General features: G+C 42.5%; 5 protein-coding genes and 1 non-coding gene across 10 annotated transcripts; 2 read left to right on the forward strand and 4 right to left on the reverse strand.

Moving 5' to 3' along the window:
- Positions 1–7333: 7333 nt before the first annotated feature.
- armc1 (armadillo repeat containing 1) lies at positions 7334–17856 on the reverse strand. Of its 2 annotated transcripts, none has more exons than XM_015955226.3 (7): positions 17727–17856; positions 16856–17064; positions 16297–16388; positions 15321–15513; positions 14898–15014; positions 14728–14799; positions 7334–8978 (listed from the first exon to the last, which is right to left on the reverse strand). In XM_015955226.3, exons 2-7 carry the CDS (start codon positions 17015–17017, stop codon positions 8787–8789), a joined length of 828 nt encoding a protein of 275 aa, XP_015810712.1. In that variant the 5' UTR covers positions 17018–17064; positions 17727–17856; the 3' UTR covers positions 7334–8786. The 2 variants fall into 2 exon arrangements, with proteins under 2 accessions (XP_015810712.1, XP_015810711.1); XM_015955225.3 differs by having other exon boundaries at positions 17624–17826.
- A 142-nt stretch (positions 17857–17998) lies between these two features.
- On the forward strand, positions 17999–24025 carry mtfr1 (mitochondrial fission regulator 1). Of its 2 annotated transcripts, none has more exons than XM_015955227.3 (8): positions 17999–18345; positions 18776–18877; positions 18962–19060; positions 21855–21994; positions 22066–22298; positions 22420–22663; positions 22750–22930; positions 23006–24025. In XM_015955227.3, exons 2-8 carry the CDS (start codon positions 18842–18844, stop codon positions 23051–23053), a joined length of 981 nt encoding a protein of 326 aa, XP_015810713.1. In that variant the 5' UTR covers positions 17999–18345; positions 18776–18841; the 3' UTR covers positions 23054–24025. The 2 variants fall into 2 exon arrangements, with proteins under 2 accessions (XP_015810713.1, XP_015810714.1); XM_015955228.3 differs by having other exon boundaries at positions 22069–22298.
- A 1410-nt stretch (positions 24026–25435) lies between these two features.
- Positions 25436–63247, reverse strand: pde7a (phosphodiesterase 7A). 3 transcript variants are annotated; one of them, XM_054751166.2, is made up of 13 exons: positions 61941–63247; positions 35076–35136; positions 32010–32042; positions 29724–29813; positions 29118–29281; positions 28970–29033; positions 28200–28396; positions 27955–28086; positions 27777–27868; positions 27548–27692; positions 27378–27474; positions 27214–27294; positions 25436–27134 (listed from the first exon to the last, which is right to left on the reverse strand). In XM_054751166.2, exons 1-13 carry the CDS (start codon positions 62076–62078, stop codon positions 26920–26922), a joined length of 1509 nt encoding a protein of 502 aa, XP_054607141.1. In that variant the 5' UTR covers positions 62079–63247; the 3' UTR covers positions 25436–26919. The 3 variants fall into 3 exon arrangements, with proteins under 3 accessions (XP_054607141.1, XP_054607143.1, XP_054607142.1); XM_054751168.2 differs by lacking the exon at positions 32010–32042 and having other exon boundaries at positions 29724–29810; XM_054751167.2 differs by lacking the exon at positions 32010–32042.
- A 9026-nt stretch (positions 63248–72273) lies between these two features.
- On the reverse strand, positions 72274–72361 carry trnay-gua (transfer RNA tyrosine (anticodon GUA)). Its single transcript is given in 2 exon segments — positions 72274–72309; positions 72325–72361. It is a non-coding gene; the product is annotated as a tRNA-Tyr (tRNA).
- A 53-nt stretch (positions 72362–72414) lies between these two features.
- trim55b (tripartite motif containing 55b) lies at positions 72415–80529 on the forward strand. The gene is made up of 9 exons (XM_015955230.3): positions 72415–72709; positions 73763–73890; positions 74350–74519; positions 77067–77247; positions 77319–77414; positions 77888–78121; positions 78210–78232; positions 79858–79982; positions 80091–80529. Exons 1-9 carry the CDS (start codon positions 72634–72636, stop codon positions 80237–80239), a joined length of 1182 nt encoding a protein of 393 aa, XP_015810716.3. The 5' UTR covers positions 72415–72633; the 3' UTR covers positions 80240–80529.
- A 1125-nt stretch (positions 80530–81654) lies between these two features.
- On the reverse strand, positions 81655–82880 carry crhb (corticotropin releasing hormone b). The gene is made up of 2 exons (XM_015955231.3): positions 82743–82880; positions 81655–82322 (listed from the first exon to the last, which is right to left on the reverse strand). Exon 2 carries the CDS (start codon positions 82300–82302, stop codon positions 81790–81792), a length of 513 nt encoding a protein of 170 aa, XP_015810717.1. The 5' UTR covers positions 82303–82322; positions 82743–82880; the 3' UTR covers positions 81655–81789.
- Positions 82881–144179: the final 61299 nt, after the last annotated feature.

Genomic DNA, 144179 nt, shown 5'->3' on the forward strand with positions numbered 1-144179 from the left:
AGCTCTCATTCTCTCAATAAATCTGCTAATAAATAAATGAATGCTATGTGAGTCATTTTCTGTGAGAAACAAAGCTCTGGCGCGCTTGTTTCCAGAAGGAGAAATTAGTCGGAAGAGAAAGAGACAGAAAACAATAGGATAGTGAGACCAAGGCCCAATCCCAATACTTACAATGCACCCTACGGTCTTGTGTGAAGTGTACTTGGAGGAAGTGTGCAGTAAGGCTTTGCGTAAATATTACACAAGTGTGCTGAATTGGGACAGTGAGTATTGCATCATCGGCTGAGACGTGCCGGGATGCTGGTTGCAGTTTGTGCTACTTTAAAAAAAATCTTTATTAACAACGTTCAAATAAACAAACAATTATTTACCAAAAATTGACATTCATGGCTTTTCACATTCAATCTCAGAGTACAACATTGAGAGCATCAATAAATATCATTCATTGTCTTAAAATGGCATTTGTTCAATTGAAAACACATATTTCCCAAAAAGGCACTTGAAGCATTGTTCCGTCTTCTTCTCAAAATTCACAATCAGCAATGGATTGTGGGTAATACACTTCGTCAAAGTCCGCATTGATGCAGACTTGGGTGAAGTGTGGATCAAGTGTGCAAAAGAGGTGTGGTCAACTTCCACACTTGAGAATTGGAACACCCTACACACTCGCACCCCTCTACGGGATTGTGCATTTGAAGAGCTTAAGTGTGATGGTGATATTTTATCTCCACAGATAACGCCCGAAGAAGTTCTGCTGTGTTGTAGAGTTGCTAATGCTAACAGGTTAGCTTCTAATAGCCGACATGTGCTCTGCTCTCTCCTGGACGCTAAACCAACAACAGGCTTCCCCATCAAGAGCCAAGATGGTTGTTAATTTACATTGTGACGTAGATCTGTGTGGATTCGTCGGACCCGAGCACTTACTCGTCTTTCTTCTATTGGCGTCTAATGCAGGAAATAGGGGTAGTAGACTATTTTAACCTTCAGCCTGCATGTTAAACCCAGGGACTGATCGTATGTCAAAAATAACCGGTAGAATATGGTTTCTCAGGAAACTGGCTCTTTAAACCACAACAATGGCTTTTGTTTTGTGTTTTTAGTCGACATTTGACAGATGTCTTTTTCTTTTAGCCTACTTTTCTCCTCTTGACAGAAAATTAAGCAGATCTCCCGTATTTTAACAAAGCACCTATCTCATTCTGGGCCGTTCTACGACTGAGCCATCACTTCATATTACAGGTCAACGTTGCGGTGCTTAATTATGTGCCGGCTGCTCGGGGCCTCTAATAACCTGTCATTGAGGGGAATTTGAATGTCACACCATTTTGTTGGACCCTAATGGCAGCAGGCAGATCCACTGATGAGCCGTTTTGGGACAATTACAGTGGATATTCAAATCACAGGTCCTGAGCGCATGCACCACCTGATGAAAGTGTGTGGGCAGCGACGTGCGCATGCACGCTCGCACTTGTTGTATCTTGACCCTGAATTCTACCTCTCTTGACACATGCAAAAAAAAGCAACTTCTCTGTAGCCTGAAAGCATTTTTTTTATTATCCGTCTAATCCAGATATCAGCGCTTTCATCAAGCCAGGAAGACATGCATATCATGAATTATTTTGACACTGGGACCTTTTAATTTTCGCCAGCAATATTTCATCCCACCAATCAGTGCATGGAGTGGTGGTAGCCGGGTGGACGCAGCAGTGTCACTGCCCCCCACCCCCCTACACACACACCCCCAGCGGAGGATCCAAATCATCTGGGGGACTATAGTGAGCCATGGCCACAATTATGAACCGCCTGCATCTCATCAGACCCTCGTGCAAACTACCACAGGAGGGACACAATGTAGGAAATACACACCACATTCAGTTTATGAAGACCAGACATGAGATAATAATCTGTTCAATTAGGGAACTGAAGGAGATTACAGATTATATTTAAGGGCTACAACTTTTAGGAGTTACTTTTTATATCAAATACCAAAAACTGGATTTAGTGTCTTTTTCTCAGCTGTTAGTTGCGTTTTATACTGATTTTGTTTTAATCATTAAATTATGATTTTTTAATAGATTGCTAAATTATAATAAACTCAGGCCAATCCACTAAAATCACAGTGTCAGTTTTCTAATAAAAGAACCATATTTGTAGTGGCTTTATGCATTTTTACTTTTTTAGACGGTTAATCAAAAAGGATGATTGCACAACTTCTAAAATACATAAGATTTATTTTAAAAATACATGCAGATGAATGAAAAATCCCTTAAGTACCATTACTTCATGATTTAAGCTTTTGCTTTGAAACTTTAACCATTTAAAGCTCGATACAGAAAATATGAGTCAGAACACTGTTTTAATTGGACTATTTATTTATAAATATAACATTTACATACCTATCAACTACAATTGTGTATGTATACTCAAAAATGTTAGCCTACAAATCTAGACAAACCATCACATTAGCAACATATTTTTCTCCAGCAGGTCTTGTGCCGGACAGTTTTAGGTCGGGCCAGCTTAGCAACATTACAGAAAATTTTATTTTTTGTTACAATGATGGCATTTCTGCAACAAATACGGCAGCTCAGGAATGGCGCTTGTAAGAAATGGCTTTGGCATCAACTTTGGGTGATTTAGACTTGGGCTTTTCGTTGAGATTTGAGAAAATGGAGGTACTTCTTCCAGTGGCGGATCTAGGATTTTACTGAATATGGGGGCCACAACATCCTTACATAAGATTTCATGCTGGAAATTCCTTTTAGGCTCATTAGCACCATTAGTGTTTGGCCTTGAAATTGCATCTGCTTATTATTATTGATCATTGCGAAAATAACAGATGAGTAACAGGACAGGAGCACTTCAGGGGGTCAATCAGATTTCAGCAAGGGCTTTGGCCCTGTGGCCCCATCCCTAGAACCATCAATGACTTCTTCTAGTTTTAACAGTGTATGATGGACTGATTTATTGATGAATTTCCATTGCTATGAATATGTCATGTTGTTTGTTGCTCTGATTGGTCCTAGCCCTGTCTAAATTCGTGCAGAGGCAGTTTCAAAGACACCATAGATTCTGCACCTTAACTGAGCTTTTTTATGGGTAGACTACATGCGTTCACATGGATAGGATGGCTTGCCAAGATAACAAAATGTAGCAAGTACTCCAGTATTTAGATCCTGCACTGAGGAGGAGGGGCAGGATACATTGAAAGGAGACTAGGCAGTTTTGGCTTGCTTTTAGCACCCCCAGGGTCCATTTAGTGGAACCAAAAGCAAAACTTATCTCCTCGCTGTGCGTTTGTATTTTTAGCACCTTAATCTAACAGCCTCCTCAGCCTTCATTAGTGTCTACAGGAGTGTTTCAATCAATCAATAAGTTTTTATTTATAAAGCACTTTTCAAGCAAAGTGCTACTCAAAGTGCTTTCAAAATGACCCCAAATTCCCATAACAGTTTAAAACATTAACAGACATATGCACACACACACACACACACACACACACACACACACACACACACACACACACACACACACACACACACACACACACACACACACACCAGTAAAAAATTTATATTTGGCTGAGTCCAGATGAGCCAAGTAGGGTAAGGCAAGGAAACGCCATCAGAGGAGCCATCTGCCCCGGCAGCATCAGGTCTTCCACCTAAGTCAGGGCGCCCAGAGGAGGGGGAGCATAAACCCCCACCTCCACTTAAACACTACCTATAGAGCACACAGGAAGCTACAGTCGACCACCGCCCCCGGGGCAGAGGGCCACTACCGAGAAAACACTGGATTAAAATGAGTAAAAATATGAAAATAAAAGAGCTAATATAAACGAAAAAAGTAAGAAAATAAGTAATAAATAAAATCATATGGACAGTTAAATAATAATGTTAAATAATGAAACTGTGCTAAAATATAATCATATAAAACATGCAAAGCCAGGAATAAAATATAATCATGTAAAACAAGAAATAAAACTATAGTAAATAATTAGATAAAAGCTAACCTAAATAGGTGGGTCTTGAGCCTGGACTTAAAAACATGAACGTTCTCTGCGGCCCTGAGGTCCTCCGGCAGATCGTTCCAGAGGCGAGGGCCGTAATACTGGAAGGACGCTTTGCTGTGAGTGTGTGCCCTGACTTTAGGGATGACCAGGAGACGCCTGCCACAGGAGCGCAGAGACCGTGAGGGTTCATATGGTAAAAGCCGTTCTGAGAGATAATTCAATTAAATTAAATTCAATTCAAATTCAAAGATACTTCATTAATCCCAGAGGGAAATTAGAGTTTCAGTACACACAATTCTGAGACATGAATTGGTGACTGTGGTCATTCGCAACCCGAGTCCTTAAAGACCCAAGACCCAAGACCATTAAGACACTTAAAAACCATTAGAAGAACCTTAAAATTGACCCTGAAACATACAGGGAGCCAATGCAGTGATTCTAAAACTGGTGTAATGTGCTCCTGCCTCCTGGTCTTCATCAGGACACGTGCTGCTGAGTTTTGTAGAAGTTGTAAGCCTGAGATGCTTTTTGGGAAGACCAGAAAGCAGGGTATTGCAGTAGTCTATTCTACTGGTGATAAAAGCATGCATCAGCATCTCTGTCTTGGCCCGAGAGAGAATGGGGCGGACTCTGGTGATGTTCTTTGGACGATAAAAACCTATTTTTGTGATGTTTTTAATGTGTGGGACGAAAGTGAGCTCAGAGTCAAAGATGACACCCAGGTTCTTCACTTGTTCAGAAGGATTAAAAGACTGAGATTGTAGTTTCGGTAAACGTTTCTCTCTCTGGGCCTCAGGACCAACGACTAAAACTTCAGTTTTGTCCTGGTTGAGCTGGAGAAAGTTCTCTGCCATCCAGGATTTGATGTCTAAAATGCAGTTTAAAAGTGCATCCATTGGCCGAATTTCATCACTAAATTTAACAAATAAGCCGGGTTGATGATCTAAACATACAGGAAACGTGCTGGAAGCAGACTGCAGTGCCAGGTATGTGAGCTGAACTCCATAGGGACCGGCACTCTGAAGTTGCAAATGTGATATTCTGGCCACATAGGGCGGTGGGGGTCTAAGCGACATTTCATTAACCCTGTAAAGGGTCATTTTAGCACATGCTGGCTCAAGAAAATGATGACAAAATATGAAAAAGACCCTTTAGGAATGTACTAATCCTTTATGGCGAAAGTCTTTGACCAAAGTAAAAATAGTTTCCCCAATCTAAAAGGTATCTTCAAAAATAAACTGACTGATAATTCAGTTTTCACTGATAATAAACATCAAGTTAAGTCTGAGAAGGGTTGCATCTCTTTAAGTGAAAAAAAAAGAACAGGATAAGTCTTTTTTTGGTAGATGCGTTCTCTGTGTTGGCACCTGCACTTTGGAACCAGTTGCCTTTGGTGGTGCATCAGTCACCCTCATTGGGAGTTTTTAAGACTTTTAAGACCCATTTTTTTGTCAAGGCATTCCAGGATTAGCTAATTTTACCCGGTTTCGATGCCCCGGCCTCTTAATCTTTTTCAGGACTTTATTTTTTGCTTTAACTCTCCTCTTTTAATTGATTTTATGTTGGTTTTACGATTGTTATATTTTATTCTGATGGTTTTATGTTTTTATTGTGTTGTGTTCAGCACCTTGGGCATCTGCATTGGTCGCAGAAGGGGCTTTATAAATAAATGAAATGAAAATGAAATGAAACATTTGTTTTATTTACAGGGAAACTTTGAGACTAAAACATGAGTAAGGGTGTTTTACTGTAAAGATGTGCCATGCTTTCAAGTTCCAGCTGCCAAATTGCCTAAATTCTTGTCTCAGTCTCACGCAGGCTTCCCGTGGACCCGCAGAGACACATTACGATTTGCACTGAGCCTGCAGGTCTGTACTCGCTCGGTGTAACTTAATACTCCTTCCCCAGCTCCCTGTGGAGCGGGTATTATGTGAGCAAATTGGATGCTCAAACAGTCAGCCCGTGACCTTCCCTCATCCTGGATGTTGACCCCCGTATAAAGAGAGACATTACATCTCGTTACACAACAACACGGCTCCGGCGCTTCGCTGCAGATAAAGAAAAATGTCTCAATTAAATCTTCCCCGCACACCCCCCTCGCCCTCACCCGTCCAAGAGTTATCGCCGCCCCGGCAGCGCTGATCGCTACACTCACACATCCTCAAAAGTTATTTGACATAAATTGCAGGAGTCACATCATTTCCTGCCACACTCTGAGCGGGATTTACGGCTGATCCCATTGACTGGGAGCTGAACCTTCAATAAAATTCCTCAAGAGTCCCCCCCCCCTTCTCCTCCGGGGTGGGGGCTTCACGAGGCTCACCTATCTACTCTCAATCAGGCCCTGTTCTCTGAACCCAGATTAAACATGCAAATACACACAGGTGGGAGGGCGACGCCAAACACACTTTCATGCACATGTAGTGTGTGTTATAGAGCTGATACGCGGGAGGAAAACTACGCCTGATTGAGTTTTATCAGACGAGAGGGGAGTGAAAAGGGGGACTGCATCATTGCTTATCAAAGAAGCGAAGGAGAGAGGAATTACATCAAGCTTTTATTTGAAAACGAGAGGCGAGAGGTGCTTGTGCTCTCTGGAGGGTGGGAGCGAAAGCCTCTCGGAGGGGAGGAGAGTAAAGTCATAAAGCAGCATGTGAACCCTTCAAGGAGATCATTTGAAAGTGAAAATTGTCGAGCATTAAGCAGCAAAAACAACCTTATGGCTGCATTAGTCCCGTTAGGTCTGAGTTAGGGGAATAAAGCGTGCTAATATCTGCAGCCTGGTGATTTTTATCACAACTTTACCCCAAGTTCAGACGCATTTAATCACAAACAGGTGTGAGATTATGCATTTGTCTCTCTCTGGTGGTGAGGGAGTCGTTTTCTTAGATATTTAGCAAAAAATCACCAGAATGGACTTCAAATAATAATTATATCATTTCTTTTTCCACTGAATCAAACAAATTCTTCACTTTTTTTAGGTACAATTTCCAGTTTAACCAAGTGTTTAAGAGAAAAATGACCTCAGGAGATGAATGAGTGTTTTGTGAGAGTTAAAATGAAGCTTATTGCTAGTCACAACCCACCAAATGATGCAAAAGATAAGTGAAGGCCTTCTTTGGCAGCATCAGCAGCATCAGTGGCTCCAGGGCTTCCAGCTGGGGGTCGGCTGCCACCTCAGCCTGCCTACCAGCACCCCGGCTGGGGGTGGGTGGTGCAGGATCGCCCTGAGGCGTCTCACTTCTGCAACGCTGAGGAAAACTGACTATTTCTGCCTCTCTGCACCGTCTTCGCCTCCATCAGCACTCCTGATTCCACAGATCAAAGCTTAGAAATTTCACGTTTAATAAAAATGAAAGAGACAACATGCATTGCACTGATTTCTTCTTTACATTTATGAATTATTAGCATTAACAGTGTAGTGAAATCTACAGTTTTAAGATCTGCACACGTTATCTATGTACACCGGGAGACACATTTGTGAGGACAGCTGTGATAAATGACCATCAACACAAAATTACAGCTTCATAATTAACCATTTTTACGGTTTTTTTACAACGTGAGCCAAATAGAAAAGAAGACATGCAACAGAGGCTATAGCTGCAGAACTAACAGGATGTAGAAATACTGATGACCCTTTGTTATTAACGCCGTCGCTGACCTAAGAAGGATCAAAAAATATTTAAATATTATTATTATTGCTTTTTATAGGATGGCCTCCTTCAGTTCAGACTGCACGGACATGAACTAGATGCAACACCTGAAAGGGTTCAAACGGGAACAGGCTGAGATCCTTAAACCCGGAGAAAAATCTCCAGTCCTAAAAGATCCGAGAACCATTACGACTAAAAACAAAATCCTTCATATTAGGGCTGAGATTTCAGGATTCGAGGCACCATTTACAAAATGTACATCGCTGTTCTTTTTTTCGTGCGAGTCCTCTGAGAGTTCGTGTGAGCGTGCACCAACGTGATCGCCGCTTTAAGGACACTGATGGATAAACGGAGACGAAAACTGATTACTGCAAAAAATTTAGAGGAATTTAAGAAAATATCCGACAAGCAGGCAGCGAACGGCCTGTGGTGTTATCTATGAGGATGAAAGCAGAGGTGGCCCGAACGCAAAAAATGAATTCATTAGAACCACAAACGCTTTTTTTTGTGTTTGTTTTCCTTTTTGGGGGGGGGGGGGGGGGGGGGGCAAAATCAACAACACACAAACTCTGATCCAGCGGTTGTCGCCATTATTTCTACTGAACCGACCTCCTTCTCAAAGTCCAACAAGCCTTCAAATCACACGAATGAATGAAAAATAAATAATTACAATCAAATCAGATCAAACAGAACCAAAAAGGCACACCTAATAATCACAGAGAGGCATCTGGCAAGACTGGCAAAAAAAAATAAGAACCTCAAATTAAAGGATGGTAAAAGTGACACAGTTAGAAAATTAAAGGATGAAGAACAAATACGAGAAAAAAAAAATCCCAATTTTTTTTTGCGAGTGTAAAATCCGCCTGAATTTTTGTTCCAGTCGTTTCCAGAAAAGCTATTTGGTTGTGTGATAGACGGTCCTTTGGCTATGAGGTTAAGCTGTTCTAGTGTGCACATGCAGCCACTATATACATGTTTATGTTATTGCATGTTTCACTTGGCAGTCCTGCACTTGTTGCACACACGTGGCCGTCGACGGGGGAGTCTAACCTACTGATGCGCGGCTTCGTGCTGGGTGGAATACGCTCTGGAGGGGTCAGAGAGGGAGAAACAGGAAGCTGTCACCAGTAGAAAGAGCGCGACAGGAAGTTGGCGGCTGTGCTGAGCCAGCCCGTGCCGTCTGTGATGGATCCTACACGCGTGACGGCCTTGTCCTGCTCCTGGGACGGGCTCTCGTCCTCTGGCAGGTAGTCGGGGATGTCCGTGTTCTCCTCGACCAGAACCGCAGAGTCCTCCTGGAATGGTACCATCAGCTGGAGGAGGATACAGGAGGTCAAACATGTTGAATAAACAAATGTTTATTATTTAATTTAAAGCTGAATAAAAATATTATCAACTGGTTATTTTGGATGACTGAGTATGGCCTGACACCTGCTGGTAGCTTTGTTTATTGCAACAAGTATAACTTGTCTCAATTATTCTGGAAAAATGTTTAAATTTATTCAGAAATGTCTAATAAAAATATTTTTTATGAATTGTTTAATTTATTCGTTGACTGTTAATTAAGTATTTGAAAGAAACAAACTAAAAATGTACATAAAGTAGGGCAAAAAAGGATTTAGTCAGCTTCTAATTGTGCCAGTTCCCTCACTTAAAAAGATCAGGGGCCTGGAACGTTTCTGGAAGTCTTCACAAGGTTTTCACACACTGTTGCAGGTATTTTGGCCCCTTCCTCCATGCAGATCTCTAGAGCAGTGATGTTTTGGGGCTGTCGCTGGGAAACATAGACTTTCAGCTCCCTCCAAAGATTTTCTACGGAGGCCGTTCCAGGAACTCTATTACCCGGGTAGTGTGTTTGGGATCATTGTCATGCTGAAAGACCGAGCCATGTTTCATCTTCAGTGCTGCTGATGGAAGGATGTTTTCACTCAAAATCTAATGTCACATGGCCTCATTCCTTCTTTCCTTTACACAGAGCAGATCTCCTGGTCTCGTTGCACAAAAACAGCCCCAAAGCATGATGAATCCACCTCCGTGCTTTACAGTAGGTATGGTGTTCTTTAGATGCAGCTCAGCATTCTTTCTCCTCCAAACACGGCGATTAGAGTTTTTACCAAAACGTTCCATTTAGGTTTCATCTGACCATATGACATTCTCCCAGTCCTCTTCTGGATAACCCAAATGCTCTCTAGCAACCTTCAGATGGGCCTGCACATGTTATGGCTTCAGCAGGGGGACACATCTGGCAGTGCAGGAAAACTGCCACCTTAAGCCTGATTTATGCTTCTCCGTCTGCGTCAGTGCGGAGCAAACGCAACGCCATTATCCGTCCTTGCGTAGGGCCCCGGCAGGCACGCAAGTACGTACGGAGTCGAGCCCACTTTTTTAAACATCCGTCGAATGAGACGGATTACGCAAGCTTGTGATTGGTCAGGACGCCGCTGTTGTTTACAGCGCCGCCATTGCAAAGAGAGCCGAGTTTAACTAGCGGCAGACACGGAGAAGCTTGAAGAATACCTCGCGAAAAAACTCTAAAAATATGAACGTTTAATCCTCCCGTGACTGGAGAAGTGAAAAGATGCGCAGCAAGCGTTTTATTTGTGGACGGAAATGACAGGAAACGTGGGTTTAGAGGTGGGGAGCGCAAGAAGCGGTGGGAGAATGAGAGACAAATATGTCCGTGTTGAAAGTCTCTTATATACACAAAAAACACAATATAAACAAACGATCTTGGACCGATACAGGACAGGATACCACAGAACAGCGCTACGATACGTATGGCGGTTAAAGCGTGCCACAACCCGTGCACGCGCATTGGGTCCACAGCGCGCGTGTGAATGGGACTCGCGAGCGGAAATATACATGGCGAGAGGTCATTTGTGCACTGAGAGGGAGCAAACTGTGTCTGTGAGCGCACAAGGATGTGCACAAGTGACAAACCTGCGTGCGCGCGTGGTCAACGAGCACACGGCAGAGGAAAACGTGCGCGCGTGGCAGCCTCTGTGCGCGCTCGGCAGCCTCTCTGCGCGCTCGGTTTCTGACTCCTGCTCACTCGGCTGTAAGGGTTTTGGCACTCTGGAGGCGTGGCCTGTGGCAGATCTTCTCTGTCCTCTGATTGGTTAGTGTACCCCGCACTTTACCCTCTACCTATCTATATAAAAAAGTCTGCTAGTCAAGTAGTCGCTGGCATAGCTCAGTTGGAAGAGCGGGTGACTCTCGCCCCGGAGGATCCAGGTTCGAGGCCGGGCAAGGAAAATGCAGTAGATGTCATGTTAATTTTTTTTAATTTCAGGTATTTTACAGTTGTGACCGTTCAACTGTCATTAAACGTCCGAATGTTTGCTGGGCAGTGTTTTAAAAAGTGCACATAAGCTAGATGGTTTTAACCATATAAAATTACATTTTTTGTGATACTGGAAAAATACATACTGAAATAAAACTACTGATTGAAAACTTTATGACTGTGGTTGTACAATATATGACTCACTAATACACTGCAAACTCCCTTAGAGTGGGGCTTCCAGAGAGAGAGAGAGAGAGAGAGAGACAGAGAGAGAGACAGAGAGAGAAAAGTTCTTGCCTCATTAATGAATTGTTTATTTTTTTCAGTATTTAATTGACAAATTATCCTTTCAAATAATTAATTGATGAGTTACATAATTGTCCATTTAGAATTGTTGAATGGACTGAGTCAAGTTTGGTGCACTTTATATATTTCAAAACATGTTTTTTTTTATTTTAATGATGCATATAAATAATTTAAATGTTAATTTAATGAAATATTTCTATTTTTTCATTACCTCACCCTTGTTTTGACAAAAACGGGACCTTGCTGGATAATATCATGGAGAAACTATTTGTTCACAGTACATGGCTCAGTGAGGATCTGTGTAAAGGAGGAGATACTCAGAAATCTGTCTGCAGATTGTTACAACCCAGACTGGAAGTGGCGGACTGTAATAAGAAAGGAGACCAAACAGAGGAGTGGGGGTTCAACAACTGATTTATTTAACAAAAGTAAGGATTTACTAAAGCAAGTTAGTGAACAGAAAATGGCCATCTCAAGGTTTTACTCGGATGTCCCTCAGCAGGGTGCAGCACTGTTGAAGGTCATCTGAATGAAAGCTTGATATGCAGTTTCTTTATGAAAGTGTGTAAATATACAGTGTGGTTGCCGTACATATGTTGAGGTTCTCAGACATCAGGCTTCTTTGCCCAGGCCTTCACTAGTGGGCTATTTTAAAAGTTGGTAAGGAGAAAAACCACAGCATATAGCTGATTGTTTACAAATGCAAGGAGGGGAATAACAATCAAAATGCTTGTGTTCTTGGACCAGATGAATGGAGCGCTCCACATGCACTCAGAGATGTTATGGCTTCTGTTTCTATAACTTTACATGCAGACATTTGAGGTTTGCCAGAAAGGAAAGCTGGCCTGTACACTTTGCAGGGCACAATGTCATCAATGCAGAAACCCCTGTCTACCAAGATGACCATCTCTAGTTGTAGCATTTTCAACACACCAGATTCCCAGGTTGGTCGCTGATAGTTCCAGCATACAGTGCTGAGACAAAGGTCACTGGCCTATGTGGCACAATCCAAATGAGCCTCTTCAGAGTGCAGTTGAACTTGAGGAAAATATATGACTCTGGAAGAGAGGGGAATATGGCCATTGACACCTCAGATCAGTGCAGTCAAGATTTACTGGTGTTTGGGTAGTCCTGAACGTGTTGTGATGCCCCCACCATCTCATTGGGTTTTCATTTGTGTTTAATTGTGTTTTTCTTCTGTTGTAGGCAGCTGGTTAAGCAGCCTTGGAGGCACCTGGGCTCAGGGTGTGGTGCTGCCTACAAAGCCTACTGTTTTTCTGCTTTCACTGGGTCTCTCCTGTGTGGTGGAGAGTCCTCACTGGCCATTTTCTGTTCACTAACTTGCTTTAGTAAATCCTTACTTTTGTTAAATAAATCAGTTGTTGAACCCCCACTCCTCTGTTTGGTCTCCTTTCTTATTACAGCCCACCACTTCCAGTCTGGGTTGTAACAATCTGCAGACAGATTTCTGAGTATCTCCTCCTTTACACAGATCCTCACTGAGCCATGTACTGTGAACAAATAGTTTCTCCATGATATTATCCAGCAAGGTCCCGTTTTTGTCAAAACAAGGGTGAGGTAATGAAAAAATAGAAATATTTCATTAAATTAACATTTAAATTATTTATATGCATCATTAAAATAAAAAAAAAACATGTTTTGAAATATATAAAGTGCACCAAACTTGACTCAGTCCATTCAACAATTCTAAATGGACAATTATGTAACTCATCAATTAATTATTTGAAAGGATAATTTGTCAATTAAATACTGAAAAAAATAAACAATTCATTAATGAGGCAAGAACTTTTCTCTCTCTGTCTCTCTCTCTGTCTCTCTCTCTGTCTCTCTCTCTCTCTCTCTCTCTCTCTGGAAGCCCCACTCTAAGGGAGTTTGCAGTGTATTAGTGAGTCATATATTGTACAACCACAGTCATAAAGTTTTCAATCAGTAGTTTTATTTCAGTATGTATTTTTCCAGTATCACAAAAAATGTAATTTTATATGGTTAAAACCATCTAGCTTATGTGCACTTTTTAAAACACTGCCCAGCAAACATTCGGACGTTTAATGACAGTTGAACGGTCACAACTGTAAAATACCTGAAATTAAGAAAAATTAACATGACATCTACTGCATTTTCCTTGCCCGGCCTCGAACCTGGATCCTCCGGGGCGAGAGTCACCCGCTCTTCCAACTGAGCTATGCCAGCGACTACTTGACTAGCAGACTTTTTTATATAGATAGGTAGAGGGTAAAGTGCGGGGTACACTAACCAATCAGAGGACAGAGAAGATCTGCCACAGGCCACGCCTCCAGAGTGCCAAAACCCTTACAGCCGAGCGAGCAGGAGTCAGAAACCGAGCGCGCAGAGAGGCTGCCGCGCGCGCACAGAGGCTGCCGCGCGCGCACGTTTTCCTCTGCCGTGTGCTCGTTGACCACGCGCGCACGCAGGTTTGTCACTTGTGCACATCCTTGTGCGCTCACAGACACAGTTTGCTCCCTCTCAGTGCACAAATGACCTCTCGCCATGTATATTTACGCTCGCGAGTCCCGTTCACACGCGCGCTGCCATGTATATTTTCGCTCGCGAGTCCCGTTCACACGCGCGCTGTGGACCCAATGCGCGTGCACGGGTTTTGACAGGGGTATGACGCGATAGCTACGCCCTCTGTTGTCCTGCCGGGCAATTGCTTTGCAACACTCTCCAGGAGACGGAGAAGTAAAAGAGCAAAACGCTTCCGTCAATCCGTGCGTGTCTGTCCCTTGCGGAGCTGACGGAGAAGCATAAACCAGGCTTTAGCCTGCCTTACTGATGGTAGCCGTTGTAACTTTGGTCCCAGCTCTCTGCAGGTCATTCACTAGGTCCCCCGTGTAGTTCTGGGATTGTTGCTCACTGTTCTTGTGATCATTTGGACCCCACGGGGTGAGATCTTGTGTGGAGCCCCTGATCGAGGGAGATTATCAGTGGTCTTGTTTGTCTTCCACTTTCTAATAATTGATCTCACGGTTGTTGTTGTTTTCACACCAAGCTGCTTATCTACTGCAGATTTAGTCTTCCTAGCACTGACAGCTCTTTGTCCTTGGCCATAGTGGAGTGTGACTGTCTGAGGTTGTGGACAGGTCTCTTTTATACTGATAACCAGTCCCAACAGGTGTCATTAACACAGGTAACGAGCAGAGGACAGAAGAAGTTACAGGTCTGTGAGAGCCAGGAATATTGCTTGATTGTGGGAGACCAAATCCTTCTTTTCCACCATAAAAATCAGACAATGTGATTTTCTGGATTTATTTTTTTATCATTTTGTCTCCCATTGTTGACGCATAACTATGATGAAAATTACAGGCCTATCTCATCTTTATAAGTGAGAGAACTTGTGCAAGTGGAGGATGACTAAATGCTTTTCTGCCTTTCTGTATTCGAGGTAAATGATTAAATCACTGTCTGTCTACCCCCCCCCCAGCTGTCCTCACCTCTCCGTCCTCCGTCTTCAACACCTGCTGAGCTGTCAGGACTTTGGTGGAGTTAATCGCTGTCCCCAGCGCCTGTGAGAACAGGTTTGTTAGGAGTTAAAGAACCAATCTGACTTTTATCCATCCGAACACACAGTGAGAACGCTGCTAACCCAGACAGAAACGGATACCTCGGCTTTGAGGTCAGAGCGGATCCTGACGACACATCGCTTCACAGCCATCTGAAACGTGAAGCTGATGACTCCTCGAATCTTCAGCAAAGCCTCTTCACACAGGCTCCTTCGAGTCTGACAACAGAAAAGAATGGCAAACATTACGGCTAAAGATTCGAAACAAATCAAAAGCTACACACAAAATTCACAAAAAACTCCATTTCTGCATGTATCTGTTCAGGCTTCTGCAGCTTCGTGTGTTTCTGCAGCAATATAATCAGGCTAGGTGCATGATTCCTGCAGAGCAACACTCTACATGTCCAGCTCGACGGCTGACATTTAAAGCCTCATCCTCCCTCTCATCCACCAGGAGGACACTACTGAGATGCTTCCGCAGCACCTGGATTTTTTGGAGTGGTTGGACATGACAAACACACTTACAGAGTCGTCCAGTCCGTCGATGTGGAGCACGATGGTTTTGGCTCTCTTGTTGTTGGAGCCCAGGAAGAAGTGGGCTTTGCGCCGGCAGGAGGCGGCCGCCGCCTCGGCCTGTTCCGCTTCCTCTTTACCGGCCGACTGCAAGATCTCGTAGATCTCAGAGGCCAGCAGTTTGGTCTCCCCCGGCGACGTACTCCTTCAGGGACAGAAGGAATGAAAGAATGCACCAAGTACATAAAAATATCCTACTTTGGTTCCCCGAGTACAAAATAAAATCTATTAATGATGAAAATAAAGGGAAAATTTCTAAAAATCCTAATAATCTGACTCTGAAAAGGACTAAATTAGCTGTGCTTCTTTATCTTTTGTCTTTTTGCTTTTATTTAACGTAGCCAAAGGTCCACTTCTGAGAATTTTGCATATTCTGAATTTCAGTGTGGCTTTTACAACCTTTTTCTGCAAAACAAGATGCAGCAGAGCCTAATGTTTTAGTGGCAGAGATTCTATGAAGGAAATGAGGTCAACAGCAGCAATAGTAGCCGAACGATCTGTCAGCCTCATAGAAACGTAGGAAAAAATCCTAAATATTCAGGTACTTCATCTATCTGTTGCTGTTGTTCTGCAAACCTCTTTGTTGTTGCACGGTGGAGGATGCTGCAGAAATAAAATACAAATATAATGTCTCCAGAGCTTAATCATGTGCAACTATTGTGTCATTAATTTAAATCCTGCTAAATTAATGTAAACATCACTCAAAAACAAGAAACGCTTTAATGCACCAGCAGCGATTCAAGGTAATGTCACTCTTTCAGCTTTAACCCGGCTCAAATTGACAAATAATCCTGTCCTGACATCATCTTGTCATGAAATGCTGCAGACTAGCATGCAGAGTGCAAAACAAAAAGACAGAATAACACCATACGTTGAGGTTTTATGAAAACAAAGTGCATTCTAAGCACATGTTTCTGCAGAGACTTACTTCTGCATGACGTTCTGCAAACTCAGCATCATGCCCAGCTCGCTCTTCAGCTTCTCCCTGTTGGCTCGACATTCTGCCAGGTATCGCACGGCCTGCAAGGTAGAGGGCAAAAGTGATCTGTCTTGTGTTGAAAGCTCACAAAAGATTTGAAAATATTCATGCACAGCAGCAAGTTGATTGCACAAGCACTACGAAACACACATGCATCGACTTTGTGCTTCTTATATAAAGCCACTTAGATGTGCACTCGCTGTAACAGGTTGTCTGGGAAATATCAAAGCCCTGTTTGTGTTACTTTACATCACTACAAACAGATTATGTCTACAGGGTAGAAGTGTGTGGCTGTTTTTGTGCCAGAAATAAACTAAAAGCTGCAACTAAAATTTGCTCCAGTGATCCTGAACAATAGAGAAGGGGGGAGGGGGGAAATATGTGAGCAGAAAACAGCAAAATCCTGCTGATAGGAGTTTGATCTAACATGATTCTGCACAAAAAAAATTGAGTTTAATGGTGCAAAACTTGTGAATACCAGGTGAATTCAGTGTAATAAATGGCTTACCAACAGAGCAGAGTAGACGACCTGTGGGTTTGGATGGTCGAAGAAAAGGATGAGACCTGGCAGACAGCCCTGGTCCTCGACTATAGCTCTCCGGTTTAGGGGGTCTGCAGCGAGATCTCTGAGCTGGTTCACCACAGTCAGCGCATCCACCTCCGCACTCATAGCGCCTTAAACCTTAATGTCACCAGCATCAAACCAACCTCTTCTCCCTGCAGGAAAAACAAAGTGGGCAAAATTATTGATATGAAAAGACATTAGTTTGTTTTTAATTGGCTGTCAAAGCTGCAGTAAAGATCATAAAAACATTTTAATGTAATTTTAATTTAATTATTTAGTTTTAGTTTCGTCTTTTAATTGCACTTGTTTACACGTTTAAAAAGCAGGGAACGTGCAGATGAATTAATGAGGCTATTACAGACTAATGCATGCTTGATCATTAAAGTTTATTTCTATCCAGAGCTGTAGAAAGAGCTCTCGATAGCTCTGTTTCTACCACTCTGATTTATGTCATCACAGCTCACTGACACGTTGTGCATCATCTGACTGGTGTATGGTTGATTTATACACACGCTCAAATCACATAACTAAAATATTTGGCATTATGGCAACTACATTCTAAACTAGCACTGCGTATGTAAACATGTTTCTAATGATTCATTTATGTCAAATTGCTCAATTATGTCAAAGACTTCCTACGACCTCAGTTCAAATCACGCCCTGAACCCGATTCAGAAGCTAGGCTAACAACTAGCGCTACTTCAAGCATACCTTTTTAGTCTGATTTTATCACAATCCCGAAATAAATCCGTATCACTTCAGTCACGTCAGATAAAAACTGACAGAAGAACCAACTGTTATGTTCAGATACCACCTTTAACGCGTGTAATTGAACAGTTTCCTCAAACACAAGGCCCGTCTCTATTATTCCCTGCGCTTCTTTAGCTAGCAACTGTGCACAATACTTGTTTGGGTTTTGTGGCATACCATTGGGTGCAGCTGTTTTGTTATCAGGGACATTCCTTTGGTCGGTTTGGATCTCTGTAATTTAACGCGACAATTCCTTACCGGGACATGCGGGAAGCTAAAACGAGCAACCCTTTTGGTTTACAGTCTGATTGGACATTTTTAGTTTGATTGACGGTAATATTCACAAATAAGCAACGAGTTGTGTAGAAATGGTCATAGATGATTGGTGAATTTTAACGTCAATCAAAAATATTTGCCAATGAGATTGTTTAGAGTGTTCCCAGTGATTCCCATAATCCAATTGGCTCGAGCATATTGCAAACCTCATCCCATGCTACTCCCTCCATACTCCCTGAACATTTTATGTTGTCGACTTGAGAAGGGGTATAAACTCCAGAAAGTTGTCAAGTCAACGTTTATTCTATAAGATTCAACCTTAAACTAAAGTTGTTATTTGGCTTTAATTATAACCGACGCCGGTAAATATTCCCGGTAATCACCGAGTCAGCGGAAGGAAAGTTTGAGTGAGTGAAGCCGCTATTTGTTAGCGTTAGCTAACTTAGCCGCGTTGCCTGCTGATTTCTGAAGTCATGAAAGTCGAGTTCAGCTTTTTTAACGAATAAAACAACTGGATTAAAATGCAGTACCAGGGGGGAAAAGCCTTAAATAATTACTGCGTTTTGTTAAATTTCTAGTATTTAATTGTTTAAACGCTTGTTTGTGTTAGCATGATGACCTTTCAGAGGTAATGTCTGAAATGTGTTGGAAACCAGATGAGCAGCAAAGCCACAAAATGACAGAAAAATAATATTTTTTTTTCGTATATCATAAACATCAGCTTACCAAAACTGTGCCCTTTTTTGTTTTACTTGATCAAATAAGATTAAATATTACTTTTTGTCAGGGCAAATCTCTTCCATTTTCATTGTGTTTGTTATATGTCTTTTATTCCAGGTTCCGCTTGCTGATCATGCTGAGCTGTGTTGATTTTATCTGTTCTTGTGCAACAAATCAGCAGGAATGAGTGAAGAGCATGCCAGGACTGAGATGGACCTGGTGTGTTACCGCCTTCAGTGATGCTGCTCAAAGTCCTACATTTGGTTATAAAAATGGAAATATTGTGTTTTTATGTGTGTGCAGGCTTTTGGCTCAGCAAAGCCCTACGGGTCCTCAAGAAGTATCATAAGAAGAATAGCTACAAGTCTTCCCATTAAACCTTGTCCCAGGGTTCATTTTCAGGTAAAGGAAGGTGGAAATTAATATTCATGTTTTAAGATAATGTTATGGTTTAAAGTTCTTGGAATTTTCTGATCTTTTCCTTCCTGTTTCTACTAAATAACGTCAAAGCAAGGCACACGTCCTCTTCGGTGTTTGTTGATTTCTGCTAATCTGTTTTCATTCGTTGACCAGAAACAGAAGGAGGGAAGTCACAGCAGCAGTTGTGTTTGCATGAACAAGATACTTGCTCATTGAAATGATTTTAATCTCAATCTTTCAAAGATTTCACAAATTTCTGTCTTCAACGCTGTTCTTTTCTTGTCTTCTCTCCTCTTGTCTCCAGCTACCCTCCCTCGCTCTGAGGAATGTCATTTTTCTTCTGTAGGTCAGTTTGTTCAGCGACCTTGAACAACCTTAAGGACCCACTGAGCTTCTTTGTGTTTCTTTGTCTCTGCTATCATATGTTTACTAAAATAACGACTGCTCCTCACATTTCCAAGCCATTTAAACCCCACATGATCTAAAGAAAAGAAAAAGAACATATAGCATGTTAAAACTAAAATGTAGATTAGAAAACTAAATTTGTTCCTCCTTCTTTGACGCATTACCACTTCTAGCTTAGCTTCTCTTTCTGTTACTCTCTCTTCCATAAAGCGAAATGCTTTCAGAAACAAAGACTCACTCTGGAAGGTTTATCAGCATAAATCTTCTCTGATCCACCACAGATGCTGGTATTTGAAGCTCTTTCCTGATAACAAGTGTGAGAGAGCCGCTCCTCTTTCATCCAGACCTTTATTTAAACTCCTTTCTAAAGTATTCACACGTTGAGATTGTAATTTGGTTTCTTGAGGATGTAGGAACAAACTAAGGAGCATTTATTTCTGCTGCTTTGATGTTACTGACAAAGCTGCTAATTATTTAAATTAACTAAGATGTTCTTGGTCATTTGGTCTGTAGTTTTTTTTTTTTTTTTTTTTTTTTTTTACGTTACAAGTAAATATTTAGATAAAGGGTTTGTCTCTTTGTAACTTTTTAATCTTTCTGATCAGCAAACAAACATCTACATCTGACAGAAATAACCTGAATTATTACAAAATGCAGTTTTCGAATAATAATAATAATTTAAAGGAAATATTTGGAAGCAATAATCTCACAAGATTACTTTTTTTAAGACCTTGAATTTTTATTCTGTAAAATTGTGCATTTTAATTTTTTGTTTTAAAGTACAACAGCAAAGTTTTCATCTGTAAAAATGTCATCTTCAAAAATTCAACAACGACCCAACCCAAAGCGTTCCTCACTCGATCAGTCGAGTAGGTTTTCAGCCAATCAAATTTCACTTCTCCTATCGCCAGGTGTCGATTAGCTCTAGCGGGTCACCTCATTTGTTGTTGAATTTCTTATGGATGAAATGTTTGCTGGTGTACTTGAAGTAAAAAAGGTGAAAGAATAAAAATTTCGTGTCTAAAAAAAAGTAATATTCTGTATTTATAGAAAGACGCAATCCAAACCTAGCTAGCTCTCTGTGAAAACGTAATCACCCTCACACTTAATCAGTAGTTGTTACACCCTCGGAGGCAAAAGCTGCAGTTAACTGTTTGTGACTGTAGAGGAATTCTCTTATTAGCAGATTTGCTTAAAACTTGTCACCGTAGCCTCGTTTCCACTGTCGCAAGTTCTGAGTCATTTTACCGAACCTTCACCGTGTGTGTGCGCGTTTCCTTTTCACTGCGTCGTTCCAGAGATCAACCGAGTACCTGAACTGGGGTATGAACTCTGAAACGACCCGGTAGAGTCGCTGGATGGGACTTGTGGGTTACTTCATGCCGATTGGTTGTAGAAAATGACATCACCAAACAACCGCCATTTTAAAAGTTGGATGAACTGCAGGTGAAGCAGAATAGAAGGATAAAACAAGTGGTAGCATTTAGGCTGATTTAAAATCGCCGTTTCCAAACTTCCAGCGCCGAGAAATGTGGTGGAAATCCCACCCACAACGCCATGAGAGTGCTGTAAAAAACAGAGTTTCTTCTGGTCATTGAACGCTGCTTTTTACGTGACTTAACCGCTCTCCCCGTGCCCTGAGTAGATGAAACGATGGCGTACTTTCACAAGTAAAACATTTGTAATGTTCATCGATGCCTGTTGAGACTGGTCAGTGACATCACTCACTGCTGTTAGGGTCCGGATACGCTGACGTTTTAGCAAAGACGTTTTCCCAGAACTCCTATAGTGGAAACTTATTAAAGGGTTTTTCAGCATAAACGGTCTGTTTAGGGTCAAAGGTCAGGCGTTCTCCCACAGGATTTTCTTCAGGTCCTGAGCAAGGCTTGAGTGGATTTTTGAGATCGTTTAGCTTTCTTCCCATCAGTCAGGTTTTTGTTCTAACCCCACGGTTGTGGCACTAATCAGGGCTGTTTCTGAAAAAACGTAGATGGTCACCGAAAATTCATGATTCCACCAAGGAGGAAATTACTTGGATTCTTCTTTTCACAAAAAAAAAAAAAAACACATTTTCTTTTTAAATCTGCACTTTGTTTTTACTCCAGTTGATTTTGCCGGATTATAGTAATTTGGCTGCTAGCCTGAAACATTTAAAGTGCCCAAATGCAATAATTACTCATGAATTTCTTATTTCTAACATTCTATGTGTTGCCTTTTGAAAATGTAAAGTTTAATTTCAATCTTAAATCCTTTTCTGAAGCTAAATTCTCTTTTGGTTTACGTGTCACAGTATCCTTTTTAAACCAAGCTTGTTTTATGTAAAGTGCACCTTCGTGTGCTTTTATCCGCCTTTTCCCTTCGTCCCTGGCAGCTCTTCCCATACACAGAGGGGACCGGCGTTCTCATCGGCACCCGGAAGCAGCACAGCTTTGTGGCCTCACTTGCTGATATCGCCTGGATTGACGGGGAGGAGGAGGATGATGATGATGAAGGCTGTGTTGGAAACCCCAGGTGAGAGCAACTTGTGATCTTAAACACTTGTTGCTTATTTAAAAAATGTAGCCAATGTTGCCTCTCTAAAGCAGGTCAGAGATCCCAGCGGGGCTCATGTTTAGAGTCCAGCGGCCTCAGAGAAAACCCCTCCCTCGTCAGAGGTCTCTGCCCAGCCTGCACCAGGGAGCTCCAGACCCCCAGGGAGCTGCGACTGCGAACGACGAGGCCATCCAGAAGATCGGTGTGCTGGAGACTGAACTCGCCAAACTCAGAGCACAGATAGCTCAGATTGTCATGGCTCAGGAAAAGACCGCACAGTCAGGTATCAAGAAAATTCACTAGTTGAGTTTCACCCGTGTAGCGCTGTAAACCTGCCACTGGGTGGCAGCAGAACCTTAAACGCCACAAAGCTTCTGATCTTATGTTTTCTTGTTTCACCTCAGCTGCTGCTACAGGGGTACCTCCCCCTCCACCTTCTGGTGCCCTTCCTCCTCCCCCACCTCCGCCTCCTCCACCTCTGCCTCCACCAGGACTGCAGCGGACATTTTCAGCCATTGAGTTGATAAAAGAACGCAGAGGGAAGAACACAAACAGTCAGGCGACTCTGGATTCAAAACAAGCAGAAATCCCAAACATGCTTGAGATCTTAAAGGACATCAGCAAAGTGAAGCTGCGATCCGTGCAAAGGTCCGTCTCAGCCTCAGGGATCGGTCCGTTGCTGTGGGATCTACATCATCTGGTTGATACGTGAGATAATCTGTTTGTGTTTTCAGTCGTTCGGTAGATGAAGATACCAGAGCAAAGCCCCAGGAGCCGGCAGACGCAGCCGCTCTCATCGCTGAAGCCCTCAAACGCAAGTTCGCCCATCGTTACCGGCACGGCAGTGACCAGGACGACAAGACCGACTTACCACATCCTGTTCCAGAGGTCAAAGTTCAAACGGAAACCCCTCTGGTGAGAAATCTTTGTTATGTAACGTCCCACATCATTGCACTTTTTATAATTACTTGTTTTTGCTGTTTCTTTCAGTTTGGGCAGCACATGTTGAAGCCGACCGGGAAGAGAAAGTTGGTCTGATTGGGGGAATTTAACCCCTAACCTGTTGATTCAAACGGTCCATTAGCAAGTGCCTCGGTGATCCCGTCAACATTCCCGATTCAGTGTAGAGAGCCCAAATGTCATCCTCGTGGATCATCCTGAGGTGTTTATTTTTGCACTTTTATAACTTAAATCAGCTCCGTTTCATAAACATTCGATGTGAGAGGATTCGTTTCCAGTCAGATGTTTGATAAACATATTGCACATGCAATCGGTTTTGATCCTCGTTTTTAGGGGTGTTCAAAAGCCGACACTGGCGGAGCACTTTGTGACAGACGGCGTTGCGACGCGCGTACGAATCCTAGATGAATGTATGATTGGGAGTTTATTTTTATGAAGCTTTAGTTTTGTTTTTAAACTGGAATATGTTGTAGAGCGGTCAGGGACTCATTTAAAGGTTCTCTGTCAAACGGAGCGGCATCTGAAAATACTTGAGACTTCTTACGGTTGCCAGTCTGATAGTTGTTAGGTATGAGCTGTTTTAGTTATTCTTTTATTTGCCGTCTAATAACCAAAAACATTCCACTTGATGCCCTGCAGGATTCTGTACACCCTCATGTTTAGCTTTTCACAAGGATGTCCTGCTTTCAGGTTCTTACATACTGGGGAACGTGTACTGGAACGTTAATAGCTCTCACTAAGTAACGTTTAATATTGAATCGGTACCTACCTCTGTAAACGAGTTGCCTTTTGTCCTCTGTTCTGGCATCAGTGGTCTTAATAATGCCTTCTTTAAACAATCTTTATATTTTCATAGTGTGAAATGAAGTTTGAGGTCACCTCATTTGTAAAATGTTTCGTTATGACGCCTGTAACACTAATGCTGTTTATAAGGGATGGTGGACTGAGTGTGTCCGTTGGAAGAAATTTTAATTTACAGTTCAAGATTTTGTTGAAGAATTGTCCAACAGAAGCTAAATTATTGAAGCTTTTAATAAAAGTTAAACCCTCGTTTTTTTGTCTTTTGTGAAATTTATTCACAACGGTATTAAAGCAGTTTTTTTTTTTTACTTATTTCACAGTGAAGTATTCACAAAATGGTCTGTCTCAATCGTGTTGGCAAGAAAGTTACTTTAAACAGATTTCCTTCTCGGCTTGCTGGAGGGTTGCCAGTTTTTCTCATGAAAAAGCAGAAGAGGGACGTATTCCCTGGTTGCAACATGTCTTGTCATATGTGAGCCCATAAAGTTGCAAGGTCTTCAACACAAACACTGCACCAGCTATTGTTATGCAACACTAACTGGTGAGAAACAGCAGCATTGTTGACTAAATGGAAGCCAGTTAACAGGAGCGACCCAGAAGGTATTTCTTGTAATCCTAAATTGCCGTAGCCTCCTCACGACAAGTCCCATACCTGGTAAAGAAGGCTAGAGGCTAACGTCAAGCTAACAGTGAATTAGAAATAAGTCAGCTCTAAAAATATCTTGCTACTTTTTAAAAATATGCAATTACAAATAACTCGACATTAAAGTGAAATGTATTTAGCTGCTGATCAACTTACCATGACTCCTAGAATCTTCTGGCTCTGAGCCGTAGTTGGAAAAAGCTGCTGAGAGCGGACTAGTTTAATACATGGACTGAGTACCCAAATTTGACCACAATAGCTGTTTAAATGGATGCAATTAATTGGAATGAACGCCTTTCCAGATCAAAATTTCTTCTATGTAAACATGTCAGACAGAATATGCTGATCTGATTCGGCCAGATCAGAATGAAATTCCATTCCCATTGAGGGAGATGGTTTTGTCCGACCATCATTCATGTACACATACATAAACATACACACTCATTCAGATTATTGGAATAAAATGCCCACTGTGCATGTATGCAACTTTGGCATGACGTATTTCTGGCTTTGCAGCCGCTCAGGACAAGTCGAAAACACGGCGGGAGGTAAACAGAAGTTATCCTGCTCTTCTCTCCTGTGGTGGTGAAGCGTTACGTACCGCTGAGCCTGTGTTAAAGCAATCAGTAAGTTAATGGACAAAGTTACAGAATAAAGCAAGACACTTCACCCTCCTTGCCTGCTAGTGGTGGTCAGAGGGACCAGAGGTGCCTGCGTACAACAGCCTGACCTCTGACAGTGCACCCCAGGGCAGCTGTGGCTACAATGTAGCTCATCACCACCAGTGTGTGACTGGATGACTAGTGTAAAGTACTTTGGAGTCCGCCGACACAGAAAGGCACTAATCGTACTAATGTATTTATCATTTCTGAAAAAACTAAATGCCTTCGATTTTATGAGCTTTTTGGCTAAAAAGCAAACATGGAAATTAGGTTACCAGACAAGTCAAGAATGTTTTTTTTATATTAAAATTAAGTTAAATTAGTTTCTGGCACAAACATTTGACTGCAAACTCGTGAAATTCAACAACAGGTTTTATTATTCAAATGGTGACTGCAACAGGCATGTATCAAAAAGGTCAATACAGCAAAGCCTTTACAAAATCTGGCTCGACACCGAAGCCCTCCCCCAAAAATGGCCGTCGCAACAAATTGTAAACAGTTTCGTCAACAGTCTTACAGCACTTTACAGCAACATACAAATCAGCTAACGTAAGAAAAGCACCTGTTATCGTTCAAAAAGGCTTCAACACAAACACCATCTGTGCTGCTGTACAGAATCAAAAACAGACGCAAAGAAATGGAATGTTCAAATTCACTCCACTGGTTTGTTTCCGTACAAAAAACAAAGAATAAAAGGACAGAGGGAGTTTTTCCTCACAAAAACCAACTTAAATAAAGGCAAAGGGACTGGACAGTGCATTCAGAGATGAGCACACCATGCACATGACGGGATCAGGAGTCAGTTTGGTCACTTAGCGTAGTTTGTGCATAGTTGTAAGGCATCCGTCGAGCAGTCCGATAGGTTTCATGTGGCTGTGAGAGACATTCTGCTTAGAGGGAGTCTCCTTCAATCTACCCGAGCAACCTCACACCATCTGCAGTCACCTCCTCTCCCTCTAAAATAATAATCTAAAGAAACAGACTGGCAAAAACCCTGAGCGAGTCAAGTTTGCATGGAGCGACGTTCCGGTCCGGCAGGGAAGCTCCCCGGGTTCACTCAGGACCGGACAATGCAAAGGAAAGAAAAACACAAATTTGTATCATAATACCTCCAGCAGGATGTAGAGGAACACAGGTGGAGTCGTTTATGGCATCTGGTTTGTTTGAATAAGGTTCTGCTCATGGCTTCAACAGTAGGATGACAGGTGGGACCAGGGTTTTCTCTTTTTATTCACGTCTGCGCATCGAAGGCAAACCGTGGAGCCGACGTGAGTCGCTTCAGTTCAAGGGGAAAGAGGTGATGCGTAAACAGTCTTCATAGAGGCAGCAGAAGGACTGGGCTTGTCACATTTTTTTCTTCTTTTTTTTTTATATATATATGGAAGATTTTTCAATACAAATCCCAACGCGTCATACTTACTCAAAGCTCTCAGGAGGATCCCGTATCCAAATACTCCAGTTGTCTCAGCTCAATTCATTCTTGGATTCTTTGTTTTCAAATGGCACTTCAAAATACCAACAAATGTCTTTTTCAGTCTATACTGCTTTCCTCTTAAAATGCACCCAACAGAAAGTGGCATGTTCGGTCGGGCGTGCCTAAAACACAGTCAACAAATAAATAAAGCAAATAAAAGAAAATACAGCAGTAGCCAAATGAGGTATCTATGTATTGCTCTATGCTGAAAAAAGAGGAAATTTTAAACTTAAATAAATTAAATCAGTGGTTTTGATAAGAGGCTAAAGCAACACAACATAAACGGGGTCTGGGTGGGACCGTCAATGAAGCTCCGAGGCCAGGAGAGAGGGGAGTCGGGGTTCAGGAGGGCGAACGAGGAGTGTCAGGATTCTCTGCTTCCCTGAGGCATTTCTTTGGAGCTGCTTCCTCCTGCGGCGCTAGGCTCCGCCTCCTCGGAGACGGGGGTTTGTTCCTGCTGCAGCCCACCCCAGCTGGCTTTGTTCAGCCCCATGTGGCCCAGCATGGTCTGGGACAGACATGTGTCGGAGAAACGGGCCCACTCTGCAAACAGCGGCTCTGCCACGTACGTCATGAAGTCTGCAGGTGCAGATTTGGTTTAAACATCAGCTACAAACAATAAAAAACAGCAAATATCGATCAAAGCTTCCATACGTGCCTATTTGGATCTTGCCAACAGTGTTTGTCTCTCTGTCACAAAGCGGGCCGACTTCGAGTTTGTGCTTCCTCTCGATGTCTCCTGCGTGAATTAAGCAAATGAAGCCAATTTAAATTCTGTCCAAACCACAAAACTGACAAGACGACAGAAGAACAGACGGATACCCTGCTGGAAGAACTCTCCTGTCACTTTCTCACTCCACTGTTTGCTCAGCTCCCAGGGTCTGCAGGGGTTACAGATGTCTGCACACTTCAGAGCCATCTGCAAAGAGCAGAATCACAATAAGAACCTGCTGCTTCTCAGCCAAGTCATTTTAACATGAACGGTGATGGACCTGCAGGACAAAGTGACGGTGACTGGCGCTGCTCAAGCACAGGTTGCCCTGGTCCAAGTGCATGCGGAACCTGGACAGGTAGTCGTTCTGTCTGCTGATGTCCGTGGCCAGGATTAAGGAGCCCAAATCCCTCTCCATGTTCAGACTGAATCGTCAGAGAATTTAAAAAAGAACATTTATTTGACTAAAAAGGCGATTCCCCACGAGGCCTCTGTTAGGAGCCACTCACCTGTCGTCAGCGGGTAAATGAGAGAACAGCCCGGTCTCTCTGAGAAGACCCACTGCTGACTTCCAGTGGTGGTTTTCCAGAACTGAGGTATTCTGTTTGTAAAACACTAAACTTAATACACCGTAGGCTTCTCCATCATGAGTTAGGCAGGTTGCATTGTGGGTATTAACGGTCTTACTCTATAGAGCGTGGCTAGATAGTGGTCAGTCTTAATGAGGAAAAGCTGGTTGACCCCAGGATGGTCCAGGTCATGAGTGGCTGCTGCCAGGAGTCCCAGTAGGATGTCGTAGGAGGTTAGAGAATTTGCAAGCTGCATTCACGACCAAAAAAATAGGATGGAGATTAAGAATTCATCATTTTTCCCGATCAGAGAAATGTTTTTAATTTAGGACAAAATCACCCAGATGAATGCCAACACCTCACCATGGGCTCCTGCAGGAAGCAGAACATGGCTTGTGTGACGTCTGCAGCATGAACAGAGTTGTGATATGGGTTGTCGTTGTGGTAGTCCTCCTGGACCAAGACCAGAAACCTCCAGAGCTTGACCATGTCCAACTGGAAGAGCTCCACCAGGCCATACTGGTTCAGCAGGTGGAAGGTCAGGGTGATCAAGCTGTTCCCTGAACAAAAACATCAGTTAGTGACGGCCTCCAGATCCACCCCAGGGTTTTATTACCGAGGATGGTTCAGTGTTTTCCTTTCTGGAGAGTAGGAATCAAGTCAAAGCCAGTAACAGAACACGGAGAAGCTGAAAAGTATCTGGAGATGGTCTACTTTGTTCCTAGTACATAAACTAATACACCAGTGAAGTGGAAGAAGGCTGGAGCACTCGGGTCAAAGTAAAAATATTTTATTGGTGCAAATAAATTGGATATTAGGACCAATGTCTGTAGAAAGACAAACTCTTTGGTCTGTGAGGGTAAACGGTCTCCTTGCATTGCGTTCCTCATCAGAAACTCACAAACACAGAAGAGGGAGGATCAAACGTTTACTGGAAACGACGATTAAACGTGACTTGATGACACGAGACTGAGTAAACAGCCTTTTATGCGAAACCAAACCAGTTCTTATAATGAAGCAGTGAACCAGCCCTAGAACCGGAATCTCCATGGTGGGAAAACCCTGAGACACACCGCCATGCTGTCCAATAGATGGCGCCAGTGCAAACACTTTGGAACTTCCGTTTTACTCACCATTTGTCAGCCTATCAAAGAGGAAAACATCAAAATTCCAGCTGCCAACTTTCTCCAGCATGCACTAGAAGAGAGGAGGTAAAGAGTTATGAAGCTTTAAAAACACAAACTTCTGATGTTTTTACTACGTGAAGCTGGGGTGTCTTACTCTAGCCTGTCCGCTGTAGTCTTCGTCGAGGATGGGGAGGGGGATCTGCTGGGTGATTCCCCGCAGCAGGCGGGAGGAGTGCAGGTATCTCTGGAAGCTGAGCAGCCTGTGGACCCTCCTTTCAGTACCGGGACTGGCCGACGAGGAGCCACAGCCCGGGCGAGCTGAGCACACATACAACATGTGTCCAAACATGCAGCATGAGAATCAGGGACATGTTTGTTTTTAAACAGAAGCTCATTAGGGTTGGAGAATCGTCTGGAACGGACGAGCTCGGTGGGTATCTGACACCAACACAGCGATATCCAAACAGTCGCTGCCGACACAGCCGCCTACTCACAAGCCTCTTGACTGGGATCGCACAGCAGACACGCTTTGTCAATGGTCTCTCTCTCACACACTTTTAAAGAGCCACTGTGTGTGTATAGACTGTAGCTAAGCTCTGGAAATGCATCCAGATCGCTTTAGGGTCAAAATGTCAACAATAAAACCACAAAATGTATCATACAACTATTTTATAGCTTTTAAATTCATATTTTGTGACTCCCAATCTTTCCTCTGTTGCTGCTACGATTCATGAGGAAAAGGTCTGGGACCAACACCCACCGTGAAGAGTTCGGAAGTCGATGCAGAAGTAGGGGTGCGAGCTCCTTCGTTCCGGTTCAAATCCAACCTGACTTCTTACTCTCACATCTCCTGGAAGAAATTCACACTTATTTCCTCAAGATTCATACGACACAGAAAGAGAAGTGTGGCAGTTTTCCCAAACCAGCTCACTTAGATTTTATTTTTTTATCACTGATTCTCCCCCCCGCCCCCCTTATTGTGCTTAAAGTGCCAGAAGGATGGGATTCACCACTCAACAAAGAGCAAAACAGGACAAAACAAATCAGATTTTAAAGCACTAAAACTGTTAAGTAGGGATGCACCGAGATGAAAATGTGGACCAATACCGATACCCGCTAATATCTCTGTTATACCAATATTACATTAATATAAGAAGGAATGTAAGAACATATCAATACACAGAAATATTGTGATTTTATGTGTAATGACACAGAACCAATTTTTAAAAGAAGTGTATTCATTTTTTATTGAGAATTTACTCGCAAACTTTTCTTTTGTGGGGTGCAATTCTAACCCGACAGCTAGGTGGCAGCAGTGTTTACCACCTTCACTCTGACAGGGCAACAAAATCTTGCACTTGACACACTTGGAGGCATCTGGCCTGAGATTTTCCAATTAGGTTCAGTCAAAACAATCACAATTATCTCACAAGATAATATAGTCTCCCTGTATTGTGGTATATATTGTATTTCCAGATTCTTGCCAATAAACATATATATAAATATAATATAGTATTATTGTTATATACTCACAGCACACACATTTATGCTTCTGAGAGGATTACTATCACGATCATATGACCAAACAGTTGCACATTAGCACCCCACTCCCCTTCTGAAATCAAAACACAAATAGCTACTAGATGTTTGTAAATATTGGCCCAGTTTTATTTATCGGACCGATATGTTAAAAAATGTCTAACGTCGGCCAATGCCGATACCTGGTGCACTCCTACTGCTTAGCTTTTAAAGAGCTTCCCTGTGGGCAGCAGCTCAGACGGACTCTTGGTTTCCAACAACATCCAAAGACAGAACAAGACTTCTTTTGAGGATTTTATTTGTTATTGAACTGACTTTAGTCAAAAACATACATATACTGAATGTTCTCTGGTTTAGTTTCTGTCTCTTTAAGATCCACACCTGTAACAGGTGAGACACCTTTTTTAAACACAGCATAGTAGAAGATTTGTGTTTACCTTTTATTGCTGACAAGTTTCAGCTAACGCTGTGGCGTTCCTCATCAGCCGAAACTTGTCAGCAATAAAGGCAAAAACAAATCTATGTGTTTAAAAAAGAATTAAAACAAAGGAAGGATTACACAGAACGAGCGTACAAAAGGGGCGAGACACCTATCGTATGACTGACTTGTCAAAACTGTGGAATCCAAGGTAGCAGATTATTCTTAGTTTGACGTCACTACTGATAACCAGTATTCCTGCATTGTGCGACAAACTGTTTTATGATCAAGTCTGGATGGAAAAACCTGTAAAGTGTCATAATGTGGGAAAGTTTCTTGTGTCTAGACTTAAAGCTTTGGAAGCTGAAGGAGAAAAACATTAACTTTCTTATCTAACAAAATATAAACGGTGCGTGTTAACTTTCTGCACCTGAGTTTCCTCTATTAACTGTACTTTGGAGTCTGGCCAGAAAACCTTCACATGTCTTGTTTTTCTTCATTCCCAATGAAAATAAACAGGAAATGAACCCTAAACGCGGTGAAACCCATCACTTTGGTGCTTACAGCAAACCACAACATGCAAAAGCTGAGATTTAAACGAAAAGTGGTCCGATTTGATCCAGGCCCGGTGTGTGTGTGTGTGTGTGTGCGCGCCATTCATGTGCTGGAATAGTCACACACAAACACACACTCCCCATGTCTCAGAAGAGGAAACAGAGAGCATGCAATGCCATGTCAGGACAGTCTGCTCTACTATTAGTGCTCAGAGGCCCTGAGAGCGAGCTAGAGTTAATCTGACGGGTTTTTAGTAGTCAGGCAGAGGAGCTGGCTCCGGACCCCACAGACGGCGGGCAGCTTCGCTTGTAGACTGCAGTCAGGAGCGGTGAGAGTACAGTGAAGTGACAGGATGGCGCTGTGAAGCAGCAAAACGCTAAAAGTACAGATCCAGGCAAGAATGGATACATGAAGGTAAAACCCCCATCAGAGAGAAATGTTATGTCTCCAGCCTTGCATTTCAGATCATCTCATGTATGCATCAAGATTAAAGAGCAAAGTCACGCGTGTGTTCCCACGACCAGCTTTACTTACGTGCAAACAGCTGTTTGAATACTACACAAGCTCCTATCAAAATACCAGAAACTAAGAATTACAATTCAAAGTGATGCTGAACATTTAGTTGATTGGAATGTTTGTGATGTGAGAAGTGAAACCGGGCAAAATAAAACATACTGGTGCATGCATTCCTGGGCAGTGAGTGTGTGCACGCCCGCATGTAAACACATCTGTAGATGCACGTTCAAGGGCTCAGCACGTGTGTGTTTCTGCGTGTCATGGGGTCCATGTTTCCCCCATGGTGCATTAGTGCTGGTTCTCTGGGGTGGATGTAGGTCATGTCATTATAACTGATGTGGCGAAAGCTCTGAGTGCTGCTATTTGAAAGCACGTCAGCATTAAGTTGGCAGACTAAAGCCCAGCGCAAGCAAACACCGGTCTGCATTAGCGCGCCTCTTCTCTCACTCAATTTAATCTAAAAATCTGCACCAACACACACACAGATGCTTTAGGATGATGATGCATGAGCTGGCCATCAGATTTAGCCAAGAAAAATGATTAAAACGCTAAAGGTCCTTCAGTCTACTCAGCAAAAAGCTGCCGTCAAGCTGCGATTGAGCTATTGTGTCAGACTTACTCTGAACAAACAAAAACGACCAAAAATGTAACAACATGAAGTGACAATAGCTCAATGCAGACTCCCACATCTATATTACGCCAGGTTTACACTGTGCATTTTTGGACTGTTGCAAAGGGCCAACGCCAACGTCAAAAGAAAACGTCACCAAAAAGCATTTGTCACTAAAAGCAGACAGAGAAACATGATGCCAAAGATGAACAAGAAAAAGCACCAGCGTTAAATTTCTTTTATTATTATTTTTCTTTCACACATCATCTCCATTGCTGCTAATGTGGATACAGCTTCTCTTGCATCGGACTAAGGTTGGGCGAGCAAACGATTTGATTAATCATCATTAATAGTCTGAGTCCTTTACGGACTATGAATTAGTCTTAGGGATGGGACATTACAAGCTTTCATGTCAAATCTGTGTCTTTGACTAAATTGTTGGTACGCTTCAGCGTGAAGAAATTTTACCAGCAGTTGCTGCACATTGCTCGGTCGATGTTTGGGGTTGCGTACTGAAAAGCAGGGGGTTCAAACTTCCTAAATATGGCACAACATGAAATTCCAGTGCAACAAAATGAAAAAGATGAACATTTTTATCCTGCCTTAATATCACTGTTACATATACATGGCAACGCCACACAAACCACATTGGGACCCATTTTTTCTGGTGTTCTGTCAGAACACCTAGCTTGTAGCTAAAATTAATATCAGATTCTGCCAACAAAACGGCTCTAAAACAATTCATATGTAAATGTTTTGCATATTTATTGCAAAATCTTATTTTTCTGCTGCTTCAGTGCTGCAACAACATTATAAGAAATTATTCTACCTTGTGTTTTACTACAGCATTGTTAATGCTTCAGATTATTAAGAATGCGTTGTTTCAGCTGTGAGATTAGTCGATGGAATCAATGAAAAGGAATGTTTGTCACAGACTCCATGGAAACTTTCAGAGAATCCACAAAAAGTGGCTTTCAGTCGGTTTTGTTACTGACATTTTTTGTGAGCTTAGAAAAGACGGCGTGTCCAACAATTTTGTTTTTCATCTAACAATATTAGAACATGTCAGTAATGTCTGAGGTGTTTTAACAAACACTGTATACTTAATACTCCTGGACAGAGTATGAATTACACAGAGGCTTGTGGGGGAGTTCTGTTTGGCCTCGGCACCCAAAATGCCTTGAACTGGCCCTGGGTGTGTGACAGAGTTTTGAAGGTGATTTGAATTGTATCAAATGTATAAATATGACATGTGTATAACTTATTGTTTTATACCGGTAAAATGTGTAGTGGAGATGCTGTTTTTATTTAACTATTTTCCTGTCCTGTCTGTCTCTCATCTTCCTGCATCTCCTCTAAACTCTCCAGAAAAACGGCTGCCTGGATTCTTACTTTTCAACTCATCCGTTACTTTTGAACTACGCAGATCAAAGGGATCTCCTGATCGCAGAGCAGAGCGCATGTTTCAAGGTGAAATCACCGCAGCACATGATGAGCGAGTGCGTCATGCACGATTAAAAGATAGAATACCAGAGGACATGAACGATCGTGTGTTGATTACAGTTTTTGGTTGCACCACTTTGAGAATGTACCATGCGCAGAACGCAGCGGCATGGAGAGCGCCAACGATCAGCTCTCTGCCGCTCAAAAGAACCCTCGGTAGCTGAGAGTCCATATAAATGATGCAATATAGGTGGAAACATTTTCCCGGCTCTCCCTGGATGTGTAGGAAATCCAGCCCCCCCATAATTAGATCCCTGCTCCTGGATGAAAAACCGGACATTATCAACAATACAAGGACCCCCCCCCCCCCCTATTATATATATATATATATATATATATATATATATATATATATATATATATACATATATATATGTGTGTGTGTGTGTGTGTGTGTAGATTACATTGTATTTAAGTTGTAGGTTTTCTGACACAGCTTGGTCAAACGTTTGGTCAAAATCAGTTCACGGCGGACAATTTTTCTACAACAGCTGAAAACACACAGTGTGAACCAGGCTTTAGGTAGACAGACCTCAGGGGTATAACCAGGCTCTAATCAGATCTATCCTCTACAACCTTATTGATCAACGAGCCTTTGGCCTCTTCCCAGATACATTTGACTCCATCTGACTGGCAGCCATTATCTGAACTGCTTACACTGGAGTTAGTGAGGACAAATGAACCCTTACACACATACAGACATGCAGGATGTACACGAAGACATGTGTACACCAGCCTTCACTCTTTTTACAACTGAATTAAAATCTCAATCACAAACTGATTCAGAAAAGACAGAAAACTCACATTTTACTTTGGTTCTACAACCCCACTATCTAATCCTAATCTCACTGCTATTGACGACATTATGTGATAAAAAAGGACATGATTAAGGGTGGGGTGAGTGTTCCGATATCTGATAAGAATTTGTGTTTAAGTGTGAAGTGATGCAGTGAGAACAGGGAAACACTTACCTAGCATACGAATGTACAGCGCTGTTTGGTCGGCGCTGTCATAGGAGATTGCTCCCCGTCTCTGAAACAAAACAGACCTGATTAGTGTAAACAAATACAACAATTACGTGCGTGTGTGTGTGGTGTGTGTGTGTGTGTGTGTGTGTGTGTGTGTGTGTGTGTGTGTGTGTGTGTGTGTGTGTGTATGTGTGTGTGTGTGGTACAGTCCGTCCTTCAGAGAATAGATGCTTAACCAGGAATAATTTGTCCGTTTCATGTACACCCAGTACTTGTACGGGATGGCGCAATGATGCTACCGTTGGTTCTAATATGCATGTACGTACATCGCTGTAACACTGACAAAACATGTCTCCGCTTCATTTCACCGACCTGATATGACTCTGCTATCAGTCATGTGAGAAACACATGCGCTATGAGGAAACAAACACACTGCACCCACATACACACGTTGTTTTACGTAAATTATAGTAGATGATGCCAAGCTGACCTCACCCAGGAAGTTTACTGCGTCATATTTACTTCCCTGTCGAGAGCGCTGCCAAAAAAGCAGCAGTTGGAAATGCAGAAAGACTGCGGAAGTGGAAATCCAAACAAAAAAAAGACACTTATTCAGGCGTTAGCCTGTAAGTACGATCTGGATGCATTTCAACTGGTATTTAAATTGGTTTTAAAGTAACTGAAAAATGATTTGACTATCTTCTAAAAACGGCCATTAAGAGAGCAGATGCTGCAAAGTTAAGAGGTCATTTTCTGTTAACTCAATAAAATTTGATTTGGATATTTGACTAAGACTTTTTAAACCGCACCCAAATATGAAATCTTGCAGAGGGCGAAGGAAAACTGTGAGGAGGGTTTATCACTCGTGTTGCACCAACAGACCTTTTCCATCTTCTGCAAGAATACCACAGCAACTACTGAGGTTTAGCAAGAGGAGTTTGTGTTTCTTGTGGAAACCGAACTTTGCACAGCTATAATGTCTCAAGGAGTTTTTATAAGGTACAGATTTGTGAAATTAGACAGACTTCCCAAAACAATACATCTTTTGATGATTTTTCAATGGTTGATTTATGCATTCTTAAAATTAATGGACAAAATTTCTAGAGGCAACCAAGGTGCTGAGGATCAGGTCTCTGCTGGTTGGAGATGATGTGGTCCTGTTGGATTCAGCGGGCCATGATCTCCCACTTTCCCTGGAGTGGTTTGCAGCCGAGTGTGAATCAGCTGGGATGAGAATCAGCTCCCCTAAATCTGACATTTGGGATGTGTACTGGGGAAATTTTGGCGATACGATACGCATCACAATACAGGGGAGACTATACAATATATCACGATATATTGCAATAAATTCAGTCAGACGTTATTAGCAATTTTTTTAGACTGAATTTACGGTATGAATATTCAATTAACAGTCCAAGCTGATATTTAACATGTTTAACATGATGGACCTGAACCATAATAGAGTAATTGACATTTCAGTGGTGGAAACACAACCCATTGCACACTGCTGCCAACTAGCAGTGTGTATTGAATTGCACCAAAATAAAAGAAAATACACAAATATTTGCATGTAATTATTCCACTAATTAGAAACACGGCTTTTGAATATTGATATAAATCAATAATATTGCAACAAAAAATATCACGATATATTGCCATATCGATATTTTCTTACATCCCTATCTGAGACTATGGTCTTGAATCTGAAAAGGATAGAATGCCTTCTCTGGGTCAGGGACAATGTCCGGTGGAAGGGGAAGCTCTATGTTTCAATCCTCATCTATAGTCACAAGCTTTAGATAGTGACCGAAAAAACTAGACTGCGGAAAAGAGCGGACTAGTTTTGTCTACAAGATGTCTGGTCTCTCCCTTAGTGAAAGAGTCAAAAGCTTGGTCATTTGGGAGGGGCTCAGAGTAGATCCGCTGCAAATCGAAAGAAGCCTCCTGGATGCCTCCTTTGTGAGGGTTTCCACTAGCGCTGTTATGATTAGTCGACGCATCATGATGATGTCCATAAACAAAATAGTCAGCAATAAATTTAATAGTCGACACAGCGTTTATTCTATGGGCATTTTTTTTATCTTGCCTGCTGCAGCACCTTCTGCTGTTTTCTGCCTTTTTGCTCTAGGCACGTGCGCAGTAGTCGCCATTTGAGTCAGCCACTGCTTTCAGCTCAAGGCACATGCGCATATGCACCATCCAGATCAGCCTTCAAATCAGAGTGACCGGAGAAAGAAGACACTATTGTGCGCCGGCAACACACCTTTAAAAGTTTGGGAGCATATTACAAAGACAAAAGAGAAGCACGTAGAGTGCATAATCTACAAAGTGAAACTTCATGGGTGGACATCGGCATCATGGCAGCGAACGAAGAGTCACATCTGTAAGCTAATTACCTCTTGTTAGCTGCTAACATCAAGAGAAACTTACTCATATTCATAGGTGTAGCAACAACAGTAGTGATGGTGAATTTCTAATCTTTAGAACATATATGTATGTCACGTTACAAATGCTAATGATTTATTTAATCCCGCTATGTTACAGCGTAAAAAAAAAGGCGTTCCTCCTCTTCAATGGACGAGTTTGTTACAAAGCCAAACATGTGCACACCGCAGCAAGCTAACATCCTGACCGAGGCCTTTTTGAGCATGTTGGTCACCGAGATGAGACCCCTGGCCATGCTGAGCGATCGAGGTTTCAAACGGATGATCAAGCAGTTCAACCCAGAATACCACGACAACTACCTACCAGACCAATCCCACTTCTCCACAACGATGGAAAAGAAATATGAAACAACCTTTGAGAATGAGTGTGTGTGTGTGTGTGTGTGTGTGTGTGTGTGTGTGTGTGTGTGTGTGTGTGTGTGTGTCTCTGTCTTGCTATTTCTGGACACAAATAAAATAAATATTAGAATTTAATGGATTTTATGATCAAATAAAAAGTTTGCTAACATTGGTTAAAGCATAATTTGTTTCTGTGTTAAATCTTAGCCAACTTTATTTGATAAAACAGAATTAATAATTTGGTGAATAAACTAACTTTTATATAATTTAACTTTAGGTAAAACAGACCCTCAGAGCTGTTGATGGCTCCCTGACCATGCTGATGAGAGGATCAGCCGTGCAACAGAGGCGTACCTACAGTGGGTGTGCGAGTGAAGATTGGAACATCAGAGTAAAGATGCGGGTCGTTTCCTCACACTTGCACAGAAATGACTTAGCCACACTAAGCTGGCTAAATCTTTTCTGTGCATCCCTGCCACTTCCACCCCATCGGAACAGATCTTCTCTGCAGCTGGCAACACCTGCTCTCAAAAGAGAGCAAGCCTTTATCCAGAACATGTCAAAATGCTAACTTTCTTGATTGTGAACAAGTCTTGTGTAGAAAAAAGGCTATTTTAGCTAGATACATTTGTCATTTTTGTGTAAAATTTATTTTTGGTTTTAAGTGCCTACCTCTATTTGACTTTAGCATTTGTATTAACAGGTTACAAAGCTAATTAAAAGTTGTTTGATAAGCTATCATCTTGTATTTAATATTAGATGGCACACAACTGACCACACCTCAAACTAGAAGCTAATGATGGGTTTATTAGAGCATCCTGGTGCAAAAAGCTATAATTTTATACATGACATGATTAGTCGACTAATCATCAACAAAACTGGCGATTGGACGACAAAATAGTCGTTTGTGGCAGCCCTAGTTTCCACACACGTCCAATTGGAATTAGACCTAAAGGAAGACCCAGGACATGCTGGAGGGACTGTGATTCTTGTCTGGCCAGGGAACGCCTTGGGATTCCCACAGAGGAGTCTGCCCAAGTGGCTGCTTAGGTTGCTTCCCCACCGAACTGACCCCAGATAAGGTCCCATTAGTTATCATCACACGCTGGTGAAATTACATCTGCACAGGAGGAGCGGTGAGCTGCAGAAGTGGCTGTGCTCAGAAACTATTTGGTGGATTTAACCCCTCAAGCCAACTCCTTAAAGCTGAGTGTCAATCGGGGAGGCATTGGGTCCCATTTTTAAAGTCTTTAGTATGACTCGATCGTTGATTTGAACCCCGATCTCCCATTCCCAGGGTGGACACTCATACCACTAGACCACTGAGAGGGTAAGACAGATAAGCGGATGATAATGGACTGATGAACTGGGTGAAGTAGCATTAAACCTTTGGAAACAAAACAAAAATATCTTGGAAATGTCACAAATTTTCCAAATACAGATTCTGGATTGGCACTCTTTCATTCTACAATCACAAAAAACAGCTTGACCTTAAAGAAATCTTTCCAATTTTCAAAATTTATCTTACAAAATTAGTCTACATTTCATGTAGATAACAGTTGTAGAGATGCTAAATCAACCTACAGAAATTCTAGAAAATGATCAAGCCTAAATGGAAAAATCATCACAGAAAGAATGTATGATGAAATGTTTTACGTTCTAATGATTAAAAATTCTTCCAACAGAGTCAGACACTACTTTTCAATCATACCCACTAAAGCTTGTGAATGTCGAAAGAATTTGTGAATCACTCAACTCTCTATGACCCTTTAACAAACCCCTCTTCCTGAACTCTGTCTGCACTTTTCTACAATAAAACTATAAGCTTGGGACGATAAAACACAATATTTTTCATTTTATATCGCAGTTTTAATCACTTGTCATTTTATTCGACTATATGAGGAACTTTTGAAAGTAGGACATGTCACAAGGGATCATATCAAACACGTCTGAAACAAGTAGTCCTAAACAGCGGTCACTCACACGGTGGTATCTGAAGCAGCTTTGACTGTGGTAACGGTATATTTGCTTTGTCGACAGCCAGCTGCTCTGGGCTACGCTGAGGTGTTGGCACACCTCACTTTGCACTCTACATATGCTGGCCCCCCTCCACGCCAAATGCTCCACTATCATTGTTGGGGCTTCCCTCATGTATGGTGTTTTTATGTTATGCTACGTGGCGGTCAAGCATTAAAAACTTGACCAAAATGTTCAAGCAAGACGGACAAAACATCAGCGTCTGTATCATGTCTTGATGAATCAGTCTGTGCTCTGGGATCATTTTATGACAAATGTCTGGTTTAACCACAAAAACAAACACGGCCACATGCAAACACAAGTGTACTTGCTTGTGTACCCATTACTTCATGTGCTTAGGATTATCATGAATCTAATTCACACATGCAGGCACACTCGACTGTGTCCGTCCTCTGAGGTGATGACAGCCGCCAATCCAAAGCTAATATTTTACCAGGCGGCAAACAGCTTGACTCAGGGCGAGCAAAGCTGTATTTTAGTTTCAACAAGACTCTGTGTTTACTCACGGCACTGGTGTTTAGTTTTAAGAGTTGTAAATTCTATGTATACATGAGCTGCAAGTGTCTTCATGTGTGTGTGTGTGTGTGTGTGTGTGTGTGTGTGTGTGTGTGTGTGTGTGTGTGTGTATGTAACAGGGAGTCATCTACTGTAATGTGTCTGAAAACTGCCCTAGTGTTGCCTCAAGTGTTATGAATGAAGCGCAACGGCCTGTAAGCACGTGTCTGAAGGAAATCTTCGACTAAAGGGTGATGGAAACACACATAAATACACACTTGCATATACCACACCAGATTCATCTGTAATGACATATAGCCTCTTAGTAGCTAATGCAGTTTCTCAAGAAGAAAAATGGTTCCTTTTGAGTTGGGAGTGAGTGCCTTGAGTGGAAAAGTTTAAGCATCTTGGCGCATTATTTACAGATTTTTAGACATCTTGCCCTAGACTGGTTAACAGCAATGTGACTCTATTACTTGCAATGTGAATGTTTTATTTCCACAAGTAACACAAGATACATATGTGAATTCTTGTTTTCAGATCATTCAGGAACCATGTTAGGAGCCCAATCTGAACTGGGCCTTTGTGAACATGGTGTTATTGCCACTTATGCAAAAGTCTGATTCATTATAATTTTCTTTATGCAGTGTGCCAGTGAGCATTTTTTAAATATCTTTTAGACCTATTTTCAATCAATCAAAGCTTTATTTATAAAGCACCTTCCACGACCCTGTCGGGAAGCCCAAGGCGCTGAACATGGTACATGAGAAATGTGAAACAAGATGAATAAATCAAAAATAAAAGCAATTCAAATAGTGCAAAAAAGGTAAAACATTAAAGTAGAAGACAAATGGGTAAAACAAGGGATAAAGAGACCAATGAAAACAGGGAAATAAAATCAACATAAAAGAGGGCCAAATTCAAACACGTTCAGGGAACGCCAAGCAGAGGAGGTGGGCTTTTAGGCGACTCTTAAAGACTAGCCGAGATGGGGACAGCCTAACTGAGGGTGGCAACTGGTTCCAGAGTGACGGTGATAGGACTGAGAAAGCCCGGTCCCCGCGAGTACGACACCTAGAATGAGGGACAGCGAGCAGGCCTTGGTCAGAGGAGCGCAGAGCCAATGATGGGGAATGTCTGTTCAGGGGTGTGGCTAGATGGGGGGAGCACTACCCTGGAAGAAATTGTAAACAAAGACGAGGAGTTTAAAGTGTGAACGATAACAGACTGGAAGCCAGTGCAGGGAGGCCAGAACCGGACTGATGTGGTCCCATTTCCTGGTCCCAGTCAGGAACCTGGCTGCGCTGTTCTGCACAACCTGTAGGTGGCGCAATGATAATTGACCCAGTCCGGCATATAGAGTGTTGAAGGAATCATGCCTAGAAATTACAAAAGCATGGAGTACCCGCTCCAGGTGGGCTGTCGACAGCATAGGCTTGATTTTTGCAAGGCGTCTCAGAAGAAAGAAACTGGACCAGATCAGAGTTGATGTGAGCATCAAATTTAAGTCCAGCGTCAGTTTTCACCCCCAGACTGGTGACAACTGGTTTTGAGTAGGGAGAAAGAGGGCCAGGATCAACATAACGACCCACAGCCCTGCTGTTGGGGTGAAAAACAATGAGCTCTGTCTTTCCCTCATTCAGATTCAGAGAGCTGGCCATTAGCCAAGACTTTACCTCGTTAAGACAGAACACAAAGGACTGGATAGAGAGACCTTTCTCCTGACACAATGGAGAGTAAATCTGGCAATCATCAGCATAGAGGTGGAACGCTAGGCCATGTTTATGAAAGATTGACCCCAGAGGAAGCAGATAAATTGCAAACAAAAGAGGACCAAGGATCGATCCCTGCGGGACCCCCCAGTGGAGCCCCTCCTAAGAAGAAAAAACATCACCCAGTTTGACACAGAATGTCCTGTTGTGGAGATACAATCTAAACCAATCCAGAGCAGACCCTTTGATCCCAACCCATCGTTCCAAGCGATCAAGTAGAATCGCGGGGTCAACTGTGTCAAAAGCTGCCGTCAGATCTAACAACAGAAGCACCACCGATGTACCCTGATCTAGTGATAGATAGATATCATTTAAGACCCTCAGTAGAGCCAACTCTGTGGCCAGACCTGAACCCTGATTGGAAAACCTCAAACAGATCAGAGTCAGCTAAATGTGAGACCAGCTGCTGATAAATGACTTTCTCAAGCAGTTTTGATGTAAAAGGCAGGGTAGAGATAGGCCAGCAATTTTCTATCACAGAGACATCAGCACCAGGTTTCTTCAGGGTCGGCCGAACAACTGCTGCTTTCAAAGCAGCTGGGACCACACCTGTGCTGAGGCTCCCATTGATCATCTGACCAAGTGATGGACCAAGACACGGAAAGGCTGCCTTCCAGAGACGAGGCGGCAGAACCTCAAGTGGAGAGCCAGATGGCTTCTGCCTTGCAACAAGCTTACTCAGCTCAGAATAAGAAAGGGTATTGAGGGAGCTCAGGGTGGGTGGTGATGGATGAACTGGAACAGGGTCAATAGAGTTACCAGAAATAGCTGCTCTAATGCCTGATACTTTATGAACAAAGAATCTGTGAAAATCTTCAGTTTCCAGCAGCAGTAGGAGACATGAAGCTGGGCTCCTGATACACCAGATCAGAGTTCAGTGTTTTGTAGAGAATCTTGGGATTCTTAGTTTGTTTAGATGATGTCTGCAAAATAGGCAGTTCTAAGCAACCCTCACTGCATCCTGATAAGCAACCAGAGATGCTCTGAACAACTCAAGCGAGAGCTGTAGGCCATCCTTTTTCCACTTTCTCTCAGAGGATCTACACGCCCGCCTACAAGCCCGTGTGAAAATCAGAGAGCCAAGGCTCCCTCCTAGGCCTAGATTTGCAAAGCTTGAGAGGGGCAACCACGTCCAGGACCTGATTACAAAGTAAATCAAAGTGTTGTGAATAGTGATCAATGTTAGATGGATCTGGGTTAAAGGTCTCTAACCTTACAGACATACGGTCCACAAACTTTGAAACAGTTTCCACATCCAGGGCTCTGAACCTAGTAGCAGGAGCTTCACAAACAGGGACAGGACATGGCAAAGTAACATCACAGAGTATTGGAGAGCAGTCAGAGAACACAGGAGGCAAAGTCACAAGGTTCATGACAGGGAGACCAAAAGAGAGAACCAGGTCCAGGGTGTGACCCCTGGCATAAGTTGGGACGATACCAATTGAGTTAAATTGAATGAATCTAGGAAATTCAAAAAACCTTTAGCAAGCACATTGTCAGGACAGCAGATATGGATGTTAAAATCACCAACAAAAAAAAAATAGGACATAGTCATATTTTAGGATACAATCTGCCACAAGATCGTAGAAATCATTAAGGAAGTTAGAGTCAGTCTTTGGAGGGCGATAAATCAGCACGACGAGCAGGCGGGGGGAGATGCAGTTCAAATAGGCACAGTTCAAAGGAAGAAAATGACATGGTGGGTGTAAGCCGTTTACAAGGAAAGCTGGATTTTAAAACAACAACCAGCCCAACACCTCTGCCCAGCGATCTAGGGATATTAAAACAGGAGCAGCCAGGTAGTACGAGCTCCAGCAGGGCGCTTGAGTCACCAAACGGAATCTAGGACTCACAGATGCACAGAAAACTCAAGTCATGTTGAATAAAAAAATCCCGAAGAATAAAAGTTTTGCACAGAATTGGCATTGACCAGACCAAACCGGGTCTGCAGCGGGGCCGCAGCACCGGGATCGCGCACGGGCACCGTCTCCTCCAACTCTGAGCCCGTAACCGAGCGTAGATTCTCCCAGCAAACCCCACTCTGGCGAGGTCCTCGAGCCGATTGGCTGTGACGTGGTGCCAGCTCACCCTCAAAGCCGGCCAAGTTCACAAGGCAGGGAGCAGAGTAAACCATCAGATGTCTCGAAACCACCGGGTCACAAGCTGGGCCGAATCGGACCAGCCGCTTCTTCAGGGATCCAGGAAGTCCAGCCCGACGTCTCACGTGCCAGCTACCTGATTTTCCCTGACTTCTACGATGCTTCCTTCTCGAGCTTGGGCAGACAGAGGGCCGACACATCACGGCTTGGGGGGAGAGAGCACACGGGCAGTCCAAACAGCATCGCCATCCGTGAGGTTCCCAGCGCGCAGCGCCCGCTACATCAACAGGAGGACGAAGCCTCAGCAGCGCAGCTCGATCATAAGTCACCAGAGAAGCCACACCATTCAAAAAAGCATCAGAGACAACAAAAATAAAATGCAAGGTTCCATTGCGTAAAGAGGACGAGCAGCTCGCAGCATGCACCTGCACGAGCGCCATCTGAACTAACTCCTCAATCATTTTAGGTGTGACTGCAGTTTAGCAGGTTTTTGTCATTAAGGGGGAGTTCATCAATACTATTAACAATCATTCACCATAACTATAATTTACTTTTCAGCTTCTGCAGAAGATTTTTCCATGTCTATTGTAGCTTGAAGCTGCACTAGTGGTGAATGTGTATGTTTTTTCCTTCCTTATTTGCAAAAAGATGGGAAGTTTGTTGCCCAAATCAGAGTCTTTCATCAATTACACTCATATTTCCGTGTCACAGGTAAGGTATCCAGTTTCATCTGCTAGGTGATCACAATTTTAACGCCAAAAAACAAAACACAGATGGGATATCAATGGTTCAAGGGTGAGGTTTTCTTTATTTATTTATTTTTTATTAAAATCATCTAATAAACTGATGAATTGGGAAAATGCCTTTTAAAAGTCTTTTTATTGCCTTTATTTTTTTGTATTTATTGATAGGCTGTGCATGCCAACTTGAAGCATGAATGTAGAAATTTCCAATAATGATAAAATTAAAACAATGTTACTCACACCAGTTTCTTTTCTATAAGCCCACTCAGAGTCCTTAAACAATTACTCCATTTGTAATTGAAACATAAACTCTGCATCAATGTAGGGCTACAAAAATTGCATATAATTGCATTAATGCAATCAAAAAGGATGCACCTGCACATTTCTGCTGCTGAACCATCAACCATCTCAGCTGGCATTTGCTTGCAGCAGTTTGGATTCAAGCTAAATGCTGTTTTGTTTGGACTTTGCTGGGAGCCCAACAGTCAGCTCATTGTACTCCCTTCAGTTCCATGCAAGCTCGTTTACATATGGCTCTGTTCATTATCTCGGCTTAGTCTTGCTGCCTGGGGTCACCACGCTTAGGTTACTGAGGTCACGACCTAATGTCAAAACTCCTGACAGAGTGAGCATCCCCTTGAGGCTGTGGATTCAGACTGTTTGCCATCTTCTGGCTCCTTTACGCTCAGCAGATAGGACAAGCAAAACAAAGGGTCCAAATAAATGAACTCAACTGACCTTATTCACGTCTGATAATGTTCCAACAATTACTGTTTTTTGGCTGATTTGGTTAATTTCTGCCTTTTAACAGCTCTCGCATGCCTAGTTGTTTTTTAAGTGTGTTTCTGTGTAAAAGTCAGAAACTTTATTAGTGACTAATGAGCTAACGGCTAGTTTGAGCAAAGGCAAGACTTTACAACAGCTCCAGTTTCTGTTAATTAAAAAAACTTATTATTTTGTCAGTTTAGCATTAAATCCTCATTTACATGGAATTTTTTGGTTATTAGCAAGTGTAAATATCACCAGCAGTAGCAAATTAATTTATTTCATTGCTCTTGAAAATAACCATGTGGTACAAAACTGACAGTGAGTATGGTTTAGCACATTAGGACTTTGGTCTTCGCTGTACTCAAACAAGCTCATCAGTCCTGAAGGGCATAAAACTGTTTATTTCCCTAAAAAAGCCATTCAGGAAGCTATTCGACAACAGGAAATACGTAATCATCTGACTAGGGCTTCTAAAGACAATAACATCTACTAGGGCTGGGCAATAAATCTAAAATTTATCGTTATTGAAATTTCTGACTCTTATCGTGATTATTTTTCCCGTGTCAATAAATTTGATAATAAAAAATGAAAAAAATTTGTGTAGGTTGTAGGGCTGCAACAACGAATCGATAAATTCGATGAAAATCGATTACTAAAAGCGTTGGCAACGAATTGCGTCATCGATTCGTTGTGTCGCACAACTCTTCCAAAAGCGCCCTCCCCCCTTCCCGCCCGCCGTTGCGCGCAGACCAGAGCAAGACAGATCAGCGCGAGGGAGAGCCGGCAGATCAGCGCGAGGGAGAGCCGGCAGATCAGCGCGAGGGAGAGCCGGTACCGGCAGATCAGCGCGAGGGAGAGCCGGCAGACTTGCGCTGCTGCGAACCGGTTCCGCATTGTCGCGCAGCGATCCAGGCAGCTGCTTCCAGCGCATGGTCCATTCTCAAAGTGGCGCAACCAAAAAACTATAATTAGCACACGATCGTTCATGTCCGCACATGTTCTCTATTTTCTGTCTTATTTGTGCCTGAAGCTCGCTACTGCGGAGCTCATCACCTGTGCTGTGGTGATGTCACCTCACGCAGCATCGAAAACGCGCTCTGCGCTTTTCGGTCAGGAGATCCCTTTGATCTGCTCAAAAGTAACTGATGAGGTGAAAAGGTAAGAATCCAGGCAACAGATTTTCTGGAGAATTATGAGGAGATGCAGGAAGATGAGAGACAGACGGGACAGGAAATTAGTTAAATAAAAACAAGAAAACAAAACAAAGTGTTGAAAAGTCAAATGTAGGTAGATTTATCTCCACTACACGTTTTTACCAGTAAAAAACAATAAGTTATACACATGTCATATTTATACATCTGATACAATTCAGATCACCTTCAAAACTCAGTCACACACCCAGGGCCGTTTCAAGACATTTTGGGGGCCAAGGCAAAATGCCCCCCCCCCCCCCCCCCCCCCATAACTGGGCTCCCCAGAAGCCTCTGTGTAATTCATGCCCTCTCCAGTAGTGTTAGTTATATGGTGTTTATAAAAGCCCCTCAGACATTACTGACATGTTCTAATATTATCAGATGAAAAACTAAATTATCAGACATGCTGTCTCATCTGCTTCTTTTAAAAACTTGCAAAAAGTAACAAAACCATTTGAAAGCCACTATTTGTGGATTCTCTGAAAGTTTCCATGGAGTGTGTGACAACTTATTTTATCATTGATCCTATCGTCTAATCTCACAGCTGAAACAAGCATCCTTAATCATCTGTGCACAGGAAGCTTACCGATGCTGTAGTAAAACAAAAGGTATAATAATTTATTATTAATAAAACCTTGTTGCAGCACTATCAGAAAAATGAGATTTTGCAGTAACTATGCTAAATATTTACATATGAATTGTTTTAGAGCCCTTTTATTGGCAGAATCTGATATTAATTTAGTTCTTACAAAAATGGGTCCCAACATGGTTTGTGTGGTGTTGCCATAGTGTGACGTCATAGGCACAGATCCCCTGTCCTCTTGTTTGGAAATGGAAATATGGTCACCCTACATTAAACAAACTGTCCACCCGGGCTTTTGCGCTGCACAGAGACGCTTCGCTGCCTACGACTGAATGTCAGTTGAGAGTCAGTCTCATGCAGACTGACCAATGAAGAGAGGGCCTCAAGTTAAGACCCTCTCCTCATTGGTCAGTCCACACGAGGTGGGTCAAAGGTTACTCTGGGCGGGTTACGTGTTGTCAGGCATTCAAGTATTGAGTATATTTACTGCATATTACAGTAAAATATTCTGTATGTGACCACATTATGGTGATCCTTGGGTCGTGATGATGGAGCCCTTGAATATTGTTGCCCAGGGTACAACAAAGTGTTAATCTGGCCCTGGTTCCGCCGTCACATTCCCGCAGAAACTGGTTGATCACACCGGGGCCAGACTAGCATGTGGTTTTACACCACAATGTCCTCAGAAGCAAAAACGCTTTTAAAAGGGAGGGAGGAGTCCTAACTGTTGCTGCAGGCGTGTTGTGTGAGAGTGCAGTTATATACTGGTTAATATATTTTTGGGTTCAGTTGCTTTCATGTGGCCTAATGTGAGTCTATTTGGGATCATTGGAATGATCAGCAGCATTTCTTGATGTGACTTTATGGCAGTTGCCCAGGGCATCATCGCAAGGAGGATGGCATTCATTTACTTTTGTTTTATTTGGTATTTTTTCAGTCAGTTTTGGAAATAGTGATCAATTTTGATTAATTCACAGCCTATGTTTAATTACATTTAAAATAAATGTTAACAGATGAGATCAAACAAAACAGATGAGAATTGCCCTTAAGCTGTTTAACTTGGACCAAGCATTTTAGGTCACAGATAGATGTAGCTTAGGGTCTCTGTCTATACACCTTATAAGACAATTTAGGTGATGGCATGTTGTTTTTCTGCTATTGAACTGTTTTCTAATAATGTTGTGTTAAATAAAGTGAAGGAAGGAGAGAAATAACGTTTCCCTAGCAGTTTTTAAAAATTTCCCCATGTAATCCGATTAATCGATTAATCGTGTCGAGACCCCGTCCGATTAATCGATTATCCAAATAATCGTTTGTTGCAGCCCTAGTAGGTTGGCAACGTTCATGTCCCTTTAAGAAGCTGTGCCACCTTTAGTCACATAAAAATGTGACTCAACGTAATACATGTGACAGCCCCATCTAGTTGACAACTTTTATTTCTGCACATACCTGTAGTTATCGTCCGTTTATCGTTATCGAGGTGAAATCCTCAATATATTGTGATATCAATGTTAGGCCATATTGCCCAGCCCTAAAGTCTATTTTTAAAAATGCTGATTTTTCACTGTTTTTTTAAGAGTCACAGAACGTTGCGCGCTAGGATGATGTCAATGCCAAAACAACCAAAACAAAGAGGAGACTCACCTCTTACATCAGGAAGAATCCGCGCGTTTCGAGCGTTATCCATTCTTTCATAATCTGTTGTCGAACTGTGATCAGCAGACACTTTTCCAGTTAGCCTCACTTTTTTTACAGGAACGGCCCAAAATGATCTCCTAACACATGGATGTTCTGCTTCCTGATCATGTGATGTGTGACATATGCGGATGAAGATCGGCTTCAGAGCTGAGATGTTTGTTCTCTCAGCGCGGGGACTCGTTCCGATGCCCAAACAGTAGTCGTCATTGGCAGTGAACGGTTGGATCTAAAATGACGACTTTAGTTGTCATTGGCATTGAATGAGTTATATTGGCTTTGGTCACAAAAACCCATGTAGTGGTTTTCATAACTGGAATGTACAAAATGAGCATCGGGGCAGTATATTTAATTATTGTTTGACAAGACTGCACAAAGCCCCAGCAGCAAAGAAGAAGAGGAGGAGAACAGAGGTACATCGGTGAATCAATTGGAAAAAGATGTAAAAAAAATTAGTACATCAAGGAAGACTTTCAAAAGTATGGCTGAACTTCACTGAAAACAAAGAAAAATTTGAAAGCAGCTTAGGCAAAGCAACACTTTCTTTCGCCATAGAAGCACCAATGTAACGCATAAACATCTAGAACACCATCTCCCTGGAGCTTTGACAGCATCTCTAGATGCCATTAAAGTCTATGGTTTGATTCACTCCCGATCTGCCATGGATCGTTTCGGGAGTGTCCTCGAAGCGCTTCACCATGCTGCGAAAAATAGGGTTGGGTTCCATTTTTGATGCGACACGCTTCCAGGATGCTTCTAACTCTGCAGTTAACACTGAGCTAGAAGGAAAATCACACATGCTATCAGTGTAAAGCATCCGGTAAATTTCTAAATAAAAGACGACTACAATGTAAACTTTACATCTTCCCGGAAACCGAATGGCTCATTTGCTCCCTGGATCTTTTGAAGAGAGCAACAACGTTTTATTTTAGCATGAAATAGGAGGATTTCATCCTGGCAGTGGAGAATCGCAACATTATATGTGACATCACACTTCCCTTTTACAAAGGCAACACCAAAAATGTGAAGACATGGGTATAAATATTAACAAAAATTGTGGGTGTAAAAATCTTAAAAGATTAAAATTGTTATTTTAAAGGTTATGACGTCTTTCTGTAATTTTGTGATCTCGTAAGACCAACTACATGGATAGTGGCACAGCCGCTCCGCGTCTGACCCTGAATCCACATTGGAGGCAACAGCACCAAAAAACGGCAGTGGGACGGTTTACTCATGTGCTCCGTAGCACAGAGCAGCCAATCCAAACCAGGGGGAGAATCTCAACCGCAGAGCGGCTTTTCTACCATCCTCGCTGGACTCGCAGGATCACAAAGTCCCTCAAGACATCAAAAGTTAGTTTGTTGATGCCATCAACAATTTAACCAAGAATAAGAAGGAAATCCAAGTTTGATACCACTGTTTGATGTTTTATACAATGTTGTTCCTCTCCACTGCCAGGATTAAAGCCATGAAAAACACACTGTTGCACTTCTTGGAAGATGCTGGAAGTAAAGACGGAAAGGTGCCGTTAGGTCATATATATTGGCTTAACCTACATAGATGAGAAATCGTATCTCTGCAATAGTCTTATTTTGAAAATTACTGGATGTTTTACACTGAAACCATGTATGACTTCCTGTATAGCCCCATGTTAACTGCAGAAATTGGCGTGTCTCTGAAGCGCCTTGTGGCAAAAATAGAACCCAATCCTATCTTTAGCGGCGTGGCAAGCTGCTTCTGGGACGCACCTGAAACGTTCCGCGCCGCGACCAGTTTGCATCAACTCTATTGACTATAATGGATTCTATTTGAAGCAGCAACATTCTGCTGCAGTTCCGCGCCGCTGATGCCTCCAGTGTGGATATGAGGTGACAGGCTTCTGGTGTGGATTGATGCACCACAGAGCTCAAAACTAAACTCATGCCAGTGCTATAATGCGCTGCAGCGGGACCCAGTGTAGACTGGGGGTATTAATACATAGGAAGCCTCTAACTTTTAGTTGGTTCATATCAATTAGTTTTACTGATCATTAATTTAATTTGCAGAGTAAATTTATTTTAATGCAAAGACTCAAAGGTGTACGACATGGACTGGAGCCCCGAACAGTAGGGATGCACCGATGGATCGGCATTTGATCGTAATCAGCCGATAGCGCTCCTATCGGTTTTGATCGGAATTTTCAAAATAGATCAAAGCAAATCGATCAGGTAGGGTTGTCACGGTAACCAGTGTAGCGGTAAACCCCGGTAAAAAAAAAAAGAAAAAAGTTGACAATAATAATAACCGTCTTGTTTTTTTAAAAACTATATTATCTTGGTGGGTTTACCGTGGGTGCGGTGTAGGCGCAGTGACCCTTACCAGCCACCGTATCATCGGCTGAAGTTGCCGGCGGCACATGCACGCTTTGTTTACAACAAAACTTTCTTGAAGCTAAAGCTGAAATAATGGTCAAAGGAGGAGACGGCAGCGCTCAGGAGGACATTTATTATCCCTCAAAGAAGACAAAGTCGGAAGTACGGGCATATTTTAGATATTTGAAGAATGCCAAGGGAGTTTATAGAAGACGGACGGCTATCCTGTTTGCAGCACGAGCAGAAAAAGTGTCTGTGAAAGGCAGCAACGCTTCAAATCTCATGACACATCTGCGTGACCATCACCCACAACTCTACAGTCAACGCAAGGCAAGCTAACATTAGCGTTTTAGCTAAAATGTGTGATCCGAGGATTTGGGTTGAGGGAGAATGCAACGAGTCGCTATGTAAAGCAGCCGCAGCGCCGCTACCTGCATATAAACCGTGTCGCGGACACCGCCATATTGAAGTGACGCTATGCATTACAGGGCTCCAGGGGCAGATAAGAGTTGGTCTCTCTCCGAGAATAATTATGAATTTAACAATGATTACTGCCTGATGACATTTTCCCACATCTGCAAAGCTCACTGGAACACAAACCGAGGACAATATTCTCCTGATTTAGGGTTTATTACTCAAGTAAGGGTAAAAAAAAGTATCTGATTAGAAGGCTACTTGAGTACTGAGTATCATCTGATCTAATATTTTTAAATGATGACATCAAACAGACATAAAATAAGAAGTTATGGGCAAATATTGGTATTTTAAAGACTAAAGGGAAAAAATGTAAACAAATAAACAACATAATTACAAAATAACACATGTTAGGCAAAATTTAGACACAAACTGAAGACAATATTTCCTGACATACAGGGTTTATTTAATTGTGTGACAATGTAGCACGTTTAAAAAAAAATACCGCGATAATACCGAAAACCGTGGTAATTTTGGTCACAATAACCGTGAGGTGAAAATTTCACACCGTGACAACCCTAATACAGACCATTTTAGATTAGGTTACATTTCCTTTATTCCCAGATTATGTAGTTTGTAGCACTGATTATAATGTTGTAGAAAATTTCTGGCCAATCCACGTGATCGGTATCGGTGATCAGCATTCTTTGATATCGGTATCGGTGATCGGCAGCAAAAAACCTGATCGGTGCATCCCTACCGAACAGGAGGTGGACCCACAGGAGGCTGCAACGATTAAAATAATTGTTGATTTATTGACTAATATTTCAATTAAATTACCCAATATTTGAGTATCAAAAGGATTGAGTTGTAGCCACATGGTTTACACAGAAATACACTATAACCACTCTAATCCTCTTGGTACAGTTTGTTAAAAAACAGACCAATGCAGCATTGTTTACTGGCTGTGCTGCAAAAACTAAATTGAAAACAGTTTTCATAATGAACTCACTCTAGTCATCACAGCTTTGTGCCGAGTCAACATTTTAGTCTAATGCCCTTTGTGCGTTATTCAACAGACCAACACACAATGAGGCATTGTCAAACTACCTTGTTTCAAAGGCAGGTGTAAAAGTAGACTTTATTAGGTTATTAGACTTTGAAGAAGAGGTTTATTTGAGGACAGACCAACCGCACAGTATATCAGCTGAAGCTAAGCAAATAAGTTATCCTCATAAACCAACATATCAGAAGAAAGTAAAGCACACAAACACATGTAAATCCCCAAGATAAAATCACCTGGCCTCAATGCCGTTTCATAAACAGAATGCTTCCTTCTGAGTTACAATCTCTTCTAGTTCTCTGCTGTGCAGAACGCTGCATTCCAATAAGTGAGTGCTAGGTCATAAACACAGGCTGGTTTGGAAAGGCTGAGTGCCTGCGTGTGTGTTCGTGCACCGGGCCGTTCCATACACAGAAACTCCTCAGACAGAAACTACCTGTTGGAGGAGTGTTTTACAAGCACACTGTTCACTGCGACACACTTCAGCCGCAGTGGATTTTGAGAGGGGGCAGCTGGATTGATGAGAGGGGTTGACTTGGCTCGATGCCTTGGCGAGCAAATAGCAAGAGCCGTCGCTGAACAAAGCAGCACGCTTGTCAAGCAGAAATGTATCTCCAACTCGTGGGTTCTTTTTACTGGCAGGGACGGTGTCATAAAATAATTTATTTTTATTTACAGACTGCTTTAAACGAGGATTGTGTACTTGTGCTTTTGGCAGGGCTCTATGAAACAGGTTGAGCTGGTGGTAAAGAGGGGGTGCTTCATGTTGTTACAGGCCATCTACTTTGTACAGGAATTCCATTCATTTAAACATCAACCCCAGGCTCTAATTGCTTCATGGGGTCAGCTTAATGCCCCACAACTCAGCCTTTTAAGGTCGGCAAACAAAACCCCAGTCACCAACCGGTGTGATCTCTCTGAAGTCCGATACTAACCCGATGAACTCTCCATTTCTGTTGAGGCTCATACCTCTAACGGCCTTCACTAAATGTAAGCAGTTGCATCTGAAAGTGTGTCGACGTGCGGGGCCACATTCTTACGGCCGACTGCACTCGACGGTGCAGCACAAAAACATTGCATTCATGCGATAAGAGGGGCCTCTAAAACTAAGAGACAGGGAATGTCCATTTACCAAATATGACGTGTTTCTGTTGTAATAACTAAAAAAATTGGTGCGTTTTCAACTTATTGATGCAAAAAAAAGAGCTGAAGACTTATTTATGAGTAGCATAGAGGTTAATGTTTTTGTGAGGGCTTGAGCAACACCCGGCTCAGTCTGTGCTCCTTTAGCATTCTTACCACATCCTGAAACTACGTCAATCTGATGACAGTTTAGAACAAAGTACCTCCCACCGGCAGTAGCACTGCCTTGTATTCTCTTATCAATCTGTGCTAAGCAGCATCCATAGCATGGCTCTAACCCTTACGCACAGCCTTATCGCCATCGCCATCTACCCTGACAAAAACATCTGTGATTTTAAAGGAGCAGATCTAGAATCAGCCTCCGTAATCTTGACCACTTCTCTGACAGTAACATGTTAGGCTGAAATGACGACAGATCAGTGTTATCAGTTTGGAGCTGCATCTATCGCATGATCATCAAAAGTCACGTGACAGCTCAGGCCTCATCAATACTGTGCACTTGTTTACTTACTCTGGTATCTCCAAGGTGCTTTTCTTGTGTTTAAAAGTTGTAAAATAACAAACCAATCTCCACCACGTGACCTTGGGTTCCTGCTTCCAAATGCTGCCTGAAAACCACATGGCACTGACTCGCTGCAGCCTTGTGCATGATATGTAGAATGTGTGAGAAAAAAGCAGAGCCATGCAAAATATATCTGTATCTCATATCTCAATTTAGATGAAAAGCCACATGACTTTTCAGCATTCTTCTCTTTGTCCAAGTCTTTTTAATTAGTACAAAAAACATCAAAACAACACCTCCTCAATAGCATATTTTGACCTAAACTTATGCATGCCACCACAAAAGTTTGAGATGTTCTCCTGAGACTCAGTTGTGTCTTCCTCTGTTTACAAGACCAAATATCTTTATCTGCGAGGGGATAAGAAAGAAAAAGAGGGCGCTTGCGAGTGAGCGGAACAAGATAACCAGAGAAAGAAAAAAAGACTGAGACTCCGGCCATCTGTGAATCTGGACTGGAGCCAAACCACTGCCCACAGAGCCCAGGCGCATGCCTAACTGCCTCTTTCTGCAGCGCTAGTCCGGCCCTGCTTCCACAAACAACAGGCCTGCGGAACCACACACAAAAACACAGCAGCCACCAAAGACAAATGCAACCTTATGGTCATAAATAAGGCCAGAAGCATAATATTTGTAGAAGCGTAATTGCTCAGCAACAAAGGCCGAGTTACGATGATGAATGCGTGCATCTTTACCCAACTTTGCTAATGATTAAAAGAAACAACTTGCTCTCCTAGTATGTCTCCCTGATATGAAGTTATCCATTCCATTTTTTGTGTTACACTAAAGTTGTTCTCAAACTCTACAAAATATCTCCAGCAGCTAATTATCATTTGATTGTATACACCAGAATAGACTGCTCAGTGCAAACAAAATCATATGGAAAAAAAAAGGGTCCACATGAGGAATCAACAAGGAAAAACATCAGATTTGTTTATGTCCATGAGATGTGCAGAGCAGCATCACGCTGGAACGGCTTTACTTCTGAGAGACTGGGAACATTTCAGGAAACTTTCCTTTGGCATCAATTTAAGCAGCAAATTCCAAGGATCACAAGTGTCAAAAGGACAGTTCAAGACCTTGAAGTCTCTCTGACCTATAGGCGGAGGGGCAGCTGGAGGATAACAGTCAAGATAGAGATTAAATATGCTGGTTGGACAGTCAGAACTGAGAAGTAAAGCCAAAATATCCGACATTTCATGAGATCAGTGACAAACGGCCACCTTTAATCATCTAAACTACGTACGTAAAAGTAGCATTACTATTTTTTAACGTTGGGGCTCTAATCTTGATGGCAAGTCAATCCAGATCCAGCCCACTCATATTAGGAAATCAGGATGCACCAGTATGAAAGGTTGGGCTGATATTGATATACAATTTTAATACTGCTTTCATAGCCAATAACCGATATTTACAGGTATTATTTCTATTTTCCTACACTTTGACTTCTAGCATTTCCCATTAGTTACGGGTCCTTTTTCAGTACCTGACTGACGTAAATCCAAGCATAGGGCCAAAAACGCAACATCAGAGACTGTCAATCAGCGATTGGCTAGGAAATGGAGTTGCTGCTTGCTCCAGATATATTGTGCTGTGTTTATGTGACACATATAGATCACCGTGCTCTGCGTACACTTCACCTCGCATTACTTTGTGTTGGGTACAAATCACATCCAGGTACTTTTGTGTTGCATTCCTGCACTGCTACATCGAGCCCACCCAGCCATTTCTCAGCTGTAATGGAAAACCACCCTAAATGTGTAAAGTAGAGATGCAATTAGTAGTCAAAAACCCTAATATCACAAGCTCAAACAAATACCACAAGGACAACCCCACCCCATAACACATACGCAAACTGAAAGAAAGAAATAACCATCGATTATTAAAATCGGATCGATACAAACATGTTTGATATACTGTGCATCCCATTTAGAAAAGCATCAATATGATGCAATTAGTGCTGCCACGATTAGTCGATTCGTCATGACTATGACAAACAAAATAGTCGACTATAAATTTAATAGTAGACGTCATTTACTCTATGAGCATTTTTGACAAGTAATTCAAATTGCGCCCACATTTTCTAGGTTAACACACATCCCTCTCAAAAACGAACTTGTTTTTATTTGACTATTTTTTCTGTCCTGTCTATTATCTTCCTGCATTTCCTCTTAATCTTAAAGAAAAACTGCTACCTGGCTTCATATATTTTCACCTCACGAGTTACCTTTGAACTGCAGTTCTGAAAGATCTACCAACCACAAATATAGCGGAGTGCACACTGCACGCCGGCTGCACCGGTGTGGTGAAGTCACCAGAGGACGAAACAGGTGATGCGCTCCGCTCCACAGCAGCAAAACGCATCAGACACAAATAAAAGTCAGAAATCATAAAAGAACATGAGCAGACATAAACGATTGCGCGTTAAGTTTGTTTTTTGAGGTGACGACACTTTGATAATGTTACTGTGGTGGTGCTCAGGATGCATCTGTCTGGAGCGTGTCAACGATCACAGCTTTGCGCCTCTTAGCTCTAAATAATCCCTGGAGAGTCCACATAGATAATGTAATATAAAATGGTAAATGGCCTGTATTTGATATAGCGCCTTCTAGAGTCCTAGAACCCCCCAAGGCGCTTTACAACACAACCAGTCATTCACCCATTCACACACACATTCACACACTGGTGGGGATGAGCTACAATGTAGCCACAGCTGCCCTGGGGCGCACTGACAGAGGCGAGGCTGCCGAGCACAGGCGCCACCGGTCCCTCCGACCACCACCAGCAGGCAACGTGGGTTAAGTGTCTTGCCCAAGGACACAACGACAGCGACAGACTGAGCGGGGCTCGAACCTGCAACCTCCCGGTTACGGGGCGAGCACTTAACTCCTGTGCCACCGTCGCACTATAAGTAGTACCAGGATCGTTTTTGGGCTCCCCCTGGGTGTGTTGACGGCTTCCAGGAGCTCCCTTTAGCTCACCTGTAATTTGAATCCTGCGTATAGCACAAGTTGGTTGTGTGAGTTGCCGGATCCTAGCAGACAGTTGCCGGAACAGTCCTTTAAAAAAAATAGTTCCCGGATCTTGTTCCGGCAAGATCCGGCTCAAATTAAGCCCTGACCATGACAATTTACAGGCTGAAAACCTTGTTGTATTGTTGCATCTACAACCTCCTCACACTAGGTGTTGTTTTGCTGTTCATGTTCAATATTCAACCTTTAAGCCGTTCTTCCCAATTCTGTATTTACGGCAGAAAGAAATGTCTCGTTTGTGAATGCACACCTCAAGCCTTGTTTTATAATTCTTGGCATCATGAAACGTCGCCTACCCTGCCTGCATCTGTCTACGTACATGCTCAAACGCTTGTGCACTCTGACTGACATCTGTACATAAGCAGACGTCTAATGCTATTGGCTGCAGCTGAATGGGGGTCAAATACAATTGCATGGGGCTCTATGGGATGGGCTTAGCAAAACTAAAAATGGGGTATTGGCTAGATTATATCACAGAACAAAGAAAGGCCATCACTTTCATGGATCTCTAGATATAATTTATAATTTCTGAAAGGGAAAAATCTACAGTTGCAGCTTTACTTTGACAGAATAAAACTTTTTATTAATGTCTGTTGATGCCTTTTGGTCCTCATCAGTAACATCACCCACTGCTAAAGCAGTTGCAATATGCTGAAGTCTTACCAAAATTTTGAACGAGACAATTTTTTATTGAGAAACAACGGCTCAGAGGACAGAGCCCTTGTATCTCCTGGTAACAATTCGCCCTCCCAGGACTCCTGGAAACACAGCTAATGGTTTCAGTCAGCTATGTTTCAATTTACTGAATTACTCTAGGGCTAAAAGGTATTCATGTGCAGTCTTGAGAGAACAAGAAGTAGACTTTCCTCCTTCCCTGGTGTCATTATTGCAGAAGCAGGAGGAAAGTATTTTGGGAAATTGCCATGGCATTATCTAAATGTAGAAAAATGAGAAGGGTAGACTCACAACAGCCATGTCTTTAAGTGTATGGAAGGAGAAATATGCATTAGGGCTGAAAGATTGACTATTTCGTGATTGAAATTGTGATTTCAGACAAATGTTCAAGTCACCAAAGCTGCAGTTCTTTTGTAGTTCTCCTGATTGACCCATGATCTATTTTGTCAACTATTTGATACATCCTGGGTTGTCCCCAGGTTTTAAAACAGTTATGTTGGTTGTAGCAACCACCAGAGGCGAGGGCTGGATTGGCATCTAATATGGCGTCCTCCAAAGACGCCAGACCCACGTCCTTTGTACTTTAGACCCAATTAGTATGGTTATATGTTACGATGCCACCAATATTTTTCAACGACTGGTCATCATTTAACAACATTCTGATGGATATTTCCAGAGATTAAAGGTAAAAACTAGGGATGGACAATATATCAGCATCAATATCGGTATCGGCCGATGTTAGTCATTTTTTAATATATCGGTATTGATTCAATAAATAAAGCCGGGCTTGTATTAACAACCGATATTTTTTCCATCTCTTCTCCATTTGTTTGCCTGTTTCAGAGGGTGAGGGGGTGATGTGTAATTGTTTAGTCATGTGAACAGTGAATGAAGTCATCATGGAACCGTAAATATGTGTGTTGTGTGTACATTAACATAAATTCAGCTTAAATCATTTTTATTCTATACAAAATCAGCTGATTTTAGAAGCATTAATGTCAGTATATGGGCTCTTGATGAACATAACATCTATGATAGCTTCCAGTCAGGTTTTCGTAGAGCTCATTCTACTGAAACAGCTCTTCTTAGGGTCTCTAATGACCTTCTGACTCACAGTGATGCAAGGGACTGTTCTGTTCTGGTCCTGCTGGACCTGACTGCAGCCATTGACACTGTTGACCATCACCTGCTACTGGAGAGGCTGAGAGACTGGGTAGGCCCATCAGGATCTGCTCTGGGGTGGTTCTCCTCTTATCTTTCTGAGTGTTCCTTTTCTGTGGCCATCTCCAAGTTTAGGTCCTCCACCACCTCTCTTAACCATGGTGTCCCACAAGGTTCTGTGCTGGGGCCTCTGCTCTTCCTCCTCTATCTGCTTCCTCTTCAGCACATCCTGAGCTCCTTCAAAGGAATCTCCTACCATCTTTATGCAGATGACATCCAACTGTACATCTCCTTTAAGCCCCATGAGATGTCTAAGCTGCAGCTGTTACACACCTGCTTAGACTCTATCAAAACCTGGATGGCTGGGAGCTTTCTTCAGCTGAATGAAGATAAGACTGAGATCCGCATCTGTGCCCCAGACAAGCTGGTTCCAAAAGTCAGAGACTCTCTTGGTCAACTTGCTTCTCACACCAAATTTTCTGTCAGGAATCTTGGCATGACCTTTGACCCAGCTCTCACCCTGGATTCTCATGTCAGTTCTCTTGTTCGCTCTTCCATCTCAGGAACATTGCTAAGCTGAGTCCCATTCTGTCCCGCTCTGAACTTGAGACAGTTATCCACACCTTCATCTCCTCATGCTTAGACTACTGTAACTCTCTTTTCACGTGTCTGAGCAGAACCTCCCTAGACCATCTACAGGTGGTTCAGAATGCCTGTGCTCAGCTTCTGACCAAGTCCTCCAAACACACCCACATCACCCCGCTTCTCCTCCAGCTTCACTGGCTGCCAGTCAACTTCAGGGTTCATTTCAAGATCCTGGTTCTGGTCTATAGGGCCTTACATGGACAAGCACCATCTTACATTGGCGATCTTCTTAGTCCCTACACCCCCAGCAGGTCCCTGAGGTCCAGTGATCAAAGCCTACTGGTTGTGCAACGCACCAGGCTAAAGACCAAAGGTGACAGATCATTTGCTGCTGTGGCCCCCAGACTCTGGAACTCTCTCCCCCTGAGCCTGAGATCAGTGGACTCAGTGAACTCCTTCAAAAAGCAGCTGAAGACTCACTTGTTCAAGCTGGCTTTTGTATGACCTTCTTCAACCCCTCTCTCTTTACTCTGCTCTCCCCACCTATTCCACCTTCCTCAGGATCCACTGATTTCCCTCTTTCCTATTCACTCTCTCTTAACATTTTTTAATCCCAATTGTCTATTTCTGCTCATTTTAAATATATTTTTAAACATTTTCTAAATGCTTTTTTATATTTTTACATTTTTTGTTTTTGTGAAGCGCCTCATGATTTTTATCTTGAGAGGGGCTATAGAAATGATATTTTCTTCTTCTTCTTCTTTATCAGTATCAGCCAAAACTGTGATCTTAATATCGGTATCGGCCCAAAAATTTCATATCGGTGCATCACTAGTAAAAACTACACATCGTCTCTTTAAATATGACTGTTTCTTCAGCTTGAATTTGTACCCAGAAATGAAGTGGTCTGTTTCAGCGAAGCTCCACCCTTACATGTGACTCAATGATTTATTTACTCACAATATTGTTCCAGAAGTGCAGTGGTTTTTCATGCATGCAAATGAATTGATCAAATCCAACTATCTTACACTTTCATAATTAACACAGGACTCATAGATAAAAATACAATAAAGTATAGCTGAAATGTGACCTTACAACCCAAACACTGCATGCTACTGCCCACTTTTTATTTTTTCCTTTCACCAGGTAGCCAAGTGAGATAAATAGAAGACATGCTCTCCAGAGGGAAATTTTCAATACACTACCAGGAAGGCAGAGAGGAAGTACAAGTATAGTTTAATAATTCATGCTACTGTGTGAATAAATGACAACATAAATAACAGTGTTCACGCAGATAAACCGAAGGAGGAAACTTGTGTACTTCAGCATCAGTGTTGGTGTGGTTTATGAGGACCTTTATCTGAGGTCAACACACTCAAACACTAAGTTGGAAGCCGGCTTGTGTGTTTTAAGTCCAAAAGATAAGAATTTGTTGAGTGCTTCTGGGTAACTGGATGCTGTGTGTGTGTGTGTGTGTGTGTGTGTGTGTGTGTGTGTGTGTGTGTGTGTGTGTGTGTGTGTGTGTGTGTGTGTGTGTGTGTGTGTGTGTGCAAGAGCCTAAATCCCAAGCAACCACCTGCAAGATTCCTGTGGATTATTCATGTATTTATTGGAAAGTTGCTTATAATAAACCAGCGGGATACCGATCCCCCCAATGCAAACCAAATATAACAACTATATTATGAACTGAATTTTAATGCTCTGTTGCTTATTTTACCTGTGACAGCTGTCTTGGATCAGGAGCCCCGAACAGAGATGAGCTGGAGCTGAAACTAATGGCTCCCCTCCGGCTGAGAACATGCTTGGGAACCGGCCTGTCAAGAGGCAAAACCGGCAGCTGATAACATACTTCCATTGAATAATCAGGGCTGGATCCGGATCAAAAATCTATTTACAAAATAAGATGAAAGTATGCAATGAAAAAACAGGTGAATTGGGGAAAAAATCTCCCCAAAAGAAAAAGTCGAAAAAATAGCTTTCAATATGGTGAAAACGATCTGATTCTGTTCATTATGAGCGAGTCAAACTTGTCCAGATAGCCTTCATCGATGCTGCGTGTCATCTGCCTCCACAGTTTTACCTCCTCTCGGTGTCATTCTGCAGAAAACAATTCATGCCGCTGTTGTATTTGCCCCTTTCTTTCTCATTTTGCTCAAATCCGGGCCCACGGACGACGAGACCTTCTTCTTGCCATTTTCTGGGTCTCTGTGAAATAGCTTCCTCATTTTCAAAGCAGAGAAAAAACGTCCGCTCGCACGGGTTTCGTGGCGTTCACAAATCCGCATTCATCACGTATCCCGATGCGAAAACAAAAGGCACGACCGCGTCCAAAAAATACCGTCAACATATCATTTTTCCTCCTTTTTTCTGTGCTGCAACGGAACAATCCCGGCGCGTGAAGTGAGGCAGCTCCGGGAGGATGTGGGGTCGTGGTCGGGGAGATTTTTCCTCGTTCACAACTCAACCGGTGGTGAAATATAATCAACATGTAGGGCTTTTCCGTCTTTTCTCTGAAGATGCATGATGAAGAAGCGGCGAAACACCAAGTGGCTCACAAAGAGAGAGGGAGAGGGGAACCCCAACGTTCGTCTCATTCGCCGCGGCTCCGGCGCGTTTTAATCAAACGCAATGGCACGAAAAACAAAAATACTGACCTACGGAGGAAAAATTAACAACCTAGAGTGTGTCTACGCGCTATAACTACCTGTCTATCGTCCTAACCAGGCTACTGTATGTTTTCAAAGCGCACACCACCTGCCAGAGATGGTGCTGTTGGAGCGCGAGCAACAAAATAAGGAACGCCCTTTGTATGAAATTAGCCAATGATGTCGAGGCAGTATTTGTAAGCTGAACGCTTATTTGACAATATGCTCAAACTGATATGAAACGACGCGCGTGAGTAGCCGGAAAGCCAGGGCGATCCCTAGACCAATATAAGCAGTCATTTGCAGACAGCGTGGACTTTCTCAAGGGTATTCCTCCACAACGGGGCTTGCCCTGCAGCGGTCCACATCATTGCCTGTGATTACCTTTCTCTCATGACTCATACTACTTGGGAGCTGAGACACATCGGGAGAAAGCTCTGCAAAATGCATTTTTCTATTGAGCTATGGGAATATTCTCCACGTGCACGCGTCATTCAAATGCATGCACATTTTACTGTCACACCTGTCTCTGAATGAGAAAAAAATAATGCTTTGTTTTGGCTTTTTAAAGATAATCTTTTTGGACTATGTAAGAAGATAACTATTCTCATCAACTTGTCATCCAGAATGAGACAATTTTCACGGGAGGTTTTTTATGGTACGCTCATGTGCGAGGGGACAATACCATGGCAACAGAGCCACTTCCACTGCAAGTACAATCCCCTCCCTCCTTATATTCGTGATCCTGGATATGGTTCTCTGCCACCATTTCCCCACCCCCCAAAACGAGGCCTTGGATCTTTTTAGGGCAACACACAAACATCTTTAAATGACCAAGATACTTTTGAGAATGTGAAAATTATTCATGCTTTTTGAGCCTTAACATGGAGATGTAGGATGATCAGTAAGACAAATAACTCCCACTTTTGCAGAGCAAACCCTAAGTAAGTTTCTGAGTTTCAGCTCAATTTCTTAAAATTCTTGATTTTTAAATAAAATATTCGATGCATCTTCTGCAAACACAACAGAGATATTTCTCAATGCTGAGCCTACAAACCTGTTGTTTCCTCAACTGCTTGCTTTCATCCCTTGTTTGCACACAGCAGCGTTTATTATACTCCCACTGCTTTAAGTGCTCATTTGGGAAAATGACTCGGGAAGTATTTCTATTAATTAACTTCTGCCACTGCCTTTCTTGTCACCCTGCACACCTAAACAAACAGCAATGTGCACTGAAGCACACATGTGAAGCAGGTACACGCTCCAGTACCCATCTCAGGAGCCCTAAAAAGATGCGCTGTACATGTGGTAATAAAGAATCAGGTTCAAGCATTAAAACTAATTCAATTCAAGTTTATTTATATAGCGCCAAATCACGACAAGAGTCGTCTCAAGGCACTTCACATAATAAACATTCCAATTCAGGTCAGTTCATTAAGCCAATCAGAAATAATGTTTCCTTAAGCCAATCAGAAATAATGTTTCCTATATAAGGAACCCAGCAAATTGCATCAAGTCACTGACTAGTGTCAGTGACTTTACAGCAATCCTCATACTAAGCAAGCATAAAGCGACAGTGGAGACAAAAACTCCATTTTAACAGGAAGAAACCTCCAGAGAATCCTGGCTCAGTATAAGCAGCCATCCTCCACGACTCACTGGGGATCGAGAAGACAGAGCAGGCACACACACACACACACACACACACACACACACACACACACACACACACACACGCACGCACGCACGCACGCACGCACGCACACACACAAAGACAAGTAATGTGTCTATAGTTATATTTTGATGTCTTAGTAAATATTCTATTTGGTGAAAGATAAACTTTATTGTATTTATCCTAGTGGATCTATAATTAAATGGATAAACTAGCATTAGCACATCCAACCTCAAGGAAAGCAAAAAGTTATTATCAGGAGAGGGATAATGTTTTAGTGGTTAGCAGCAGTGTGCTGGACGATGGCCCCCTCCATGAGGCCACCACAGCTCAGCAGAACATCATTGTAGCTTCTTCTGGAGAGAAAAACACTTACAGAGAAAATACAGTTAACAGCTGAAATTGCAGAAAATAGTACAGTTAAAGAGCATACTGTAGAAGAAAGCAGTAGTGTGTGAAAAGTGGACAGTGTGTCCTCCAGCTGTCTAAGCCTATAGCAGCATAACTACAGAGATAACTCAGGATAATCTATCCTATTTAAATGGAGGGATGTTGGAGTCAGGGCAAGGGAGAGCCGTCTTTACCGACTGTACACTCCACCTCCCTGTACTCCCCCACTTGTCCAGATTTAGGCTAACATCAGATTTTAACCATAGGCCCTATCAAATAAAAATGTTTTAAGCCTATTCTTAAAAGTAGACAAAGTGTCTGCCTCATGGACTAAGGCTGGGAGCTGGTTCCACAGGAGAGGAGCCTGATAACTAAAAGATCTGCCTCCCATCCTAATTTGAGATATTCTGGGAACCACCAGTAAACCTGCAGTCTGAGAGCGAAGTGCTCGGTTAGGAACATATGGAACAATCAGATCACTGATGTATGATGGAGCTTGATTATTAAGAGCTTTATATGTGAGAAGAAGGATCTTAAAATCTATTCTGAATTTAACAGGTAGCTAATGTAGGGAAGCTAAGACAGGAGAGATATGATCTCTCTTTTTAATTCTCATCAGAACTCTAGCTGCAGCATTTTGGACAAGCTGAAGACTTTTAACTACATTCTGTGGGCTTCCTGAGAGTAATGAATTACAGTAATCCAGTCTTAATGTAATAAATGCATGAACTAGTTTTTCAGCATCACTCCTGGAAAGGATGCTTCTAATCTTAGCAATATTCCAAAGGTGGAAAAAGGAAATCCTACAAACCTGTTTAACCTGGGATTTGAATGACATGTCCTGGTCAAAGATAACACCAAGGTTCCTTACTTTGTTCTCGGAGATTAATGTAATGCCATTCAGGTCAGGCGATTGGCTATAAGCAATTTCCTTTTCTGGATTTCTGGTCCAAAGATGAGAACTTCCGTCTTGTCTTGATTTAAAAGCAAAAAGTTTAGAGTCATCCAGTTTTTATGTCCTCAAGACAAGTCTGTAATCTACCCAACCGCTTAGGTTCATCAGGGTTAATGGATAAATATAACTGAGTATCGTCAGCATAACAGTGGAAGTTTATCCCATGCTGTCTAATGATTTTACCAATTGGGAGCATATATACAGTAAAAAGAATTGGTCCAAGCACTGAACCCTGTGGTACTCCGCAAGTAACCCTGGAGTATGAAGATGATTTGTCATGTACATTTACAAAATGAAACCTGTCAGAGAAGTAGGATTTAAACCAGCCTAACGCTGCTTCTTTGATCCCTACAACATGTTCAAGTCTTTCTAAAAGAACATTGTGATCAACTGTGTCAAAGGCAGCACTGAGATCTAACAAGACTAGAACAGACACAAGATTCTTATCTGAGGCCATGAGAATATCATTTGTAACTCTCACTAACACATTTTCAGTGCTGTGATACTCTCTAAAACCAGACTGAAATTCCTCAAACAGAGCATTAGTGTTTAAATGCTCACATACTTGGATGGCCACTATTTTCTCCAGGACTTTGGATAAAAATGGAAGGTTAGATATTGGTCTTTAATTCATTGGGTCATCTGGATCCAGAGGAGGCTTCTTAAGTGAAGGTTTGATTACAGCAACCTTAAAATCTTGTGGTACATATCCATTTACTAAGGATAGATTGATTATATCTAGAATGGGGGCAGTAACCAAAGGAAATGCTTCTTTAAATAATTTGGTTGGGATTGGATCCAAAATGCAAGTTGAAGGTTTAGATGAAGCTAATATTTTTGATAAATCTGAAAGCTCAACTGGATCAAAACGGTTCAAGCACAGATGATGTTCTACAGTCACCTCTGATGCTGCCTCACTTACTGAGGAAGAAGAAATCGCATTAGGGAGGATGCTAAAGATTTTGTTTCTAATAGAATTAATTTTACTTTTAAAAAATCCCATGAAGTCATTGCTGCTGAGGGCTAAGGGAATAGATGGCTCAGAGCTATGATTCTGTGTAAGTTTAACAACTGTACTGAAAATAAATTTAGGATTATGCTTATTCTCCTCAATTAGTGCTGAGAAATAAGCAGTTCTAGTTTGTCGAAGCTTATTTTTATAAAGCACAAGACTATTTTTCCAGGATAGGTAGGCCTCCTCATGGTGCGTAGAGTGCCATGTTCTCTCCAATTTCCTAGAGTTTTGTTTTAAGGCTCGTAAATGAGAATTAAACCAGGGAGACAACTTCCTGTCCCTAATTACCTTCTTTTTTAAAGGGGCAACATCATCTAATGCCACACGTAAAGAGGAATTAACATGATGAACTAATGCATCAATTTGTGAGGGGCTAGAACTGAAAATATTGCCCTCTGCTACATGCCTCTGAGATTCTGAGGACGGTAAAGATGGAACAGTTGATTTAAAAGATGCAACTGCATTCACACTCAATTTATGCAATGGCGCCCCCTAGAAAATTGCTGCCCCCCCCCCCCCCCCCCCCACCAGCAAAAGCCAGTGTTAATAAATCATATTAATGTTCACTCAAACCATAAATTGATCTTATTTATTCAAGCATAATTTAAAAACAAAATTAATATAATACAATTAATGAGTAAAAAAATAATCAGAATTTAAAAAATACATATGTTTCTGCTGCTCACACTTTAAAAAAGTTTTTATCTCCATGGTTTTTCGTGAACACAGCAAGAGGTAAACATTTATTTGAAAATGTATTTTTTAGTTTAATTCATGAATTAAACTAAAAAAAATTGATTTTCAAATAAAATTTTAAATAACTGAAATGTATTTTTCTGAAATGTTTATGTTTGTAAAATTGTGGTTAAATTTTTTGGATACGTGCTGTTTTAACATTTTTTTTTAAATAAAAACAAATAGAGGAGCAATGCAGTACATCACCACAGGCTAAACTCTCCCAGAGTTACCACAAGGGCCAATTTGGTGTGCCACCCCAAAAATTTCTTTGGCCTCGTCTGGCCACCCATCAACATATTCTGGAGGTGCCCCTGAATATATGCAGCATTATTTACAGATAATTAGATTAAAAATAGACACATATGCATGGTTTTCTATATGTCCCTTAGTTGCAAATCTTCTGTACTTCTTTTACACTGCAGAAATTAACAATAAATTAACTAAAAACATTTTTGCTGCGTGTATGCAGTGCCCTCTTATGGACATAATGCATAGTTACAACACATTGTTTTAAAAGCTCTGCAATACTTATTTTATTAATCAAAAATGCAAAAGTTAAAGGATTACCATTATTGATCTAGATTAAAATGTAGGATTCTACGTGCAAGGCTTCCTATATTAAATTTAAGCAGACGTTTAGAGGTGTATATTTTAAATGTGTCTGGTTATGTCTCATCTCTTATTCATGAAAAAAGTGTCCATGCCACTATGTGAGTAGTGAAAGTTGCAGTTAACACAATTCACTATTACATATGTCAGCCACTAGATGGCAGCATTTCTCTGTATTTGGAAAGGTATCAAAGCTTTACAAGCTCAGCTCAGGTAATTTGAGGGAAGAGAATATAAACATAGTGTTATAAATTTTGCATAAGTGCAAAACCTGGTAGAAGGTGCAGAAAAATTCTGGTAAGAAAAGACAAATATCTTCTGCCGACAATGCATTGATAAGGTTTGCCATTTTTGCACAACTGCACTGACACTCAGCTATATTAGGTGAAGAAGTAGGAGAACACGGCTGAGGTTAGTTTGCAGGTACAGGTAACAGGTATCCTGTTTGAAAAATATGACTTCACTAGGTCTTTTTATCTTTCTTCACATGTGATCGAGCTGGTCATGGGACAGGTAACAATACATTTCAGGGAAATTCTGCAAAGGATTCCAGATGTCCTACATTTTCCTCCTGGTAATTAAACTAGCTACAGTGCATTAAATCCCTCTGAAGTTTTCAGGGTCTGAGGTTTACGTTGCGCCAAGAGAAGCATCTCCGTTTATCCCAGAACCACAAGTTTAAGTGGAGCTTTAAACACGCTGACGTCTTTTTTACATCATCACACGGCAGATGTTGCATAAATTTCCACGTGGAAATCTTACTGTATTGGTTAAATGCTTCAAGGGAGTTTATTTTAAACGTTATCTTTTCACAGTATAAAGAGTTGAGGCTCATTTTATATTCGTTGTACAAATCTGCTGGGGTACAAATGTTATTTCAGAAAGAGTGTTGGACTTTCACGTCAGCTTTTTTCATTATAAGTTCAACTTATCACACTTTTATAACATTCATTTATTAAACTAATGAGTTATCTCTAAAATGTTATAATCTTTACCTTAAAGCCACAACATGGGCTATGAGTTTCATCCGCGGTTTCCATGGTGGCGTCACAGGGGTTTACCCACATAGATTTTAATGGGCCCTACATGGGTTTTCAGAGAGACCCGGCTTGACTCATCCATAGGTTTGTTAAAATCTATGTGGGCAAATCCATGTGGGGCCACCATGGAGACTGTAGACAAACCCAGTTTTTCTGGAGGACTGGGAGATGCAGGAAGATCAGAGACAGACAGGACAGGAAGATAGGAAAATAAAAACCAAGAAAACAAAACAAAGTTCTTAACAAAATAAAATGTAGGTAGATTTATCCCACTACACATTTGTACCTGTATAAAGCAATAATTTATCAGCATGTAGTATTTATATAGTTGCTACAATTCAGATCATCTTCAAAACTCCGACCCATGCGCAGGGACGTATCTAAGCATTTTGGGGGCCGAGGCTAAATAGACCCCTGCCAGGTGTTTTAAGTTGAAGTGCTATCTGTTTTTATTTTAGACTTTTTATATTTGCAATAAAGTCCAAAAGTGAATAGTTTATGTTATTTATTACTTGATTGTTAAAGCTACCTCACAGAAGTGATCTGTTGTTAAAAATTAAAATAAAAAGGTAATTAAATAAAAAATAAGGAACATTCTGGAACTGTTTCTTCCTTTTCTTTTATTTTATGTATCAAAAGTAATTAAGTAATGATATTTTGTGTCCATCAGTGTGGATCTTTTACTTCTTGGTTAATTTTAGTATTAATTGACTCATGTTAGTGTTAGCTCGTTGTTAGCGCTAGCTACAGCAGACTGCTGCAGGGTTGTTTACGACAGTTGTAATTCCACTTTCAACCGGTAGGGCGGAGGAGCAGGAGACTGCTCGTGTTACTTTAAGCTAAAGTACAACTGAAACCAGTTTGAAAGCAATAGCTTAAAGTAAAAAAATTGCTAGTGTTGCTTTAAATTTAACCTTCTGAGAGTGTATTTCCATTATGGTCTCATTAACTGCTTCGTTGTAGCGTTGACTTACAATAACTTACATAAGACAAATGAAGTGAATTTAAACTTTTTTATACTTAAACATTATTGTGATTACCATAAATAACACCGTAGAGGCACGTTCACCATCACCGCGGCAATTTCCTCCTGTATTTACATTTATTTTTACATTTATATTTCACATCAATAAAACTCACAGAATGAATGATCCTCTCTCTTACAGACTTTTTAAATCACAGGCACTGATTGCTTTCCATCTGACTTCCACCCCATCTAAAATATTCATACAAGCGAACAGATGGCACCCTTTGCTCTGCTTCCTGTATATGTTGTTAGTGCGCTTGTAGAGTTGTTTGAGTGTTACGTGTGTATCTTGAGTATCTTTGGAAGTGCCTGCAGACCCTTTTTACTATACGTACTGAAATTACAGCTGAGCAAGAAGTTTCACACTGCGCTCTTTAAACTGGCATCTTCTTTTTGCTCCAAAGGCAGCACTGTCTGGCATTCACGTTGGCCTTTCATCTTTTAAAAAGTCTCCCACACCGCTCTTAATTTGTCAATTTTTATGAGATTTCTGCCAACAGGCTCTGCCATATTATGAGTCAGACGGTTAATGGCTGCAAAATTATGAATTCACTTTAGTGACAAAAACACAACTCGGAACATCTCCCTAATTGATCTCATCTGAATTCACTTTTAGGCGTCAGCTAAATGGTGGGGATCGGCGCGGTCCTCGCTCATTAATGAATGTTTATCACACTAGCCTTTTAAAGATTAATGGTTAAAACTGAATAAAGTGGCGTTCCCAAATGAAATCACAGGAAAAAATATTCATAGAAGAAGCACTTGAACAAAAGAGAGGATCTGGGTGAAACACACAAGCTTATCTTTAATAACAAATATTAATGTGCTCTTTAACATTCTCATATGAGGCAGCAGCTAGATACAGAAGTGGCTGATTTTTATTTTCCTCTCACCTTAAAGGCATTAACATTTTGCTGGAAGCCGTGGTTCCACACCTGCTTTGCTGGTGTCCAACAGATGAATGAAAACAAAGGCACACAAAAATAGAGCGATCGAGAGAGACATTCATTATTTTCAGAAACAACATCTGCCTAAAATGTTTAAACATGACTCACTGACTCTGATGTGCCTGTGCGAAACGCGCTGCATGCATTTCCATGTGGCCTCACTATAAAAGGAACAGAGGTGCAAGATGCAGATGTCATGTTGTATTAGTCAGAGGAAAACGACAAATTAGGTATAAAGTACTTTCAAAAGGTATTTATACAACATTTTACCACAGCGGTAACCACTGACTCAATCTGTAAGGTAAACCTGTCCTAAATGATCAAATTTATTCCACTAATTACATTTAGAAAAATATCTGCATGATGGAAATCAAACATACATGCTTCTAATTAAATTCAAGTGTAAAGGCATGAACTTAAGACCCTTGTTGAAAGGGTAAAAACTAATGTTTTCTGAACAAGTGTCAGAATATAAAATATGAAGCATAAAACACAAAATACTTAATAAATGCATGATGCTTGCCATAATCCATCACACAAGTGCTAATTATCTTCAGTGAGTCATCCATCAGTATGCATCTGCAGTACTGTTTCTGCCGCTTCAATCTAGAGTAAATTATGTTTTATCACAAATATAGAGCAAATGAGAGACATATCAGTAAAAAATTAAAATGAAATTTTTTTGGAGTGTTTGCAAGTATAGGACAATTAGTCGTTTAACTATGTGCAAACATTAAGGCCTTGAATTGAAAAGTTATTAATGTAAAGATTATTGTTTGAGATCAAAAATCTTCACCTAACTGTAATGTGACAAGATAAAGGATTGTGTCTCACCAATAATTTTTATTTTACTTAAACATTTTATTTAAGAGAAGCATATTTTGTCAACATTGTTACCACAGAAAATATGATTATAAATGTAAGAATTTTAACCCGTTTCATGAAATTAACAAATCAAATGTTCAAGGATAGTTTTAAGGATTGTTTTTTTAAAAACTCAAAAGTAACCCTCTCCTTCGAGCCGGATTCGAACCAGCGACCTAAGGATTTCAGCGCATACCCACTACAGTCCTCCGCTCTACCAACTGAGCTATCGAAGGGAGACGTTCACTCCAGCCAGATCTACTGGTTTTAAGGGTGTACAGTCACGTGTTTTTATTTTTAGTGTGTTATTCTATAACAATTTCGACTGCAAGTATTAAATACTTCGCTAGTTATGATGGATTTTCACACCATTTAATGCATAGATTTAGGTCCACAGACATATACGTATTCACGTCTATGCTTGTGCTGCTAACGAGGCTATAGCTTCTCAGCTAAGCTAACTTAGCTTAGCTAAGTAACATTACCTAAAGTAAACCGGTGTCGGTAAATGGTATCCTATAACTGTATAATGACTTCTGTATTATCAAGTTTGTGTGGCACCAGACAGCGATTCGGCTCCACAGGTATGTTACGAAACTCAACATAATATGTTGCCGGAAGTTGTGTTGTTACGAGAAGATAGAGCGCTTACATTAAAGCGTTGGGTCGATACCGGCGTCACTTAAATTATCTTTTGATTGTTGACTGGTTAATTTTCTGACTTAATTACTTCTAATGAACTTTTTTAAAATATGCACTACTTCTATAGAGCTGCAACTCCATTAATACATTCTAAAAGACGGACTTTTAATCAAGTTACTGCGATTTTTTCAATTCAGCGAGTAATTCAAGATAAATAAAATAAGAATCGAATAGAAAAATAATTTAATGTCCCTTAGAAGATATTGTTTTTGCTCAAATAGTAATATCCAACGTAGCTACGAAATTAACACTAATAACAATAATAATTCCCTTAAAATATTTTCTGTGTTTTTTAACAAGTTTTATTTAACCAATGAAGCTTACAGGCTTACATAAGAATCAACATTTACAGTTGAATTCTGAGCATGACAAAAAAAAAAAATATGTTTCTGCGGTAGCAAACCTTTTTGTATTCAGGCGGGGTCCTCCTTCATCTGGTGTTGCTTAGAAATGTAGGCAGTTTTTAGGATTTTTTGCTAATCAAATATTATTGAAATGTTAGCATTAGGGGACATAGGTCTTTCAGTTTAGCATTTTTTACATTTTGACTTTCACGTCATCAACATATATTATAAATTAATTAACCAATATATAAATACACATAAAACATCAGCATACTGGACAAAATTGAAAGTTACCTCATATAATTTCACTGATTTTTCCTGCTTTTTGTCCCCCCCTATAGGACGCAGATGGTAGTTTAGAGAGAGATAAGCAGCTGTTCAGTACTGACTAGTTCAGTTTCAAATATGGGCAGGGTATAAATGGCAACATTTGACGTGACAGCAGTAGCTGCTGCTAAAATAAAGCACTGACACCAACTGGGTACTCCCACTTATCCTATTCAGCACCCTCGTGACTGAATCTGCCGTGGATTACTAGCTTTTGATAAACTTTCGCAAATTTAAGTTTTGTATGACTTTGTTTGTCCTAAGCTGGCACCATGGAGAACCTGGAGAAGCAGCTGACTTGTCCCATATGCCTGGAAATGTTTACAAAGCCTGTTGTCATTTTACCTTGCCAGCACAACCTCTGTAGGAAATGTGCCAATGATGTTTTTCAGGTAAGCCAATTTAATGAATCCCCTCAGTTTTTTCTGTAACAACAGAATTTAGGAGTTTAAGAAAAATGTTGATTTATAAGCATCTTATGCATACAAATGCGCTGCCTGGCTCACATTTTAATATCTTCACAGCCACAATAATCACGGTTTGTGCTTTAGTGAGAAAATTAACACTTTGTGTCACAACCAATGATGAGCCAAATATGTATAGGCTTTGTTGAAATATTATTGATGTAATAAGTCACAAGTAAAAACACAATTATTTCATAAATTATTTAAATCTGGCTGTTGGTAAGCTTTTTGATTTACACACTCATTTATGCAAACTTGTTTTGTCTGTACTTCCTCTATGCACATTGCATAACGGCTGAGTGAAACCATTTCATTAACTTGCGCAACAGAGATGTGTTTGACCAGCATCAACACTCCAGAATTAGAGTGTGAATTATTGCTTTGCAGGCTTCAAACCCGTACTTTCCAACCAGAAGTAGCTCGTTGACGTCTGGTGGCCGTTTCCGATGCCCATCCTGCAGGCATGAGGTGGTCCTGGACCGACACGGTGTCTACGGCCTGCAGAGGAACCTGCTGGTTGAGAATATCATTGATATGTTTAAACAGGGATCCAGCAGGTGAGACAGATCAGGCGTAAAGTACACCTAACACTTCCAATATCCAGCAAGAGGGCTTGGTACGTGAGTCAAAGACATCCCTGAGGGCAATAAGCAGGGATAGTAAATGTGAGAGGAGGGAGAGCAGCGTGATGCAGAAGGTGCATCAGTTACTGTTGAGGCTTCTGAGTCATTCTGCTGGTGTAGGTTTGGTCGTTTCTAGTAGCATCATGTGCACGGATGACTTCTCCAGTGGCTGACTGGATAGCCGAAAGGCTAATCTGACATAAAATCCACAGAACTGAAACTTCCCATGTCGTCATAGAGTTTCATTTAATTTAGAACATCAAATAGATTATTTTGAAAACTAATTTCTGCAGATGAATGGTACATAGCAGGTTATGTTTTTGTCTGAGTGCATTGGTTCATTTGCAAAATATCTCATGAGGATGAATTTTGAGATCTATCATTAGATGTAGAGATCAACCGATATGGGTTTTTCTGATGCAGATATCTACAAGCTATGGCCCGCCAAATTTCACAGTCAATATCTTGTAATTTTCCACCTTATCTGCATGCTAAAATGTCACTAATGACAAAATAACGACCATTCATGCACAACATCTCTGAATCGAATCAGTTTTTGAATACTGATTTTAACCGACGTCTGAATCTTGATTTTGTGCAAGATCAAACAATCAACGAGAGTTGCTCAAACAAATCAATTAACTAATTCCATTGTTGGTTCCTTTTTAAAACACAGAAAAGGTTTCTTTTTACCTTGCTGACAGTTTCGTTGGTGGCTGCAAACTTCCTCAGAGCTGATGCTGATGGTGGCATCACTTCCTACTCCATTTATCCGCGGGCAGCAGAGGATGTTGTCATCCTCTGCTGCCCGCTCTCCCCTCACCGATGATGCAGCCCCATGCACGATCCAATGTGTAAACTCCATCATCTCTGGCCGCGAATAAACGGAGTAGGAAGTGACGCCACCATCAGCTGAGGAAGTTTGCAGCCACAAACTAAACTGTCAGCAAGGTAAAAAGAAACCTTTTCTGTGTTTTAAAAAAGAACCAACAATGGTATTAGAAATCAGACACAGCAAGAACGTACCAAAGAAATCAATAAACTGACCAAATATTAAATATAATAAGGTAAATCAAAACAATGCCAGTTGAAAATGATGGTAGAGTGTTTAGAAAGCAGGTGTTTTCAGGGACATAAATATACAATTCAGCAGCAGCGACGGGCTGCCCACACATGTGATTGATGTTAAAAAGGGGTGTGTCGGCCGACAGTGATAAATATTAGCCGACCGATATCGAAATCACTCTTTTCCTAATAGAGTTTATGCCAGAAAACTAACAGTTTGGTGCTTCATGACTTTTTATTCAGGAATAAATGAGGGAAAACTGGAGCAGGAGATCAATGGGTGAATTGGTGCTCAGTTCTCTATTTACCGGTCAATCTACATTCCTATTTTCATCTATGGTCACAAGCTGTGGGTAGTGACGGAAAGAACGAGATCACGGATAAAGCGGCCAAAATTAGCTTTCTCCGTGGGGTAGCTGGGCTCTCCTTTATAGATAGGCTGAGATGCTTGGTCATCCGGGAGGGGCTCGGAGTAGACCTGCTGCTCCTCCACAGTGAGAGGAGCCAGTTGAGGTGGCTCGGGCATCTAGTTAGGATGCCTCCCTGGTGAGGCTTTCTGGTTACATCCAACTGGGAGGAGACCTAAAGGAAGACCCAGGACACGATGGATGGACTATGCTTCTCAGCTGGCCAGGGAATGCCTTGGGGTTTCCCTAGAGGCTCTGGCTCAAGTGGCTAAGGACAGGGAACTCTGGACCTTTCTGCTTAGGCTGCTGCCCTCACGACCCATCCTGGGATAAGTAGAGGAAGATGAATGGATTGATTAATGGCTTTTTAGCCAGCTGAATGATTTTGGGGTCACAGTAACAGTAATGGTCACCAGTGTCGACAGGATAATCCAGGCCAAATCTACGATGCCAAGTGGCTTGATTCTCCGATGGGGAATCTCCGAGGGGGGAAGGGGTACATACTGGGAAATGTACAGCAGAACAGTCGGGAGGGATGAAGCAAGCCCCATCAAGGAGTGTGAAATAGCCAGTGACCGAGAGTTTCACTGCTGTTGTGGTTCTGACTTCAGAACATATCGTCCCTTTTGCCCCCCCTTGTGGCCTGGGGGTCCTAAGCAGTTACCTTCTGGCACGCTACGTCCCTGCATCTGCAGCTGTTTAACTTTTGTCCTCTCAATTCAACATGGCCGCGATAACTGATCCACATTAGCAACAGATCATGTGAAATATTGGGTCACTTTCAAGATTTGACCAAAACAAGATGAACCGATTTTACTTCAATAAGTGCTTTAATTAACAGATAAACCCAAGCTGGAATAGTAATGTTGTAGACTACGGCAACTACACCGTCTACTCAGTCTGATGCTGATGTACCGATTTCCATTCAGACATGCAAAAGAAGGCTGATTGATTGTCAGTAACTGTGACATTATCAAAGTGATGTTAAGATGTTTTCGTTCCACTTCAGCAACAGCAAGCCGGCGCCGGAGCAGAAGGACGAAACGCCCATGTGTGACATCCACGAGGATGAAAAGATCAACATTTTCTGCGTGAGCCACGGCGTGCCCACCTGCTCCATGTGTAAAGTTTTTGGAGCCCACAAAGACTGTGAGGTGTCCCCCATCAGCAGCATCTACCAGACTAAAAAGGTGAGGCCTGAATGCTCGTCACCCCTCCCCCGATTTGAATCAGAGATCCTTCTCACGTCTTGTTTCTTTAGACGGAGCTGAGTGACGGGATCGCCATGATGGTTGGCAACAACGACCGGATTCAAGGCATCATGAGTCAGCTAGAGGAAGCCGGTCGTGCCATAGAGGTGAGTACAAACTGCTCTAATGTTCCCGCGTCATGGCCACTCTGCTTTTCTCAGCATCAGCCCGTGGGGTTTCACACAAAAGGAAAGAGGAGGAAAATTGGTGTTTTGGTTCCACAGTGTTCTGTTACCCTGCTGTCTTTTTTTCCTCTTTCCCCACGTGTTCCTTCCACAAATACCCGATTCTTGCTCCACCCGCGTGGCGCCGACAAAGAAGCGAGCAGCGTAAGTGAGGCGGCAGCTTTCCATTGGTTTGTGTCGCAGTTGGACGTAGTGCGAGGACAGATGGACCGGTTCCAGGTCCCCGTGTGTCCACCCTGATGGCGTCACTCCCAAACATGCAGAATGACAATAACACTCTCCTGTTATTTTCTCTTTTAAACCACACGATAAATCACAAAATAGGATTGCCTTTCTGAATTTCCACTATTTTTTTTTTATAAAAATTGACATATTTAAAAAAAATATCTGTGCAGGAGAACGGTCGGAGGCAGAAAACGCTTGTGTGCGAGAAGTTTGACCAGTTGTACTCGCTCCTGGAGCAGAAGAAAAGGGAGATGACTCAGAAGGTGACGGCTGAACAGGAAGAGAAGGTGGACTACATTCGGAGCCTGACAAGGAAATACGTCGACCACCTGGAGGAGAGCTGCAAGATGGTGGAGATGGGGATTCAGACTATGGAGGAGTCAGAAATGGCTTTGTTCCTTCAGGTGACTGACACTATTTCAATTATAATCAGGTGTCTGGGTGTGTTTTGGACACTATAAATGAAATATTTATGTCTCTTGTCTCTTTCAGAACACAAAACCTCTCCTTCAAAAGTGAGTGCACGCTGTTATTAAATGTTTATTTTTAAATTAAGGGCACACTTGATAGTTTTGGTTTTCTTTTAGCACCCCCTAGTGTCCATTTAGTAGAAGCAAAAGAGTAACTTATCCCCTAGCTGTGTGTTCGTCTTTTTAACACCTTAATCTAACAGCTGAAACGTCTCCTCAGCCTTCATTAGTGTCTACAGGAGCGTTTCATCACTTCATTAAACAAGTCAGCTGTGTTGATGATCTAAAACATTCAGGAAAAGTGCTGGAAGCAGACTGCAGCTCCAGACTTTATCTAAGTCCATCCGCTGGCGGCCCACCAGTCTGATGTTGCAAGTGCGATATTCTGGCCACAGGAGGGCGGTGGGGTCTGAACGACTTTTCAGTAACCCTGTAAATGGTCATTTTAGCACAAACTGCCTCAAGAAAGTTATTAGAAAATATGAACAAATTTGCATTGTATGTCTTTAACATCTAAATTCATAATCCTCAACAAATTTTTGGACTACAGTAATCCCTTGCTACTTCGCGGTTCGTTCATCGCGGATTCGCTGCTTCGCGGATTTTTTCTTTGGAGCATTTTTCAGGGGGAATTCGCAGATTTGCGGTATTTCTCACTGATTCGTGGTATTTTTCTATGCGAAATATCAAGAAATTCTTGTTTTTTTTCATCAATTTCATCATTAAATGCACTTTTTGTAATAAAACTAAAAAAACCAAGTAAAAAAAATGTTTTTCTTGAGTTTTACCCACAAAAAGAGAATGTGATCATACGATAATTCAATATAGTACTGTATGTCAGACAGGGCGGCTGGATTCGGGAGCTGAGCTTGTAGGGAGCGTGGTTTCACATACGCGGAAGTGAGAGCGTCTGTGAAACGCCGGCTGATCTAGGAAACCCCCGAGCGTTCAAGCATCAACGAAGTGACACGGAAATGCCGGGCTTTCCAGAAGTAAGTAAGATAACTTACTATGAGCTGATAGTTCGTTGGATTGATCGGTAGGTTGGAAACTCTTATCATGAATCTGAAGAAACGATGACTGAGAGGTGAGCTGGAAAGGCGACTTCCGTTTATAGCCGCGGTTTGTGACGTAGGTGCGACGTGGAGGGAATCCCCGCGAAGGGCATGCTGGGAGTCCCTACTTCGCGGATTTTCACCTATCGCAGCCAGGTCTGGAACGCATCTACCGCGATAAACGAGGGATTACTGAACTTTGGTCTTGGCTGCACACAGCCTAGCCATTAGCTTATCAATCCTGTTGGATATAATAGCTAGTAAGTAAACTATTGACTTTTTTATTACTTTTACACATAAGCTCACTTTAAAATGACCCAATATATATATTTCTCTATTGTTTTATTTTTTGTGCTGTTTAAATGTTTTTAATGATTTTTTTCCTTCCATTCTTATGAATGAGCTAACAAATTTATCAACACCAACAACACGTTAGCAGCAACGTCACACTCATTCCCCGCAGCAGATGTGCAAAATAATTCAGTGCAATGTTGTAAATCACCGCCTTGTGCTGTTGTGTCCCAAAATAAGTGGTGGAACGAGCTAAAAATCACAGATGTATAAATAATGTTTCATTTAATCATGTGAAGCTGTTTTGCATCATCGTGTACTCAGGATTGCAGATGCATCCAGTATGTCACACTTGGATAAAGTCGAGCGAGGATACGAGCAAATGGATCATTACAGCGTTGATTTCAGGAAGGAGCGCAAGGCCCTGCGGAGCATCGACTTCGTCCGGGGTAAAGGGACGAACGCCCAGTAAAGTTTACCTCACATTTCTGCTGGTCTCTGACTTTTTCTCTCTCTTTTTTTCTTTTCTCTTTGCATGTGCGTCACTTCTTATACAGATGACGAGGACGAGGACGAGGAGGATGCTGCTGATGCAGGTGATGAGCAGAAAGAAGAGGCTCGGACTGATTCTGCAGGTGTCGTGCTTCCTGCACCTCCTGCATCTCCTGCATCTCCTGCCCAGCCGTCTGCCCCTCAGCAGACCTAGTCACCTTCCTCCCACGCAAACACCGCCATCAAAAGACGGAGAACTCTTTCTCTTTGTTGATTTCAAGTCAGTTGCGATGCATTTTCACCCAAACGGGCAGGAGTGCAGGAAAAGCCTGCGCTAAAGGAAACGCCTGAGCGGAGGAGGGTGGATCTAAAGAAGGAAGGGCAGAGATATTCATAGCTCCCATAAGTCCACTCTGGCTGATCTTATTTCCTTTTATCTCATTAATTATGTATGTTTTTAACTCCTCCTTTTCATTTTGAGCATAATTAAAGACGGACTGTCTATTGGCCGTTTCCAGAACTCATCCATCCATTTTTCATGTGGCTGACCTTTTGCATCCCACAGCTAAAACTGCATCAGACAGAATAAAGGAGACGGATTCAGACTTTTTGTGACCGTTATGATTTTTACGACTCAGAACAGGCGCATAGAGAAATATCACGCAGAAATTTCTATATTCAGGAATTGTGTTATTTTCCACTTTACATGTTTTGTGTCATTAAAAGTGGTTTAACTTCAGTTTTAGAGGAATTTTTCCAAATATGTGAAATATTTCCCCCTTTGTTCTAGTTTTTGTCGCTTTTTCACTAATTGTTATGAAGGCTACACTGATGTAAACACAAAAAGTGTCCTCATGGTCTCACCTTGCTGCATGTCCATCTAATCGGTGTCACTCAAGAGAGCCGGACCTTTTCCAAATGGACCTAATGCAGAGATAAGCTCCTGTGAGCTAAACAGAAGAGGATGACTCACTCCACACCGCTCCTGTGTAGAGTATCTTGACTCTGCAGGTCAAAGATCAACACACACAGAATATTTCACACTCATTAGCCACGAGTGGTGCATCTTGGAGCTGTCTCTTGCTGGCATAATGAGAATTACCTCTTGAGGATTGAGCTGCACGCTTATTGTGATAGCCCACATGAACAGAGGAGATCCTAAAGCTTGCTTGTTCAAATGTTCTGCAGGGGTTGCATATTTTTCTGTGCAAAAATGTAACTTTTTACATTTGCAGCAAATATATATTATTGAGTGTCTGTTTTGGCAGGATGCAGCAAACTTTAGCTTTTTTAATACCTATTTTAATGTGTCAGATTTAAAAAGAGGATTTCTTGTTTTTTGATTAAATTAGCATTTATTTCTGTTAGTTTCTATTCAGTTATATGTAAGGATATTGACAGAGAAGTTTAAGCATTGATTTTATTTGTTTTATTAAAAAATATATGTTTGCACAACAGAACATTTCTGTTTGCACATAAGTTTATTAACAAACATAAACGTCATAAGTACAGTGATTCTTATGGTCTAAAACAAAATACCATTTCCTGTTTATGGAAATCAAACAAAGATGTGTTGTAAGATGTGAAACTTGACCCGTTCAGGTCCGTTTATGCTCCATAATTTCAGGTTAAAGCTAGAAATCATGAAGTGAAAAAGCAGCACTATGTTGCACATGGCACGTTGTTGTGCTAAGAACAATAAATAAATAAAAAATAAATAAAAACTGAGGAGACTGAGATCTTTGGCGGGTTGGAATGAGGTCTTCATTTTCCGAACAGCTCCATCATCCTTCTGTTGTTTTGCGCCTGCTGCGCCAGCTGTTCCGCCCGGGACATCTCCATCATCTCCCGGAGCAGGTGGAAGGTCAGGTCCAGGGAGATCGGTGGGTCCTCGGACCGTCTTCCCCTCTCCATCGACTCGTCTCCGGGGCCTGCGAAGCCGCTTATCAGCGCCCGGATGTTCCCAACTTTCCCCTGCAAGAGGCGCCGCGTCAGCTGGAGCTGCAGCGCCCTGTTGAAGATGGAAGATGATCCGCCGGGATACAAGGACGTGGCTGGAAATGAGTTCGAGTCCCCGTTTCCCAGTCGGATGAAATACTCCTCTCCCAGGCGCTCCAGAATAGGACCAGACTGGTGCTGAGGCTGCTGTTGGGAGTTTTGGGCTTGGGGAGCTGGTACGCGCAGCGTGCCGCCTGGGCTCTCAATAGCCCGACATTCGTGGCGCGGTAAGAAGGCAACAAGCAGAATCACGGTGGTACCAAATAAATTGAGCTTCATGTCAGGATATCAGCTGGAATCTGAGAACAAAAGACAAAGAGGACACATTTTTGGGTTAGTGTTAATGTACGCGCGCAAATGGCGCTGCGTAAAGATGCTTTTGCGCACGCAAAACAGACACTTGAACAATCAGTCATTTTAACTTATATTTTAGGGTAACATTGAACTAATATTGATGTGATTCGCTGACTATTTTTATTATTAATGACATGGGGGACGGGAGATTGGAGCAAAAAACGATCTGCGCGCAAATTCGGATTTGGTTCCAAACATGACTTTTAGAAACAAAGCAAACAAAACGAGGGAAATACTTTCACTGAGAACCGAAATACAAATTCATATGTATTTATCTGAAGAATTAGAGTAATCAAATCAAATGAACATTATGAATTAACCTGTAACAGAAAGTGGAGGTTAGAATAGGAAAACCCTTTCCATACCTTCACTGCAGGTAGTCCAGTCGCCTACAGCCGTGTAGGTTGCCAGGTATTCGGTGAGGTGCCGCCCTCTTTCACTTCTTTGAAGAAACAAGCATCTAGTTACTTAAAGAGGAGATGCTGAATGGCACTTATATAGCCACCGTCACTACAAGTGCGTCTCTGAGCCGACGTTGAGTCTGCGCGCTCCTGCCTGGGTGGAACGTGAATGGACGCCTCTAAAGTGCTTTGGTTCAGATGAGATGAGTCATAAGTGAGCGTGCGTGCGCGTGCACGAGCGTCGACCCCTGTGCTTTCAGAAGGTGTGTGTGTGGGGGTGGGGGGGTGGGGGTGGGGGTTAGGTGCCACACCTGAATGAGTTAGATTCTTAGATTCCAAGAAGGCACAAGTCAGAAGTTGAGGGTAGCTTAGGGCAGAGACCAGCTTCAAACATCATTTGTTTAATCTGCTGTTGATCTTTAAAGAATTAGATGTTCCAGTATGTAATTTCTGATTTATTATTCCCAAAATGATCGTGGAAACGCTAAGGGGGGATTTGGGGGTGCATTCCAATACGAACCCACTTCTGCACAGTGCATTAATAACGATTCTTAATCTGTTGACCTGTGATGCATGCACCCTGGGCTCATGGAGAGGTGATGCTCCCAGTGATTCTTTGCTGACAAGTGCTGCTATTTTTGTGCAGTGCTTTGTATTTATTAATCCAACGTCTGTAAAACACATCAAGCTTTTTGTAACTGAATGATGTTGACTTTTTCACAGATCTTTTAGACTTTAGACTTGTGTTTTGTCTCTGAGATGTACCTTAAGAACAAATACAACATTTTATTTAAACATTCATTTTGATAGCCTGAGGTGAGGATGAATAATTCATTTACATCCTCTTTTTTTCCGATCAAGTCTTTTTGAGCTTTATTCTTGTTTTACTGAATCCTCCTTCTAGCAAAGCAGTCATATTTTCTCGGGCAAGACACGTAACCCACATGGTCGGAGGGACCGGTGGCACCAGTGCTCAGCAGCCTTGCTTCTGTCAGTGCGCCCCAGGACAGCTGTGGCTACTATGTAGCTCATCAACACCAGGGTGTGAATGTGTGTGTCAATGAGTGGATGATAGGACTCTGAAAGGAACTATATAAAATTCAGGTATTTACCATTTGCTTAGAACTCCAGTTTGTTAACTTAAACTTTAGACTTGCATCTTAGGTGTGTTCTTGCTGTGTCTTTCTAAATCCATGCTTTCGTTCTTTTTTAAACACAGAAACAGTTTTGTTGACCTGTTTGTAGCCAGTTTCGCCGACGGCTGCCGGCTTCTTCAGGCTGACGCTGATGGTGGCGCGTCACTTCCTTCTCCGTTTATCTGCGGGCAGCAGAGGACTTTGTCGCCCTCTACTGCCTGCTCTCCCCTCTCCGACGATGCAGTCCCATGCGTGGTCCAGCGTGTAAACTCCGTCGTCCCTGTTCATGGTCCCACATCCACGTCTCCTTATCTCGATTGCTTCCTTGATCCATCTTTTGTATTTTTGTTGTTCGGTGGTTATGATCCGTGTGTTGTCCCAGTCCATTATATGGTTTTCTCTTAAGCAATGATCTGTTACGGCTGACTTTTTTATTGTACTTTCTGCTTCTTCTTTTGCTGCTCTTGTGTGTTTACGATTTGCCTCTTTCTCGCACTCCTTTCTGTGTTCTATTGTCCGTGTATTGAGTTCTACCGGCAGATAAAGGAAGAACCACAGTAGTTATGGACAGAGAAAAATATAAACAACAGATGAAACAGATGCTAGAGGACAAAAATACATATGAAATACTTAAAAAAGATCCAACAGAAAACATTAAGAAAAACATGAAAAAATTAAAGCTGCAAGCAGCGTCGTTCGGCCCTCGCAGCGAAGCTGCTCGCCCTCCTTCCGCACCCCCTCCGCTCCATCCCCTACGCTCTCCAAACCCAGCTCCGCGCTTCTCCGTCCTGGCCGGCAGCCGGGGGCACCAGGGCACGTCTGGCAGAACAGAAAGTCAACCACCCCGACACCAGAAACCGTGAACGGCCTCCTCGTCCACACCTCACCCTGACTCAGCATCCCCTCTGAGCCCACCATTACACGTCTCACCACTAGGAGATACTCTATCTTTACCACACTGGTGATGTGATGTTCAGTCTCGGGCAAATCGGAGGCTGTTTGTGGAAGTTACAGTCAAACGTAAGGTCACAGCGTCACGCCAGAAATCGCCATGGCATCAAAGCCCCTCCCTTTCTGAAAAGCTATCAGATCTGAATGGTCATTACAACATCATGAAGACAGTGCATGACCTTAGTGTCATGTTGACTTAATTAGAGGGGACAAATATGGGCATTTCACCATAAAACAGTAGACTTCCTGTAGTCAGGGGGCGGGTCTTAGGTGATGTCAGCTGTCCACATTGTCACTGTCTTCACATGTGGTCAGTGATCACACAGACAAAGTTTGACATTGATCTGATCATGCACATGGGAGTTATTAAGTCATGTAACGTAATGGCGACTGGTCAAAGTTTGAGGCTTAGCCACGCCCACACCTTTATACTTATTTAAAATCCGACGGTTGAATTTTTTCCTCTATGTCTTAAGAGTATATAGAAGGAGTTTGAAGGTGATCGGTGGAAAGGACGACGAGACATCATTCTCCTAATAACGTGTGCAAAAACCACTAAATCGAGTACTTGGACCAAAATGGCCGACCTCCTGTGCGACATTGTACTTGGCTCCAAGAGACTTTTTTGTAGGTCCTGAGACACTACATTAGTGTGCCAAATTTCGTGATCCTCAGTCAAAGCATGGCTTGGGGCTGATAGTTTTAATGGTCCTAGGGGGCGCTATTTCAGAAAATAGGCCACGCCCACAAACTTCAGCTGTCCAATTCTATTAGGGGTCAGAGTAAGATCACTCATCAGAAATTGTGTGGTGAAGTCACAATGATTGAAGAAATGAGACACAAACGTATTTCCATGGCGTGATGGTGAATTTCGCCATGATCCCAAAGCCCCGCCTTTATTCGAAACCTGCCAGTACTATAGACCAAGTGACCTCAACTTGTCTGCTGCTATTTGCCAGTGAATGGTGGTGATTGGTTAAAAGGAGTCCAATAGGGAGCGGTGAAAAAAAAGAGTGGCGTGGCGACAGGTCAAAGTTTGAGGCTTAGCCACGCCCACACCTTTATACTTATTTAAAATCCGTAGGTTGAATTTTTTCCCCTTTGTCTTAAGAGTCTATAGCAGAAGTTTGAAGGTGATTGGTGAAAAGGGCGATGGTGCAACACTCTCCAAACAACGTGTGCGAAAACCACTAAATCGAGTACTTGGACCAAAATGGCCGACTTCCTGTGCGACTTGGTTCTTGGCTCCAAGAGACTTTTTTGTAGGTCCTGAGACACCACATTAGTGTACCAAATTTCGTAATCCTCAGTCAAAGCATGGCTTGGGGCTGACAGTTTTAATGCTCCTAGGGGGCGCTATTTCAGAAAATAGGCCACGCCCACCAGATTTTCACATCACATTTTTTGGGGGGCAGGACTAGGATCACTCCCAAGAAGTTTCGTGGCGATATCTTTAGAAATGACGAAATGGGAGGCAAACGTAAGGCCTAAGTGGTACGCCTGACTTCGCCGTGCCGCCACAGCCCCGCCTTCTGCAGAAAACTCCCATAAAGTGACGCCAAGCAACCCCAACTTGTCTTCAGTTAACTGGTACAAATTTGGGATGATTATTTGAAAGGGCGAATTTTAGAAAATTTCCCAGTAAAACTTGACCTTTTAAGTCCTGAGGGGGCGGGGCTTATGTGACATCATCAATCGACCATTCATTTGTCTTCGGGGGGCGATGACGATTGTCCACAGAAAGTTACTTTAACTGTAATTCTTTCATTTATGAAATTATAGCAATTTGAATTTTTTTGGCGAGTGCTCGAACTTTGAGGCCTGGCCCCGCCCCTTCAGTATTTACGAAAAGTCAATTTTATTTTCTCATTTGATTCGTCCATCGCTTCTGTTCGATTGCACACTATTTTTGAGACGATCGTGCGAAAAATGACCAAACTGTTCAACCAAATATAGACCCTAGAAATGGCCAAAATGGCTAAAATTCGCCATTTCAACCCAAAATGGCCGACTTCCTGTTTGATATTGACCATGGTTGCAAGAGACTTTTCTGTGCGGACTGTGGAGTACTACAAGTATACCAAATTTCATAACCGTACGATAAACTAAGCTTTATGGAGAGGGGTATTTTTCACTTTCGAGGGGGCGCTGTCCAGCCACTTTTTTACGAACTTTCACATCGCCAGTGAAATACGTAAATTTCACGCACTTTCTATATTGAGCCAGAATTTGGTGACTTTTTGAATATGCTAAGACCCCCTAAAGGCCATTCAAAGACGCGGAAGAAAAAAGAAAGAAAGAAAGAAAGAAAGAATTAAAGCTGCAAGCAGCGTCGTTCGGCCCTCGCAGTGAAGCTGCTCGTCCTCCGTCCGTACCCCCTCCGCTCCATCCCCGACGCTCTCCAAACCCAGCTCCGCGCCCCTTCCTGGCCGGCAGCCCGGGACACCAGGGCACGTCCGCGGAACAGAAACGTCCACCAGAACAGAATTCGCCATGGCATCAAAGCCCCTCCCTTTCTGAAAAGCTATCAGATCTGAATGGTCATTACAGCATCATGAAGACAGTGCATGACCTTAGTGTCATCTTGACTAAATTAGAGGGGACAAATATGGGCAGTTCACCATAAAACAATAGACTTCCTGTAGTCAGGGGGCAGGGCTTAGGTGATGTCAGCTGTCCACATTGTCACTGTCTTCAGATGTGGTCAGTGATCACACAGACAAAAGTATGAAATTGATCTGATCATGCACATGGGAGTTGTTAAGTCAAATAAGGTAATGGCGACTGGTCAAAGTTTGAGGCTTAGCCACGCCCACACCTTTATACTTATTTAAAATCCGACGGTTGAATTTTTTCCTCTATGTCTTAAGAGTATATAGCAGAAGTTTGAAGGTGATCGGTGGAAAGGGCGAGGAGATATCATTCTCCTAATAACGTGTGCGAAAACCACTAAATTGAGTACTTGGACCAAAATGGCCGACCTCCTGTGCGACATTGCGCTTGGCTCCAAGAGACTTTTTTGTAGGTCCTGATACACTACATTAGTGTGCCAAATTTTGTGAACCTCAGTCAAAGCATGGCTTGGGGCTGACTGTTTTAATGGTCCTAGGGGGCACTGTTTCGGAAAATAGGCCACGCCCACAAACTTCAGCTGTCCAATTCTATTAGGGGTCAGAGTAGGATCACTCATCAGAACTTGTGTGGCGATGTCACAATGACTGAAGAAATGAGAGACAAACGTATTTCCATGTCGTGATGGCGAATTTTGCCATGCTCCCAAAGCCCCGCCTTTATTCGAAACCTGCCAGTACTATAGACCAAGTGACCTCAACTTGTCTGCTGCTATTTGCCACTGTTTGGTGGTGATTGGATAAAAGGAGTCCAATAGGGAGCTGTGAAAAAAAGAGTGGCGTGGCGACAGGTCAGAGTTTGAGGCTTAGCCACGCCCACACCTTTATACTTATTTAAAATCCGACGGTTGAATTTTTTCATCTATGTCTTAAGAGTATATAGCAGAAGTGTGAAGGTGATTGGTGAAAAGGGCGACGGAGCATCACTCTCCAAACAACGTGTGCGAAAACCACTAAATCGCGCACTTGGACCAAAATGGCCGACTTCCTGTGCGACATTGCACTTGGCTCCAAGAGACTTTTTTGTAGGTCCTGAGACACCACATTAGTGTACCAAATTTCGTAATCCTCAGTCAAAGCATGGCTTGGGGCTGTCAGTTTTAATGGTCCTAGAGGGCGCTATTTCAGAAAATAGACCACGCCCACCAGAATTTCACATCAGATTTTTTGGGGGGCCAGACTAGGATCACTCACAAGAAGTTTCGTGGCGATATCTCTAGAAATGACGAAATGGGAGGCAAACGTAAGGCCTAAGCGGTACGCCTGACTTCGCCGCGCCGCCACAGCCCCGCCTTCTGGAGAAAACTCCCATAAAGTGACGCCAAGCAACCCCAACTTGTCTTCAGTTACCCGCTACAAATTTGGGGTGATTATTGGAAAGGGCGAATTTTGGAAAATTTCTCAGTAAAACTTGACCTTTTAAGTCCTGAAGGGGCGGGGCTTATGTGACATCATCAATCGACCATTCATTTGTCTTCGGGGGGCGATGATGATTGTCCATAGAACATTTCTTTAACTGTAATTCTTTCATTTATGAATCTATAGCAATTTGAATTTTTTTGGCGAGTGCTCGAACTTTGAGGCCTGGTCCCGCCCCTTCAGTATTTACGAAAAGTCAATTTTATTGTCTCATTTTAATCGTCCATCACTTCTGTTCGATCGCACACTATTTTTGAGACGATCGTGCGAAAAATGACCAAACTGTTCAACCAAATATAGACCCAAGAAATGGCCGAAACAGGGTCAAAATGGCCACTTTAGTCCAAAATGGCCGACTTCCTGTTTGATATTGACCACGGGTGCAAGAGGCTTTTCTGTGCGTATTGTTGAGTTCTACAAGTGTACCAAATTTCATAACTGTACGATAAACTAAGCTTTATGGAGAGGGGTATTTTTCACTTTCTAGGGGGCGCTGTTCAGCCATTTTTTTATGAACTTTCACATCGCCAGTGAAATACGTAAATTTCACGCACTTTCTATATTGGGCCAGAATTTGGTGACTTTTTGGATATGCTAAGACCCCCTAAAGGCCAGTCAAAGGCGCGGAAGAAAAAAGAAAGAAAGAAAGCGTAATTAAAGCTGCAAGCAGCGTCGTTCGGCCCTCGCAGCGAAGCTGCTCGCCCTCTGTCCGCACCCCCTCCGCTCCATCCCCGACGCTCTCCAAACCCGGCTCCGCGCTTTTCCATCCTGGCCGGCAGCCGAGGGCACCAGGGCATGCCTGGCGGAACAGAAAGTCAGCCACCCCAACACCGGAAACCGTGAAAGGCCTCCTCGTCCACACCTCACCCTGACTCAGCATCCCTTCTGAGCCCACCATTACATGTCTCACCCCTAGGAGATACTCTATCTTTACCACACTGGTGATGTGATGTTCAGTCTCGGGCAAATCGGAGGCTGTTTGTGGAAGTTACAGTCAAACGTAAGGTCACAGCGTCACGCCAGAAATCGCCATGGCATCAAAGCCCCTCACTTTCTGAAAAGCTATCAGATCTGAATGGTCATTACAACATCATGAAGACAGTGCATGACCTTAGTGTCATCTTGACTAAATTAGAGGGGACAAATATGGGAAGTTCACCATAAAACAATAGACTTCCTGTAGTCAGGGGGCGGGGCTTAGGTGATGTCAGCTGTCCACATTGTCACTGTCTTCAGATGTGGTCAGTGATCACACAGACAAAGTATGAAATTGATCTGATCATGCACATGGGAGTTGTTAAGTCAAATAAAGTAATGGCGACTGGTCAAAGTTTGAGGCTTAGCCACGCCCATACCTTTATACTTATTTAAAATCCGACGGTTGAATTTTTTCCTCTATGTCTTAAGAGTATATAGCAGAAGTTTGAAGGTGATCGGTGGAAAGGGCGAGGAGATATAATTCTCCTAATAACGTGTGCGAAAACCACTAAATTGAGTAATTGCACCAAAATGGCCGACCTCCTGTGCGACATTGCGCTTGGCTCCAAGAGACTTTTTTGTAGGTCCTGAGACACTACATTAGTGTGCCAAATTTTGTGATCCTCAGTCAAAGCATGGCTTGGGGCTGACTGTTTTAATGGTCCTAGGGGGCACTGTTTCGGAAAATAGGCCACGCCCACAAACTTCAGCTGTCCAGTTATATTAGGGGTCAGAGTAGGATCACTCATCAGAAATTGTGTGGCAATGTCACAATGATTGAAGAAATGAGAGACAAACGTATTTCCATGGCGTGATGGTGAATTTCGCCATGCTCCCAAAGCTCCGCCTTTATTCGAAACCTGCCAGTACTATAGACCAAGTGACCTTAACTTGTCTGCTGCTATTTGCCACTGTTTGGTGGTGATTGGATAAAAGGAGTCCAATAGGGAGCTGTGAAAAAAAGAGTGGCGTGGCGACAGGTCAGAGTTTGAGGCTTAGCCACGCCCACACCTCTATACTTATTTAAAATCCGACGGTTGAATTTTTTCATCTATGTCTTAAGAGTATATAGCAGAAGTGTGAAGGCGATTGGTGAAAAGGGCGATGGAGCATCACTCTCCAAACAACGTGTGCGAAAACCACTAAATCGCGCACTTGGACCAAAATGGCCGACTTCCTGTGCGACTTTGCACTTGGCTCCAAGAGACTTTTTTGTAGGTCCTGAGACACCACATTAGTGTACCACATTTCGTAATCCTCAGTCAAAGCATGGCTTGGGGCTGTCAGTTTTAATGGTCCTAGGGGGCGCTATTTCAGAAAATAGACCACGCCCACCGGAATTTCACATCAGATTTTTTTGGGGGCCGGACTAGGATCACTCACAAGAAGTTTCGTGGCGATATCTCTAGAAATGACGAAATGGGAGGCAAACGTAAGGCCTAAGCGGTACGCCTGAGTTCGCCGCGCCGCCACAGCCCCGCCTTCTCCAGAAAACTCCCATAAAGTGACGCCAAGCAACCCCAACTTGTCTTCAGTTACCTGATACAAATTTAGGATGATTATTCGAAAGGGCGAATTTTGGAAAATTTCCTAGTAAAACTTGACCTTTTAAGTCCTGAAGGGGCGGGGCTTATGTGACATCATCAATCGACCATTCATTTGTCTTCGGGGGGCGATGATGATTGTCCATAGAAAGTTACTTTATCTGTAATTCTTTCATTTATGAAATTATAGCAATTTGAATTTTTTTGGCGAGTGCTCGAACTTTGAGGCCTGGTCCCGCCCCTTCAGTATTTACGAAAAGTCAATTTTATTGTCTCATTTTAATCGTCCGTCGCTTCTGTTCGATCGCACACTATTTTTGAGACGATCGTGCGAAAAATGACCAAACTGTTCAACCAAATATAGACCCAAGAAATGGCCGAAACAGGGTCAAAATGGCCACTTTAGTCCAAAATGGCCGACTTCCTGTTTGATATTGACCATGGATGCAAGAGGCTTTTCTGTGCATATTGTTGAGTTCTACAAGTGTACCAAATTTCATAACTGTACGATAAACTAAGCTTTATGGAGAGGGGTATTTTTCACTTTCTAGGGGGCGCTGTTCAGCCATTTTTTTATAAACTTTCACATCGCCAGTGAAATACGTAAATTTCACGCACTTTCTATATTGGGCCAGAATTTGGTGACTTTTTGGATATGCTAAGACCCCCTAAAGGCCAGTCAAAGACGCGGAAGAAAAAAGAAAGAAAGAAAGCGTAATTAAAGCTGCAAGCAGCGTCGTTCGGCCCTCGCAGCGAAGCTGCTCGCCCTCCTTCCGCACCCCCTCCGCTCCATCCCCGACGCTCTCCAAACCCAGCTCCGCGCTTCTCCGTCCTGGCCGGCAGCCGGGGGCACCAGGGAACGTCTGGCGGAACAGAAAGTCAACCACCCCGACACCAGAAACCGTGAACGGCCTCCTCGTCCACACCTTACCCTGACTCAGCATCCCCTCTGAGCCCACCATTACACGTCTCACCACTAGGAGATACTCTATCTTTACCACACTGGTGATGCGATGTTCAGTCTCGGGCAAGTCGGAGGCTGTTTGTGGAAGTTACAGTCAAACGTAAGGTCACAGTGTCACGTCAGAAATCGCCATGGCATCAAAGCCCCTGCCTTTCTGAAAAGCTATCAGATCTGAATGGTCATTACAACATCATGAAGACAGTGCATGACCTTAGTGTCATCTTGACTAAATTAGAGGGAACAAATATGGGCATTTCACCATAAAACAGTTGACTTCCTGTAGTCAGGGGGCGGGGCTTAGGTGATGTCAGCTGTCCACATTGTCACTGTCTTCAGATGTGGTCAGTGATCACACAGACAAAGTATGAAATTGATCTGATCATGCACATGGGAGTTGTTAAGTCAAATAAGGTAATGGCGACTGGTCAAAGTTTGAGGCTTAGCCACGCCCACACCTTTATACTTATTTAAAATCCGACGGTTGAATTTTTTCCTCTATGTCTTAAGAGTATATAGCAGAGGTTTGAAGGTGATCGGTGGAAAGGGCGAGGAGATATCATTCTCCTAATAGCGTGTGCGAAAACCACTAAATTGAGTACTTGGACCAAAATGGCCGACCTCCTGTGCGACATTGTGCTTGGCTCCAAGAGACTTTTTTGTAGGTCCTGGTACACTACATTAGTGTGCCAAATTTTGTGATCCTCAGTCAAAGCATGGCTTGGGGCTGACTGTTTTAATGGTCCTAGGGGGCGCTGTTTCAGAAAATAGGCCACGCCCACAAACTTCAGCTGTCCAATTCTATTAGGGGTCAGAGTAGGATCACTCATCAGAACTTGTATGGCGATGTCACAATGACTGAAGAAATGAGAGACAAACGTATTTCCATGTCGTGATGGCGAATTTCGCCATTCTTCCAAAGCCCCGCCTTTATTCGAAACCTGCCAGTACTATAGACCAAGTGACCTCAACTTGTCTGCTGCTATTCGCCACTGTTTGGTGGTGATTGGTTAAAAGGAGTCCAATAGGGAGCTGTGAAAAAAAAGAGTGGCGTGGCGACAGGTCAAAGTTTGAGGCTTAGCCACGCCCACACCTTTATACTTATTTAAAATCCGACGGTTGAATTTTTTCATCTATGTGTTAAGAGTATGTAGCCGAAGTGTGAAGGCAATTGGTGAAAAGGGCGACGGAGCATCACTCTCCAAACAACGTGTGCGAAAACCACTAAATTGCGCACTTGGACCAAAATGGCCGACTTCCTGTGCGACAATGCACTTGGCTCCAAGAGACTTTTTTGTAGGTCCTGAGACACCACATTAGTGTACCAAATTTCGTAATCCTCAGTCAAAGCATGGCTTGGGGCTGTCAGTTTTAATGGTCCTAGGGGGCGCTATTTCAGAAAATAGACCACGCCCACCGGAATTTCACATCAGATCTTTTGGGGGGCCAGACTAGGATCACTCACAAGAAGCTTCGTGGCGATATCTCTAGAAATGACGAAATGGGAGGCAAACGTAAGGCCTAAGTGGTACGCCTGAATTCGCCGCGCCGCCACAGCCCCGCCTTCTGCAGAAAACTCCCATAAAGTGAAGCCAAGCAACCCCAACTTGTCTTCAGTTACCCGCTACAAATTTGGGGTGATTATTGGAAAGGGCGAATTTTGGAAAATTTCCCAGTAAAACTTGACCTTTTAAGTCCTGAGGGGCCGGGGCTTATGTGACATCATCAATCGACCATTCATTTGTCTTCGGAGGGCGATGACAATTGTCCACAGAACATTTCTTTAACCGTAATTCTTTCATTTATGAAATTATAGCAATTTGAATTTTTTTGGCGAGTGTTCGAACTTTGAGGCCTGGCCCCGCCCCTTCAGTATTTACGAAAAGTCAATTTTATTGTCTCATTTGAATCGTCCATCGATTCTGTTCGATCTCGCACAATTTTTGAGACGATGGTGCGAAAAATGACCAAACTGTTCAACCAAATATAGACCCTAGAAATGGCCAAAACGGGGTCAAAATGGCCACTTTACTCCAAAATGGCCGACTTCCTGTTTGATATTGACCATGGTTGCAAGAGACTTTTCTGTGCGGACTGTTGAGTACTACAAGTATACCAAATTTCATAACTGTACGATAAACTAAGCTTTATGGAGAGGGGTATTTTTCACTTTCTAGGGGGCGCTGTTCAGTCACTTTTTGACGAACTTTCACATCGCCAGTGAAATACGTAAATTTCACGCACTTTCTATATTGGGCCAGAATTTGGTGACTTTTTGGATATGCTAAGACCCCCTAAAGGCCATTCAAAGACGCGGAAGAAAAAAGAATAATAATTAAAGCTGCAAGCAGCGTCGTTCGGCCCTCGCAGCTCCGCGCCGCTCCAGCCTGGCCGGCAGCCCGGGGCACCAGGGCACGTCCGCAGAACACAAACGTCGACCACCCCAACACCAGAAAATGCTAACGGCCACCTTGTCCGCAACTCACCCTGACTCAGCATCCCCTTTGAGCCCACCATTATATTTTATGTCTCACCACTAGGGAATCCTCTATCTTTACCACACTGGTGGTGTGATGACAGTGACCAACTTTAATGCTATTCTGACCATGTTTTTTAAAGTTATCGAAGGATAACGTTATCTAGGTGGCGCTGTGACCAACTACAGAAAAGTCCCATTGAGGTCAGCTTTGGTGACATTATATAACATTCACCAACCGTTTGTGCCTCATTGGCTAAAGGACATGATTGTTCATTGCCATATTCAGTTTCGGGCAAATCGGAGGCCGTTTGTGGAAGTTACAGTCAAATGTAAGGTCATGGCGTCACGCCAGCATTCACCATGGCATCAAAGCCCCTCCCTTTCTGGAAAGCTATCAGATCTGAATGGTCTTTAAAACATCATGAAGACACTGTATGACCTGAGTGTCATTTTCATTAAATTAGAGGGGACAAATATGGGCATTTCACCATAAAACAATAGACTTCCTGTTGTCAGGGGGCGGGGCTTAGGTGATGTCAGCTGTCCACATTGTCGTTGTCTTGAGATGTGGTCAGTGATCACACAGACAAAGTTTGAATTAGATCTGATCATGCACATGGGAGTTATTAAGTCAAGTAATGTCATGGCGAAAGGTCAAAGTTTGAGGCTTAGCCACGCCCACACCTTTATACTTATTTAAAATCCGACGGTTGAATTTTTTCCCCTTTGACTTAAAAGTACATAGCATAAGTTTGAAGGTGATCGGTGTAAAGGGCAACGGGCCATCAATGTCCAAACAACGTGTGCGAAAACCACTAAATCGAGTACTTGGACCAAAATGGCCGACCTCCTGTGCGAAATTGCGCTTGGCTCCAAGAGACTTTTTTGTAGGGCCAGAGACCCTACATGAGTGTACCAATTTTCGTAATCCTCAGTCAAACCTTGTCTTGGGGCTGACAGTTTTAATGGTCCTAGGGGGCGCTATTTCAGAATATAGGCCACGCCCACAAATCTCAGATGCCCATTTCTATTGGGGGTCAGACTAGGATCACTCACCAGACATTTTGTGGCGATGTCACGATAATTGAAGAAATGAGAGGCAAACGTATTGCCATGGCGTGATGGCGAATTTCGCCATGCTCCCAAAGCCCCGCCTTTTTTCAAAACCTGCCAGTACTATAGACCAAGTGACCTCAACTTGTCAGCTGCTATTTACCAGAGATTCCAGGTGATTGGGTAAAAGGAGTCCAATAGGGAGCTGTGAAAAAAAGAGTGGCGTGGCGAAAGGTCAAAGTTTGAGGCTTAGCCACGCCCACACCTTTATACTTATTTAAAATCCGACGGTTGAATTTTTTCCTCTATGTCTTAAGAGTATATAGCAGAAGCTCGAAGGCGATTGGTGAAAAGGGCGACGGAGCATCACTCTCCAAACAACGTGTGTGAAAACCACTAAATCGCGCACTTGGACCAAAATGGCCGACTTCCTGTGCGACTTTGCACTTGGCTCCAAGAGACTTTTTTGTAGGTCCTGAGACACCACATTAGTGTACCAAATTTCGTAATCCTCAGTCAAAGCATGGCTTGGGGCTGACAGTATTAATGGTCCTAGGGGGCGCTAATACAGAAAATAGGCCACGCCCACAAACTTAAGCTGACCTTTTCTATTGGGGGTCAGACTAGGATCACTCACAACAATGGTCGAGGTGATATCACGATAAATGAAGAAATGAGAGGCAAACGTATTTCCATGGCGTGATGGCGAATTTCGCCATGCTCCCAAAGCCCCGCCTTTTTGCAAAACCTTCCAGTACTGGAGACCAAGTGACCTCAACTTGCCTGCTGCTATTTACCAGAGATTCCTGGTGATTGGGTAAAAGGAGTCCAATAAGGAGCTGTGAAAAAAAGAGTGGCGTGGCGAAAGGTCAAAGTTTGAGGCTTAGCCACGCCCACACCTTTATACTTATTTAAAATCCGACGGTTGAATTTTTTCCTCTATGTCTTAAGACTATATAGCAGAAGTTTGAAAGTGATTGGTGAAAAGGGCGACGGAGTATCACTCTCCAAACAACGTGTGTGAAAACCACTAAATCGCGCACTTGGACCAAAATGGCCGACTTCCTGTGCGACTTTGCACTTGGCTTCAAGAGACTTTTTTGTAGGTCCTGAGACACCACATTAGTGTACCAAATTTCGTAATCCTCAGTCAAAGCATGGCTTGGGGCTGACAGTTTTAATGGACCTAGGGGGCGCTATTTCAGAAAATAGGCCACGCCCACCAGATGTTCACATCAGATCTTTTGGGGGGCCGGACTAGGATCACTCACAAGAAGTTTCGTGACGATATCTTTGGAAATGACGAAATGGGAGGCAAACGTAAGGCCAAGGCGGTACGCCTGAATTCGCCGCGCCGCCACAGCCCCGCCCTCTGCCGAAAACTCCCATAAAGTGACGCCAAGCAACCCCCACTTGTCTTGAGTTACCAGCTACAAATTTGTGGTGATTAAGTGAAATGGGGCAATTTGGGACCTTTCACAGTAAAACTTGATCTTTTTGGTCCTGAGGGGGCGGGGCTTGTGTGATGTCATCATCCGACCATTCAATTTACTTTGTGGGTGGATGACGAATGACCACAGAAAGTTTGGTAACTCTATTCCATTCAGTTATGAAGTTATAGCAATTTAAATATTTTTGGCGAGTAGTCAAACTTCGAGGCCTGGCTCCGCCCCTTCAACATATACGAAAACTCAGAATCCTTATCTCATTTTGTTCGCCCATCCCTTCTGAGCAATTTTACACAATTTTTGAGACGATCGTGCGAAAAATGATCGAGCAATCCAATCAGAAACGGACCCTAAAAACGGCAAAAACGGCAAAAAATCGCCATTTCAACCCAAAATGGCCGACTTCCTGTTTCATATTGACCATGGTTGCAAGAGACTTTTCTGTGCGGACTGTTGAGTACTACAAGTGTACCAAATTTCATAACTGTACGATAAACTAAGCTTTATGGAGAGGGTTTTTTTTCACTTTGTAGGGGGCGCTGTTCAGCCATTTTCTTTGCGATTTTTTTGGGACCTTTAAAATATCAAATTTTTCACCAGGCCTGACAAGTGTGCAAAATATTGTGAGTTTTGGGGTATGTTAAGGTCCCCAAAAAGCTGTTCAAAGGGGGCACGGAATAACAAAAAATAATAATAATCAGAGCAAAAACAAGAGGCCTTCGCAGCGCTTTCGCTGCTCGGGCCTAATTAAAGCTGCAAGCAGCGTCGTTCGGCCCTCGCAGCTCCGCGCCGCTCCGGCCTGGCCGGCAGCCCGGGGCACCAGGGCACGTCCGCAGAACACAAACGTCGACCACCCCAACACCAGAAACTGCTAACGGCCACCTTGTCCGCAACTCACCCTGACTCAGCATCCCCTTTGAGCCCACCATTATATTTTATGTCTCACCACTAGGGAATCCTCTATCTTTACCACACTGGTGGTGTGATGACAGTGACCAACTTTAATGCTATTCTGACCATGTTTTTTAAAGTTATCGAAGGATAACGTTATCTAGGTGGCGCTGTGACCAACTACAGAAAAGTCCCATTGAGGTCAGCTTTGGTGACATTATATAACATTCACCAACCGTTTGTGCCTCATTGGCTAAAGGGCATGATTGTTCATTGCCATATTCAGTTTCGGGCAAATCGGAGGCCGTTTGTGGAAGTTACAGTCAAATGTAAGGTCATGGCGTCACGCCAGCATTCACCATGGCATCAAAGCCCCTCCCTTTCTGGAAAGCTATCAGATCTGAATGGTCTTTAAAACATCATGAAGACACTGTATGACCTGAGTGTCATTTTCATTAAATTAGAGGGGACAAATATGGGCATTTCACCATAAAACAATAGACTTCCTGTTGTCAGGGGGCGGGGCTTAGGTGATGTCAGCTGTCCACATTGTCGTTGTCTTGAGATGTGGTCAGTGATCACACAGACAAAGTTTGAATTAGATCTGATCATGCACATGGGAGTTATTAAGTCAAGTAATGTCATGGCGAAAGGTCAAAGTTTGAGGCTTAGCCACGCCCACACCTTTATACTTATTTAAAATCCGACGGTTGAATTTTTTCCCCTTTGACTTAAAAGTACATAGCATAAGTTTGAAGGTGATCGGTGTAAAGGGCAACGGGCCATCAATGTCCAAACAACGTGTGCGAAAACCACTAAATCGAGTACTTGGACCAAAATGGCCGACCTCCTGTGCAAAATTGCGCTTGGCTCCAAGAGACTTTTTTGTAGGGCCAGAGACCCTACATGAGTGTACCAATTTTCGTAATCCTCAGTCAAACCTTGTCTTGGGGCTGACAGTTTTAATGGTCCTAGGGGGCGCTATTTCAGAATATAGGCCACGCCCACAAATCTCAGATGCCCATTTCTATTGGGGGTCAGACTAGGATCACTCACCAGACATTTTGTGGCGATGTCACGATAATTGAAGAAATGAGAGGCAAACGTATTGCCATGGCGTGATGGCGAATTTCGCCATGCTCCCAAAGCCCCGCCTTTTTTCAAAACCTGCCAGTACTGTAGACCAAGTGACCTCAACTTGTCAGCTGCTATTTACCAGAGATTCCAGGTGATTGGGTAAAAGGAGTCCAATAGGGAGCTGTGAAAAAAAGAGTGGCGTGGCGAAAGGTCAAAGTTTGAGGCTTAGCCACGCCCACACCTTTATACTTATTTAAAATCCGACGGTTGAATTTTTTCCTCTATGTCTTAAGAGTATATAGCAGAAGCTCGAAGGCGATTGGTGAAAAGGGCGACGGAGCATCACTCTCCAAACAACGTGTGTGAAAACCACTAAATCGCGCACTTGGACCAAAATGGCCGACTTCCTGTGCGACTTTGCACTTGGCTCCAAGAGACTTTTTTGTAGGTCCTGAGACACCACATTAGTGTACCAAATTTCGTAATCCTCAGTCAAAGCATGGCTTGGGGCTGACAGTTTTAATGGTCCTAGGGGGCGCTAATACAGAAAATAGGCCACGCCCACAAACTTAAGCTGACCTTTTCTATTGGGGGTCAGACTAGGATCACTCACAACAATGGTCGAGGTGATATCACGATAAATGAAGAAATGAGAGGCAAACGTATTTCCATGGCGTGATGGCGAATTTCGCCATGCTCCCAAAGCCCCGCCTTTTTGCAAAACCTTCCAGTACTGGAGACCAAGTGACCTCAACTTGCCTGCTGCTATTTACCAGAGATTCCTGGTGATTGGGTAAAAGGAGTCCAATAAGGAGCTGTGAAAAAAAGAGTGGCGTGGCGAAAGGTCAAAGTTTGAGGCTTAGCCACGCCCACACCTTTATACTTATTTAAAATCCGACGGTTGAATTTTTTCCTCTATGTCTTAAGACTATATAGCAGAAGTTTGAAAGTGATTGGTGAAAAGGGCGACGGAGTATCACTCTCCAAACAACGTGTGTGAAAACCACTAAATCGCGCACTTGGACCAAAATGGCCGACTTCCTGTGCGACTTTGCACTTGGCTTCAAGAGACTTTTTTGTAGGTCCTGAGACACCACATTAGTGTACCAAATTTCGTAATCCTCAGTCAAAGCATGGCTTGGGGCTGACAGTTTTAATGGTCCTAGGGGGCGCTATTTCAGAAAATAGGCCACGCCCACCAGATGTTCACATCAGATCTTTTGGGGGGCCGGACTAGGATCACTCACAAGAAGTTTCGTGACGATATCTTTGGAAATGACGAAATGAGAGGCAAACGTAAGGCCAAGGCGGTACGCCTGAATTCGCCGCGCCGCCACAGCCCCGCCCTCTGCCGAAAACTCCCATAAAGTGACGCCAAGCAACCCCCACTTTTCTTGAGTTACCAGCTACAAATTTGTGGTGATTAAGTGAAATGGGGCAATTTGGGACCTTTCACAGTAAAACTTGATCTTTTTGGTCCTGAGGGGGCGGGGCTTGTGTGATGTCATCATCCGACCATTCAATTTACTTTGTGGGTGGATGACGAATGACCACAGAAAGTTTGGTAACTCTATTCCATTCAGTTATGAAGTTATAGCAATTTAAATATTTTTGGCGAGTAGTCAAACTTCGAGGCCTGGCTCCGCCCCTTCAACATATACGAAAACTCAGAATCCTTATCTCATTTTGTTCGCCCATCCCTTTTGAGCAATTTTACACAATTTTTGAGACGATCGTGCGAAAAATGATCGAGCAATCCAATCAGAAACGGACCCTAAAAACGGCAAAAACGGCAAAAAATCGCCATTTCAACCCAAAATGGCCGACTTCCTGTTTGATATTGACCATGGTTGCAAGAGACTTTTCTGTGCGGACTGTTGAGTACTACAAGTGTACCAAATTTCATAACTGTACGATAAACTAAGCTTTATGGAGAGGGGTTTTTTTCACTTTGTAGGGGGCGCTGTTCAGCCATTTTCTTTGCGATTTTTTTGGGACCTTTAAAATATCAAATTTTTCACCAGGCCTGACAAGTGTGCAAAATATTGTGAGTTTTGGGGTATGTTAAGGTCCCCAAAAAGCTGTTCAAAGGGGGCACGGAATAACAAAAAATAATAATAATTAAAGCTGCAAGCAGCGTCGTTCGGCCCTCGCAGCTCCGCGCCGCTCCGGCCTGACCGGCAGCCCGGGGCACCAAGGCACGTCTGGCAGAACAGAAACGTCAACCACCCCGACACTAGAATCCGCGAATGGCCTCCTAGTCCGCACCTCACCCTGACTCAGCATCCCCTCTGAGCTCACCATTAAAATGATTTGTAAGGTTATGGCGTTACGCCAGAATTCACCAAGGCATCAAAGCCCCTCCCTTTCTGGAAAGCTATCAGATCTGAATGGTCAATACAGCATCATGAAGACAGTGCATGACCTTGGTGTCTTGTTGACTAAATTAGAGGGGACAAATATGGGCATTTCAGCATAAAAAAATAGAATTCCTGTAGTCAGGGGGCGGGGCTTAGGTGATGTCAGCTGTCCACATTGTCATTTTTTACAGATATGGTCAATTATCACATAGACAAAGTTTGAAAAAGATCTGATCATGCTCATGGGAGTTATTAAGTCAAGTAAAGTAATGGCGAAAGGTCAAAGTTTGAGGCTTAGCCACGCCCACACCTTTCAACTTTTGAAAAATCCGACGGTTGAATTTTTTACCCTACGTCTTAAGAGTATACAGCAGAAGTTTGAAAGTGATTGGTGAAAAGGGCGACGGAGCATCACTCTCCAAACAACGTGTGCGAAAACCACTAAATCGCGTACTTGGACCAAAATGGCCGACTTCCTGTGCGACTTTGCGCTTGGCTCCAAGAGGCTTTTTTGTAGGTCCTGAGACACCACATTAGTGTACCAAATTTCGTAATCCTCAGTCAAAGCATGGCTTGGGGCTATTAGTTTAAATGGTCCTAGGGGGCGCTATTTAAGAGAATAGGCCACGCCCACAAACTTCAGCTGTCTATTTCTCTTGGGGGTCAGACTAGGATCACTCACCAGAAGTTTCGTAGCGATATCACGATAACTGAAGAAATGAGAGGCAAACGTATTTCCATGGCGTGATGGCGATTTTCGCCATGCTCCCAAAGCCCCGCCTTTTTTCAAAACCTGCCAGTACTGGAGACTAAGTAACCTCAAGTTGTCTACTGCTGTTTCCCACAGAATCCTGGTGATTGGGTAAAAGGAGTCCAGTAGGGAGCTGTGAAAAAAAGAGTGGCGTGGCGACAGGTCAAAGTTTGAGGCTTAGGCACGCCCACACCTTTCAACTTTTGAAAAATCCGACGGTTGAATTTTTTCCCCTATGTCTTAAGAGTATATAGCAGAAGTTTGAAGGAGATTGGTGAAAAGGGCGACGAAGCATCACTCTCCAAACAACGTGTGCGAAAACCACTAAATCGCGTACGTGGACCAAAATGGCCGACTTCCTGTGCGACTTTGCACTTGGCTCCAAGAGACTTTTTTGTAGGTACTGAGACACCACATTAGTGTACCAAATTTCGTAATCCTCAGTCAAAGCTTGGCTTGGGGCTATTAGTTTAAATGGTCCTTGGGGGCGCTATTTAAGAGAATAGGCCACGCCCACAAACTTCAGCTGTCTATTTCTCTTGGGGGTCAGACTAGGATCACTCACCAGAAGTGTCGGAGCGATATCACGATAACTGAAGAAATGAGAGGCAAACGTATTTCCATGGCGTGATGGCGATTTTCGCCATGCTCCCAAAGCCTCGCCTTTTTTCAAAACCTGCCAGTACTGTAGACCAAGTGACCTCAACTTGTCAGCTGCTATTTACCAGAGATTCCAGGTGATTGGGTAAAAGGAGTCCAATAGGGAGCTGTGAAAAAAAGAGTGGCGTGGCGAAAGGTCAAAGTTTGAGGCTTAGCCACACCCACACCTTTAAACTTATTTAAAATCCGACGGTTGAATTTTTTCCTCTATGTCTTAAGAGTATATAGCAGAAGCTCGAAGGCGATTGGTGAAAAGGGCGACGGAGCATCACTCTCCAAACAACGTGTGTGAAAACCACTAAATCGCGCACTTGGACCAAAATGGCCGACTTCCTGTGCGACTTTGCACTTGGCTCCAAGAGACTTTTTTGTAGGTCCTGAGACACCACATTATTGTACCAAATTTCGTAATCCTCAGTCAAAGCATGGCTTGGGGCTGACAGTTTTAATGGTCCTAGGGGGCGCTAATACAGAAAATAGGCCACGCCCACAAACTTAAGCTGACCTTTTCTATTGGGGGTCAGACTAGGATCACTCACAACAATGGTCGAGGTGATATCACGATAAATGAAGAAATGAGAGGCAAACGTATATCCATGGCGTGATGGCGAATTTCGCCATGCTCCCAAAGCCCCGCCTTTTTTCAAAACCTTCCAGTACTGGAGACCAAGTGACCTCAACTTGCCTGCTGCTATTTACCAGAGATTCCTGGTGATTGGGTAAAAGGAGTCCAATAAGGAGCTGTGAAAAAAAGAGTGGCGTGGCGAAAGGTCAAAGTTTGAGGCTTAGCCACGCCCACACCTTTATACTTATTTAAAATCCGACGGTTGAATTTTTTCCTCTATGTCTTAAGACTATATAGCAGAAGTTTGAAAGTGATTGGTGAAAAGGGCGACGGAGTATCACTCTCCAAACAACGTGTGTGAAAACCACTAAATCGCGCACTTGGACCAAAATGGCCGACTTCCTGTGCGACTTTGCACTTGGCTCCAAGAGACTTTTTTGTAGGTCCTGAGACACCACATTAGTGTACCAAATTTCGTAATCCTCAGTCAAAGCATGGCTTGGGGCTGACAGTTTTAATGGTCCTAGGGGGCGCTATTTCAGAAAATTGGCCACGCCCACCGGATGTTCACGACAGATTTTTTGGGGGGCCAGACTAGGATCACTCACAAGAAGTTTCGTGACGACATCTTTAGAAATAAAGAAATGGGAGGCAAACGTAAGGCCACGGCGGTACGCCTTACTTCGCCGCGCCGCCACAGCCCCGCCCTCTGCCGAAAACTCCCATAAAGTGACGCCAAGCAACCCCCACTTGCCTTGAATTACCAGCTCCAAATTTGTGGTGATTAAGTGAAATGGGGCAATTTGGGATCTTTCACAGTAAAACTTGACCTTTTTGGTCCTGAGGGGGCGGGGCTTGTGTGATGTCATCAACCGACCATTCAATTTACTTTGTGGGTCGATGACAAATGACCACAGAAAGTTTGGTAACTCTATTCCATTCAATTATGAAGTTATAGCAATTTAAATTTTTTTGGCGAGTAGTCAAACTTTGAGGCCTGGCTCCGCCCCTTCAACATATACGAAAACTCAGAATCCTTATCTCATTTTGTTCGCCCATCCCTTCTGAGCAATTTTACACAATTTTTGAGACGATCGTGCGAAAAATGATCGAGCAATCCAATCAGAGACGGACCCTAAAAACGGCAAAAACGGCAAAAAATTGCCATTTCAACCCAAAATAGCCGACTTCCTGTTTGATATTGACCATGGTTGCAAGAGACTTTTCTGTGCGGACTGTTGAGTACTACAAGTGTACCAAATTTCATAACTGTACGATAAACTAAGCTTTATGGAGAGGGTTTTTTTTCACTTTGTAGGGGGCGCTGTTCAGCCATTTTCTTTGCGATTTTTTTGGAACCTTTAAAATATCAAATTTTTCACCAGACCTGACAAGTGTGCAAAATATTGTGAGTTTTGGGGTATGTTAAGGTCCCCAAAAAGCTGTTCAAAGGGGGCACGGAATAACAAAAAATAATAATAATTAAAGCTGCAAGCAGCGTCGTTCGGCCCTCGCAGCTCCGCGCCGCTCCGGTCTGCCGTCGCACCAGTGCACGTCTGACAGAACAGAAACGTCAACCACCCCGACACCAGAAACCGCGAATGGCCTCCTAGTCTGCACCTCACCCTGACTCAGCATCCCCTCTGAGCTCACCATTAAATTGAATATTAAGATTACGGCGTTACGCCAGAATTCGCCATGGCATCAAAGCCCCTCCCTTTCTGGAAAGCTATCAGATCTGAATGGTCATTACAGCATCATGAAGACAGTGCATGACCTTAGGGTCATGTTGACTAAATTAGAGGGGACAAATATGGGCATTTCAGCATAAAAAATAAATTCCTGTAGTCAGGGGGCGGGGCTTAGGTGATGTCAGCTGTCCACATTGTCATTGTTTACAGATATGGTCAATGATCACACAGACAAAGTTCGAAAAAGATCTGATCATGCACATGGGAGTTATTAAGTCAAGTAAAGTAATGGCGAAAGGTCAACGTTTGAGGCTTAGCCACGCCCACACCTTTCAACTTTTGAAAAATCCGACGGTTGAATTTTTTCCCCTATGTCTTAAGAGTGTATTGCAGAAGTTTGAAGGTGATTGGTGAAAAGGGCGACGGAGCATCACTCTCCAAACAATGTGTGCGAAAACCACTAAATCACGTACTTGCACCAAAATGGCCGACTTCCTGTGCGACTTTACGCTTGGCTCCAAGAGACTTTTTTGTAGGTCCTGAGACCCCACATTAGTGTACCAAATTTCGTAATCCTCAGTCAAAGCATGGCTTGGGGCTGAAAGTTTTAATGGCTCTAGGGGGCGCTATTTAAGAATATAGGCCACGCCCACAAACTTCAGCTGTCTATTTCTCTTGGAGCTCAGACTAGGATCACTCACCAGAAGTTTCGTAGCAATATCACGATAACTGAAGAAATGAGACAAACGTATTTCCATGGCGTGATGGCGATTTTCGCCATGGTCCCAAAGCCCCGCCTTTTTTCAAAACCTGCCAGTACTGGAGACCAAGTAACCTCAACTTGTCTACTGCTGTTTGCCACAGAATCCTGGTGATTGGGTAAAAGGAGTCCAGTAGGGAGCTGTGAAAAAAAGAGTAGCGTGGCGACAGGTCAAAGTTTGAGGCTTAGCCACGCCCACACCTTTCAACTTTTGAAAAATCCGACGGTTAAATTTTTTCCCCTATGTCTTAAGGGTATATAGCAGAAGTTTGAAGGAGATTGGTGAAAAGGGCGACGGAGCATCACTCTCCAAACAACGTGTGCGAAAACCACTAAATCGCGTACTTGATCCAAAATGGCCGACTTCCTGTGCGACTTTGAACTTGACTCCAAGAGACTTTTTTGTAGGTCCTGAGACACCACATTAGTGTACCAAATTTCGTAATCCTCAGTCAAAGCATGGCTTGGGGCTAATAGTTTTAATGGTCCTAGGGGGCGCTATTTCAGAAAATAGGCCACGCCCACCAGATGTTCACATCAGATCTTTTGGGGGGCCGGACTAGGATCACTCACAAGAAGTTTCGTGACGATATCTTTGGAAATGACGAAATGGGAGGCAAACGTAAGGCCAAGGCGGTACGCCTGAATTCGCCGCGCCACCACAGCCCCGCCCTCTGCCGAAAACTCCCATAAAGTGACGCCAAGCAACCCCCACTTGTCTTGAGTTACCAGCTACAAATTTGTGGTGATTAAGTGAAATGGGGCAATTTGGGACCTTTCACAGTAAAACTTGATCTTTTTGGTCCTGAGGGGGCGGGGCTTGTGTGATGTCATCATCCGACCTTTCAATTTACTTTGTGGGTGGATGACGAATGACCACAGAAAGTTTGGTAACTCTATTCCATTCAGTTATGAAGTTATAGCAATTTAAATATTTTTGGCGAGTAGTCAAACTTCGAGGCCTGGCTCCGCCCCTTCAACATATACGAAAACTCAGAATCCTTATCTCATTTTGTTCGCCCATCCCTTCTGAGCAATTTTACACAATTTTTGAGACGATCGTGCGAAAAATGATCGAGCAATCCAATCAGAAACGGACCCTAAAAACGGCAAAAACGGCAAAAAATCGCCATTTCAACCCAAAATGGCCGACTTCCTGTTTGATATTGACCATGGTTGCAAGAGACTTTTCTGTGCGGACTGTTGAGTACTACAAGTGTACCAAATTTCATAACTGTACGATAAACTAAGCTTTATGGAGAGGGGTTTTTTTCACTTTGTAGGGGGCGCTGTTCAGCCATTTTCTTTGCGATTTTTTTGGGACCTTTAAAATATCAAATTTTTCACCAGGCCTGACAAGTGTGCAAAATATTGTGAGTTTTGGGGTATGTTAAGGTCCCCAAAAAGCTGTTCAAAGGGGGCACGGAATAACAAAAAATAATTAAAGCTGCAAGCAGCGTCGTTCGGCCCTCGCAGCTCTGCGCCGCTCCGGCCTGGCCAGCAGCCCGGGGCACCAGGGCACGTCTGGCAGAACAGAATCGTCAACCACCCCGACGCCAGAATCCGCAAATGGCCTCCTAGTCCGCACCTCACCCTGACTCAGCATCCCCTCTGAGCTCACCATTAAATTGAATTGTAAGGTTACGGCGTTACGCCAGAATTCGCCATGGCATAAAAGCCCCTCCCTTTCTGGAAAGCTATCAGATCTGAATGGTCATTACAACATCATGAAGACAGTGTATGACCTTAGTGTCATGTTCACTAAATTAGAGGGGACAAATATGGGTATTTCAGCATAAAAATAGACTTCCTGTAGTCAGGGGGCGGGGCTTAGGTGATGTCAGCTGTCCACATTGTCATTTTTTACAGATATGGTCAATGATCACACAGACAAAGTTTGAAAAAGATCTGATCATGCACATGGGAGTTATTAAGTCAAGTAAAGTAATGGCGAAAGGTCAAAGTTTGAGGCTTAGCCACGCCCACACCTTTCAACTTTTGAAAAATCCGACGGTTGAATTTTTTCCCCTACGTCGTAAGAGTATACAGCAGAAGTTTGAAAGTGATTGGTGAAAAGGGCGACGGAGCATCACTCTCCAAACAACGTGTGCGAAAACCACTAAATCGCGTACTTGGACCAAAATGGCCGACTTCCTGTGCGACTTTGTCCTTGGCTCCAAGAGACTTTTTTGTAGGTCCTGAGACACCACATTAGTGTACCAAATTTCGTAATCCTCAGTCAAAGCATGGCTTGGGGCTATTAGTTTAAATGGTCCTAGGGGGCGCTATTTAAGAGAATAGGCCACGCCCACAAACTTCAGCTGTCTATTTCTCTTGGGGGTCAGACTAGGATCACTCACCAGAAGTTTCGTAGCGATATCACGATAACTGAAGAAATGAGAGGCAAACGTATTTCCATGGCGTGAATGGCGATTTTCGCCATGCTCCCAAAGCCCCGCCTTTTTTCAAAACCTGCCAGTACTGGAGACTAAGTAACCTCAAGTTGTCTACTGCTGTTTCCCACAGAATCCTGGTGATTGGGTAAAAGGAGTCCAGTAGGGAGCTGTGAAAAAAAGAGTGGCGTGGCGACAGGTCAAATTTTGAGGCTTAGCCACGCCCACACCTTTCAACTTTTGAAAAATCCGACGGTTGAATTTTTTCCCCTATGTATTAAGAGTATATAGCAGAAGTTTGAAGGAGATTGGTGAAAAGGGCGACGGAGCATCACTCTCCAAACAACGTGTGCGAAAACCACTAAATCGCGTACTTGGACCAAAATGGCCGACTTCCTGTGCGACTTTGCACTTGGCTCCAAGAGACTTTTTTGTAGGTCCTGAGACACCACATTAGTGTACCAAATTTCGCAATCCTCAGTCAAAGCTTGGCTTGGGGCTATTAGTTTAAATGGTCCTAGGGGGCGCTATTTAAGAGAATAGGCCACGCCCACAAACTTCAGCTGTCTATTTCTCTTGGGGGTCAGACTAGGATCACTCACCAGAAGTGTCGGAGCGATATCACGATAACTGAAGAAATGAGAGGCAAACGTATTTCCATGGCGTGATGGCGATTTTCGCCATGCTCCCAAAGCCCCGCCTTTTTTCAAAACCTGCCAGTACTGGAGACCAAGTAACCTCAAGTTGTCTACTGCTGTTTCCCACAGAATCCTGGTGATTGGGTAAAAGGAGTCCAGTAGGGAGCTGTGAAAAAAAGAGTGGCGTGGCGGCAGGTCAAAGTTTGAGGCTTAGCCACGCCCACACCTTTCAACTTTTGAAAAATCCGACGGTTGAATTTTTTTCCCTATGTCTTACGAGTACATAGCAGAAGTTTGAAGGAGAATGGTGAAAAGGGCGACGGAGCATCACTCTCCAAACAACGTGTGCGAAAACCACTAAATCGCGTACTTGGACCAAAATGGCCGACTTCCTGTGCGACTTTGCACTAGGCTCCAAGAGACTTTTTTGTAGGTCCTGAGACACCACATTAGTGTACCAAATTTCGTAATCCTCAGTCAAAGCATGGCTTGGGGCTGACAGTTTTAATGGTCCTAGGGGGCGCTATTTCAGAAAATAGGCCACGCCCACCGGATGTTGACATCAGATTGTTTGAGGGGCCAGACTAGGATTACTCACAAAAAGTTTTGTGACGATATCTTTAGAAATGACGAAATGGGAGGCAAACGTAAGGCCACGGCGGTACGTCTGACTTCGCCGCGCCGCCACAGCCCCGCCCTCTGCCGAAAACTCCCATAAAGTGACGCCAAGCAACCCCAACTTGTCTTGAGTTACCAGCTACAAATGTGTGGTGATTAAGTGAAATGGGGATATTTGGGACCTTTCACAGTAAAACTTGACCTTTTTGGTCCTGAGCGGGCGGGGCTTGTGTGATGTCATCATCCAACCATTCATATTACTTTGTGGGTGGATGATGAATGACCACAGAAAGTTTGGTAACTTTATTCTATTCAGTTATGAAGTTATAGCAATTTAAAAAAAATTGGCGAGTAGTCAAACTTCAAGGCCTGGCCCCGCCCCTTCAACATATACGAAAACTCAGAATCCTCATCTCATTTTGTTTGCCCATCCCTTCTGAGCATTTTTACACAATTTTTGAGACGATCGTGCGAAAAATGATCGAGCAATCCAATCAGAAACGGACCCTAAAAACTGCAAAAACGGCTAAAAATCGCCATTTCAACCCAAAATGGCCGACTTCCTGTTTGATATTGACCATGCTTGCAAGAGACTTTTCTGTGTGGACTGTTGAGTACTACAAGTGTACCAAATTTCATAACTGTACGATAAACTAAGCTTTATGGAGAGGGGTTTTTTTCACATTGTAGGGGGCGCTGTTCAGCCATTTTCTTTGCGATTTTTTTGGGACCTTTAAAATATCAAATTTTTCACCAGGCCTGACAAGTTTGCAAAATATTGTGAGTTTTGGGGTATGTTAAGGTCCCCAAAAAGCCATTCAAAGGGGGCACGGAATAACAAAAAAAGAAAGAATTAAAGCTGCAAGCAGCGTCGTTCGGCCCTCGCAGCTCCGCGCCGCTCCGGTCTGCCGTCGCACCAGTGCACGTCTGACAGAACAGAAACGTCAACCACCCCGACACCAGAAACCGCGAATGGCCTCCTAGTCTGCACCTCACCCTGACTCAGCATCCCCTCTGAGCTCACCATTAAATTGAATATTAAGATTACGGCGTTACGCCAGAATTCGCCATGGCATCAAAGCCCCTCCCTTTCTGGAAAGCTATCAGATCTGAATGGTCATTACAGCATCATGAAGACAGTGCATGACCTTAGGGTCATGTTGACTAAATTAGAGGGGACAAATATGGGCATTTCAGCATAAAAAATAAATTCCTGTAGTCAGGGGGCGGGGCTTAGGTGATGTCAGCTGTCCACATTGTCATTGTTTACAGATATGGTCAATGATCACACAGACAAAGTTCGAAAAAGATCTGATCATGCACATGGGAGTTATTAAGTCAAGTAAAGTAATGGCGAAAGGTCAACGTTTGAGGCTTAGCCACGCCCACACCTTTCAACTTTTGAAAAATCCGACGGTTGAATTTTTTCCCCTATGTCTTAAGAGTGTATTGCAGAAGTTTGAAGGTGATTGGTGAAAAGGGCGACGGAGCATCACTCTCCAAACAATGTGTGCGAAAACCACTAAATCACGTACTTGCACCAAAATGGCCGACTTCCTGTGCGACTTTACGCTTGGCTCCAAGAGACTTTTTTGTAGGTCCTGAGACCCCACATTAGTGTACCAAATTTCGTAATCCTCAGTCAAAGCATGGCTTGGGGCTGAAAGTTTTAATGGCTCTAGGGGGCGCTATTTAAGAATATAGGCCACGCCCACAAACTTCAGCTGTCTATTTCTCTTGGAGCTCAGACTAGGATCACTCACCAGAAGTTTCGTAGCAATATCACGATAACTGAAGAAATGAGACAAACGTATTTCCATGGCGTGATGGCGATTTTCGCCATGGTCCCAAAGCCCCGCCTTTTTTCAAAACCTGCCAGTACTGGAGACCAAGTAACCTCAACTTGTCTACTGCTGTTTGCCACAGAATCCTGGTGATTGGGTAAAAGGAGTCCAGTAGGGAGCTGTGAAAAAAAGAGTAGCGTGGCGACAGGTCAAAGTTTGAGGCTTAGCCACGCCCACACCTTTCAACTTTTGAAAAATCCGACGGTTAAATTTTTTCCCCTATGTCTTAAGGGTATATAGCAGAAGTTTGAAGGAGATTGGTGAAAAGGGCGACGGAGCATCACTCTCCAAACAACGTGTGCGAAAACCACTAAATCGCGTACTTGATCCAAAATGGCCGACTTCCTGTGCGACTTTGAACTTGACTCCAAGAGACTTTTTTGTAGGTCCTGAGACACCACATTAGTGTACCAAATTTCGTAATCCTCAGTCAAAGCATGGCTTGGGGCTAATAGTTTAAATGGTCCTAGGGGGCGCTATTTCAAAACATAGGCCACGCCCACAAAATTCAGCTGTCTATTTCTCTTGGAGCTCAGACTAGGATCACTCACCAGAAGTTTCGTAGCAATATCACGATAACTGAAGAAATGAGAGACAAACGTATTTCCATGGCGTGATGGCGATTTTCGCCATGGTCCCAAAGCCCCGCCTTTTTTCAAAACCTGCCAGTACTGGAGACCAAGTAACCTCAACTTGTCTACTGATGTTTGCCACAGAATCCTGGTGATTGGGTAAAAGGAGTCCAGTAGGGAGCTGTGAAAAAAAGAGTAGCGTGGCGACAGGTCAAAGTTTGAGGCTTAGCCACGCCCACACCTTTCAACTTTTGAAAAATCCGACGGTTGAATTTTTTCCCCTATGTCTTAAGGGTATATAGCAGAAGTTTGAAGGAGATTGGTGAAAAGGGCGACGGAGCATCACTCTCCAAACAACGTGTGCGAAAACCACTAAATCGCGTACTTGATCCAAAATGGCCGACTTCCTGTGCGACTTTGAACTTGACTCCAAGAGACTTTTTTGTAGGTCCTGAGACACCACATTAGTGTACCAAATTTCGTAATCCTCAGTCAAAGCATGGCTTGGGGCTAATAGTTTTAATGGTCCTAGGGGGCGCTATTTCAGAAAATAGGCCACGCCCACCAGATGTTCACATCAGATCTTTTGGGGGGCCGGACTAGGATCACTCACAAGAAGTTTCGTGACGATATCTTTGGAAATGACGAAATGGGAGGCAAACGTAAGGCCAAGGCGGTACGCCTGAATTCGCCGCGCCACCACAGCCCCGCCCTCTGCCGAAAACTCCCATAAAGTGACGCCAAGCAACCCCCACTTGTCTTGAGTTACCAGCTACAAATTTGTGGTGATTAAGTGAAATGGGGCAATTTGGGACCTTTCACAGTAAAACTTGATCTTTTTGGTCCTGAGGGGGCGGGGCTTGTGTGATGTCATCATCCGACCTTTCAATTTACTTTGTGGGTGGATGACGAATGACCACAGAAAGTTTGGTAACTCTATTCCATTCAGTTATGAAGTTATAGCAATTTAAATATTTTTGGCGAGTAGTCAAACTTCGAGGCCTGGCTCCGCCCCTTCAACATATACGAAAACTCAGAATCCTTATCTCATTTTGTTCGCCCATCCCTTCTGAGCAATTTCACACAATTTTTGAGACGATCGTGCGAAAAATGATCGAGCAATCCAATCAGAAACGGACCCTAAAAACGGCAAAAACGGCAAAAAATCGCCATTTCAACCCAAAATGGCCGACTTCCTGTTTGATATTGACCATGGTTGCAAGAGACTTTTCTGTGCGGACTGTTGAGTACTACAAGTGTACCAAATTTCATAACTGTACGATAAACTAAGCTTTATGGAGAGGGGTTTTTTTCACTTTGTAGGGGGCGCTGTTCAGCCATTTTCTTTGCGATTTTTTTGGGACCTTTAAAATATCAAATTTTTCACCAGGCCTGACAAGTGTGCAAAATATTGTGAGTTTTGGGGTATGTTAAGGTCCCCAAAAAGCTGTTCAAAGGGGGCACGGAATAACAAAAAATAATAATAATTAAAGCTGCAAGCAGCGTCGTTCGGCCCTCGCAGCTCCGCGCCGCTCCGGTCTGCCGTCGCACCAGTGCACGTCTGACAGAACAGAAACGTCAACCACCCCGACACCAGAAACCGCGAATGGCCTCCTAGTCTGCACCTCACCCTGACTCAGCATCCCCTCTGAGCTCACCATTAAATTGAATATTAAGATTACGGCGTTACGCCAGAATTCGCCATGGCATCAAAGCCCCTCCCTTTCTGGAAAGCTATCAGATCTGAATGGTCATTACAGCATCATGAAGACAGTGCATGACCTTAGGGTCATGTTGACTAAATTAGAGGGGACAAATATGGGCATTTCAGCATAAAAAATAAATTCCTGTAGTCAGGGGGCGGGGCTTAGGTGATGTCAGCTGTCCACATTGTCATTGTTTACAGATATGGTCAATGATCACACAGACAAAGTTCGAAAAAGATCTGATCATGCACATGGGAGTTATTAAGTCAAGTAAAGTAATGGCGAAAGGTCAACGTTTGAGGCTTAGCCACGCCCACACCTTTCAACTTTTGAAAAATCCGACGGTTGAATTTTTTCCCCTATGTCTTAAGAGTGTATTGCAGAAGTTTGAAGGTGATTGGTGAAAAGGGCGACGGAGCATCACTCTCCAAACAATGTGTGCGAAAACCACTAAATCACGTACTTGCACCAAAATGGCCGACTTCCTGTGCGACTTTACGCTTGGCTCCAAGAGACTTTTTTGTAGGTCCTGAGACCCCACATTAGTGTACCAAATTTCGTAATCCTCAGTCAAAGCATGGCTTGGGGCTGAAAGTTTTAATGGCTCTAGGGGGCGCTATTTAAGAATATAGGCCACGCCCACAAACTTCAGCTGTCTATTTCTCTTGGAGCTCAGACTAGGATCACTCACCAGAAGTTTCGTAGCAATATCACGATAACTGAAGAAATGAGACAAACGTATTTCCATGGCGTGATGGCGATTTTCGCCATGGTCCCAAAGCCCCGCCTTTTTTCAAAACCTGCCAGTACTGGAGACCAAGTAACCTCAACTTGTCTACTGCTGTTTGCCACAGAATCCTGGTGATTGGGTAAAAGGAGTCCAGTAGGGAGCTGTGAAAAAAAGAGTAGCGTGGCGACAGGTCAAAGTTTGAGGCTTAGCCACGCCCACACCTTTCAACTTTTGAAAAATCCGACGGTTAAATTTTTTCCCCTATGTCTTAAGGGTATATAGCAGAAGTTTGAAGGAGATTGGTGAAAAGGGCGACGGAGCATCACTCTCCAAACAACGTGTGCGAAAACCACTAAATCGCGTACTTGATCCAAAATGGCCGACTTCCTGTGCGACTTTGAACTTGACTCCAAGAGACTTTTTTGTAGGTCCTGAGACACCACATTAGTGTACCAAATTTCGTAATCCTCAGTCAAAGCATGGCTTGGGGCTAATAGTTTAAATGGTCCTAGGGGGCGCTATTTCAAAACATAGGCCACGCCCACAAAATTCAGCTGTCTATTTCTCTTGGAGCTCAGACTAGGATCACTCACCAGAAGTTTCGTAGCAATATCACGATAACTGAAGAAATGAGAGACAAACGTATTTCCATGGCGTGATGGCGATTTTCGCCATGGTCCCAAAGCCCCGCCTTTTTTCAAAACCTGCCAGTACTGGAGACCAAGTAACCTCAACTTGTCTACTGCTGTTTGCCACAGAATCCTGGTGATTGGGTAAAAGGAGTCCAGTAGGGAGCTGTGAAAAAAAGAGTAGCGTGGCGACAGGTCAAAGTTTGAGGCTTAGCCACGCCCACACCTTTCAACTTTTGAAAAATCCGACGGTTGAATTTTTTCCCCTATGTCTTAAGGGTATATAGCAGAAGTTTGAAGGAGATTGGTGAAAAGGGCGACGGAGCATCACTCTCCAAACAACGTGTGCGAAAACCACTAAATCGCGTACTTGATCCAAAATGGCCGACTTCCTGTGCGACTTTGAACTTGACTCCAAGAGACTTTTTTGTAGGTCCTGAGACACCACATTAGTGTACCAAATTTCGTAATCCTCAGTCAAAGCATGGCTTGGGGCTAATAGTTTTAATGGTCCTAGGGGGCGCTATTTCAGAAAATAGGCCACGCCCACCAGATGTTCACATCAGATCTTTTGGGGGGCCGGACTAGGATCACTCACAAGAAGTTTCGTGACGATATCTTTGGAAATGACGAAATGGGAGGCAAACGTAAGGCCAAGGCGGTACGCCTGAATTCGCCGCGCCACCACAGCCCCGCCCTCTGCCGAAAACTCCCATAAAGTGACGCCAAGCAACCCCCACTTGTCTTGAGTTACCAGCTACAAATTTGTGGTGATTAAGTGAAATGGGGCAATTTGGGACCTTTCACAGTAAAACTTGATCTTTTTGGTCCTGAGGGGGCGGGGCTTGTGTGATGTCATCATCCGACCTTTCAATTTACTTTGTGGGTGGATGACGAATGACCACAGAAAGTTTGGTAACTCTATTCCATTCAGTTATGAAGTTATAGCAATTTAAATATTTTTGGCGAGTAGTCAAACTTCGAGGCCTGGCTCCGCCCCTTCAACATATACGAAAACTCAGAATCCTTATCTCATTTTGTTCGCCCATCGCTTCTGAGCAATTTTACACAATTTTTGAGACGATCGTGCGAAAAATGATCGAGCAATCCAATCAGAAACGGACCCTAAAAACGGCAAAAACGGCAAAAAATCGCCATTTCAACCCAAAATGGCCGACTTCCTGTTTGATATTGACCATGGTTGCAAGAGACTTTTCTGTGCGGACTGTTGAGTACTACAAGTGTACCAAATTTCATAACTGTACGATAAACTAAGCTTTATGGAGAGGGGTTTTTTTCACTTTGTAGGGGGCGCTGTTCAGCCATTTTCTTTGCGATTTTTTTGGGACCTTTAAAATATCAAATTTTTCACCAGGCCTGACAAGTGTGCAAAATATTGTGAGTTTTGGGGTATGTTAAGGTCCCCAAAAAGCTGTTCAAAGGGGGCACGGAATAACAAAAAATAATAATAATCAGAGCAAAAACAAGAGGCCTTCGCAGCGCTTTCGCTGCTCGGGCCTAATCAGAGCAAAAACAAGAGGCCTTCGCAGCGCTTTCGCTGCTCGGGCCTAATTAAAGCTGCAAGCAGCGTCGTTCGGCCCTCGCAGCTCCGCGCCGCTCCGGTCTGCCGTCGCACCAGTGCACGTCTGACAGAACAGAAACGTCAACCACCCCGACACCAGAAACCGCGAATGGCCTCCTAGTCTGCACCTCACCCTGACTCAGCATCCCCTCTGAGCTCACCATTAAATTGAATATTAAGATTACGGCGTTACGCCAGAATTCGCCATGACATCAAAGCCCCTCCCTTTCTGGAAAGCTATCAGATCTGAATGGTCATTACAGCATCATGAAGACAGTGCATGACCTTAGGGTCATGTTGACTAAATTAGAGGGGACAAATATGGGCATTTCAGCATAAAAAATAAATTCCTGTAGTCAGGGGGCGGGGCTTAGGTGATGTCAGCTGTCCACATTGTCATTGTTTACAGATATGGTCAATGATCACACAGACAAAGTTCGAAAAAGATCTGATCATGCACATGGGAGTTATTAAGTCAAGTAAAGTAATGGCGAAAGGTCAACGTTTGAGGCTTAGCCACGCCCACACCTTTCAACTTTTGAAAAATCCGACGGTTGAATTTTTTCCCCTATGTCTTAAGAGTGTATTGCAGAAGTTTGAAGGTGATTGGTGAAAAGGGCGACGGAGCATCACTCTCCAAACAATGTGTGCGAAAACCACTAAATCACGTACTTGCACCAAAATGGCCGACTTCCTGTGCGACTTTACGCTTGGCTCCAAGAGACTTTTTTGTAGGTCCTGAGACCCCACATTAGTGTACCAAATTTCGTAATCCTCAGTCAAAGCATGGCTTGGGGCTGAAAGTTTTAATGGCTCTAGGGGGCGCTATTTAAGAATATAGGCCACGCCCACAAACTTCAGCTGTCTATTTCTCTTGGAGCTCAGACTAGGATCACTCACCAGAAGTTTCGTAGCAATATCACGATAACTGAAGAAATGAGACAAACGTATTTCCATGGCGTGATGGCGATTTTCGCCATGGTCCCAAAGCCCCGCCTTTTTTCAAAACCTGCCAGTACTGGAGACCAAGTAACCTCAACTTGTCTACTGCTGTTTGCCACAGAATCCTGGTGATTGGGTAAAAGGAGTCCAGTAGGGAGCTGTGAAAAAAAGAGTAGCGTGGCGACAGGTCAAAGTTTGAGGCTTAGCCACGCCCACACCTTTCAACTTTTGAAAAATCCGACGGTTAAATTTTTTCCCCTATGTCTTAAGGGTATATAGCAGAAGTTTGAAGGAGATTGGTGAAAAGGGCGACGGAGCATCACTCTCCAAACAACGTGTGCGAAAACCACTAAATCGCGTACTTGATCCAAAATGGCCGACTTCCTGTGCGACTTTGAACTTGACTCCAAGAGACTTTTTTGTAGGTCCTGAGACACCACATTAGTGTACCAAATTTCGTAATCCTCAGTCAAAGCATGGCTTGGGGCTAATAGTTTAAATGGTCCTAGGGGGGCGCTATTTCAAAACATAGGCCACGCCCACAAAATTCAGCTGTCTATTTCTCTTGGAGCTCAGACTAGGATCACTCACCAGAAGTTTCGTAGCAATATCACGATAACTGAAGAAATGAGAGACAAACGTATTTCCATGGCGTGATGGCGATTTTCGCCATGGTCCCAAAGCCCCGCCTTTTTTCAAAACCTGCCAGTACTGGAGACCAAGTAACCTCAACTTGTCTACTGCTGTTTGCCACAGAATCCTGGTGATTGGGTAAAAGGAGTCCAGTAGGGAGCTGTGAAAAAAAGAGTAGCGTGGCGACAGGTCAAAGTTTGAGGCTTAGCCACGCCCACACCTTTCAACTTTTGAAAAATCCGACGGTTGAATTTTTTCCCCTATGTCTTAAGGGTATATAGCAGAAGTTTGAAGGAGATTGGTGAAAAGGGCGACGGAGCATCACTCTCCAAACAACGTGTGCGAAAACCACTAAATCGCGTACTTGATCCAAAATGGCCGACTTCCTGTGCGACTTTGAACTTGACTCCAAGAGACTTTTTTGTAGGTCCTGAGACACCACATTAGTGTACCAAATTTCGTAATCCTCAGTCAAAGCATGGCTTGGGGCTAATAGTTTTAATGGTCCTAGGGGGCGCTATTTCAGAAAATAGGCCACGCCCACCAGATGTTCACATCAGATCTTTTGGGGGGCCGGACTAGGATCACTCACAAGAAGTTTCGTGACGATATCTTTGGAAATGACGAAATGGGAGGCAAACGTAAGGCCAAGGCGGTACGCCTGAATTCGCCGCGCCACCACAGCCCCGCCCTCTGCCGAAAACTCCCATAAAGTGACGCCAAGCAACCCCCACTTGTCTTGAGTTACCAGCTACAAATTTGTGGTGATTAAGTGAAATGGGGCAATTTGGGACCTTTCACAGTAAAACTTGATCTTTTTGGTCCTGAGGGGGCGGGGCTTGTGTGATGTCATCATCCGACCTTTCAATTTACTTTGTGGGTGGATGACGAATGACCACAGAAAGTTTGGTAACTCTATTCCATTCAGTTATGAAGTTATAGCAATTTAAATATTTTTGGCGAGTAGTCAAACTTCGAGGCCTGGCTCCGCCCCTTCAACATATACGAAAACTCAGAATCCTTATCTCATTTTGTTCGCCCATCCCTTCTGAGCAATTTTACACAATTTTTGAGACGATCGTGCGAAAAATGATCGAGCAATCCAATCAGAAACGGACCCTAAAAACGGCAAAAACGGCAAAAAATCGCCATTTCAACCCAAAATGGCCGACTTCCTGTTTGATATTGACCATGGTTGCAAGAGACTTTTCTGTGCGGACTGTTGAGTACTACAAGTGTACCAAATTTCATAACTGTACGATAAACTAAGCTTTATGGAGAGGGGTTTTTTTCACTTTGTAGGGGGCGCTGTTCAGCCATTTTCTTTGCGATTTTTTTGGGACCTTTAAAATATCAAATTTTTCACCAGGCCTGACAAGTGTGCAAAATATTGTGAGTTTTGGGGTATGTTAAGGTCCCCAAAAAGCTGTTCAAAGGGGGCACGGAATAACAAAAAATAATAATAATCAGAGCAAAAACAAGAGGCCTTCGCAGCGCTTTCGCTGCTCGGGCCTAATCAGAGCAAAAACAAGAGGCCTTCGCAGCGCTTTCGCTGCTCGGGCCTAATAAGAAGAAACGGAGCAGATACAATAGGCCTTCGCAGCTTCACTGCTCGGGCCTAATTAAAGCTGCAAGCAGCGTCGTTCGGCCCTCGCAGCTCCGCGCCGCTCCGGCCTGGCCGGCAGCCCGGGGCACCAGGGCACCTCTGCAGAACACAAACGTCGACCACCCCAACACCAGAAACTGCTAACGGCCACCTTGTCCGCAACTCACCCTGACTCAGCATCCCCTTTGAGCCCACCATTATATTTTATGTCTCACCACTAGGGAATCCTCTATCTTTACCACACTGGTTGTGTGATGACAGTGACCAACTTTAATGCTATTCTGACCATGTTTTTTAAAGTTATCGAAGGATAACGTTATCTAGGTGGCTCTGTGACCAACTACAGAAAAGTCCCATTGAGGTCAGCTTTGGTGACATTATATAACATTCACCAACCGTTTGTGCCTCATTGGCTAAAGGGCATGAGTGTTCATTGCCATATTCAGTTTCGGGCAAATCGGAGGCCGTTTGTGGAAGTTACAGTCAAATGTAAGGTCATGGCGTCACGTCAGCATTCACCATGGCATCAAAGCCCCTCCCTTTCTGGAAAGCTATCAGATCTGAATGGTCATTAAAACATCATGAAGACACTGTATGACCTGAGTGTCATTTTCACTAAATTAGAGGGGACAAATATGGGCATTTCACCATAAAACAATAGACTTCCTGTTGTCAGGGGGCGGGGCTTAGGTGATGTAAGCTGTCCACATTGTCGTTGTCTTGAGATGTGGTCAGTGATCACACAGACAAAGTTTGAATTAGATCTGATCATGCACATGGGAGTTATTAAGTCAAGTAATGTCATGGCGAAAGGTCAAAGTTTGAGGCTTAGCCACGCCCACACCTTTATACTTATTTAAAATCCGACGGTTGAATTTTTTCCCCTTTGACTTAAAAGTACATAGCATAAGTTTGAAGTTGATCGGTGTAAAGGGCGACGGGCCATCAATGTCCAAACAACGTGTGCGAAAACCACTAAATCGAGTACTTGGACCAAAATGGCCGACCTCCTGTGCGAAATTGCGCTTGGCTCCAAGAGACTTTTTTGTAGGTCCACAGACCCTACATGAGTGTACCAATTTTCGTAATCCTCAGTAAAACCTTGTCTTGGGGCTGACAGTTTTAATGGTCCTAGGGGGCGCTATTTCAGAATATAGGCCACGCCCACAAATCTCAGCTGCCCAATTCTATTGGGGGTCAGACTAGGATCACTCACCAGACATTTTGTGGCGATGTCACGATAATTGAAGAAATGAGAGGCAAACGTATTGCCATGGCGTGATGGCGAATTTCGCCATGCTCCCAAAGCCCCGCCTTTTTTCAAAACCTGCCAGTACTGTAGACCAAGTGACCTCAACTTGTCAGCTGCTATTTGCCAGAGATTGCTGGTGATTGGGTAAAAGGAGTCCAATAGGGAGCTGTGAAAAAAAGAGTGGCGTGGCGACAGGTCAAAGTTTGAGGCTTAGCCACGCCCACACCTTTCAACTTTTGAAAAATCCGACGGTTGAATTTTTTTCCCTATGTCTTACGAGTACATAGCAGAAGTTTGAAGGAGAATGGTGAAAAGGGCGACGGAGCATCACTCTCCAAACAACGTGTGCGAAAACCACTAAATCGCGTACTTGGACCAAAATGGCCGACTTCCTGTGCGACTTTGCACTTGGCTCCAAGAGACTTTTTTGTAGGTCCTGAGACAGCACATTAGTGTACCATATTTCGTAATCCTCAGTCAAAGCATGGCTTGGGGCTGACAGTTTTAATGGTCCTAGGGGGCGCTATTTCAGAAAATAGGCCACGCCCACCGGATGTTCACATCAGATCTTTTGATGGGCCGGACTAGGATCACTCACAAGAAGTTTCGTGACGATATCTTTGGAAATGACGAAATGGGAGGCAAACGTAAGGCCAAGGCGGTACGCCTGAATTCGCCGCGCCGCCACAGCCCCGCCCTCTGCCGAAAACTCCCATAAAGTGACGCCAAGCAACCCCCACTTGTCTTGAGTTACCAGCTACAAATTTGTGGTGATTAAGTGAAATGGGGCAATTTGGGACCTTTCACAGTAAAACTTGATCTTTTTGGTCCTGAGGGGGCGGGGCTTGTGTGATGTCATCATCCGACCATTCAATTTACTTTGTGGGTGGATGACGAATGACCACAGAAAGTTTGGTGACTCTATTCCATTCAGTTATGAAGTTATAGCAATTTAAATATTTTTGGCGAGTAGTCAAACTTCGAGGCCTGGCTCCGCCCCTTCAACATATACGAAAACTCAGAATCCTTATCTCATTTTGTTCGCCCATCCCTTCTGAGCAATTTTACACAATTTTTGAGACGATCGTGCGAAAAATGATCGAGCAATCCAATCAGAAACGGACCCTAAAAACGGCAAAAACGGCAAAAAATCGCCATTTCAACCCAAAATGGCCGACTTCCTGTTTGATATTGACCATGGTTGCAAGAGACTTTTCTGTGCGGACTGTTGAGTACTACAAGTGTACCAAATTTCATAACTGTACGATAAACTAAGCTTTATGGAGAGGGGTTTTTTTCCCTTTGTAGGGGGCGCTGTTCAGCCATTTTCTTTGCGATTTTTTCGGGACCTTTAAAATATCAAATTTTTCACCAGGCCTGACAAGTGTGCAAAATATTGTGAGTTTTGGGGTATGTTAAGGTCCCCAAAAAGCTGTTCAAAGGGGGCACGGAATAACAAAAAATAATAATAATCAGAGCAAAAACAAGAGGCCTTCGCAGCGCTTTCGCTGCTCGGGCCTAATAATAAACGGAGCAGATACAATAGGCCTTCGCAGCTTCACTGCTCGGGCCTAATAATAAACGGAGCAGATACAATAGGCCTTCGCAGCTTCACTGCTCGGGCCTAATAAACGGAGCAGATACAATAGGCCTTCGCAGCTTCACTGCTCGGGCCTAATTACTGAAGCCACTGCACGAAAAAGGCAAAATAACAGAAAAAATGTACAAACACTGGATTCCTACAGCAAACATAACACCAAGAATATATGGAACACCAAAAATACATAAACAAAACACCCCACTTAGACCAATAGTTGACAGCATAGGTACACCAACATACAACATGGCAAAAGATATCAGCAGAATCATCAGCCCGTTATTAGGAAATACAGACCAACACTGCAAAAATAGTATAGAATTGGCAAAAGAACTAAAGGAAATTACAATAGAAGACAACGACATACTCATCTCACATGACGTCACATCTCTGTTCACAAAAACACCAACCCAAAAAACCATAGACATAGTAGTTAACAGAATCAGACAAGACAAAACTTTACATAAAAGGACAAACCTCACAGCAGATGACATAGCACAACTGATAGGACTGGTAGCTAACTCCACTTACTTCACATACGAAAACATAATATACAAACAACTGGAAGGCTTCGCCATGGGTAACCCGTTATCAGCCACCCTGTGCGAATTTTTCATGGAAGACCTGGAACAAAAAGCCATAGCCACCGCCCCCCCAAACTGCAAAATAAAACTATGGAAACGCTACGTAGACGACATACTGGAAATCATACCAAAAGGTCAAACAGAAACACTAACACAACACTTAAACAATATTGATGACACGGGCAACATAAAATTCACTTATGAGTTAGAAACAGAAGGCAGCATATCTTTATGGATATGAAAATCACCAGACAGACCGACGGGACCCTAAACATAAACACATACAGGAAACCAACACACAGACCAATATTTATTATGGACATCAGAACACCCCACCATACACAAAATGTCAGTAATCAGAACATTATATCACCGAGCAAACATAATAACAGAAGAGAGAGACCGTAAACAAGAGGACAAACACATACAACATGCTTTAAAGACCTGCAGATACCCGACATGGGCAATAAACAAAGGAAAACAACAAACAAAAACAGAAAGCAAAGAACAACCCAAAAAAAGAACCAGAAACCCAGAAAGACAAGAACCAAAACCAGTGATAACCCTACCATACATCAGAGGCATAACGGAAAAAATAAGAGCAACAATGAAAAAACACAACATAAACACACCAACAAAGCCATACACAACAGTTAGAAACAGATTAGTACACCCAAAAGACAAAATATCAGCTGGACAAAAATGTGGAGTCATCTACGAAATCCCATGCAAAATATGCAATAAAACATACATAGGAGAAACCGGACGCCAACTCAATACACGGACAATAGAACACAGAAAGGAGTGCGAGAAAGAGGCAAATCGTAAACACACAAGAGCAGCAAAAGAAGAAGCAGAAAGTACAATAAAAAAGTCAGCCGTAACAGATCATTGCTTAAGAGAAAACCATATAATGGACTGGGACAGCACACGGATCATAACCACCGAACAACAAAAATACAAAAGATGGATCAAGGAAGCAATCGAGATAAGGAGACGTGGATGTGGGACCATGAACAGGGACGACGGAGTTTACACGCTGGACCACGCATGGGACTGCATCGTCGGAGAGGGGAGAGCGGGCAGTAGAGGGCGACAACGTCCTCTGCTGCCCGCAGATAAACGGAGAAGGAAGTGACGCGCCACCATCAGCGTCAGCCTGAAGAAGCCGGCAGCCGTCGGCGAAACTGTACCTACAAACAGGTAAACAAAACGGTTTTGTGTTTAAAAAAGAACGAAAGCATGGATTTAGACTTGCATGTCTTGGGACTTGACTTGACTCAGAATTGTGTATTAGGACAAACATTTGCTAAAGACCTGCATCTCTGGGGATGAAAACCTGGATCTGAGACTTGTATTTCTTGGAACTATGTTTGTCTCAGGACCTGCATGTCTTTGGACTTGTCTTGAGACATGCATGTCTTTGGACTTGTCTTGAGACATGCATGTCTTGATCCTCAAATTGACTAGGATTTTGCTAGATTTGGGACAAAAACTGCTTCTCTGGGGACAAAATTTGATCCTAGACTTGCATGTTAATGGACTGGATCTATCTTAAGAGTTGAATTTCTTTAGACTTGTCCTGAAACCTGCATGTCTTTGAACCTGACACGACTTGGATGCATGCATTGGGTCTTGAACTGACTCAAACCTACACTGACTTTGGACTTGAATGTCTTCAGACTAGATTTGTCTCAAGACAGGTGTGTCGTGGGATTAGACTTGACTCAAGACTTGCATGATTTGTCTTTAGAGTTGAATGTATTGAGATATGACATGACTTGGAAGTTGCATGTCTTAGGGCTTCATTTGAATCAAGACCAACAAGTCTTTGGACTTGTCTTCAGACTTGCATGTCATGGGACTTGACATGACTTGGAAGTCGCATGTCTTTGAACTTGACTTGACACAAGACTTGCATGTTCTTGGACTTGTCTTCAGATGCTTCAGACTTGATCATCTTTGGACTTGACAGGACTAGGAAGTTGCATGTCTTTGGACACGTTATGAGGTGTGCATGTCTTGGAACTTGGGTTGACTCAGGACCTGAATGAAAAAAAGTTCCAAAACAATGACTAGGAATTATGTTGTCACTCCATATCTGACTAGTGAGTGGCGCTATATCGAATAACACACAGTCCAATAGTGACTTGTGGGCAAAAACACCACCAAAACCCATGCGTTTGAAATAATTTAAGAAAAATGTTACTCAGACTTTCAGCTAAAAAAAAAAAGAACTTCCATAATGAGTGAAAGGGTTTAGGGGGCTTCGCAGAATCTGTGCACTCAAATGAAGACGACCAATCTGAGGAGCTGTGGAAAATCCTGGATTTTTATAAATGTAGGTGCAGAATACCAGGCACCGATTTTACTAGAATTACAGCTATCTTTAGGAAGTCACATATTACATGTATACGAGCATTTTAGTGGATTTAAGTGTAATTTGCAGCCTGACTGTTACTGCTTTTCCTCAGGACTTCTTCACTTGAATGCTCCTCATGCTCTAGGGGGGAGGTGTCAAGTCCCATCATAAGAAGCACATGTTGCCTGACACAAATAAAACACCCCCAGATGAATGAGTGACTGCTCATGGTGAAACATCACCTCATGTTCAAATCACCGCTCATGGACGGATCGCTGCCCCGGAAACTTGGGCTTAAATTTTCATCCCTTTTGTTTCCTAAATTAATGGAAGCCTCTCAGATGATTGCATTCAACTAATCTTGCACTAGTGTGATTTTCTTAATATTTCAAATGTCCTGTTTGACTTCAGCTCATTTGTGATCAACGCCAGTTGTGATTTTGTTTCAGTGATTTTGGCGACTACAAAGACCTCCTGTCCTGCAGCTCAGGTGTCCATCTGGGTTTATAGATGAGATATTAAAACACCTTTAATAGAAGTCAGACCCTGACCTTTTGTCTGGCAAGAGAAAAATAAAATAAAAGGATGTGGAACATTTTAGAGATGGCATTTTGTATTTAACCCTCTGGAGGCAGGCGTTGCAGATTTGCAACGTTAAAACCTACCTACCTGGTTACTCCACATACGTGTTTCATGAGCATTTTTTAACTCAGAAGTACTTCTGAAGGACTTAGTTGTTCATCCTTTTATCAAAACTTATTTTGAGCCTGAGAGGGTTAAAAGTTGACGTTAAAAGTCCAACAGAGATGTAATAAAAAAGATAATTAAAGATCAAATACTCTAAAAGAAACTTGAAGTCATTTAACCCGATTGTTAATTTATGCTAAGGGATTTTGCAGAAAGCTGTTCTGTTGCATGACGCAGTGTTTAGATCTTCTAAAATATAAAAGAATAAATGTGATAAATTTTAATTTCCATGGTTAAAAAATGAGTTTACACGCAGGTCAATCACAAGAGGTGTGGACTCGAGTCACATGACTTGGACTCGAGTCAGACTCGAGTCATTATTTTAATGACTTCTGACTTGACTTGATATAATCGATAGACTTACGACTTGATTCAGACTTGAATGCCAATGACTCGTGACTTGAATCGGCTTGCATCTGTTGACTTGATGATGACTTGAGCATATTTGATATTGTAGCACAAAAGTGGCACGGCATGGACAAAAATCATAAATCATTCTTCGTTCTGGTTTGATCTTGTTCTGCTAAATGCAGCAGCACTTTGTTTATAATCAGCTTCTGTTGCACTTTCTGCTTGTTGCTGCAAATAAAAAAAGCTTTATTTCTGGAATTTATTTATTATCATCGTCATTAAATTGAAGTTGGACAGATGACTTGAAAATTCAAAGTTAAGGACTTGGACTTGACTTGGACTTGGTTGTCTTTGACTTGGACTTGACTCCAAACTTGACTGGAAAGACTTATGACTTACTTGTTATTTGCAAAGCAGTAACTTGGTCACACCTCTGTTAATCACATCTGAGTCCCTCCTGAAAAATAAAACAATCCAGTTTTCTTCAATTGCATTCGGATTTGAACATTTAAATCATGTCATAATAATATTTTAAAATCACCCAGTGGACAAAAAACACATTACTAGAACAAGCAACTATTACCTGGGAACTAATTCAGAAATACGTTTCTAGATGTTTGTAAGACCAACTCAAAGAAGGGGGACAGCTGAGGTCTACTTTTCAAATTTGCAAACTCAGATCTTACAACAGTCAAAATGGAAAAAACATGTAAATTATTAAATATCTTCTTTTTATTAAAGCTAAGCTAGAAAAATAGCCACAAAGACAGAAAAACTTCCCTTTTTAAAACCAAAATGCTGACTTAAAAAACTTGATAGCGCGCGCGCACGCGCACACACGCACACACACACACACACACACACACACACACACACACACACACGTCTGAGAGGTGTAAACCGCGCTTGCTCCAGTATTCTCTTTAAACCACCTGAAAACATAAACAACCTTGTTGTGTTCCAGCCCATCTCCACGTCTCACCAACGCAACAACTGTCTCTGTTTGTTCCCATAAAAGCATAAATCTTTTATATCATATTTAAAAAAGGTGGTTTTGTCTTTGTAAAGGTTGCAATCATTTTCAAGAACAGCTGGGCTCTGGAGTTTACACCAGGAGTGAATGTTTATGAGTTATCAACAGCTCTGTGAAAAGCCCCAGTTTGGAGAAAATAAGGTTTAAATCTGAATGGACTGATGAGCTAACGGCTAGTTGCAGCTAGGCTAAGACCAACCAGATTGCAGATTTTTTTTTCTCGGTTGACTAATGGCTAGTGATGACATTACCATGAACAAAGCTTATCGTTGCCATTTTAAAGGATTGCAAACTCCAAAAAATGTTAATTGCTTCATGCAAAAATCACTAAAACTTTACAGAATATGTTTTTTTTTCTACTGGTATTCACAAGCACAACAAGCAGTCCCAGTAGCTTGCCGTGAGTAAATTTAAGCAGGAAAAAGGTTGCAAAAGGAAGGGTTTGCACAAATCACTATGCTAACTTTTGAGACAGGGGTTGATTTAAAGGGATACTTTGTAACTTTTCATGTTTTGAAATCATTTTCTTGAGCCAGTATGTGCTAAGCTGGCCCTTTAAGGGGTTTATGAAAGGCTACCCAGCTTCTATCGCCCCTGTGGCCAGAATACCACATTTGCAACTTAACTGCTCCGGTCTGTTGGACTTTAAATAATTGAGCTGACATACCTGGCACTGCAGACTGCTTCCAGCACGTTTCTTGCATGTTTTAGATCCCGAACACAGCTGATTTGTTTAATTTAGTGACGAATCACTCCTGTAGACACTAATGAAGGCTGGGAGACATTTCAGCTGTTAGATTAAGGTGGTAAAAAGACAAACGCAGAGCGAGGAGATAGGTGTTGCTTTCGGTTCTACAAACGGACACTAGGGGGTGCTAAAAGCAAGCCAAAACTGCCTAGTTCCCCTTTAAAGAAGACATTTGTTAGTTTTCCACCTGAAATCAAATATATTAACTACATTTTACCAACTCAAAGACAGATAACTCCATTTTCAGAGTCTAACTTTGCTCCAACTTCAAAAGTAATTTCCTCTCATCCTAATGCGCTGCGTCTGTATCGACTCAGAATAAACGTTAAAAGTTGAATCTGCTCATCTCCTTCGTCCACTGCATCTTGCTCTAATAACATATATGAAAGGTTTTAGCATGCTGTGGGATCAAGTTCATTTTCTCTGCTCTATTCTCATTATTTAATGTTGATCAAATCAGATATTTTCATCAAGGAGAGCTAAATGTTCTGCCTTGGTGCATAAGGCGTTGTGATTAAGAGAAATTCCACTTGAGTGATACGTGACTTACAGGGGTAACGTTTTACTCAAATGTGTCAAGTCAGACAGCAAATATATGATTTTTAGACTTGTTCAGCATGATGAAAAAGACAAATAAATTGTGGTCTCATGAGAAATCTAGGCCAAAGCCATTGTACTGAGATTGTAACCCAGTTTTCTTTTGTTTGATAATACACTCCCCCTGTAATCAAGTGATTGGAGCTCCTTAATATCAACACATATTGCTGAAGCTGCCTTTTCATGTCCCCACATTTGAATTTTTCATAGTTATCCATATTTACATCAAATCTTCATCCAGCTGTGAATTGCGATTAGTCCCCTCTCCTTTCAGAACGACAGACAAACAAATTAATTTGCGGCGACAGCAATCACATGGGCCAAACTGACAGAAGCCAGGCAAAGAAAGAAAATGTTTCCAACAGTTTTCTTGTCTCTGAGCTGCAGTGACCTTAAAAATATATATTTTCCTCATTCTGTGGATCAGATACATGGAGGCTGTAATGAATGATTTGCTCCTGTCTTTGTGAATATTTGTCACATTGGTCTGTCTTACAGCAATCTGAGGTCCACTTAAACAATTTTATATAAGGACAAAACAAGCTTAACAGCCAAGAAGAGTTCCCCACATGCAGACTCAAATCACTCTGGCTGCTAATATTGTAATCTAAAATATAAACTTGTAATCAAAATACTTTTTAAAAATTTCCTATCCTCCTGATTGACGAGCTAAATGCTAACCCAAAGTAGATTCTAATTCTGAAGCAATTTTCATTTCAAATGTCTTACAGCAGTTCATGTAAAATGCTGTTTTATAAGCTGGTAGGTAACTTTAGGGATGTAAGAAAACATGAACACATTGAAATATCGCAACATTTCAAGGTATGATATTGAATTGATATTAAAGCAATGGTTGAAAGCAGAAATACTGTCGTAAACAACCCTGACACAGCCTGCTGTAGCTAGCGCTAACAAGCTAACTGATGAAGTAGCAAAAAAGCCAGGTCATCATCAGTCCGGGATTTTGTGGTCTCCTTTAGCTCCCTCAAATGTTCACTCTGGTTTTAGCTCTTTGATTCGCCTGCAAAGACATTACTCTGATGTTTACTTCCAAGCTCCGCCATGGTGCCAACAAAAAAACCAAACTCTCCTTCTTCTTCTCTTTCTTGTGCTTTTTAGGGAGCTGAGGTCAGCAAGCTGAAAAAGCTAACTGCTACCCTGTTACCTACTGCTAGCCTTTAGCTACCTGCACAGCTATTGCTGTAAAGCAGGTAGAAACTACAAAACTGTTCACTCATTTACTGCCATTGACAACTAAAGTCATCTATTGCATTTTTTTACTGGGCGGGCATCGGAACGAGCTCCTGCGGTGTGAGAACAAACATCACGGGCTCTAACGCTAATCTTCATTCGCATATGTCACTTGTCATGTGATCAGGAGGCAGAAAATCAATGTGTTAGGAGATCATTTTGGGCTGCTGCTGTGATAAAAGCGAGGCGCAAAAGAAAAGCAGTGTATTGATTTTTCTTTGAGAATTTACATGGAAACATTTCTTGTTTCTTTTGTATGATGCAACTCAAACAGATCTTGCAAAACACAGGACGTGTGTAGAAAGTGTCTAGCCTGAGTTGTACACTAACCAATGTCATCTGGTCTTTTAAAAGTGCAACATATTGTATTGTCTCCCCAGTGATGTGAGATATGCACTGAATAAAAAAATAAATGCTATAAAGACTTGTTTTTGCACCTGATTTTCAAGAGCTGAACTCAAAGATCTGAAACATTTTCCATATCCATAAAATACCCAATTTCTCTCAAATATTATATCTGTCGACTTGATTCTGCAGCAGACATGAATCTGCAGTTTGGGTATGCAGCCGTAAGTGTGTAAATCGCACGGGGGAGGCAGAGCTTCATCGAATCAAAACGTCTTATTTTTGGGTTGAAGGAATGGCTCATGAAAATAACATTGGAAAAAATTACATCTGAATGGTTCCAATGGTAATATTGTATCATATGTTGTGCCTATAGTCACTCTGGAAGGTGTAAAATAGCACAATAGAGGTTATTTAATTTAGAAAACAAGCATTAAAATACTCTTTTGTTCCAATTGAAAGCTATAGACATATTTTAAGCAACTTGTTTTGGTCTAGCCTTTAGCTTGCTAATCTGGTCAGATCTGAAGTCATTCAAAGGGCTATCTACAGCAGTTATGATGTTGACTGTTCATAACATTTCTACAAAACCCCACTTCAAATATTCAGAATAGAACACCTGTATTTTAAAATCTTGGAGATAACGTAGATCATCTTTTAGCAATATATTATATTTACTTATGTTTAAACTAGGGGTGAGCATTTACCGCATTAATAACATTTAAATCATTTGAGAAAAAAATAACGCATTAAGTCTGAGCTTGAGCATCCCCCAACTGGGAGCCGGAAAAGTTTAGCATCACAATTTATGCCCTATATACCAATAAATATCATCAAGCTGCGCCTCTGACAAGACTGCAGAGCCTGGGCTACTAGACCATATAAATATTTTTTATGTGCTGCAAATCTACTTTTTTACTTTGCTTAGTAGTTGGTAAAAAGCAGGCAGGCAGTAACTTTATCCATATAACCTTTATTACAGCATGAGGGACAAACATACATGCGGCATTCATCTTGTAACCTTCAGCAGAACTTCCGCCGAACTCTACACTACACCTCTATATATATCAGCAGTGCTTTGCTGCCACCTAGTGGTCAGTTCGGTACACATTTACATGTTCCATGTCCATTTACACTTCATCAATGACAAATATACTAATATTTACACATCCTAACAAATCCCACAATGGTTACCTTTATAATGAGACCAAAGTAATCAAATAGACCTTGTGGTATTGTCATCTGTGGCTTATTAACATTATTTTTGATTTTTAAAAATTGCTTGGGTGCAAATTGTCTTGAACGATTAAAATGTAATTAATCAAGATTAATTACAAAGCCTCTAATTAATTAGATTACATTTTTAATCGAGTCCCTTTCCCCCAGTTTAAACATGAGTAAAACCAAGATCTCATCAAAAACTGCACATAATGGTAACCCGTTTAGTCAACACAAATGAAAACGGACATTTAGTCTCAATAAAAATCCGACTTTTTGTCTTTAATAGTTAAATAATCATCATCCTGAGAATCTGCAGCTTCATAAAGTTGGCTAAAAGTTCCTGGGTCATCTTCCTGTTGTGCACAAAACTCTGCATGCTCTGCTGTGATCCTTCCGGATGTTTCACGCTCACGGATTCATCCGCTGCTGCATCACACAGGATGCAAGGCAGTGAAGATGCGGTGAAGTCTGCTGTGACTGATGAAGGATGAGATGCAGTTGGAAAGTAATGAGGATAAAATAATGCAGGAGCAAACTCAGACCTTTTGTGTGGTGATGACATTAGAGGATAATTGGAAGAAGTGTCCAATAAAATCCATAAATAACCTCCTTAACTGTGTGTGTTTTACCCTTGAGTGAATCAAATGACTCATTCTTTGCCATCTTTTCTTTTCTTTTTTTTTTGAGCTCAGAAGATGGCTGAAAGTTTTCTGCAGTGAGTTGGGAAGTCTTCCTCTCGGATGGTTTGTGTGGGTGTCAGTATTCCCTCTCTGATCCTTAATAAGGTGCTAACAGGAGCTGATCACACGGCGGCGGCAGGCCAGAACCAAAAATGAGAAAATCACACAAGACAAGCAACGCTCTGAAGATGCTCATCCTCCTTTCCCACAATCTAAAAAAAGCACAACCCAGCATTTGTATATTTAAGATCCTGCAAACCCATCAGCTCTCATAGCTTTCAGTGTGTTCCTGTGCAACAAATAATACGTCTTTAACAAATGCAGAGAGCTGCTGGGAGCATTAACTGTGTCAGAACATCGTTTCCAGAGTGAACCTTGTTCTTTGTGATTAATTCAACTGAGTGGCTGTAATTTAAAAGCTTCAAGAGCTCAGCATCAATCTGCTGAAGCGGCTGAATAAAACTAATGTAATGAATCAATCAGCGGAGATATGCACATTAATCTGGAGCGTGTTTATGTCAGAAACCTTTCAGCTCTGGGTTCAACCCTCCTGGGGGGAAAAAGGTGGACCCCTGTCCCTAAAGACAGAGAAGATGCACGAGGGTGAGAGGAGGAAGATGCAGACGTTATATCAAGCTGTGCAGTAAATTCATCAGCGTGATTGACCGGCTGACTGAAATATGACATTGTTTCTTAGGGTTGAGCAGATGCAACCGTCAGACAGAGGAGAGGTGCCAAGAGGTGCTCTGTCCTTCACCGTTCCCCCCACTTCCTTCATCCACCGGTGATGGGAGGTCATCCAAGCATTTAGCAACACAGCACATCTGATGGAAGTGATGCTGCTGATGGACGCAGGTAGCACGTGTTGATGGCGCAAGCAAGGAAAAACATAAGATGACGCCTGGTTCTAAATGAGTAATAAACAAAAACTCCAGGAAGTAAAAGAGAAACAAAAATATGGTAAAAGAGAAAATGGATAAATGAAATTACATTTTTTTCTGAGCAACTGACATTTGGAGAAAATATAAATTACAAAACTGAGTGTGCATCAGATCTTCACATTTGCAGTATTGCTGACAGGGTCACAGAAGGCTGGTTTAATGACCTAGGACCTATTGTGTGTGGGCTGCTCCAAGGGACTCAATAAAAGCAAAATCTATGCCCAGTTGATGTCATTCCAAATATAAGCAGGTCTCACCGGGGCTGCCCGTTGTCCCCAGTGCTGTTGGTGATGTTCATGGACATGATCTCCAGCCATGACTCTTTGCTCAACAGTTTGCAGCTGAGTGAGAAGAAGCTCTGAACCTGCTCTTCCTCCTTTTTCAGTGTTCAGCTGAGGTTTTCTAGATTTCCCTTGGAAGGAGACCCAAGAGCATTCCTAAAGCTTCACGGGAAAGATTATGTGTCCTCTCTGTCCTGGGAACACCTTGAGATCCCCTGAGATGAACTAGGAAGTCACTGAGTAAAATGATGCCCCTGACCCATTACCCCTATGACCCACCTTGGACAAATTGTCCCAAAAAGCATCATTCAACTCTTATAACTAAAATAAAACATTAAAAAGTTTGTTCATTCATGTGAGACACATCTAAACTTACAGTTGTTTGTTAGATTTAATACATTTTTTTTTCCTTTTCTTTAAAGGAGCAATATGCAAGAATTCTACAGTGAAATAATCACAAAACAGTCTATTGTTTTAATCGTGTTGGAAGTAAGGTTATATGGAAACAGATTGCATTATCAGCCGGCTTGGGGGGATGTAAATTTTTCTGCTTTCATAAAAACAAAAGAGGGGCGTGGTCACTATTTATCTGTGAGCCTGTGAGAATGCTGTCTTCCCCAAGCTAATGCTAAAGCGCCAGCATTTATCATTCTACACCAGCAAGCATAAACCTCCAGAGCCATGACATCTTTTTGTTTTACTCAAATATTGGGTGAAGCAGGCTAGAGGCTAACATTGAGCTAACAATGCTAATGATGAATTAGAAGCAACAACTCAGTATCACAGTAAAATTTGTGTGTGAAGTGAATATTGAGTCAATTGTGGCATTCTACTTCCTTTTTAGTTGTTCAGAACTATAACAGCAAGCTAAGAGCACACTTTTTCAAATCTCATAGACAGATTACCGTAATAAGTGTAGTAAGTGCTCCCGACCACAAAACACCCAAGACTGCTAGCACCAGATTTGACAATGTATTTCTTTTCTTATCAACTTACTGTGTATGCCTTGTCTTTGCTTTTATTTTGAATCTTCTTGTGCTGATCTGTAACCGACAAAAGCCATGAAACTCACGGAAGATGAGTGAGACAATGACTGCAGTAAACAAATTTGACCACAGGAAGTTATTTTTACTTCATTCATTCATATTAGACCTTGAAGATTACCCTTAAGTAATCCACAAAAGCCCGGTTCACATGGCAGGATAATCATGCTGATTTTTGACCAGCCCCGCCCATTCTGACGCTCTTAATGTTGCACACATTTATCAAAACAGCTCTAAGGATAATCTTATAAGATAATCCTACCATTTGTGGGGTGTTACAAGCGCTCAGGTACACTCAAAAATTGATTGTCTCAGTCTGATTTTGGGTGTGAGCATAATGCCTGTTGAATGTAGCATGTAGCCAATCAGAAAGCAAGGTGATGTAAACTCGCAGCACGCTCTACTGCTACCATGTTTGCTAACTCTGAATTCAAGTTTTATCACACGAGATTACCCGTCTGAGTGTTAGTCGAGTTGCTGCTCACCATACTCTGAAGGACTAAACCAGGTATATCTGTGATTGTTTTTCACCACGTGGGTCGCCTGTCATGTTTAAACAGTCGTCCGACAATTTAAAAATCTTGCCATATGATTTGTGAGTCCAGTCAGAATGAAAGTCCATTTCTTAAAGTTGAAGTCATGCAAAAAGCTACCTGATCTACATCTAGTAAGATGGTAATTATTCATATGATTTTAACTAAATCACTTTCTTGATATTCTGATCTACAGATCACTTTCTTAGCAGTCGTGTTTAAAGGTGTGGTTTACTCATTTAGTCAGCACATTTGCAGTGTTCTCTAGTGTAAATCAATGCTTTATGAGTCATTAAAAAATAGCTGCAGAAGTTTGCTGGTGCAGAGGTGGTCTGAAAACAGCAGGACTATTCATTAATTATTAATGATATTCACACACCTCACTTCTGATTGGTTAACAGAACGTGTTCAGCCATTTTGTTAAGTGACCATCATTAAGACACTCTGCTCTCTCTCCTCGCTGAAAGACTTCCTGTGGGCGGGCGTGAGCGAAGAGGGGCAGGGCCATAAATGCAAATTTACAGTGTGACATAGATATGTGAGGATTTTCAGCCTCTCTTTTCAGAAGCTAATGCAGGAGATAGGTGTAGAAGACTGTTCACGTTCAACCTGCATGAAAAACTCAGAGTGACCGATTATAATCAGGAATAATAATTAAAAAAAAATTTTTTTCAGTCAACCACCCCTTTAATATATTATTCACTGCCCTCTGAGCTAAAATAATAGCTCCCTTCTCACAGGAAGTAGAGCTAGAACTCACCTGAATGACGTTATTTGATGCTCAGCTGAGATCCACAACAGGGTAGTACCTTTTCCTGTGCCATAAAACAGAGAAGCTCATAGATCAGTCAGCGTGGCTGAATGAGCCAGACGGGAGCTGCTCATTAGCTAAAGGGCAGAAGTCACCTCGCCCCACTCACCCTTGGGCCCACTGTCACTTATTAAGCGTGTTTCCACAACAAGAACTTCAGGGTAGATTTACAGGAACCTCCCGACATGCGCGTGTCTCCATCTGACCGGGCCATCCGAACGGCCATTTTTTGGGCCATTTTCAGGAACCTTCTGAGTACCACCGGTTAACTTACACTGATTGGTTGTAACTCGGTAGGAAATAACATCAGCAGATGTCCAAAATAACTGGCAGCAGTAAAATTAGAAGAGTAGCTGGTGAAGCAGAATGGAAGCAAAAAAAAATAAGCAAGATCGCATTTAAAATCTAACTCCCGACACCCGAAAACTCTGTGGAATTCCCCCACAGACTTACGGTAATTAAGGGGGCTTGTCTGTCTCACGAAACTCAGAGCTGCTCTTGTCCTCTGAATGGATTAAATTATGATATACTTCTATAAAATAAATGCTTTTGATATTATTAATGTTACTTTGGACACTTTTTGGGGCTGATCAGTGGCATCATTCAGTTCTGAAAGGGCTGAACTAGAATGGAGACACAACAGCAGAGAGGACTGGGACATCCAATCTCCTGGTCAAGTTCCCCATCCCAGGAACTACCCTGGAGTTCTGCTAATGGAAACATATCTACTGTGAGAAGAAATAGCAGTTAGAAAGAGACAAAGAAAAATGGGCCTGCAGTTACCAACTTTGATCACAGGATGTCATTCTTACTCCGCTCTTACATATTGCAGCTTTAATAGTTACAATATTTCATTGTTTCTGTTGTTTGATATCTGTGATATCAAGACTAAAAGACTTCTTGGATTTTTTTTCATCCATTTTGATACCATATCAGTCAGAGAAGTCGTCCAAAGAAAGAAGCAGCAAACAAACAGGTTTTAATAACTTTCTTAGCTAATAATAGAATAAAACAGTGGCTAGTCTTCATACAGTGCAGACCTCATAACATCCTGCTGATGACGCAGGACGCGCAGTGAGACCTCCGTAGCTCTGTTGTGATTTCTTTGGTCCACATTCTGCCTCTTTCAGGGTATTTTTTGCTTTTATGATCCTTCTCTTAGCTTCTCCTAGACACAATTTATCCTTTTGAATCTTTTTTGGGAGATAAACAACCTCTATTTCTGGATTTAGTCATTTTTTGTTGCTTGCCAATACTGACTTCTCTGTGTTTGTGGTGTAAGCTGCTTACAAAATCCTGACTCAACTTCTAAATCTGCTCTTTCTTCTTACAATCTTCCTAATCATCAAAGAAGGCTCCCTGGTGCTAAAAGAATTGGAAAAGTTGCATCTTTATTGTGAACATAATGTTTGTTCTTTCCATTTAAAGGGCTAGTAAAGCCTTTTTGAAGTGTACTTTTAAGTGTAAAAGTTAAGATAGCTTCCTGATGGGTCTCGGTTTGGAGAAATAGTTTAATTCTGACAGGACTGATATGCTAACAGCTAGGCTGAGAGCAGTCACAGACAAGGTGTATTGCAGCAGTCTAAAAATCTGCTGAATTTCATAGAAGTTCATTCAACGATATATTATAAACCTAAAAAATTTAGCATTACGTTTGTTGACATAGGATTGTTTTTATTTTTTAGTATACAGCAGCAAAATGTTAGAACAAGCCATTCTATATATGTAAATATAGTCTGGTCATCTGCGATTGCCTTTCAAAGTCTCTGCATGGAACTGGACAGAGCTAGGACCAATCAGAGCGACAACAAAAAAAAACGTGACATATCAGTGAATGGGTCTGTCCTCCATACACTGCCCTTTTTCCCTTAAGTACTACTACTCATGTCAAAAGGAAAAGCCCAAATTATGGCACTAGCTTGAATGCTAACTCAACCTAAATTGAACCTGTAAAGTTAACACTGACAGTGGAAGAGGAGGAAGGACAACAAAATAGATTGGTAATATTAAAAATCCACAAAATCAAAAACAAATTTTCTGTTTAAAATTTTGTTTTTACAAAGGTTTCCACTCGCTGGACTAGCTGTTAGCTCATCAGGAAGCTTTGCAGCTAGCAATATGTCATTTATTTTTGACCTTAATAAAAGAACTAGTAAGATAGAAATTATTTATGACCTTAATAAAGAAACAAAACTGAAGTCTTCCCATGACCAAACTCTTAGAAAATGGCATCCTACCAGCTAGCTGACATTAATAAAACATGACAGTACACATGTTAGCATCTCACTGCAGGCTGCCCACAGATTTTCTGGCATTTAGATGACCTTCAACAGTCGTTTTCTCTTCTTATCAGCTGAGATGACCTTCATCGCGCAGGTAGAGACAACATTTTCCTTATTAGTTTCATTAATAATACCAATAAAAACAACATATGTCACTTAGGTTAAAGGTCGCCTTTGTTGAGACCACGAGTCTGTGTAATTAAAATACAGTTGTTCCTTTAAAATCTCTCTGTGTTTCATGATGGGATTTTTTCCTTCTCTTTTAAAGAATAATTAATTTGTTATTTGAGTACCTGCATTTAGCTAATTGTTATTTTGACTTGCTAATGCTTGCTTAATTGTTTTGTTTCAGGTTTCAACATTTTTACATAATTATTTCAACAAGTTAATTTTAATTGCTACTTAAATAAGAAAAATGTATTAGAAAATATTCGTTGATTGTAGCCAGAAGTTTTTAATCAAGTCTTCTAAGAACTTATAATTTGATTACCGATTTGCTCTCTGACCAGTGTTTGGTAATTAGATAGTTTCTTTCTTTCCACTCAGTCCCTCCTGATGTGTCGAGTTCACTGGGCCGTGCATGCACACACCCACACATGCGATTGTCGACTCCGACGGGCTTCCCCGAGCTCCTTGACCCCGTTCACCTTCGGAGACCGTGAATTTCATTACCTACAGTTACGTAAACATTAATTAGATCAGGGATTTGGAGATTGCCACCACACTTGTCTTTCACTCTGCAACAAGCTGGAAGTTAACTTGATGATTACAAGCTATAAAAATAAAAAAATAATCTGTTTTTTTATTAAAAGAAATGTAAGAAATTCTGAAATGAAGTTCAAACAAGGTTTCAGTAAACACTGAAAAATACTAAAAAGGTCCAAAGTAAGGAATCTTGCAACTATTTTAATAGATTTTCATTCATCTTTAAGTGAATTGTGCATGAAAATTTTGAATATTTTACCCATTTGTCACAGCTTGAGCTAATGGCAAGTCCAAACTACTAAAACTAGTCTCCAAAATTTCATTGTGCGACAATAATTTTAAAAAGCAATACTGTCAGTTTTGCTATAAGATTATTTCTCTGAAAATCAGTTTGTTAAAGGAACACTTGGCAAATTTTTCATATTTTTTAATCATTTTCTTGAGTCAGTCTGTGCTAAAATGACCCTTTACAGGATTAATGAAAGGCCATCCAGCCCCTTTCACCCACTGTTACCGGTATATTCCACTTGTAACTTCAGCCTGGCGGGCCACTCTGTTGGGCCTTAGAAAGAAATTGAGCTGACATACCTGGCGCTGCAGTCTGGTTCCAGCACGTTTCCTGCATGTTTTAGATCATGAACACAGTTGATTTGTTTAATTTAGCAATAAATCACTCCTGTAGACCCTAAGGAAGGCTGGGGAGGGTTTTCAGCTGTTAGGTTAAAGTGTTACATAGAAGAACGTACAGCGAGGAGATAAGCTTTGGTTTCGGTTCTACAAACGGACATAAAAGGTGCTAAAAGCAAGACAAAACTGCCTAGTTCCCTTAAACAAGCATACATTTTAGGGATGCACCAATGTGAAAATGTGGGCCGACATCGATATCCAATGTTAATATCGCTGATGACCGATATTTACCTATATTACATTAATATTAGAAGGAATGTAGAAAAAAATCAGTACACTGAAATATTGTGATATTTTGTGTAACGATACTCAGTCGATATTAAAAAGCAGTTTATGATTTTTTTTGGGAGAATTTACACGCAAAAGTTTACTATATTTATTTTGTGTGGTGCATTTCAAACCCCAACTGCTAGGTGGCAGCAGATTTTACCTCCTTCACCATGACATAGCAAAAAAAAATTGCGACAACACTTGACACACTTGGAGGCATCTGGCCTGAGTTTTTCAATTAAGTTCAGCCGAACAAATCACAAATATCATCTGGCTTTTAGTATTGCAATAGTCTCTCCTGTATTGTGATAAATATCGGATAGCCACATTCTTACCAGTAAACACCCCAAATATTAGAATTATGCATAAATACAATATATTATTATACACTCACACCACCCGCATTCATGCTTTTGAGATGATTAGTATCACGATCATGTGACCAAGCAATTGTGCATTGAAACTGATATACCAACATACACCTCTAGACAGAAAAATATTGTTTGTTAATATTGGCCTAGGTTCACACATCAGACTGATACTAATATGATAAAAATGACTAACATCAGCCGATACCAATGTTGATGCTGATATATTGTGGATTCCTAATCAATTTTCTTGCTATGTAACAACTTGGCTCTTTTGATGCATCCATAGGTCAAGTCTGTCAAGTCTGGTCAACGTCTTAGTGTGGCTGCAAAAACAAATATGTAATGCAAAATTGATGTAGTTGAAAATATTTATAAATTAATGGTTGCTTTGAATCACAATCTGCAGCAGTGTTGGCTACAACTGGATTAGGATGTAAAAAATGAAGAAAAACATTGGAGATTTGGGGAATTTCATCATTTTCCTAAATATTTGACAGTATCATGAAAAATAAAATAATTTTAGACAGTCTGTAGGTTTGTTGCAAACAAATCAGCATAATGTAAATAAAACCGTTGAATCAATCTTTTTTATGCAGATGATGAATTCTGTCTCTTGTCTGCTATTCCAACTTGTTATGGATGGATTTTAAACATCGGCCTCCGTGATGCTATAGGAGGGTGTTTCCGTAACTTGCACATCTGTGAATTATGCACCACTGATGCAGAATGTTTCCTTCAGTTTTGGAGCAAAACCAAGCGTGCAGCCTTCCAAACAACATTTTTCTCAGACAAAACCAAGTTTACTTTTAAATGAGGAGGATGATGATCTGTAGTAAAATAGTAGCTCTTGAAAGTCCTGCCTGCAGTGCAATAGCATCCAGAAGTGAAAACATTTTGTGTATAATCAAAGGAAATATGACAGAGTCCCTGAGCACAAATTCTGATTCGAGCAAGGAAAGATAAAACTTTTGCAACTCGCTTTTGAAATGCTTATTTCCCCTGCCACTCAAACATGAACTGGTGAAAGTAATGGTGAAATAAAGTGCTCTAGCTAGTCCAAAACCGACTTCATTTTCTAAATTTTGCAAGTTTGTTTACACAAATCACAAAACCCTAACCTTTCTGGAGGCAGGCTCGCTCCTGCGTCTGTTATGGTCACAATAAACTTGCAGCAGGGTGCAAAAGCTGATCCTAAGTCAGAGGAGCAATCTGCCTGACCGAGTCAAGCTGTATAACAAACAGCCTCAGGGCGGGCGCAGTTTGGTTTGACTTGGGTAGGCAATGACTTTTAAACAGAGCAGAAGGAGAAGGAGTCTGGGTAACCACAAGCAGACTGTACATAGCCTGAGGCGATTCACACAACTGCGTCAACAAGCTGCTTTGTTGCACTCCTACTCCCTCCCTGCTACAAAATGTAAAGAATCATAAAAAGGATCTGTTTGAAATCACGTGACACTGACTCATCTTGTTCTAGTTCTGAAGTCGATCCCTTTGTAGCTGTCACTCTGCTTTGCTCTCCACTGTCGCTGTGTATTCAGGCAGCAAGAGAAGGAGTGTAAATCACCCACAAATCTTCCTCTGGAGAGATACTGAAAATAACCTCAAGAATTAGCACAGTAGTTGAGATGTTTGCTCTCTCTTTGCACTTTCATTTTCATTGATGAAAAAAGAGAAAAGGTAGAGCGACACAAAGAGCAAGACCTTCTCAGAGTTGCTGACTTGACTGTCATGTTGATCACAGCTCAGCTCAACTTTCCCCACATCCTGGTGAAGCCAAAATGGCAACGGAACAGCGGGAGTGCCACCTTTTAAAACCCCACGTCTAACTCGAGAGCCTGAGAAAGAAGTGGAGACAAAGAGGCACAAAGAGAAGAAAAATAAACAGAAGAGCATCGAAGAAGGCACGGCATCACACTTTTCACGCAGACCGGAGCCGTTTTTAGATGCTGCGTTGGTCTGAATTGTGTTATCCAAAAGAAGAAACTCCCTCTTTGAAGGATGAAGGAGGAGGAAATCTGCTTTGCACGCTGAGATCCAAAATTCAGAAAGTTTCATTGACGTTGGTCGCTAAAGGTGGCAGATTTTGAGCTTCTTACGCCCGGTTTCTCTTCTTTGTGCACAGACGTCTGAAGTGGTTTCTGAAAGGCCTTCCTGCTATATGTTTGAGCTTTGAATGCCCAGGGTCGAAACCTGCTGTTCTTCTGGGAATAAGTGAGAGAGGCTGGTTGTTTAAAAGGAATCGAAGGCAATTTTATTTCAAAGTGTTCACTGCTGATGTGATATTTTTTCTTGACAGCTGGTAGTCGCTGAAAATTCAAAAGTAATCTCCTGAAACCAAGGCGAAATGTTTCTAAGCTGTTTCACTTTGAGAAACTCCTGCGCACTCTAGGGAAAAATAACAGGATTAAATCTGCATATCAAAGCCAGCTCACCGAGACCTTCAGGCCACCCCACATAAATGTGCTTCATTTATAGCTCAGGAGCTTCTCCTGGGATCGCAGTGATGTTCGGCCTATGAGAGAGGACAGGTAGCTCACTGTTAGAGATGTTTCGTGAACGACATTTAACCAGATGTTGATCAGAAAACTTTTTCTGGAGCACAAAAGTAAAGAGGCTGACAACTAAGTGTCTCTTTGAGAGACACAAGAGCAGGAGAAAGACTGGATATCACTGCCACCGACTCGCTGCTCCAACGTGAATCTGATCACCCAGGGATGTTTAGCATGCTGGTGACAATCTGCTCACAATAAGTGACAGTGGGCCCGAGGGTGGATGGGGCGAGGTGACTTCTGCCCTTTAGCTAATGAGCAGCTCCCGTCTGGCTCATTCAGCCACGCTGACTGATCTATGAGTTTCTCTGTTTTATGGCACGGGAAAAAAGGTACTACCCTGTTGTGGATCTCAGCCGTGCATCAAATAAAGACATTCAGGCAAGTTCTAGCACTACTTCCTGTGAGCAGTGAGCTATTATTTTAGCTCAGAGTGCGGTGAATAATGTATTAAAGGTGTGGTTGACTGAAAAAACATTTTTGAATTATTATTCCTGATTATAATCAGTCACTCTGAGTTTTTCATGCAGACCTAACATGAAAACAGGCTCCTACACCTATCTCCTGCGTTAGCTTCTGAAAAGAGATGCTGAAATGCTTGGATTTGAAAATGCTCACATATTTATGTCACACTGTGAATTCGCACACGCCCGCTCACAGGAAGGCTTTTTTTTTCTTTCAGCGAGGAGAGAGAGCGGAGAGTGTCTTAATGATAGTGACATAGTGAAATCTCGTGAGAGAAAATGTGATCTCATAGTAAACAAACTTTCTGATTTGCCACATGTCAGACCGAGACATGTTTGAAAGCCCGGATTTTTGAGCAGATCAGAGCGCTCGTAACACCCCACAAAAGGTAGGATTATCTTATAAGATTATCCTTAGAGCCACTTTGATAATTGTGCACAACTTTAAG

Source organism: Nothobranchius furzeri, chromosome 7 (assembly GCF_043380555.1).
Source record: "Nothobranchius furzeri strain GRZ-AD chromosome 7, NfurGRZ-RIMD1, whole genome shotgun sequence".
Classification (NCBI taxonomy): domain Eukaryota; kingdom Metazoa; phylum Chordata; class Actinopteri; order Cyprinodontiformes; family Nothobranchiidae; genus Nothobranchius; species Nothobranchius furzeri.

Excerpts from the sequence above, each read along its gene's own strand:
- armc1 (XM_015955226.3), bottom strand. The coding sequence starts at position 17,017 with ATGAGTGCGGAGGTGGATGCGCTGACTGTGGTGAACCAGCTCAGAGAT. Across the intron at positions 16,389-16,855 it reads TCGTCTACTCTGCTCTGTTG|GCCGTGCGATACCTGGCAGA; the intron begins GTAAGCCATTTA and ends TCTACCTTGCAG. Across the intron at positions 15,514-16,296 it reads TTGCAGAACGTCATGCAGAA|GAGTACGTCGCCGGGGGAGA; the intron begins GTAAGTCTCTGC and ends CTGTCCCTGAAG.
- mtfr1 (XM_015955227.3), top strand. The coding sequence starts at position 18,842 with ATGAGTGAAGAGCATGCCAGGACTGAGATGGACCTG. Across the intron at positions 18,878-18,961 it reads CCAGGACTGAGATGGACCTG|GCTTTTGGCTCAGCAAAGCC; the intron begins GTGTGTTACCGC and ends ATGTGTGTGCAG. Across the intron at positions 22,299-22,419 it reads GGAAAAGACCGCACAGTCAG|CTGCTGCTACAGGGGTACCT; the intron begins GTATCAAGAAAA and ends GTTTCACCTCAG.
- pde7a (XM_054751166.2), bottom strand. The coding sequence starts at position 62,078 with ATGGAAGTATGTTATCAGCTGCCGGTTTTGCCTCTTGACAGGCCGGTT. Across the intron at positions 29,034-29,117 it reads ACTACAGCGGACAGGCTAGA|TGCATGCTGGAGAAAGTTGG; the intron begins GTAAGACACCCC and ends CCTCTCTTCTAG. Across the intron at positions 27,869-27,954 it reads ATCTAGCCACGCTCTATAGA|AATACCTCAGTTCTGGAAAA; the intron begins GTAAGACCGTTA and ends TTTTACAAACAG.
- trim55b (XM_015955230.3), top strand. The coding sequence starts at position 72,634 with ATGGTATCCTATAACTGTATAATGACTTCTGTATTATCAAGTTTGTGT. Across the intron at positions 72,710-73,762 it reads ACAGCGATTCGGCTCCACAG|CTGGCACCATGGAGAACCTG; the intron begins GTATGTTACGAA and ends GTTTGTCCTAAG. Across the intron at positions 74,520-77,066 it reads TTTAAACAGGGATCCAGCAG|CAACAGCAAGCCGGCGCCGG; the intron begins GTGAGACAGATC and ends GTTCCACTTCAG.
- crhb (XM_015955231.3), bottom strand. The coding sequence starts at position 82,302 with ATGAAGCTCAATTTATTTGGTACCACCGTGATTCTGCTTGTTGCCTTC.